Below are 142,880 nucleotides of genomic sequence, written 5' to 3'. Positions count from 1 at the left end.
CAAGGACCGAAGGTAGCGCGTAACATGCAGTGGGTTTCAGCATCCATTGTTAGATGTGCTCTTGCACATGCATAACAAGAACGTGAGGCTCGCATACAATTACTAACAATTATGAGGCATCTATGTTTTAATGCTAAACATGCTGTTATCAGGAAGAGAGAGAAAAAAACAAAGGCAAAAGAATGTGACTAGTCACAATAGTTTAGTTGTGTGCAACACATTCAACACAGCCAAAGACCTTAAACGTACCAATTGTGAAACAGCAGCCGAAACAACTTCAGCATATTTTGCGGCAAGAGAGTTTTCATAAGAGAGCCAACAGGTGCGCCACCTGTGAGAACAGGGGTCAACTATTTGCATGCTTCATTAGTTAGGGTTAGCTGCTTGTGACAGTGCCACAAATAATGACAGCTCTCAGAACTCCCAATTTTTCAGCATCCAACTATCGTTTTTGCTAAGTGGGTGGGAGCTGCGGAGTGTTTCACAAGAAGTACATTAAAGAGCTCAGCTCGTAGCAACCCAAGGCATCATCACCTGGGAGATGTGCAAGGCCCCACTGGACGGTGATCCGTGCACAGGATGAGGTGAGGAGGAGAGGGCCTTCGAAGGTCACGTGCACAATGCAGCGCCACTCGAAGAAAGCTCAGGCGAGGCAGTTTCGAGGACTGCTCCGTGATGAAACTTGGCAACCATCATCATTCACACGCATGCAGGAAAACAGTGGTTGTCATGCACCGGGGGCTCCGTCTACGTTCAGGCACATCTCGAAGAGGCACGATGAATCCAAGGATGCAAGTTCAAGTGCAAGTTCCAGTACAATGCGAGCGCACTGTGCACAAGGTTTGGCACCACTGTAAGTTACTACGGCCGCTGAACACCACACAGGCACGCATGCACATCACACATGGTGAGTGGACGATGACACTGTCATACTCAGGAGTGCACATAACGCAGGCAGTCTAATATACTAACATACACACTCAAATGCAAGTCTACAGACCTAGAATGCACTACTGCTAGACAAAAACAAAGGAAAGAAAATGCAGATTTCTAGAACTAGAAAAAAAATGCATGTTGAAAATCAACAGCTCAGGCTGATTAATCTTCTATTAAGTAGTTACAATGACAACAGATAAAAAAAAAACTGCTGCTCTAAAATAATGCTTTCCCTAAGCTGCCTTCATATGTACGACGAGCCATTATAGCTCAGTGCAAAATTTTGTCTCGATGGACTTGACTCTGCAGCCTTACAAGCATTTTTTCACAGGAATGAAAACTACAACACGTGTAACCTACAAAGGAAGTGTTATTTTTTCAAAAAAAAAAAACGTTCAATGCTAGGTAACTATGACTACAAACAGTGCAAGCCTTAAGAACTTATCAGAACAGCGACAATCAATGTGGTTTGTAGGTTTATTTTGTGTCACCTACCCACAAGCTACTGCCCATGAACAGACTCCCAGAACTGACAACAAAACTGTCTAATCCAGAGCTACTAAGAAGCAGCCTGTCCAATGGCAAAACGAAAACTTTGTAAAACAGGTATCCTCGGAATATCTTACCCTAGAGAGAGCAGTTTCAAAAGCATTAATGCATGCCAGAGCCTTCTTACTTTGAAGATCAGCCCCCAAACCTTTTGCGACTCTGAGAATGGCATGAATGGCCTTGTGTCTTTAATGTGCAATAACAGAAAACAGTGCTGAACACACCGGGCACATGCCTCACCTGGCAATTAATTAATTCATCAAACAGAGAAGATTGAGAGAGAGAGAGAGAGAGAGAGAGAGAGAGAGAGAGAGAGAGAGAGAGAGAGAGAGAGAGAGAGAGAGAGAGAGAGAGAGAGAGAGAGAGAGAGAGAGAGAGAGAGAGCTACATATAACGAGGAAATGAGGTAGAAAGACTAAACAGAGAGCAAAGAAAGCATTGTGCGTTTGACTTTGACTTCACTGGCTCCACAAAAGTTCCGGATGGCGATCACTGAGGAACCATGCAATAATGATCAGCCAACAATTCCTGCTCTTCTCAAGCGTGGAGCAACTACAACAACATGCCTGTGTCACTGGATAGAGAGCTATTACAGCTATGATTATCATCCAAGTAAACTATTCTGCACCAACTCCTGTTAAAACAAGCAAAGTCAGTGGAAAGCTACACTAGGACAAGGTGCTTGTTCAAGAACAGTGCACCAATCAATGATGCGCCATCAATGAGTACAGGTCAGTTGAGAACTAGCGGCAACAATTATGTGCTTTCTTTAGTGCGGCCTAGTATCAGAAATTAAGAAGGCACTTCGTTAAGTGGATGGACTCTAGATGTGTGTACAATGCGATTCAAGCCTTAACCACTTCCATTAGTTAATTTGAAGCAACTTTACTTCGCCCGACGAGTGCAAATGCATGTCTGACCAGTCAAGGTCGCATATACTTTGCTAATGAAGTTGAAGGAAGGTACCCTTCAGTGAAATATATGACCTTGCACTGGACAGAACAGACAAATGCGCATTCTCACACATAGTGAGTGAAAAAAAAAATACCGCTCCAAACCAAATTAATCAGTATCAGCGCTATAAATACCAGTGCATGACATTATATTCAGTATCTTCAGAGCACAATAAACCGAAAAAAAAAAACGGCAATTTTTTAACAAGAATTTCTTAATTTGTGCCCCTAACAACCTACCGCATAATTTACATTATGTGATTACCAACAGGATCAGTAATCACGTCACCGAAGAAGAGGTTGCACTGAGGCGAGAAGTACAGCTTCAGTGACTGTATTCCAACCCTTGGTTTCAACAAAATGATTTGCGCAAATACTACCTGAGGCACACAAAGTGCTGTAATAGTTTAGGAAAAGTACTCGTAAATTGATTTTTGAGGATGGCAGCAACAAGAAAGAGTATAGCAGGCCCACGTGTTGTCTACCGGCTGAGCGGTGCTCTCAAAAGAACCATAAACCGAAGCATTTGCACGCATCCATCTGTCCAGTGGTGGTGCACGCGTCATCGTCATTGAATCTCTCCAACAATGTTATCGACTGCATTTAAACGATCGCCTCTGCATTTACTGGTTCAGCCAATCACTGCAGTGACTAAGGCCAGCCTGAAAGCCTACTAGCACGCGAAACACCCGTGATCCGAAGATCACACTTTAGTATTCCGTAAGTTACATGATCAACAGTTAGCTGCCATTTCAGTTGCATCCTTTGATCAACATGACTGGACAAAGAGGTCAATGACCTTCAACAGCTGCCAGGTTGACAGTTAAAAAGAAAAGAGAAGGAAGACCAGGAAGCAAGCAAAGCTTCGAGGTCACCCTTGACCATCTAGGAACCGCCTCGGAGAGGACTGCTGGGTTTGTCCATCGCCATGGACACCAGTAGGCTCTGAAAGTCAGCCAGTTCCGGTCCAAAAAGGTCGAGACTTGGCACGGCAGCCCCTCCCCCCCCTCTGGGAGGATGGTGATGTCACTGTGCAATGGGGGGAGGAGTAGCGGGCGGGGCTTGCGCCGAAGCCGCCACCCACCTGTGCGTCTGGCACCGTGCGGGGTGGCACGGGTGGTTTCGGTCCCAGGTCCTTGCGCTGAAGTACGGGTTTGTTGGGCGGCACAGGGGGCGGTGTGGGCCGGAGGACAGTCCCAGTTGCCGACGCAATGCCGCCAGCTACGACTGGTCCTCCGGGCTTTTTGACCATTGTCCGGTCGGGAGCTGGCTTTGGTGGAACCTGGCAAGAGGCAGCACTTGGAATGTGAAACACTCTCAAAATGCAAGAACACGAGGGAGGTGAAACAAACAGTGCCATTATATCTTGTCCATGCAAGAAAGCACAAGAGTGGTATGCTTTGCAGTGGCCACACGCATGGCTGCCTGAGCTGAAAGCCCCCTCAGATGTGCTGGACCTTACTGCGAACACTATTTCCACTTGTCCTTCACCCCTCCCTCCCATGCCCATTTTTTTCTAAACCCCTCCTCAAAACAAAAAAATTACCAGGGCACTTAAGCCTGCTTACGTGGAGAAATGCAAAAGCATGGAACTTTCTAGAAACGGAGTTTTTTCCATGACATACAGCTCTGTTGGCAGTAGTAGTAGTTGCATTTGTGAGCACTGCTCATGTACAGTGCAGTTGGAGTGTCCACCGAGATATGTGAAAGATATGTGAGACAGGCGTCATTTCCTTTCCTTAAATTGTCCAAGGGCAAGGCTTGGCGCGGAAAGACGGGCAATGGCATTCTGTTCTGTGGACCCTTGGCAACACTGCAACACGCTGTGGCATCCTGCTCTTAAAGACGGAGCTTACGCGCCCTCCAATTTTAAGGCGGAAGCCTTTAATGGCTCACACTCCCGGTCGAGATCCTGCCCATCCGTTACATCGCCAACCGGAAGTCACAACAACCGTAGGTTACGCTCTTCAACTTGATAAGAAAAAAAATATTTGCGCACGATCGGGTTCGAGCCACCATTCTTCCGTTCTGCAGCTGAGCGTGCTAACGACTACACTACTTCCTGCCAACACATATGTAGTTCTCCTTGTCTAGGACGCTGGAGAGTGTTTGCGGAAAGGCATCGAATCAGACGGATGCCCCCCAAACGTCCTCAAGTGTCTCCAGCATTTAAGGTTCACAAACAATTGTGTACTTAACATCTTAACCACACATCAGTGATACAAGCAGCAACACCGCGCTAATGGCTTTCACCTCACCGCACTTTAGGTCAACAAAGTGGCCCCCTGAATTTTTAATTTTTAAAACATTTTTCTGTATATTTATTTTCTATTCTATTTCTAATTTTATTCTTTAAAAAATTTTGTGTTTTTATTATGGCTTTTTATTTTAAACTTTCCACGTCCAGGTGCTAAGTCGACATACGTGGCTGTTTTGACATCCAGGGGCTATGTCGACGTCCGTGGCTATTGTGTTGTCGAAGTGCAATTAATTAAGCAATTAAAATTCATCAACCAAATGTTTCCCACAGCAAGATCTCATCACGTACTATCTAACACAGTCAAACTTTTGCACATTATCTTCACAGAATGACGTAATCGTGCGAAGAAAGTTTTGCTGACACAAAACATGGGACAAAAGCACCATGGCTATCTGATGTCGAAGTGTAATTTCCACGTTCAATTAATCTAGAACAATCAAAATTTTGCACATTTACGTTCACAGAACGACGTAATCGTGCGGAGAAAGTTTTGCTGACACGAAACACGGGACGGCTATTATGACGTCAAAGTGTAATTTTCGTGCTTAATTAATTACAATTCATCAACCAAATTTTCCCCATAGCAAGACCTCATCACGCATAATCTAACACAATCAACTTTTGCACATGTATTTTTTTAGGACGACACAGTCGTGCGGAGAAGCCATGTCGACGTCCGTGGCTACTGTGACGTTGACATGTAATTTTCATGTTTAATTAATTACAGCACATAGACCAAATTTTCCCCACAGCGAGATTTCATGACACACTACATAAAAGAATCACATTTTTTCAGATTTATCTTCACAGAACGACATAATCGTGTGGAGAAAGTTTTGCTGACGCAAAACTCGGGACATAGCCATCTAATGCTTTCGCATTAAAAACACTTCTGGCAGCACCCTAGTGCTGACCCCTACCACATTCATCATTCTTCAGGGTAGTTATGATGACCGCATGACAACACAAAATGAACGTTATGCAGCAAAATTCTTCTTCTTCACTTCAAAACCTTTACTTCCCCATAAAATAGCACTGATTAAGGTAGCTAGTGGCAGGATCAGACTAACAGCCTGCCCAAAAGGAATGCAACTTTAGATAGCTGAGCCACAGAACAAAGCGGCTATGGAACTACGCCACCACGCTTGGCCATGTTGCATGAACAGCTCACCTGCCAAATGCCAACTCCCACCGGACCTGCCAACTCGACCCTGTCACGTGGCCTCATGACCTCCATCATGACCCCATCAATCAATCAGCTCTCGACCATGTCACATGACCCTGAGACATCATCACTGCCTCGACCAACCAGCAAATTTTATGATAAACCATGACCTGTTCTTTTTTCTATGATGAAGCTTCGAATGCTGTCGCATTAATTACACTTGAAGTGAGTGCTGGCACTCTGCCCACCTGTGGCACTGTTGGGGGCGGGGCCTTGGCAACAGGGGGCGGAACCTTAGGCCCAACTGCTACGCCTCTGGGAGGTGTTGGGGTGGGCACAGCTGCCCTGACTGTGGGTGCTGGAGCACTGGCAGGCGTGACAATGGTGGCACTGCGGACGCCCTCGCCGAGGGGTGGGGGCGCAGGCGCAGGGGGTGGCACGAGACGCTCTGCCTCCAGCCGTAGTCGCTCCATCTCCACCTGCTGCTGTGTGTTCTGAGCTTTCAGCTCTGCCACCTGCACGCATAGCTCAGGTGACCTCTCTCCTCATTCCCAAGTTTGAAGGGCGTGAAACTCCCTTTAGCCTTCTCATCCAGGATATATTTTTTTAAATTTGGTCTCAAAATAAAGACTACTGCTACCAGTTGGTAGGCATGAGCATTTAAGAACATTATACTGCTACACCTACACTTTCAATCCTGGGTTCTGCCCCAAATGAAGTTTTTGCACCACTGCCACAAGCTCCCATCTTATCCTGATCAAAGAATGTGCCTGCTGCAAGCACCCATAGCTGTGTTACAGTTAAAGAAAAGAAATAAGAACATGATCAAAATTCTGCAAATCAAACCACTGTGAATAAAATAAAAAGTTACATAAAAAATTTTTCTTTTACGAAGGTGTTTCAAATGCGAACCTTAAAAGTGCTATAATTTTTTAAATTGTAACAATGAACAAAAACTTTCATGTCATTTTTCGACGTAGTCTCCCTGGCGTTGAATGCGCATAGTATTCCACCGCTTCTGAAGTGCATAGATACCGCGATGAAAAAATTATTTTGGTCATGTGTATAGCCAGTCGTGCACCACGGTTTTTACCTCTTCATCACTTCTGAAATGCCTGCCTCCAATTGCTTCTCTGAGTGCACCGAACAGGTAAAAGTCACTAGGAGCGAGGTCTGGTGGATGAGGAGGATGTACCAGTCATTGAAATATACTTTCCTGAAGCGTCTCAACTGTCCTACAGACTGTATGCGGTCAGGCATTGTCATGCTGCAGGAATACTCCAGAAGTCAGAAGTCCTCGTCGTTTGCTCCTGATCGCAGGGCAGAGGTGATTTTTCAGCAAGTTTGAATAATCTGAATAAAAAGTACTTGTTACCATCACTCCCTTATCCATCTACTACTCAAAAATTACTCCATTTGAACTCGTCTGTTCTCCTTTACAAGCTCCTCCATTCACGCAATGTTTTCATCCATCACTATGCGGTGAGCTTACCCTGATCTTGGGGCATCCTTCACAGAAGTTACACCGGTTTTAAACTTCCTACACCACTCGTACACTTGCCGCAACTACAAACTCGAATCACCATACTGCGCTGTCATTCTGCGGTGAATCTCTATTGGTTCGACAGCTTCACTACACAAAACACACATTAGAGATTGCTGCTCAATCACGGTGCATGCTGACAGTGAGGCGACCATCTTGTTGTGGACGCTGCTGCCCTCTCCTGTGTTGTAGCATCACTCTGCCACCTGTCGGTCACTTTGTGAACCTCAAGGAACACTACTGCCACCTGCCAACTCCATTGCACAACTTTCCAAAATTTTACGGAACTTTTAAGGTTTTCATTTAAAACACCCTCGTATACGAGTATCATTCTACGTAAATCTTGACTGTGCCTTGGGCACTGGCTAATGTCAAGTAAGGTCACACTCAACTTAAAGTTGGCCATGTATCAATGAAAGATCTCAGCTGAGTTTGATATCAGCAAACTCCATCTCCCCCTCTCTCACACAAACACACACACAGAAGAAATGTGGCTGACACAGTACAGAAGACCCAAGATACTGAAGTAACCTGAAATTGTCAATTACACTCATGTGACAACAGCCTCAACGTTATGCCATTTACATTATGTTTTGTACAATAAAACTGCATTGCAATCCTCTGACTCACAGCAGGCATCAAGCGTGCATGAGTGCACAAGCCTCTTTCATTTTTTTTTAGATGAAAACATTAAACCTATTCCAGCACAGCACTAGCACAACAGCTGTTTGTTATAATCAACCTGTGCCCCACAATGTGCTATAAAGACAAAACATGCTCTAACCAACAAACTTCACAAGATTAAGATGAGGTGGAATCCCTACATATGGCCAGACAGCTGCTTGCACTAGGTGCAGTTGCGCTTTTATGTCGCAAGCAACATCTATACCCCACCTGTGCCTGGAAACGTTCCCTCTCGAGCTCGAAGTCAGCGGCCTGCCGCTCCAACTCCTCTTCCATCTGGAGCGATCGCTTGCTCTCTTCCTCAAGGCCCTCCACCATTTCGGACGACCGGGCCTTCTCTTCCTTCAGACTCTGTGGATGAGGGGGGGACACTTCTTTACTAAAGTGCAATTTATATCAACACACCCAGCCTTTTAAATATGCCTCTTGCATACACTTGTGCAGCCACCATGTGCAAGCCTTAAGAAACAAACTGAATGGCAGCATGGTCGGCAACACCGAAAGCATACCACACAGTGTGGCTAAATGAATGCAGACAGAGGTGAAAATCCTGTCTTTTTGCATGTAGAGCGTGAAGAAGTGACGGCAATAGCTGCCGTCACCTTCACGTGGTGTGTAAGTAAGTGTTCATAGTCAACAAGGGTTGAGGACAGTCCTCTATGAGGTATGCGGGGTACCGACAAGTTAATCCAAGTCCGTGGGAGACCTTTTAATTCATTCAAACCACAGGGAGCAAAATTTCAAATAAATAAAACCCTGCAGGAATGCTCTTTTGGTGACTTCGTTGATGCATTACCACTTGCAAGTGGTCGAAGCATTAACTCTGGACAACGTACTGAAATTGCCTGTGGCAAAGCTGCAAAGTACTCCGTAATGATGACCGATGCACTGGCACCACATCAACCTTCAAACGGTTAACGGGACACTGGAGGCGCTTCATCCAACATTTTTTTTTTCTAAGTAAAAATCGATTCTGTGGCTAGTTCTGGGTGTGCCGATGTTTGTTCGAGCACAAAAGATGCATTTACTGCTGAAAAAAAACTGGATTTATAAATCTGCCCGCCACTCAATATAAAACTTGAACGCTACGGCCAAAAAGGACTCTCAGAATGTCGTCAAGGAGTGAATGGCCACGTAGCCCTGCCACAGGGACCCAAGTGCACCAAATTACGCAAGCCTCTTAAGACTACTCACATGCTTTGAACATTTTTTTTTTAATTTTTATTCCCTTCTTCTTTTTTCTCTTCCTTTCTAATGACAAACCTACTCATTAGCATACGGTTGTAAGGCAACGCATACAACAGATTCACCTTTGTCAACCAAGAAGAAACGCGGTTTTGTGGCCACCTATGGGTTGCGTGCCTGCCTCACAAGCTGAAAGACCTCGGTTCAATTCCCCACACCTTCGGAAGAAATTTTTCTTCTTTGGCACTACGTTGATGTCATCTGGGATTTCTGGGACCACTTTCGCGTCAATTACGAAAACGCCGGGTTTCGCTGCTGATGAGCCTCGTAATGCTTTCACATTAAAACTGTCTTGACGCACCTCAGTTTGCTTGTGAAGGCGGCCTGTGACGGCAACATGTGTACTTCACAGCTTTCTACCTTTCATAACCCTAAAACCCTTGGTTCCAGTGAAAGTCACACCTATGTGATTAGACCATCGCAATCTACTGATGCCGGCCAAGTTCAAATTGACCTTCAGTGCCCCTTCAACAGCAGTGCTCCCTCGAAAGAAAACAACTGTAGTTTCAGTACTCAGTGCGGTCTGGAACTGTGTGAAGCCGTGAAATCAGCTTCCACGAAGTGTGTGTCTCACCTGCAAGAGCTGGTCTCCTCGTTGCCGCTCCTGGATTAGCCGCAGGATTAGCCGTTTCCGTTCTGCCAGAAGGAGCAGCACCATCTGCTTCTGCCGATTCCGCTCCATTTCTAGGGCATCTGTGGCCTACAGACGAACACCAAGGGTGCACCTCACTACAGAATAACGCTAACAGAAAACCCCCAGCACAAAAATGTTCTGAAGAACCGCAATGTTTTCCATGGTCACCACATATGTTATTACCTTTGAGTGCACATTATTAGGCCATCTGGGGAATCCCTGTGTAATAATGTGCAGAGGCTGGAGTACAAGGTTTATTACCCCAGCATACAATCTCTCTCGTGGTGTGTGTTTTTTTGTCCAAGCCCCCCAAGAGTGAATCAGAGGAAAGGCTGACCGAGCTCACACCCGCTGGACTCAAATCCTATTGACCCAATAAGAGCGTCAAGGCTCCCTCCTTACCTCATCTTATGGAAGCACAGGAAAAACCTAAGCCTACCTGAAGAGGATCTTTGTGGCGGTATACCATCATGAAGAATGCTCTTGCCCACTGCAGTACTTCAAAGCATGCTCTGTGGACCTTCACACTGACTCCCACAGTAAAGTACTGAACAAATGGCTTAAGGTTCAGAACACTGAATGCCCACTTGTGTGCGCAGGGGTGCAAGCAATACTACAGGGAACGTTTACGTAGCTGCCTTGAGCTTGGCGCATGATAGCCTCAGATGCTGATGTGCCACTAAACCCGACACAAAACAACACAACACAACACATTTACCTAGCAACCAAGGGACAGATTCATTTAAACCTTTATGCTTAAGAAGCTCAAATGACAGAGCTACCTCCATAGTTTCTAGCAGTATGCAAACACTGCCCACCAACACCAAAGGAAACTGTGCAGTTCTCTACAACCTCGCTCCGTGTTTGCAGAACAAGCTGAAGCCCCCAATCCACCACAAACTTTGGACAGCATGTCTCCTTCTTTTTCATGACACAGAAGCAGGTTACCTCATGACTGGGTGTGCCCCCTCTCACCTGCTGGAGGTCCTTCTCGAGCCTCCGGTTCTGCTGCCTCTCAAGGTCCACCTCGTGACGGAGGTGCTCCCGCTCCTTCTCGAGCATGAAGGTCACGTCGTCCCCTTGGGCCGTGTCATGCGCCCGTCTCCCTTTCTCCTCTTCCAGCTCTCGGTGCAGCTGCATTTGCGGCAAGAAATGCGCACACTGCATTCAACAATAGTTCACGCTAGTCTGCCGTGGTCTGAATTAGGCCAACTATGCAGCACGAGTCTCTCCGGACATTACCTCACTGCCCCCCTACCGCATGCTTACCCCCTGCGCTTTGTACATGCAGATCTCCTGCCCTCCATCTGTTCCGGCTATCCACAGTCACACCATCCGATGATGACAGCACATTTTCAATGAATCAACCCAATCACAGTGCCAGATTTCTTCCCAGGCAGTTTTTTTTTACAAATCATATGAAATCCAGCAGGCACATATGCACCAGCACAGAAACAAAGAATCTCAGTCACAGACCAAGTGAAAGATGATGCAATAGATGTTTTGGAGACCATGCGGGTTCTTTGTGTAACAGCAAAACCTGTACAAAGCACCCACACAAGTTCTTAATGAACAGTGCACCTTGAATAGTGAACACGTTCAGGGAACCTTGTACAGGCTCCTTGTGAAAAAGGTTTCACATGTATGGGTTCTGAAACATCAATCCCACCATTTCCGAAACTCGGTCAACAACCACAATTCTTCGCTGAACTCTTTCTTGACTGCATAAGCGCCCAGTGCATTAGCTGCAGGAACCTCACCTTTGCGCAGCGCTGCTCCAGACCCCGGAGCTCCTCCCGCGTGCGCCCCTGGACCCTTCGGTGCAGGGCAATGAGGTGCTCCAAGTGGTGCAGTTGGAGGCCGTGTAGAGCTCGCACCGAGACCGTGTCAAAGCGCCCATCATAGGCATTCAACACGTCACGCTGCAGGGCAGCCCAAGGATCGCTGCCCGACGCCCCGTTGGCGCCTGTCTTGCGGGGATACAACAGCTGCTTCACTTGCTCTGCCTGCACAGATGGCGACCACAAAGCGTTTTGAGAGGAAGCTCCAGCTCCAGCAGGACGAGAAACACAAGGATGCCAGTCTACGTCATCACGGCCAACAGTAGGTGTAAACAAAAAATATGAACTGATGGCAGTTCAGTGCAGCCCAGTGCTATGCAAACAACGGTCATTGCAGCACCACCATCAGATGTGCGCAGCTCTGTTACTAAAGTGCCAGATAGGTCCAGTTTGTATACACAGCATGTGTGTAACACCAAGGGTGCCATGATGGTGGACCAAGTATAGCTTCCAGGGGTCGGGTGGAAACAAATGGACTGGATGAACAAACAGGCTATAGTCGCGCTCCTGATCTATCAACACCGCACTGCCAGCATACTTGTTCAACTTTCACCGCTTGCTCACACTGTTCGGAGAGATTTTGAGTTAGGCTTAGAAATTTACCCTGGTTCCATCAACCTATGGAATACACTTCACACATTCTACCTGAAATGCTCTTCAACATTTTGGTGAGTTTGTGTCTTTCTTTTTTTCTTTTCAAGAAATCGCACCAGTGTTGACTGTCATGAAGGTATGCCACAGAGTTAGTGCCACCCTTTAAAAGGTGAGCAGATTTTAACACTCCTACCGTCCACTTAGAAGAAAAAGAAAAGTGACAGCACAGCTTCATTTGCAAACAGAATTCTATGACTAATATGACACAGCTGCAACCAGAGATTTCTACAATGACACGGTGTGAAGTGCAGCAGCACAAAAAGTGAGATGTGCGCCACATGGTAAACTACAGGCCGCTTCTAGTCAATAAGTTTCAAGCACTAAATGGATCTTACACCTGCAGTCCAATCCTGGAGAGTATCGGCCTGATATGGTGGAAAACATTTCGGATAAGGTATTCGTATGAGCTAGTTGGTGTCCCATCTTGCAGATCACAGCAGGAACAACAGGGATGAAAGACAGACAAGTTAAACATAGTGTTCTGTCCACCTCATCCTCCTTCAATATTTTCGTCCATGTTGTTCGCGCTGTGATCTGCACCAAAGGGACATCAATGAAACACAAACAACTGGGTTCATGCTTGCTTGAGTCACTCACACTATATTTATGTTATCGTATCATCATCCGCCTGCCTACGCTGCCTTCCTGTCCCCAATTTTGTTCCAAGTGACATACACACTGTAAGAACTGTGATTTTTCTTGTTATCTTAGTGACTTAATTTTCAGTCGCAGTTTAAGAACATTTTGCTGTCACTAATGCTCACAACATGACCAGAACAAAAGTTTGTAAGCAGTACTTGTTGTGTCACATTGGTAGAAATTGTCAGTGGAATAAATGTTTTGTCAGTTTTGCGGCGATTAGCAAAAACAACGAAAATCAGACTTGTTGAGAAAATGAAGTTAACAGCAAACTTATCACTCTCGGGTCAGGTTCACGGGTGAGGCCCCCAATATTTAGCTCAGGGAAACTCGGAGATCTCTCACATGACATATAAGTATTCACTTTAAATTTACGCATGCAGGTCTGCAGAATCACTGAGGTGCCTTCGAACTAGTTCACTCTACAGGTTTCCAAAATGATGACTCTGTTGTGGCATGAAAATAGTCAATGAAATGCAAGCAGTTTCCCTGAGCCACGTCCTGCACCGAGAGATGTAAGTAGAGCACACTACACTAACTGCTCAGACATAAACCATCAGACATAAACAAAAATCATTAAAAAAAAAAACTTCCTTGAGTGTGTGCAGCCCGAAATTAACCAGAATGAGGTGTGAATTTCAGCTCAGCTACTCCAAAAGGTTTTAACCCCTGCCAGCGGCGACACAAGCCAAGAACCTCATTAGTGCTGACATCTCATGGTGGCAATACACACTAAATTTCAAGCCATTGCAATTTCATCTTGCAAACACTACAAATGTAAACAATCCTAAGAGTAAGAGTTTAAAGAGGCAAGAACATGCCAAGAGCAAAAGCTACAGCATGCACAAGTATGTTTAAGTTTGTTTTTATGCTTTCAAGCATATTTCAGAAATTCACTTCGCACCAACAAAGTATTACATTAACAGACTGCTCCTCTTTCCATCATTGTTGTAGACTTGAAGCCATGCTGTGAAAACCTAAACTAATACAAAAATACATTTTATTGATAGCCTCCATAACCTTTTTACAAGGTACTCTCTAGCATAAGCTACAAACCACAAGCATTCGGCTGTAAACACAGCTCGCAGCAGTACCGAACGTCAGGCAAGCGAAATGAGATACCTTGACTGAGCGATAAAATAGGGCCACACAGACTGACTAAATCCGACAGTTTTCCCCCATGTCTACCTAAAACTGCTAGAAAACAGCATGAAGGACAGCTGAAAGTGTAACACAAAAAAGGCAGTGCTGAAGACTGTTTGTAACTACATAAATCAAAACAAAAAACACAAAGGGATAATGCAGAGAGCAATCGTAAGCGATAACTTTCAGCATTTGCCACGTGTTTGCTAGCACCAACCCCTAGCACAGGGGAATAAAATGTGAGAACGGTCACCTTCAGCACAGCAATCACGATTTCTCTCGCCTGCAGTTCTCCTTCAAGCACGCTGAGCAGTTTGAGGAGGTCTGCTTTGCTTAGCTCCATCTTTGGATGCCTCTGCAAATACAAGAAAAAAAAACGCATGTGTGAGACAAAAAGCACAGTTAAAAATACCTGATCTGTTCAGAGCTGAATTAACATAAGGAATGGAACATATGGAAGCCTCTTGTCGCTCTTCGGTCTTTCAGGAATAAAATTATGGCAGAAGCAAGGCATCCAAATTAAAAACAGTGCTCTGCCGTGAACCTGATTTCCAGACACTGCTTGACAGATGCAGTGAAACCATAAGCTATGCTGAAAACGTTCTATGGCCTCTGTAATTACCCTGTAATTAAAGCAGAATCTATGAATTCGAAGAATCAAGCAATGACAAGTTTACCATATACGAACAGCACTTTCAGAACGGTTGTCACAAGCTCGCGTGTAAGTTTTACATAATAATAATTGATTTTGGGGGGAAGGAAATGGCGCAGTATCTGTCTCATATATCGGCGGACACCTGAACCGCGCCGTAAGGGAAGGAATAAAGGAGGGAGTAAAAGAAGAAAGGAAGAAAGAGGTGCCGTAGTGGAGGGCTCCGGAATAATTTCGACCACCTGGGGATCTTCAACGTGCACTGACATCGCACAGCACACGGGCGCCAAGTTTTTCATCAATCTCACTTTTAAAAAAAGAAAGCAGGTGGAGGGGGGGGGGGGGGATAACGTGTATTCACCTTTCGACGAAGCATTTCACAGCCGCGGCTTTCTGGCTGAAATAGTCACTCGCTTCCAGACTGAACGGCGTAACGCAGCCCGCAATGAAAGTCCAGTGCCGCCGTCGCCGCTCATAAAAGAGGGGGCGATATTCAGAGCTGATAGGATAGCCGCTCCGTACGAGCGCGCCTAGCCGAAGGACTCGATAGAAAAAATGCCGTACCAGCCGGGTGGAGTCCGCAGAAAGAACGCAAGAAAAAAGAAACCCGGTCAACTCAACTCGCGTGCCGAGCGCTACTGCCGCGCGCACGATCATTACAGACAAATTGTTGCGGCTAGCCGTGACACTATTTCCCGGGATCGCGGCGTGTTTGGAAAACCTCCACCACCGCAACCGAACGCGATCGGGAACCGAATCGAACGAAAATCGAATGCGCAAACAAACGAACGTATACGTAAACAAGTTACGGCTCCGCGCATGGAGATGGGAGAACAAGCATGCACGTTTCGGTTAGACACGGCTGCCGCAGATCCCAGTGAAACGAAGTGCCAGAATGTATCTGGCTGGCATTCGCCAACGTCGCCTCGCTGCAGGTATCGCTCTAACGCAAGTCGCGCAAACGTGGGCGCCGCTTCCAGCGCTTCGCCCCGCATTTTTACGCTCCATTCGAGGGCGAACGCGCTCTCTTATTCATAGCGAGGCGATACAAGGTCTCTCTCGTACACGGCACGGCACTTCGGAAACGCTGCCCGCGCGCACACAGCGGCTCGAACGGTGAAGAAGATGCGCTCGGGCAATCGAACGAGCCGCGTTCGACGGATGCCTTACCTTGAGCGTGCTGCTGGTCAGCTTGTCAAATCCCTCGTAGGAGCAGGCGGCCGAGCCGGGCTGGGACTTGAGCACTCCGCGACCCGCCATGGTCGCCGAAAGGGATCACAAAGCGTCGGCCTTGTTGTTTTTATTACCCGTCGAACGCGGCGACTGTTCCCGCGGCTCCGGACGCAGCCAGCCGGCCGACTATGCCGGCCGAAGGGACAGGACGGAATCGCTCAGAGCTGCTGCCCACGAGCGGCATACAAGCGGGCAGGTGATACCGATCAGTGGAGAGCTTACATCCCTCGCTCACGGATGGCTTTCACTCGGCGCCATGTTTTTTTACTACACGGCTGCTGTCCGCCGCCATGACAACGTCATACGTCACGTGAGAGAAGATGGCGGCCGCAGTAGCTCTCTCTGCTCTTTTCTTTCGATGGCAATTTCTTATTTTACTTTAGTTCGCACTAGAGCTGTCACTCGGCGAACTTCCCCGCGTGATACTATTTCAACAGACGCGAGCAAGCACGCTCCCGTCTGTTTCTTAACACATGGCTGCTCCTAATTCTTCTGTCGAGCTTTCGCCACCCCTTCCTGCCCAGCGTAAGAAAACGAGTTGCAGTTTCGGTTTCAGAGTTCTTGTGCTGAGTTCACTTGACCATTTGAAGTCATTTTTCTGCACTTCTGCAGTGCTGCACATCGAAATGGCGTCTTGCAGAGGTCATGAACAAAAATACTAGCCGACAAATGATTCATGTGCAACGTAAAAAAAAAGTGTCTTTCATTGCAAAGCGTTAAAGTCTAGTGGCGAAGCTTACTTTACACAATGGCTCCCTATGTGGCCTGAAATTCAAGCGTAACATCAATGTACAGTTGCGAGCTACCACGCTAAGGTGTGCGTAAAGTCGCTTGTTTGTTTTGCAATATATAACTCTGAATACTTGGGCAAGAACTTTTGCGCCACGCTTCTTAACTGTGCGCGCTTGAACACACTTCGCCCGTTCTTCACGTTCTGAAAAGTTTTGTTGTTCACCCATTCAATTTTTTTTTTAATGTTCTGAAGCTTGGGTCTCACCACACGCCAGAAGTATGCGGCAATTTGGCATTTCAGGTTTACATTATCTTGGCACACGCACCTCGCTTGCGGACTTGGACCGCTTGGACCCTTTGGTCACCGTGATGAGGAAAGCCCAAACTGACGTCACAACGGGGCCATTGGTGGCGCTAGCTGCTTTTGTGTGCTACCAATAGAAGGGCTTCCACCGTGCTATGGCGAAATCTCTTCCGCATTTAACGCTTGCGCCCTCTTTCACACGACTTAGAGAATTCAGCTGCGCTAGAACATTCCACACATGACTGCTTGCAGCGAGTTATGTGTCACGTGAGCGCATCGCGGAGACAGTAATCGCGTTTTATGACTGGCTACTACCGCCCAGCGACAAGGCTACCCGCGTCGTCTGCATCGTCTTTTTGTGTTATGGTCACGTGGTCGAGGATCAGGCGATAGCTGTGACGTCATTTCTCGCACCAGCAGCCGAGGTGAGGGGAGCCCCCATCATGCGTCGGTTGTGTTGTTGATGGGGGAGCTGTGGCTCCCGGAGGTTGTGCGCGATTATCAGTTGAGTATGGGGAACAAGATATCTCGCCCGATCCGACCAAGTTGACGATTTCCTCTTTGGGGTGTGTGTTTGTGAACTAGGAAATTAACGTTAATCGCGACGCGAGCAGCAGCTGATCATGATGTTGACCCGAAGGACATGGATTGCGCGCTCCAACAGTTATTGTCGTCGACCGCCAAGCAGGTGAGCATTCCTTGGGTACGAGAATCGAATCCAGATGCGGTCGTCCTTGCTCGCCTGACGAGTCTTGTTGCTGGCGGCCCGCAGTGTAGCTACATACCCTACGTCGCGCAGCCGCCATCGTTACATCATTGCAGGTTTCGGATATGGTTTAGTGCGCGGGGACGGCGCGTTACATCCGTCACGTAGCTGCAGCCTTATCTCTGCCGCTATCTCCAGCGACACAGCGCGTATTCTGTGTCGAAAGCGAGAGCTAACACTGAGAATCGGATAAAGCTGTAGGTACCACCATCTAGGTCCTACGTACCACAGCTGGCTAGTACGTGCCTGAAAGTCGAGGAAGTCGGTTAATACTCTCTTTGGCGCCAGGCGCAATCGTCGCGGTGTTGAAATACGCTTACATAGGCACGATTGAGCACTCCGGTCGGTGCTTCAGAACAGCGCACAGTTTTCCGCCAGGTGCTTAAATAATGGTACACTTTTGGTCATCTACGATAGAGCAGGTTCCAGCTGTTCCGTCAACGAGCATTTGAAAGGAAACGACTTCACTGCGGGCCCAGCCATGTTGGCAGAAGCGCGAAAAGACAAAGGTAATCGGCGCAGCGAATATATAGCAACACCTGAACGTATTTACTGGGTTTCAGAAACAGCATTGGTATACGCTCCTCTATCGCGCGCAACCACACGCGTACCAGCCTAACAGACACGCTTACCATGAACTCTTTTACTTCTGTCAGATTTCGTCTCTTGTGCTCCTCAATTCATTGATCGTGCTGTTTACTACACCAGTGTGATCAGGTGTGTGTACATATGCTTTTGAGATATTGCACACTCAACAATGCCTGTCATATTTTCAGATTGAAAAGGAGGCCCAGCATGTTGCTGGCGCGTCAGAACAGCACCTCGAAGTCCATGCCAAACCCCTACTGGACTTCAAAGATCGCCAACTCCCTGGAGCGCTTCCAGAAGAAGGCACGCCTGGGAGCGAACATCCGTCTGTTCCTGGACAGTGTAGTTGCGTTCAGGGACACTCATGTGCACAGGATGGCCCAGATGCTGCTACGTAGTAGTGCATCACTGCAGCAAAGTCTCCAGGAGAAGGAAACAACTCATCTGGGAACCCAGGCAGCGTCGCAGAGCCCTGCAGGTGACAGCACACCGAGTGTTGAAGAGCTGAAGCAGACACTGTCCGAAAGTAGTACATGGCGGGACCGGCTCCGCAAGGCCATCGTGCCTAGGTCAAGTGCTGAGGAAAACCTGACAGCACAGTCGGGTGTTGTGCAAGCAGAAGATAAAAATATATTTGGTGCTGACAGCAGAAACATGGTACAAGGTGAGATGACAGTCAAAGATCCGTCAAAGAGCGTTGAAGAGTTTGCACGAGCACAAGAGTCTGAGGTGAACAAGATCCTGTCTGAAATGGAAATTGCAGAAGATGAGAAGCCAAGGCCTCAGAAGAAAGACGAGGTGTCTGCTGCGGACGTCAAGACCAAACTTCCTGCTATGCCTCAGGTGCGCATACGTCCTCCTTTGCACGACTGTGGTTAACTGCTGGGTTTATTAGATATCATTGCATGTGTAGCAGCCCCATGTTTTCTGTTCTGTTTGTTTTTATTTTTTGGCATTACCTGTTCTTCAAAGTGTGGCCTAAAGTACTATAGACACCTTGATTTAGTTGCATGTTTTCTTCTCTGTGATGATCGATGCACCAGACGTCAGAATACATGAACCACCATGAGATATTCGCCTACGACGATTAAATAATTTCTAATTGAATTCACTCTCTGATGCTGTTTCGGTTTCATCGACCGAACAATGGCTGTGATGTGTTAGGTGTGTTTTAAGTCACCTGAGGCATGAAAAGAACTGCATCTAACCGCTGATGCATCGTTTGTTGTCATTTCAGTTCTTGAAGCAGGCTGGCTTAAGCATTATAGCAAATTAAGATGCATATTAGTGATTATATTGCAGCTTTTGTGTCTCCCGTGACCTAAACACGCCTTACATGTCACTGTCATCACATGGTTGTTGAAATCGAAACCTTAACAGCATCAAGAAAAAATTCAATTATAAAAAAATTTAATAATCATACAGGAATACCACGGAGTGGTCCACGTATAATAACGTATGATACATCATTTGGATCTATAAAACACGCAAGCAAAAATTTGGTGCCCATATTCTTTTAATTGCAGTTTGGTTTTGACCGTGCATAGGTGCCACTGCTCATTTCCATTCATAGTACTCCTTGTGAAGCTGTCATGAAAGCTCATGAACAAAGGGTGCAACTTTTCAGTGCTTTGTGTACTGCCTTGGACGTTGAAGATGTTGTGAATCGAGGCAGGTTATCATCTAAGCAGATGCGTAAGCGTTTGACACTGTTTTATCTCTCACGTCTCTTAATTGCGTAATAAAAATGCCCGCTTGTCTTATCTACCTATCTACTCTTGCTACCCACGCTATTCCCATGCACTTCGTCCCCCTTTCTTTGTTATTTATCCACACCTTTTCACTCTTGTTGATGTTGTTTCCTTGTTCACTTTCCTCCAGGTAGAAATAGACCGGACGTCACGTGCCCTGCTCAAATCGGTGGTGGCAGCCACATCACCACCGTCCCAGGTGGCGCGGCTCGAGGAGCTGAACAATCACATCATGAACTACCCCAGTAGCCTGTGCATACTTGTAAAGGTGAGGACGCTCTTCCGTGCTCCGGACTTACCGTTGTGTAGTGCTGTGACCGTTTCTAAAGCTGATAACTTTTCATTTCGTTAAATGGCTTTGAAAACCAATTTGTAAAGTAACCTTGTGTTCCTTTCAAACCAGAGCCATCTAAGTTGCTACTTTTGTGGCGCACACAAACAAAAGCTAAGCTGTCGACTATGGCCAGTTTTTTTCATGGTAAAGGAAAGCATGTACTACTTATGGAAATAATTTAAGAAGATAGAAAAAATAGTTCAGCAGTAAGTCAACTGTTTGGAGCTATACAAATATACAATTGAACCTCGTTATAACGAGGTTCTAGGGGCCTGGTAATTATTACTTCGTTATAGCCGTAGCTTCGTTGTAGCCCATGTTGACCGAGCTTCCAAGGAGAATCCTCATTGCTTCGTTATAGCCATTATTTTGTTATAAACTACTTTGTTATAACAAAGTTCGGCTGTACTACTATGTGTCTGCCCTTGTATGGTAGGCTGATAAAGTTTACACAATGTTGGAGCCACTTTGAAGAGACTAAACTATCCAACAGCTGTGACATGTACCATGAGTAACAGATGGACTGCATTGCATGTTTCATAGACAAGTCCTGACTGCACCTTTAAATTCTGGGCTTTATGCTTGGATTGTGTATATATCGCCTGCTAACGAAAGGCAAATAGTGATGACAGATGTGTCGGGGGCACGTCAGGCAGCTTCTCTGCATGTTTGGGCATGCATTCCTTCCGACCAAGTTGGGGACGTATTCACATAGATATCTAAAGCTAATTTGCAACGACATATTTATATGCAGTGTGGTCAGAAACAACTTAATGGAATGCTGCAGGCATCTGAAATTTACAGTAAGGAAGAAGAAATCTCTGGAGAAATGTTTCTAGTTCTAGTGGCGTGAAGCCCAAGTCTTTACATTTGTCACAAGTTTGCCTGGATGTTGCATCACACTCCGTATGCTTGTCAGCAAACCTTTCAGTAATTTGTAATGTAGAAATCATTGTGAAATAATCTGCTTCGAGCAATTTACGGTAATTTTCTTCACCCTGTGCACTCACTGATGTTAGCAGTAAGACAAAAGGCAGACAGCGAACAGTTCACACCTGTGACTTTGCACATTGGCCTTGTGTTAACACAGTGCTATAGTGCTCTCTGAATGAAATTATAATTCTATGCCATTATCTTCGGTGGTTGTGTTCAGATAACTCCAACATGAGCTCTCAGTGAAAGCATTGATGCATGCTGGCTGCCAGCATTGGCATATAGCATGAGGAGTCTGCTCACATATCATTTTGTTTTTGTACTGACCGTTTTCTAAAAAAGGGAGGGCTAAGCCAAGCTGAGAGGCTTAGCATGTTATTCGGCTAGAGCTGCTGCTGCTTCTCTGCTAACTTGCACGCCTCTGCTAAGTTGCACTGTGCCCCGGCTTTTATTTTGATGAGATCCACTTCCCATCTTCTAGGAGCGCGCCATTGCCCATATCCTCCGGCTGAGGGAGTACTGCGGCAACAGCACCGTGGCGGCCACTGCTCGAGAGACCCTGGCGTTGCTGGGCTACGTGGACCCTCCGCGTGGAAGGGGGCTGCGCATCCTTTCCATCGATGGCGGTGGCACCAGGTGAGTCTCTCTCATGGACAACTTGCTCAGTCAAAACCATTTTATGTTCAATTGCATTCCATCGTTTAAAAGTGCTATGTATGTTTGAATGTCAAAACCTGAGCTTGTTCTGGTTATTCAGCGTCCCATGAATGTCGGACTTCTCAGCTGCCTTTTCAAGATGTTAGCTTGTCTCCTTGCGGTACTAGAAGTGACTGCCTTGTAAAGCTATGCTGTTACAGGATGGGAGAGTGGAAGCAAGGCTCAGATACAGAAGAAACTGGTACACGTCATATGCACATGATGTTAGTGAAAGAAGTAATATAGTAGAGCCATTGTCATGAGGACGTGTATATTGTTTAGAATGCATGTGCAAGTGCTCACTCGTTTGCTTTGTGGCAAGAATTAAGGAATTTGGATTAAAGAAAAGCACAATCTGCAGTTTAAAAACATTGTGAGAACACAATGAAGAGACCAAGATTCTAAGATTCTCTAATTTATGGGAAGCGAAATGTATCCTAACACCGACACTTCCGAGCTGACTGGGCCATTCCCTTGGCTTACTTTATTGCAGGGGCATCCTGGCCATCGAGTTACTGCGCCAGTTGGAGCTGTGTACAGGACGGCGCGTGTATGAGTTGTTCGACTACGTGGCTGGCGTGAGCACGGGCGCTATTTTGGGCTACCTGCTGGGTGGCCTGCACACCTCACTGGACCGGTGCGAGTCTCTCTATCGCAGCATGAGCCTCGAGGTGTTCAGCCAGAATGCGTGGTGGGGCACGGGGCGCCTCGTCTGGAGCCACGCTTACTACGACACCTCCAACTGGACGGACGCCATCAAGTGAGTGCAGTGGCTTGCGTCATCTCGTGACAGCGTGCGAAAGGAAAAAGGTTTTGAAATCTGTTTCTTTACAGAGAGCAGGTGGAGTCATAAAATCTGTAGTAGATGGTAGCTTGATGCCACCTGGAGCCGTGCGAATAAATCTGAGGTCTCTTTACTGTACGGTGGTTCGAGCTGTTCCCCCTTACAAGGGGGGGACCCTTGAAGAAGCAGAAATAAATTCCTCTGTAGCTTAACGGTGTGAGATGTTGGCCTCTTACTCTGCCGTCCACTGGTTTGACACCATCACTCGAGACTTTACTTCTTTTGGCTTGACAAATCTCACCGAAACACTTTTGTTATTTTTTATAAATTTGCACCGCAAAGTCTACAAGACCTCTCCTTTGTTTGATCATTTCCTGCTCAAAACCAAGAGATGTATTTGGTCTAGATGCTTTTCGATAGTGACTGCAACAGCAAAAGAATCAATTTAGTTTGACTTTTAAATGGCCGCAATGGGTTTTAGTTTTCTATCGTTCTGATCGAGAAAGCAGACATCTGGCAGCTGTCTACGTTCATTATAAGTATCAACCTGGCTCCAGTCTTCATATGTGTTCAGTTTGCACGCATTTTTCTCTCTACCTTACCTGGAGTCTTGTTTCTTACATAGGTGCAGTATGTTAATTTGATCTCCCAACCAGATTTATTGTCCTTCCCCGACTTGCTTCTGCCTGCTGTGCCCAGTTAAGCACGTTACTAGAGCAGTAATTTGTGAACAGGACTGTACGATGTGCATAGTGATACCGTAAAGAGTGTTATGAGTGCTGTCAGAACTTTCACATTGTATTGTATGTCGTGTGTTCATTATTTTGTCCCATGCTGCAGCAATGTGTACTGATCAGCACATTAGCTTTTTTTCATGCAAGAATACGAGGTAACTGTATTTGTTTTCTTTCTTTTCTCACCAGACGAGTATTTGAAGACAAAACACTTCTAGAGACCACCAGAAATTCGTGCAGTCCCAAGGTGAGAAATATCCCGGGATAATATGTGTTGCATTGTCTGATTATTATGACATACTTATGTGAAGTCTACACTGTAACATAAAAACCGCAGTAGTTAAAAATTGTAGGCAGTAGTTACAATAACTTTGTTGTGGAAGTGATGTCAGAATATACTAGGTTGAAGCAGGGGTGGCTTCTGGCAAATTTTAAAATAGGAAATGGGGGGGTGGGGGGGGGGGGGGGGGTGGAACCGTTTTCCCCCTTACCAGAAGTTTGCCCAAAGGGAAACCACATTGACCCTTGTTTTTTCAATGAAAAAAGAACTCCAAGAAATGCATGGTGCATGTAGCCTCCCCCCGCCCCCCCCCAAAGCAGCCACTTCAAAAGTAATCCGTAATTCTACCATGCATACTGAAAAAAAAAAAAGGGAAGAAACAGCATCTTCGGCAAAAGCTGTTTGCGAACCGCTCAAAGCTTGATGCTAGTAAATGGTATTGTTTGTAACGAATCTGCAGGTGGGGGCAATCTCGGTGGCGGTGAACCAGCCTACCCTGAAGCCCTACGTGTTCCGCAACTATAACCTTCCGCACCGAGTGGAGTCGCACTACTTTGGCAGCTGCAAGCACAGGATGTGGCAGGCGATCCGAGCATCGGGCGCTGCTCCAGGCTACTTCGAGGAGTACGAGCTCGATGGCTTTGTCCACCAGGTGCGTATACTCGGCATTGTTTCTTCGCCCTTGGCACTTTTGTAGCGATAGCTACATTATGGTAGCATTGCGAGCCTTCGGCGTGGCGGCGCCGCAACCCTGTGGCTGCGCCGCCACGCTGTCATGTGGTTCGTCACGTGATGCGGAGCAGCTGCCGGCGGCACGGCGCCGTGGCTGATCACGTGGTTCGTCACGTGGTTGGTCGCGTGACCAAGTTCCACTCTGTAGCTATCGCGTCACTCCAGGTTTAACCAGAGCTAAACCACCGCCAATTTTTTTATGCCCCTTGCCTTCTTCAAGATAGTCGCACTAGTCAAACACATTTAGGAAAATTCTTCAAGGTGGAGAAGGTTTATGTTGAGGCAGTAGTCGCTCGTTAGTATCTACCTGAGCGCAGCCACATGGTTACAGAGGAAAACTGCCCAGCTTTCTCAGAATCTGCAAAAGCTGAATGCTGTAGAAGCCCAGACTTCTGAGAAAGCCTCGTGGCCTTCCTCTGTAGCTGTAATTCAGATTTTAACTACAGACAACTTGGCTTCCAACAAACACATTCCAAAAATTCTTGCTAAAGGATAGTCATGAAGCGGCATCCTTTAGTGTCCGAGGCATACCGCACCTTTATTGAGAGCCCCTTTCAGAGCCCCTTTAAAGAACACCAGGTGGTCGAAATTTGGAGCCTTCCATCGCGGTGCCTCCCTCTTCTGTCTTTCCCCATGGCATGGTTAAGATGCCTACCAAGAAGCATGACACTTACTGCACCTTTCTTTTCCTAAAAAAAAAAATTGGCAATGCCTTAGCTCGGCTATGCCAGGTTATACATAGCGAGAAATTGATCCTCTCCTGTCGATACCGCTGCTGAACAGCGGCCGGACTCTCCTTCTTGTCACCCATGCTTTGGCAAACGACTGTGATACAGCCGCCGTGTCACCTCCGCATTTTATACTCGTAGCTGTGCATGCGCAGTTATGCACATAGCTTCCACGTGGAATCCACATGTGTCATGTGCGGCCCCAGCGGTGAAGTCCGGCCAGCTGCTCCTCTCTGGTTACCGCGCATGCGCACAACCACTCTTCCACGTGACGTCACGCGGAACGCCCGCGGTGGAGTCAGTGCGCGGCGCACCTGCTTCTCCTCTCCGGTCGCCGCGCACGCGCACAACTTTCCTCTCCGGACCATAGCGAAATGCTCGACTGGTAGCCAAGTGTAGCTCTCGCTACAAAACCAATTACTGGAGTACCCAAGCATGGAGCTTAATGTTCTGTCCACTCACTGCTGTTTCCTTGCCTGCTTTTGCAGGATGGAGGCCTGATGTGCAACAACCCGACAGCAGTGGCGATCCACGAGGCCAAGCTCCTGTGGCCGAACGAGTCGATCCAGTGCGTGGTGTCATTGGGTGGGGGTCGCTTCATCCCTCAAGTGAAGGAACAGGACCAGGGCTTTACCTCACTCAAGAAGAAGATCCTCAAGGTCATCGACAGTGCCACTGACACCGAGGGTATGCCCCATTATGTTCGCCAGCATGCAAATTGGTCCGGTTCGCTGTCTTTAAAAAGACAGCTTAGTGCGATAAGATGCTACGAGCTTACACACTATACCAGACATGTGGCCATATTCAAAGTTGCTGGTCTTGAAATATTTAAACTTTAAAAATTGCCAATATTTAAGGTGTTTAAGAAAACTTTGGTAAAAATGCATAGTTTTTTATATAGGCCTGTGCGAATATTTGATAATTTATAATATTCGGTCAAATAGCTTCTATCTGATTGTTTGGTATTTTAAATTTTGAATTATTCATCTCAAGTGATTAAGGGGAGACCCTGCTCTTTAAAAAAAATTTTATTTACGAGGTTACAGTTCTGAAATCTTCAGGGAACATGAATTTTTACATGCTGATTCTAAATATGTAATCTAATTTCATGTAAAACAAGTCCATGTGCACTTATGCAATATTTTATGTAATTTTTTGGAAAAGTTTGCTGCAGGAAGCTTGCTAAAATGTATGCCATTGGTTTGTCTTGACATCAAGGAGAGCAATAAGGGTAAGATTATCAACCTACCTATTATAGAACTTGAGTTGTAATGTTTTTAAGTTGCCACTCCAGAAACGGGGATAATAATTTTTCTTCCCATTTGTAAAGCAGCGACTTCAAAACCCCATAACTCAACTTCGAGGACAGCAGGATAATAATTTTATCCTTATTGCACTCCTTAATGTCAAGACAAACCAATGGCAAGCATTTCATGCAAGTTCTCACCAGGGAAATTCCTTGAATGCTCTCTCCAAAACACTTGCATAACATACTGCATAAGTGCACAAGGACTTCATTTACATGAAATTAAATGAATATTTAGAATCAGCACACAAAAATACATGTTCTTTGAGGGTTGCATAATTTTGACTTCATTAATAAAAAAAATTGTTTGAAAGACCAGGGTCCCCGTTTAACTTTTCTGAAATGCTTGCTTTGCGTGGTTTCAGTTCAGCATACTTTCTTAAGTGTCCCTTTAATATGGCTACCTTGATGGCCTTTTTAAAAGTGTGAAAGAGTGTCCTGCTGGTACTTGCTGCTGTTGACAGGCATCGAGCAAACTCCTTCCAGTTGCATTACATTTTTGCTGTCTGTCTTGTGTACACAAGCTTGTTGGAATTGGTTCTATTTTTAAAGCAAGTCATTACTCTATTCTTGATTGCGTTGTAGTGTACAAGCCACGCCTAGTTCTGCACCAAATCTTCTTTTTTCTCTTTACCGTTTCAGCGGTGCACACAACTGTCCAGGATCTCCTGCCTCCAAACTCCTACTTCCGCTTCAATCCCTACCTCTCAGAGTGGATCACACTAGATGAAAACCGCGCTGAGAAGCTAGACCTACTCAAGCAAGATGCCCAGATGTACCTGAGACGCAACTCCGAGAAGTTTGACTCTGCTGTCAAAAGTCTTCTGGGGAAGCGTGGGCCACTGCAGAAGCTTGAGGACTGGTTGAGGATGCAGTATACCATAAAGTGGTGACAGTAGTATGATGCGTATAGTTATGCTGCTGCGCGGTGATATCGACCTTGGAACAAAATATATTAACGGGAGCGAATGGTTTCTTTGCATGTGGGAGACAGCGCTGTTTTCTTAAATTCGTTTTACATGTGGCATTTTATGAAGTGGAGTGTTGATGGAATTATAGATTGTCGAAGCAGAAGTGTCCAGACTTTGCCTTCTGCCAGATGCATTTTGATGCGCGCACAATTTCCTCGACGTAATGTTAGGATGAGATGACATACTAAGACTCTCTTTGTGTGTATGATGTGTCAGATGCGAACTACAACAGGCTGCGCATTTGATTAACAGCCCGATTTTTTACCCAGGCGCACAGTCCCATCACTACAATGTACTTACTCCCACATAACTGTCAGGTTTTTGTTATGTTAGTGGGAAAATTTATTGAATATGCATGCTTACGGTCCTTTCGCTGCACGCTTTTAGATGTAATTTATTTCACGTCTGCTTTACTAGTCACTCGTCTGCGTGCACTGTTGCGCTAAACTTGAGTATTTCTCACTGGGGGTAGGGCACTGTCCCGCCTCCGAACATTGTAAATAAAAGAGTATTGCTTATTGTTGTTTCTGCTTCTTATTTGTGTTATTTATAGTTCATGTTTTCCTGTTATTATGCTTAGTTTGACACTAAAATTGTGAGACAGGCTGGTGTCCTGTCTTGGTTCAAAGAGTATGGCAAATTTCCGGCCAGACCTGACCTCTTCATTGAACATAACATGCACAGACACAGGAGAGAGCACTGCAGAGACTGCAAAAACATTATTGTTTTCCGCGACGTTGGTGGCCCCTTGTCGACTTTGGTAGCCCCTGTCCATTTGATGTCGTATGGAACGTTCTAGAACTATTTGAAAACCTGCATACCATCCTACTTCACGGACACCAACATTCAGGGCTCAATTTTTTGCTTTGCTCTAATTGTAGGCGTGACATCATAAGACGTATGGGTGATGTCATATGGCCTCACTAATTAGCATCGATAATTATGGTCACTAATTAATGTCTAATATGTTAATGACTGACTTGATACTTCGCCACACCACTATTGCTCTTTCGTGTATTGCGGACACTTCTGGTGCCTACATAATGCTTTCTCATTAATAAGGACAACACACAATTGAGAAAGCGTGCTGTTGGAAGTTTTGCGTCCAGCCTGGACTACTCTACAGCTCGGATGTGCTCGGGTTTGAAACCGGTGCCAGTTTCAAGTATTGGCAGTTAATCTTTTCACTCATTCTCAAGCCTGCGCTCATCCGGTAGCTGTTTTTTTTACTTGTTTGGGAGCAGTGATTACTTATTAAGCGATAATGTATGCTGGCGCTCACTCAATCCTGCGCGCCCTGACGCGTAGCAGCACGTGATCAGAACTACGAGTACTGGTGACGCAGCGTCAAGGACATCAAAGAAATCGTCATATCCCGTTTCTGTTTTCACTTGGCTTCCGGTCGTTTTGAGCAGGGGGGGAAAAAAGACATGGCCGCCAAGAAGATGGCCGCTTCCACGGTGGTGCAGAGAAACTTGCCGTACCTGCGACAGCAGTTCATGGCCGCGCTGCAGACGTGCAGCGCGGTCGTCAAAGTGCTCAGCCTAGCAGTGTTCCTCTGTTACTTCCTCTCCTACAGCCAGGTCGCGTCGCGAGCCGTGTGTGTGACGCCGGGCTACATCATACCGCCCAGCTTCTGGATATGGACGGCGTTCACGCATGCCTTCTTCGAGAACAGCGTCTGGATGGTGATCGCCGACATCGTCACCGTCGGCCTGTGCGGCAAGCTCATCGAGCCTCTGTGGGGCGCCATCGAGATGCTCACTTTCTTCGCCATCGTCAACACGAGCGTGGCGTTCCTGTCGGTGGCCTACTACATCGTGCTCTACTCGATCAGCTGGAACCCGGACTACCTGTTCGCTGTGCGAATCCACGGCTTGGCGGGCTACTGTGCCGCCGTCATGGTCGCCGTCAAGCAGATCATGCCCGACCACGTCCTGGTGCCGCTGCCGTTCGGCAAGATCCGCAACCGGAACGTTCCCCTCACGGTGCTGCTGGCCGCTATCATTCTGTGGGCATGCCAGGTGCTGAGGGGCACCTACCCAGTCATGTTCGCCTCGGGTATGCTGTCATCGTGGGTCTACCTGCGCTTCTACCAGCACCACAGCAACGGCAGTAAGGGGGATATGGCGGACCACTTCACGTTCGCCAGGTGCGTCGGTGCTTGATCGCTGTAGACGCGCTTCGTGGTGTTGCTGGTTATGAATCAGGGGCGTGGGTGTTATCTGGCTGGCCGGGTAAGCCGTTCTGAGGCGGCGATCAGCCTCGTCAATTTGACGAGTTGCTGTCGCGTGTGGAAGTGTTAACTTGTAATGCTGGTAATGGACACTTGCCTTAGCTTCGCATGCTAGCGTTGGCCGGGAGTGTGCGCTGCATATTTAGCGATGTATGTCGTATTTAGACGAGCCAAGAGCCTAGCCTTCTTGATTGATTAGCCTGCTTGATTAGTGATGACTCACCCTGTAGTGTTGTGGTGTGTTATGTTATCACTTCCTGGGGAACACCCAATGGTGAGGTCTATGTTGGCATTGGATGACGTCACTGTCGTCGCGCGAGTTACGACAGGTTTTATGTTCCAGAGAAGTAGACAGGTTAGCTGAAGAAGAGAATAATAATCTCGGTACAGGGGCATTCTTGCATTTTTATGATTAAATACTGCTAACAGTTCTAAATCAGTTGGGCTGTTGGCTATTTTGTTTTGAAGTATGGCAGATTGTGATCTTGCAGTCAGTGCTTTCATTCATTTCAACTAATTTATTTTCACCTCAAAAGCCCGAAGGCACTGCAGAGGGGGGCAACATATTAGTTTGGGTACGCTAGGAGACAGGGGACAATAGTTTTATTTTTGAAAGATGTAGAAACTAATTCAATTACTGATATGTATAAAAATGGAATAGAAAACAGAAAAATCAGCAGTAATGAAGAGAGATGGGTTGAAAAAAATTTCAATGTACAAGTGCGTTTGCAAAGAGAATACGGAAATACCATGTGATTATTATAGTGAAAAGCAAGTGTACACTTGGGCACTGCAGATCGAAGGGAAGGCTAGTGAGTGGGTTATTTTTTGCAAAGTTATGTGTTAGCTTCTTGCAAAATGTTATGCAGTCGGTGTGCACTAACTGTTTTGAGGTACGGTACTCCAGAGTACTCGTGCACTAGAAAAAAAAAGAGCTAGCTAAGGGGGTTATGCTCTTGTCAAAGCTTTTAAACAAGCTAAGGCAACTGGATAAATTCTCATTTAACCACACAAGTTTTTGAGCTAAGGTTCACCTTCTTTTCGTTGTACTTCACCCAGTGAAGTCTTAACAAGAGTCACTACTTTTGTACTGGCTGTTTTTATTTCATACAGAAAAGCGAAGTCAGCGTATGAGACAGAATTCTAAAGAAAAGAAAACAAGCAGCTTAGAAGTACTTTAAGGGCTGTGGAAGTGCACAGCTGTACACATGAGAGATACATCAACCACGAACTGATCTCGGGGTTGATTGAATAGCATGAATGCGGAAACGTGGGCTTTGCAGCTGTACGTAGCCCTCGGCTGTTTGGGACAAGCTTATGAGGTAAAAAGGTAAATGCAGAGCTCTGTGCTTGGCTTGTAATCAACCTTCATAACCGCAGCTCCAGTGTGACATAACTGCAAGACCACACAGAGGTCATAGGATTTGCAGTTTCATGCTGTGTGGTCTTGCAATGCATATACTAAAAATCTAATTTCAGCATGTTGGAATGCACACTACAAGATGTGTGACCCTGTGCAGAGCTTTGCTAGAAAGTGAATTGCCTTTGTTTACATTGAAATGGATGGAATCCCATGGTTTTGCTGTGTGGCTTAGCACAATCTGTTTCAGCCTGCTAACAGTTACCAGGCGCTTCAGGTCTACCTACCAGGGCATCTGCTTGAGGCTTAGTTGCTATATAAAATTTAGCCGTGAATGTCAGGAGCCATCACATGTTCACATTGTTATTAGTGCAGAAACAGCGCCAATGATGCATTAGCTCACATCTGTTCTGTTCATTGATGTATTCTTAATTTATCTCCTCTGCACCACAGTTGTGCAAGTGCAGCTCCATTACTATGCATGTGCTTTCATTCACATTGCATCCTCTTGAAGGCACTGTCTGTGTAAGCTCAAGGTCTATGACGTAAGCAGTGGTTCTTTTGAGCAGCGGTTGTCACAAACTTATCATTTAAAAAATTCACTGTATGGGGTATGAATGCAAAGGGCTAGGCTAAAGACCTTTAGGTATTTATAGTGTAAGTGAGGCATTTGTAGTTACTTTCAGCTCGTTGATTTTTGACGAGCGTTCTTGGACATAGTGTATAAATCTGTGGAACAGTGAAAAAAAAATATCAGTAACTCGTAGCATAGATAGCATGCTATATATGTGTGAAAATGTCACTGCAGCTTGAAATTATGAAAACCGGCATTGGTGCTGAAATTTGTGCCTTTGCCTCTCTTCCCACAGGCTTTGAGTGACAGCATTGTGCATCAGATACAATGTTGACATGGCAGAAATATTGTTGCGGGAAAGAATATATTTACAGCTATGTGCACAAGCGAAGTAACAGCTATGAGCTATGAGCGGCACTCAGAACACAGCCAGAACTTCGTTGTCGCCTTCGCCTTCGTCCACTCGCTCAATGTCGTCGTCTACCCGCTTCAGGACCCCCGGCTGATGAAACGCCGTCTCGGCGTTAGAGTGGTGACATATGAGCGTCGTGATAAGGTTTTAGGCGGCATACATGGACGACGTCTGTGGTGGGGCAGGAGGACGATGGCGAGGACCCAAAGGGAGCAATTTCGTAGTTCACGTCGGTGACACGACGCACCACACGGTAAGGGCCACGGTAGTGAGAAAGGAGCTTCTCGGAGAGGCCGACGCTGTGTGACGGCGCCCAGAGAAGGACGAGTGATCCGGGGTTATATTCGACGGCCCAGTGACGGCGGTCGTAGGCGGACTTCTGGGAAGCTTGAGAGGCACGGAGCCGACTACAGGCTATTTGGCATGCCAGCGTGGCCTGGGCGATGGCGTCCTGAGCGTAAGCAGTGGCGGCGACTGAAGAAGACGGCATTAGTGCGTCCAAAGGCAAGAGGGGGTGCCGACAAAACAAAAGGTAGAAAGGGGAATAGCCGGTTGTGTCATGCCGTGAAGAGTTATACGCAAACGTCACATAAGGCAAGGCTGCGTCCCAATCTCGGTGGTCTGGCGAGACGTACAATATTAATTATCTTGCATACTCACTATGCTGTATACATTGCCAAGTTGAACTCGCATACTTTACCAGTATGTCAACTGCTGTTTCTTGTGTTTTTTTTCCTTTTTTGTGCCGCAGTTTCTTTCCCAACGTGCTCCAGCCACCCATTGCTCTGGTCAGCAACCTCATCTTCAACTTCTTTGTCAAGATCAAGCTGTGTAGGAAGCCACCACGGAAGTACAATTTGTCCAGTGGATCTGCCTCCACTGTGACCATCAACTTGCCGGGCACTGACCCACAGGATGCGGAGCGGAGAAGGTGAGCCTCTGAGCTGAAGCTGTTCTTGAAAAGCAAGTTGGAAGATGCAGCTAGATTACAAGTTGACCTGCCTGGGTGTGTTAAGCATGGGATGTCATTTTCCACTGTTGCTGAACTACTCTGAAACCCACTTCGAAGCTATGCTAAGATTTGTACTGAAACCCACTGCAAAATGTTGTGTTCGCCAACTGGTTCATATACATGCATGTTATCTACCACGCTTGCAGCACTTTTTGTGATGATTGCATGATGCATTATGATGAATGATAATGCACAAGACAAATAATTTACCCTAAATTATATCAGTTTTACCTCTTTTTCATACTAACTTTACGTGCTTTTTAGTTAGGAGCAGCTAGCATGAATGGTGCATTTGAGTGTGTTTAATGCAGCATTTCTTGGTGAATGTGTATCGTAGTTGGTTCTGACAGCAGCCATGCTTATCTGCTGAATCTTCTGTCTGTTTATCGGCTGGAAAAGCAGCTCAGAAATGCATGCTTATTAAGTTTCGTGAAACTGAGTGCATTCTGTGATGTTTCCAAAGGAATACTCATGCAAGGGAGAAAGTCATGTGCTTGTTTTGCATTGAGCACGTCGTGTGATAAATGCATTGTGTCTTAGGATTTGTTGGCACGGCGTGGATCTTTTGCTTCCCCCATGCAAATACTCTTTTCATTAGGGGCAGACAGGTTTATTGGCATTTCTTGGCTTGTTTGGCAACATGACACACCATGCTGTGGTTTGAACAATGGTCGAGCCCATCGGTATTTAAAGCGTCGAAGCTTGTTTCGTGTCTGGCATTTTTTTGCACACTGTGTTGACACTGACGATTTTATGCTTGCACATACATTTCAACAAGGAAATTCATTATGAAGTATTTGATGTGTGGAGTCTTATGTCCAGAAGCTGTATGTGGGCTGTGAAAGGTGCCGTAGTGGAGGGCTCCATATTAATTTCAACCGCCTGCGGTTTTTTAATGTGCGCTGACTTAGCACAGCTCAAGGGCACGTTTGCATTTCGCCTCCATTGAAATGTGGTCACTGCAGCCAAGATCCTGTGACCTTAGTCTCAGCAGCCCAGACACCAAGGCCACTTCCCCGCGATTATGAATACATTGCTTACAGAATATTGCTAACATCATCGGATTTGTTGTCCTTGCTATGGGCCTGAGGTCTCTAGTGCGCGTGTGTTGTGCCATTGCTGGAGGTTAGCCGCAGTGATCCTGCTTGGAATACGTAGCTCTGCTCCTTATTCTGACGGACGTTTTGCAAAACTCAATTGCAGGCAAATCGCACTGCGTGCCCTGAGCGAGCGGCTCACCAAGGTGGAGCAGCAGTGGCCCTTGCTTTCCGATGAGGACCAGTCCTCTACGGCCAGCAGCAGCACCGCAGCGCCATCTCTGGGCACCCCGCTGCACCACCAGAAGGCGGGGCCTGCGGGTGAAGGACCGTCGGTGTCTTCTCAGGTGGCTATTTCGATGCCCACCATGCCTTCATCTGCACGAGAGCTGCCTGGCAGCCGTGAGACACCGCACGAGCCTTCTGCCAAGGCACCATCTCCGTTGGATGTATGACCCCCCTGAGAGGCATCCATGTGGGTGATCGATTGGAACCACGCATCTGTGAGTGGTGGTCTTTCCTGCTCTGCTTGGTCACTGCTCATGCACATTAACCCTTTAATGCACAGTTATAAAGGAAGCAGAGAGTTATACTAGCTAATGTGCCCACATTCAAATAGCTAACGTACGACTTGAGAAATTGGCAAGTCGCCGATTAGAAACAATTAGCCTTTGGTCCATTTTGTGCAGCTAGTCCAAGTTATGCGAAAGAACAGATCAGAGGCTTCAGACCGACTGGAAGGCCCTGAGACAATAAGCAATTTTCTAAGCTACAAATTTCTTCCTACTTTCCCCTAAAGCTTGTCAGATAATGAGAGACGAGGAATTTTTGGACCCTGGCTGGAAGTGGCGCATTTGCGCTCTTTTTTTTTTTTTTCACACAGCTTGCTCACAGTGATGGCAAACATTTTGATTGGAAAGTGCTGCCTGCTGAGAAAATGTTAGCATCAAACTTTATATCCCAGTTTTATGTGGTAATGAGTACATAGCGTGCGAACGGTACATATAAAATTCGTGCAGTCAAACTAGGCAGTCAAGCCCTTAAGGTCCAACTAAAGAGGATTCTGAGCTCGTCTTTTTACCACAGGAACTCGATCTACACGCTCCGAGAATTCTTAGAAGCTTCAATTATTGTCCTGTGCAGCCTATTTTCCTATTAAATTGAATTAAACGTCCTGGCTCCGGTCTTTATCCGACAGTAGGAGGAGTCAACCAATGCGTGAAGTGCTTTTCAGCCAGTCGTGTGGCGGTTTCACTTTGTTTTTTAGGTTTCCATGAATAAATATATTCAGTCGTGGACAACGTAGCCGCAGATTAAGCTCGCAGTAATAAAAGCACGCATGGACGCTTTGCTTTCGCAGGCACTCCATGTATTAGTACGTATCACTCCGCCGGGAGCCTGCTTGGAACATGTAGTTCCCGTGGTAAAAAGGCGAGCTCTGAATCCTCTATAGTGCACCCTTAAGTAGATGCTGAAACAGCTTCACGCATCAAAAATAAATGCAGTCCGCATAATCGCTGGCAATGCCACAGGTCCCGAAAGTGATGCTTATGAACTGTACCTAGAGCTAAAATTTGAAATTCACAAACATTTACAGTGTGTGAAGACAATGAAAATTCAGCACATCTGAGAGGTTCTGTGTGATGCATTGCCGTCATCTTTGCGGTAGTGGCTATTCTGCTGATGCAGAAGCTTAAATAATTGCCACTAATTCTCAGAACTGGTTTTAGGCTCTTTTTGCTAATGTGAAAGAGGTAGAGGCACCAAATTTTTCATTGTGTATTTTTTTTCTGTGGAAGAAAGTGCAAGACATTATTAAGCATAGATAATAACGTGGATCACAACGTGAAACGTTGCCTCTCAGGGCAACCGACCGCGGGAGTAATACGCGCTGGAGTTGAGTAGAGACCACCCGCTGAGAAGACGTCAGGGCCCGTGTTACGGCGCCGTTTAGTCATGGTGTCGTTCTGCAGGCGACTAAATAAAGTTGTTTCTCTCTCTCTCTCTCTCTCTCTCTTATAATTGAATTTCTTCTCACATGTAGTTGAGCTTGCTTTCCAGTGCCTGGAAAATAGTTTATAATAAAATTTGTTCCCTCAATTAGTTTGCTTTCGGTTTCAACAGCCGAACAGTAACTGTGACATCATAAGTAAGGATGCGGTCAAATGAGACATGCAAAAACTGCCATATGATGATAGCTGTTCATTCACTCACTGTTATTCCAGCTCCTGAGGCAGGCTACTGCATTAGATGGAGGGAATTTACCCATGTGTACTAATGTCTTGCACATCATTCAAAAGAATGAATACTAAATGAAAATTTTGTGTCTCCAGCCTTTAACAGCAATATGGAATTGAAAAGTGGCAGCATTTAAGGACCCTGAAATGATTTCGATGGGCATATTCTAGCGCAGTAGATCTATAGAGGTGGTCTTTGTGGGTATTAGAGTCAAATTTGAAAGCTCTGCATGGACATCATAATTTATAAATAATTTTTAAAAATCATTGCTCGCAGTAGCTCGCTACCCGATTAGGGCGACACACCTTACTCTGCGTCCCCTTCTCGGATGATGTCAGTGGGCAGACGCGGCGAGCTTGAAGGCTGGCTCTTTTGCCCACTGACGTCATCGGGGTAGCGGGAGTGCGATGAGGTGAGTCGCCCTAACCGGTTGTAAGCTACTGTGAACAGCTGTTTTTAAAAAATATTTCTAAATTATAGGGTCCATGAGGAGCTTTCAAATTTGACTCGAATACCCACAAAGACCACCTCTACAGATCTGTTGCACTAGAATATGCCCATCGAAATTATTTCAGGGTCTCTTTAAGCTGTCATCCTGCGAACTACGATTATGATTGAGGCTTCGTTGTGGGTTGATGTCTTCGTAGTGCAGGAGTGTTTCAAGTAATGCTTTTCAGTACAGTCGAACCTCGTTATAACGAACACTGATATAGCGAATTATCGGTTATAGCGAACTAATTACGAATTTTGGTTGGTGCTTCATTTCAGTGACATTTATTCTTTTATAACGAAACCGAAAACGCGAGATCCGCCGCGATATCGGCTGTAACGAAGAAATATTTGGTTTACACGAGGCTCAGAACTTGAAAGTAGCATAAAAAAAAACAAAAACCAAAATGAAAATCGAAGGCCGATACACAGCTGAATTTTTTTTTTTTATCGTTTGAAAAAGTTTTGCCGTCTGGCACAAAAATCGCGTTTGGATGGTCGCGCCACCTGTGAACAGAGCGCGAAAACTCTGAAAGCTCATGACATGACAGAGGGCCGAAAGGCGGCGCCACTTGTCCAGCGGTAAAGAAAGGCAAGCGCAGCAACATTGGCAACTTTGAGGCCGGCGTTCTGACATCAGCACAGCGGCCAGTCTTGTTGTTGCAGCGCTCGAAATGGCATCGAAGAGGAAAGCGATCTCGCTCCAGACAAAGCTGCAGAAACTGAGAGCTGTGGACAGTGGCCGCAAGAAAAAGGATATTGCTTCGGAATTCGGCGTTCCTCCAAGTACGTTATCCACCATTTTGGCCACTAGAAAGAAGATTGAGGGCAACACCGAGGACGCCATAAAAGCCGACCGTAAACGAGTTAGGCCTTGCCATCACCCGGACGTGGAAGCGGCTTTGCTTTCTTGGTTTAAAGATGTGAGGGCGCGAAATTTGCCGGTGTCGGGAGCACTTCTTCAACGGAAGGCCCACAGCCTGGCCTGCGTACTGGGGCGTGACGATTTCTGTGCAAGCAGCGGTTGGCTGCAACGTTTCAAAGATAGGCACGAGATCGCGTGCCACACTTTGTCTGGCGAAGGGTCCGCTGTCGACATGGAGACATGTCAAACGTGGCTGGAGAATTTTCGTCCTCTGCTCCAGGAGTACGACGAGTGCGACGTATACAACGTCGACGAAACCGGCGTGTTTTTCAAGTTGTTGCCAGAGCGGTCACTGGCGATGAAGAACGAGACCTGCCATGGGGGCATGAAAAACAAAGACCGGGTGACTGTCGTCGTTGCCGTGAACATGGACGGCTCCGACAAAAGACGGCTCACCGTCATCGGCAAGTCGGCACATCCGAGGTGCCTGAAAGGCGTCCGGAATTTGCAGGTTCAATACACGTCGAACAAAAAAGCGTGGATGACGACCAAGCTTTTCGAGGACTGGCTGAGAGCGTTCGACCAGGACATGGAGAGGCAGCACAGGAAGGTCCTGTTGCTTTTGGACAACTGTTTGGCGCATAAAGTTTCGATCGTGCTGAAGGCAGTTCGCTTGCAGTTTTTGCCACCGAACGCAACTTCTGCTTTGCAGCCTTTAGACAAAGGCATTATTCGTTCGCTTAAGTGCAATTATAGGAAGCGTTTGGTGACGCAACTGGTGTTTGACATCGATCGACATAGATCGACAACAATAAACATCAAGACGACACTCGAAATGTTGTACGGGTCGTGGAATGAGGTGAGGCAGTTGACAATAAGGAACTGTTTCGCGGATGCCGGTTTTGTTCTGCCTGCCGACGAAGAAGAAGTGCAGCCCGAAGACCAGGCAGAGCTGGACAGAACTTGGGATCGGCTGGCAGTCCCAGGCTTCGAATTCGACGATTTCGTTTCGGCCGATGAGAACTTGGCCATGGCGCCCGAGCTGACGGATCAAGAAATTGTGGATCGCGTTTTGTTGCCCGAGGATGACAGCAGCAGCGACAGCGGTGAGAGTGAACGGGATGAACCAACGATGAGCAGTGCGGATGCCGCGGACATGGCCAGGAGGCTGAAAGGATATTTGGAAAAACTCCCGACGACGAAAACTGCTGACGTAGAAAAAGCCCTCTTGAGCATGGACAATGTAGAAAACTTCATTCTGCGCAGCGCTGTGAAAAGCCACCAGACGAAGATAACATCTTTCTTCAAATGAACGAATGCAAACCTGTTTGGCTGATCCCGGGCTGGCGTTGCATATGTCTCCTCGCCCAACGCCGCCTCTCCTCCTTCTCTTCTCGCCCAACGCCCCCTCTCCTCCTCCTCCTCTTCTCTCAAAGCTGCTTTGGCAGCTTTTTTTTTTCAACGGTCCCTCTCGGGGCCACCAATCGCGCTTCGGCAGAGCACGCAGGCGCGATGGTTCCCGCTGTGTCTCACTCGAGTTCCTCTCTCTACACCAAGTCGCCTATGCGCAGACACATGGTGCAGTCGTTTCGCGCCACGCACTTTCACGTGCGCGGCGACGTAAGAACAGTCGTGTCAACCTTCCCATATTCCGGCCTATTTTGATTGAATGCCACAAGGAGACAGGTAAGGATTACCACGTTTGTAGTGGGTTCAAAGCCAAGTATATAATGCATTTTAGTGTCTAGAATATTTGCGCGAGCCAAATTACGAATTTGTCACAGCCGATATTTATGTCTACTGTTACAACGAATATCGGATATAACGAACTGATTTACGGTCCCGATGCTACTTCGTTATAACGAGGTTCGACTGTACTGCAGCTTCTCGGGCTTTCTTGCAGTGTGGTTGAAACCCCTGTGCTTTTGTCTTTCCAGCCCATCCGAAAGGCTGAAGACGGATGAGCAAGATGGCACTCCATAGTCACACATCTTGTACATAGACTCTTAATGTGAAAAAAAAAAAAGAATTGAAACAGCTAAGAAAAACTGATTTAAGGTGAGGGTGTGCACCTCATTCCCCTGCTCTTCTCCTCGGTCCTGGAGAGGGAGCCATGTATAGGAGACAATGTGTAATTATATAAGGAAATGGCTTTTTTTCTCTGTGCGCGTATGCATGGCATGTGTGTGTGTGTGTGTGAAGCAATTTTTTTTCTCTTCATTTTCTTTTATTGGACACGTGCTGAGGAGTGCACGTGTTAACATTGCACAACAGACTGCCTTTACAGGTGCTTTGGAATCCCTTCTTGTACAGAGATGTGTATTTAAAAAAGAAAGAAAAGAGATTTCTTGAGTTATGAATAAACAAGTGCTGTTTAGCAGTGTGCAAAAGTAGTGGTCCTGAGTCTTGTGCTTGTTATTCGTAGATTTCGTGTCTGTATTGTCAGTGTACACATTCACTATTTTGAGGCCCTAAGCAATGGAGGTCTCCTAGAGACGAGTTACAGGAAGGCATTTGGAATTGTGGATAACAGCTAGGCCTTATTTGTTTGTTCTATGTACATTCAGAATTTCTGGCCCAGTATCCCCTAAAGCACAAGGGGCAAGTATTAAGAAGCAGTCATCTAACAGAGGGGAGGCAAATGCACAATTAAGAATGTGTCAAATTTCGTTAAACACGGAACAGCATCATCAACTTCGTCATTTAGAGACAAAATTTCACACACACTCGAGAATCACGATTACACGATCCCGGCTGATACCAATTCGTAAAATGCCCTGGCCAGAGTATATTCTGTGCCTTGGGCAGAAATTTGGACGTAACGAACAACCCCATGCCCTACTGCGGATGATATGAACGGCGAGCCGCGACCCCGCCCTTGAGCAACAAGTATTTGCTGCATGTACATCGCCGACGCCGGGATCACTAGTCGCGTGGTGTGCATCACGCTCAGTGAGAGGCGGCAGGCGGCCTGTACATTGCTGATGCCACGATCGCCAGTCGCGTTATGGGCACATCGAGCAGCGACGCGCGACCGGCAGAGTGCCGACGTCATCGCGAATCGGTGGTGGATGTGCGTCCTTTTCTTTGGTATGGTCCACAAGACAATAGTATACGTGAGCCGCAACATGGAATTCACCTACGCCGGCTGAACAATTTATAATTGAACTTTTTTCTCATCTCGTTTTGATTTGGGGTTCGACCACCAATCAACTGCTGTGATGTAACGGGCGATTTGAGGTCACGTGAGTCATGCAAAAACTGCAGTATAATCGCTGCTTATTCATTTTTTGTGATTTCAATTCTCGGGCAGGCTTGTGTAAGAGTTGGTATGAAAAAAAATTCTGAGAACGCTTAAGTCTGCTATGTGCAGGAATGCGAAAGCATGGAACTTTATAAAACGTGTTTTTTTTTCCACGGCTCCTGTACGCATTGAATTTTAATTTTTTTATTTTAAATTTGGGTTAGTTTATTTTTGTTTTATAATTTCTATTTATTTATTTATTTGTTTTTCTTTTGCTTGTTTATTTTTAATTTTTATTCATTTATTTTTACCTATTTATTTTTGTTCAGATGTTTAAATTTTTACTTTTGTAACTTTTTACTAATTAATGACTGATTACTAATCACCCATTACTTAGTAATTGCTAAGAGTATATGGGTTATAGCAATTATGCCATTGATGACATCATAGTGCGGCAGATTTCGCGGACGGACAACGGGCTCGAATTCGACTGCGGCGGCCGCGTTTCAATGGAGGCGAAACGCAAAGGCGCCCGTGTGCTGTGCGATGTCAGTGCACGTTAAAGATCCCCAGGTGGTTGAAATTATTCGGCACCTCTTTCTTCCTTTCTTCTTCTCTTAGTCCCTCCTTTATCCCTTCACTTAAGGCGCGGTTCAGGTGTCCACCGATATGAGCGACAGATACTGCGCCATTTCTTTCCCCCAACAAACAATTTTAATTACAGACGGAATACGATCGCCTTAATAAAATAAAGAAAGCAGCAACTATATACAGCAATTTTTGTAAGGCTAACACGTCCTCAAATCGTTTGTAGCCATCTTTCGGCTGTTGAAACCGAAACAGCTTGAGAGAAAAAAAAAAAACAATTATAAATTGTATACTGTGGCTGTCCATGCCTTCTAATATGATGCACATCATTCCAAAGATGGAATACAAAACTAAAATTTGGTGTCTCTAATCCTTTAAACTAGTTTGCCCCAGCAAGTAAAGCCTTAGCTGAAGTGAGCAATGACAAGAAACAGGATGACATAGTTAAGCTGTCAGTGATTTCAAGGAATGCAGGTAAGCATGTCACCTCTAGTAAAAACAACTTAAAAGACCAGCAGTTGGTAACAGTAGCCCATGGTCCTCGGCGTCCTGTAATACTCCGCTGGCCAATCACAACAGTGAACAAAATAAGCTTTTTAATGCTTGACTGTATCAAACAAGTCAGAGGCATCAAAATTCTTGAGTTTGTAATCTCGTATCGTGATTAGCTTCTTGTTTAGGCCGCGAGAAAAGCTTTAACAACGGTCTACTTTTTGTCACGGAGGAATTATGTTTGGCGGTCCTGAATGTAGGGAGTTTCACTGTGATCTAAACACGACACGTCTATATGGGAGTAAAAAGGGAGAGGTTCTCTAGCCTACTCCCTTTTAGCGGTAGGGTAAACTGCTCAAGTTCCGGAGCAGAATGCCATTACTCTTGGCACTGGAGGTATATTCCCACTGCAACGTATGCAGTTAGCATGCAGAAGGAGGCTGAAACCTTGGCTAAAATCTTCGTAACTGCTAGAACTTTGCATGGTTTGAAGAGGGAATTTGTTTCAGTTGCCAAATGTAAGTATTTCGTATTTTTAGGGATGTAAATTTACCCAGGGCTTGGCCAGCATACCCTGCCCTGTAAAGGGAGTGCATTAGACGGCATCTTACGCCCCTTTTTACTCCTTTCGCGTTTAGTGTGTGCAGACTTGAGTTGTGTCCAACTATAATACAGAACATGGCGCTTGAAATCGTGCAAAGTGTTGCACGCCCGTAGAAGTTCAAAGCCACCTTTGAATCGCCGCTTAGTAAACGGCTGCGCTTCGTTAGTAGTTGCGTGGGTAGCGAGTGGACCTGGTGTGTTCATACCAGCACGTGCGAGCACAGAGTCGCTGACGCTTTGACTCACTGGGACCGTTCGAGTGGGCTTGATGCGGAAGAGAGTCGTTGACCCGAGAGCGCTTGACCCCTTTTCAGCTGTGCGGAAGAACGTAGCGCTCATGTGTCTTCGGTGGCACGCAAAAGGCACTTGCATGGGTGCTGACCGGGTCTCCGCTGCCAGTCTCAATTATCCGGATTTCCGCATTAAAAGGGGGTCGAATTAACGAGGTTCCACTGCACCCCCTACCTCTCTCTTTTGGTCGAAATAAACCTGGAGTTTTACTCTACTCTGGTGCCTCTTCCTTTGTTCTCCACCGTCCCCTCAGGCGCGGCTGAGATGCCCACTGAGAATTAGAGTTTTTGCGCCTTTCCTTTCCTAATTAAATTTTTCTTTTTTTCTCTCTCCTGAACGATTCGTTTAAATCACACGGGCCATCACGTGGAGCCATACAATTACTGGATCAGTTCGCGATCGCCTAGGGAGCTTGGCCTCAGAGTCCGAGTTCCACTTGACAACGTGAGAGATTCAAGACCGGAACAAGCAAGTGCCCATGATCAAAATCCTGGGACTATTCCGACCCCATTTCCCCATCCCCATACAATGTTAATGAGCCTTCCTTCTATGTACAAATTTATTCATTCATTCGCTTGAATAAATTACCGTGCGTAGAATAAATCTCCGTGCGTAGACGAAGAAAACGAGCGAGGCGTGCGCGGGCCAGCGCATCGGGTGCGAGCCACGGTCCGTGGCCGGTAGGCGCGCTCCACTATTCCCTCTCCCGAAGGCTCCTGCAACAACGCCAAAATTTCCACCTCCTCGGTGAGCCGCAATGCCCCTGGGGGTTCTCGAGATGGCCTCGCTAGACACTCTGCCGGGTACCTCTCCGCGCAGGACGTCGGCCAAGGCCGCGCGCTCCGCGCACATCTCGTCGACGTCATCGGCCGGCGGCTCCGGCGACGTCTCGGCAAAGGCCATCATTAGCGTCTTCGTGGTGCTTGGTGTCTTCCTCGTGGTCAGCGTCGTTGGCGCGGCCGTGACTTTCGTGGAGACGCAAGCCAAGGACGCCGCGCGAAACCACAACCACTCGACGCCCGCCGTAGAGTTCATCCAGTTTGTGTCCAACGACACGCTGGAGCAGGCAACTGTGCAACACCAGAAGTCAGAAATGGCGCATTCACCGCCACTTGTAGAGCTCCCGAAGCCGGTCTCAGCCGCAGGAACCAAGGAGGCCTCTGGCCACGGAAACAGCAACGACACGTTCTCCATTGGCAACATCCTCGACTCTATGGCTGCCGGCAAGGACGTCGGGGCAGCGATGGGGCATCTCTGACATAAGTGCTGCGTTCTGCTTTTTACTTTCGCTTGTACCCTATTCTCCTCTTTTTTTTCTTTTTCTTTCATCTAAAGCGCGGGAGTCGTTCTAAGAAGAATCAGTCTTTGTCCAGGAACTCTGCAGCAGCATTTTGTGGCACACTTATTTGAAACGCGGTTCTCGGCTTAGGAACCCAAGTACGCGACATCGCCAGGCACGACAGAAGGATGCAAGTGGCCTCCAGGCCGCTACCAGGACACCTTAAGGAAACACTCCTTGACAGAGTGAAAGTGCACCGTGGGCTATGAACAGCTGCAGATTGACTCCAGAAGAAAGTTGCCCGCGTGTTCGTGTTTGAAATCGATCAGTTCTCTTGCCCTCAGGCTGGCCCCAGTGAGCCAGAGGTTCTTCCCGGTACGTTCTTCTGGTAGCGCAAACGGCAGGCAAATACAGGGTACGAATTGGTGCGCAAGTGCCTTGCTTTCAGCACATGAATATATCCGGTGTGCTTGTCTGGTTCTGTCTTAATTTGGTGGGCACGCGGCACCGCTACATTCTAGAAGTGGAAGTGTCATCTTGCTGCGGGGCGCCAGAACTGTGGCTGTAAGGGTTCTTTGTTTTGTGGTGAAATATATAAGCTTGCTTTACTCGAGTGGTTCTCTGTTGATTCTAAGAATGGCCGACCCGTATAAAGGTACGTGCCTCTGCTTCGTCGGGTATTGTAGCTTCCGACATAGTTTTGTTTTACAGTGGTTGCCGGATACTAGAATGCGTATGAGCGGGGTGCGTATGTTGACCAGAGAACTACGGGCGCGAATTTCATGTAGCCCCATCAGCTGGTAGCGAGTGCGCAAGTGTAACACAGCAATCGTGCTCTGACGATGGCCTCTGGTCGTCAACAAGTACAAAGAGAAACTTGAAACGCGTGCTCAGCATAATAAAAAAGCTGCAGACCAAGGGATGAACGGTATTCGCTGGGTTGCTTTCAAACGGCCATTCTTTCCAGCGCTGTGCCACAAAAAGCACTCACTCGTGGCTGTCGCGCATGACATCGAGAAAGTCAGCAAGAAGGCAGACGTGAACGCGGGTTAATGAAAATTTACTGTCGATGATTTGGAATCCACTAGCGCGTGGATCTGGACGTTCTATTTTCCAGTTACCGGAAACAGCGTGGGTTCTCCTGAAGTGCTCACAATTAAAGGTTTTCAAAGAACGCGCCAAGTCACTCGATCAACGCTCCAACGGCTCTGGCTTCAGCTTCTGCTCCAGGGGAGGCGAGGAGGAAAGCGTGCAAAATGGCGGGCATCCCGGATAAGTCATGGCAGCCTCCGTACGTGACGCTAGAAACAACGTAAGTTCTTGGCTTTCTCCCCCAAAGTTTTAGCAGTAATATGGCGCAAGCACACCGTGCTGAATGGAACTGTAGATAGCAGTTCCGGCATTGTCTTGTGGGCCGAATATTTGCTTTGCTACAACGGCATTACGAAGACGCCGGTTGTGTGTTCTGTTCGTTGGTTTGCAGCATGGGAGACATAACTTTGGAGCTATACTGGAAGCACGCCCCCAACACATGCAGAAACTTTGCAGAGCTCGCACGGCGCGGCTACTACAACAACGTGAAGTTCCACAGGATCATACCAGACTTCATGATCCAAGGCGGCGATCCTACAGCTACAGGTAACGGAGAGTTTGCTTACCGTGTGAAGTCGGTTGTTTGGTGCTGTCTTGAAGCTCCACGACTGTTTTAATCATGTCTTCTAGGCAGGGGCGGGGCATCAATCTACGGCAAGACGTTTGACGACGAAATCCACCCTGACCTGAAACATACCGGTACGTGTGTTTCGCACATGCGGCCTACTTGCTCACGTAATTGGAGAAAAAAAAAAAAGTTGCTAGTAGCATGCAGAATTAATATCCTGTGTATGTTTTGTCCACTAACCAGCGAATGTCGTGATGCATGCAATGTTGTTGTTAGCCCATCAAAAGATGGCACATACCCACACTGGGGGATCGCCCAAGAATCGTGTGGCTATTCACCAGAACGCAGTTTACAAAAAGGAAAAGCACGTGGGAGCGCAACACCGGTGAATTTTTCGTCATGAACAGAAAAGGGATGATTGATTTTAAAATTTTAAGAATAATAATAAAGAGAGGGATTAAATAATGATTTAGTCAAAATGTAATAATTGATAGAAAAGAAAAGTTTGAACACTTAGCAAGGCAGTCGGTGAGATTCTATCAGGAAATTTAGAACAGCGGTACAAACAGATCTGTGGCTGAACCCAAATGTGGTGGCGCCAAATGGTAGCAAGAGCGGGCTGCTCAAACTAAGGCAAAGATGCTGCAAGGGCTCCTCCAGCAACCTTTTTCTCAGAGAGTTGAATCGGCGACAATACAGCCAAAAATGTTCTATAGATTCAGGCTCACGGCAAAATGCACAAAGGGGAGAGAGCGCCAAATCCGACTTGTGTAAATAGAAATTTAGAGGGGGGATGCGGCAGCGCAGCCTTATGCGATACAATATTTAAGCTTGCTTTGCGTGTTACAGGTTACGTTTCTGTAATTTGTTATGCGGTCATCGCACAGCACATGGGCTGTTGGCTCTTTAAAACGTTTACATGCCAAGCGCACAGCGATTGAAGACTCGTGTATCTTTTGCACTCTCTACAGGAGCAGGAGTGCTGTCAATGGCCAATTCCGGACCGGACACCAACGGCAGTCAGTTTTTCATAACCCTGGGTCCGACGCAGTGGCTGGATGGGAAGCATGCCATCTTTGGCCGGGTGCACTCGGGCATGACTGTGGTCCACCGCATGGGACGAGTGCCTACAGACAACAATGACCAGCCGCTCGAAGACGTCAAGATAGTGCGCGCCTGTGTGCGGACAAAGTGATTCGTCGTGTGTGCCCGTGACTCTTGCCATGATTGTGGTGGCAGGTTTGAGTCATTCGCAGTTCTCACAATGCACTTCACGACACTTTGAAATACGTTGCCGAGTGGTTTGTGCCACATTCTCATGTCAGTTGTTATTAAAAGGCAAACTTGATGTGTCTCGTCATGAACACAGATGTTATGGACATATTTTTGTGACCACTGGATCAAACAAATGGTGCACCTGTTTTACAGAACACATTAGGAGAAGACAAAAATTCACACAAGTACCCCCGAAAACGGAAGATTGGACAGCCGTTAGGATAGCTCAGTTGGTAGAGCACCGGACGCGAAAGTCTGAGGTTCAGGTCCCACCAGTGTCACGTGGTTTTTCTTTTGCTTTCTAATCAACTATCTTTAAAAATAATTGCCCAGTTAATCTTCTGAGGAACAGCACAAAATAAGAAAAAAAACAGCCCCAATGCTCCTTCGTTTTGGTGACTGTTAGCTTCCATCATGTATCCTTACCAGACTATTACAAAATTTTTGATTCGCAACCCTCTCGTGGTTTTGAATAACTTTTCTACTAGAGAGATCTTCACAAGTAATTGCAATTTGGTGGGAACAAAAAACTGGTAGTTCAGTGCCATCTACAGGATTCTGCCTTTTTTGCTTCAGAGTAGCTTTCACAGGAGTCAAATATATCATTTGAGGCCATGCCAACAGTATATTGGCCTTGTTGCCCCGATCAGAATGTTTTCATGCCACCCGCTAAAAAAAAAATTGCAATACGTACAGCGTTTCTCAAATGGCCTGCCTTGTGTACGAACAGAATGCTTCAGTTGATGGTTGGGGAACCGCCTCAGGCATTAGTGTTTGTGATCTAGAGAAGTACTAGCGTAATAATGGCAAGATGCACAACTGTTACCTTAAAGCAGTTCGCTGCTGAATATATGCTGATGACTGGAACATGTAGATGCAGGCCGCAAGGCAACACATGCACTCAAAAGTGCACTTTAAGCTTCATGTGCACAGCTTTGCAATTTCTACAATTGCATACTCTCATCCAGTTTGTCCACACATTGTCGCACCATCACCGTTCAACTTGTCAGTTGAACACGTGTATATGCGTTAAAGATATACACGTGTTCGAGAACAAGATTCAGTTCATTTGACTTGCAGAGCCGTGTAGAAGGCTCAAGATTGCAGTTCCCATTGTTATGTCTGTGGCACTAGAAGCATATGAAATCCACATTGCATCTGGAGTTGCATGCCAAATTGTTTTCGAAAAGCATAATCAATGCTTCTAGGATCCTAGGTACAAATTTCAGCTGGCAAGTAGTCATGAATATGCTACTGCCAAGAGACAAGCGCCATAGGTAGCTGCAAAATGTAACCGTTGCATTCAGCACCCGTTGGTCAATGCTTGCAGAAAACGCACAATGCAGCTTTTTCTTCCTTAACTTATTTGACATAGCGTGCTTGTGAATTTCATGCGCAGTGCTGGTCCAGGGGATTACGAATCGCTAGGTGCCTCACCCCAAGATACGAGTCGACCGCACACTTGCCTTTGTCAGTTTTCCAAAAGTAACACATTTAGCTTGCAGCACTGCATTAATCAAGGCCAGAACGCTTAGCTCTACAAATGCCAGAGTATTAAGTGGTCAGCTTTTATTAGATGGCCTCAAGAAAACACTGTCAGAATGTCCGCTACCAAAAATTTTCTTCTCTTGCGTGCACCATGTGTTGGGTCATCCATGATTGGAAGTTGAAACCACTGTGTGGAAAACACTTCCAGTGCAATGCTACTTAACAGATGTCCAGGTGATCTCCTCAAATGGCTTCACTGCTACGACAATAGTCGGCAGTGGCAAATTAGGCACGTTGGCAACTTGACCGCACAACAAATGGCAATAGTGCGAACTACGTGGAACAGAAGGCAAAATTTTTTTTTTTTTTCGGAATTCTTGGCTAGTTTGCACTGCTCCTATTACGATAATGTTGACTTCACGTCGAGCACAAATTCATTCACAAGTGGTGCATTTTCTTCAGCTTTTATGTGGAGTGTTTTTAAACGCACTGTGACCGAAGTATGTGCCACAAGTGTGCAAAAGATTTCACCTCCAATTTCTGTGCCTTGCCAAGCCAGGCTGCATCAGACACAGTATGCAGGTTGGCTTGCTGCTCACTTAAGTGGCATTTCAAGTGGTCTGTCAAGTTGCATGGAAGTCCACTTGACATGCGGCATGTCAAGACTAACAGGCAACTTAGGCCACCTACATGGCTCAACCATCAAATGTGCAAGTTCTACACTGCGGCCACTCAATGGAACCTTTCCAAGTGAGAGACTGTGGTGCTCTTGAGGACAAGTAGAGCATCATTGCAGAGTCCACTTTCGACTCAATATACAAGCTCAACACCTACAGAATGGCGCCTCTTTGGTAAGTTATGTTCACAGAAAAATTAACACCATAAAGTTGTTACATTGCACACAGCCTCAAGTTTAACTTCAAGAAAACAAAGCATGCAGCTTATCCTAGTGCTCTAGTTATCTTTCACTGGACGTGGAACTTTACCTTAGGTTCCAAGTAGACAAGAACACAAATGTGAAAGCAAAGGAAAGAACACATACAGGAAACACTTTTCTTTTTCCCTTGGCTAGATGCACTTAAATGATAAAATTTAATGCGGAAGTCACAGGGAACAACACACACATTTGCAGGACTCGATGACGTGAAGGCTAGGAGGAGGCAGGAGACTTCAATGAGAACAGAACGGCTCTTGTCCTGTCACTCGCACACGTTGGGCAGCCATCAGGGCAGGAGAGGGGCAGAGGCCAGGAATGTCGACGTCGGGAAAACCTTCTGTACAAACTGCGACGCCACCAGAAAAACAAGTAAAAAAAAAGAGACTCAACAGTGGAAAGGTGGAAGAGAAGAGGACTGCACTAGATTGAAATGCACCGAGCTCGTGCACACCTTGGGACTTCTAGGCTGAATAAACAAAAAAAGTCATAAATACTGTGTTGGCGGGCCCCCTCCTCAAAACTCGCTTCCCGGTAATGCCAGCAAGCTCCCTCCACCAGACTCGCAGGTGGCTGCGCCTGCATCCGCGCACGGCTCGGCATTGTCTTCATGCCATGCTGCTCAGACAGTTCTTTAAATAAATAACTTTGAAATTTCTAGCATGTGATTTTTTTCACATCCCCCCCATTCGTGCCATACATACACCATGCATATAGCAGCTGTCCTGTTATGGTGTTGCACACACAAGGAGTTCCTGTTTCTTCTGATGATTAATTAAAATGCTTGTGGCAGAGAAAAACGAAAAAAAGAAAAACTTCGTAGCGGCCGCTTGAAGAACAAAAACGAATCATCTAGCGAGAAGGCGTGGTGTGGCTTTTTTTTTTTTTGGAATGCTGTTCTTTCAGTGAGGCCAGTCCCCAGTTCAGCTTGCACACAGCGCAGGAAAGGCCGTTGTCTTCTTGGGGGAACAGAACGTCTGAGGAACACAGTTTCTCTTGGTTTCTCACGCGGCATGGTGCATGCACGTCGTCGTAGTCCCGGTGCCTTGCAGGGACTCTTATTTCACACCAGGCTCACACACACGCACAAGCACACACTGGCAGACTCAAGAGAGATCCACAATGAGGTTGTTTGCCGATAGGTGATGCCGTTGTCACACTGCAACTGGCTTGGTAGCAGTGCCTGCTTCCTTGGGCTTCTCCAGCATCGACGATGTGTTCTTCACCGCCGCCACAGGAACAATGGCGCCATTCTTGCGACCGCCGCCCTCGTCATCATCGCTGCTCTCGTCGGGCAGGTCGCTGTCGTCGTCCAGGTTGATGACTTCGGGTGGCCCCTTGCTGACCTGACGCGCCGCGGCGCCCGAGAGCTGCACCCTGCCTCCGCACTGCAGCGACGGCTGAATGATCTGCGCGGAATAGGGCACAAGAGGGACTGTGGCAAGCTGTTCTAGTAGAACCTAATTAATTCCCAGCTGGCAATTACTTGTTTCCTCATTGCTCAGCGCTATTCTACTGAAATGCAAGACATAATGAAAACGTGTTGTTCGCATACTGCAACGTTTTCCTGCACTGCAGTTGATGTTCAAATGCTAAACCCTACCACAGGGAGTCCTCATACTGGGTTCCCTGAAACCCTTAGGTTCTTGGGAGAGCCTTTTGGGTGGCTGTGGTGTTGCATTCTTTTTTTTTTTTTTTGCATGCATAATGAGCATGAAGAGTCTAATATACTAAGATGCATGGGTTTACTCAGCACCTTTTGAAGGCCACTGTGGTTCCCTAAGGCTAATAAGACTGGCAGCCCCTGCCATATCCTAATTGTCCACTGCAACATTCATATTTTTGGCATGGTTTTGATGTATGGAATTTTGCACCTAACCCTACCAGGCTCTGATTATTCCACATCGACAATAAGGCTTTGAGGACTAGCTCCAAGCAGTGGTCAGCCGTCAAAAGCGGCCACGGCCATAACCTGCTGTCACTGGGCCACACTGGTAAACTCACCCCAAAGGACTGCTTGCTCCCCGTGCTGGCTGTGGCAGTGCTGCTGCTCGCAGATTCACCTGTGGAAGAGAACACGTTTCTTGTTACTTCAGCTTAACATGACACAAACAGTTCTTTCCGCTCAAAGTGTAATAGAGAACAGGCTCTCTGCTGTACCAGCATTTGCTGACACAACACCAGGATCCCTGGCCTCAAAGAGCTGGTAACAGACCTTCACATAGGAGAAAAAAAAAAAAAGTTACCCACTGCGTGCACAAACTTTTGCAAGGCAATGTTGATCCTGCCACGGTTCCAAGAGCTCTTGATCTTCGCAAGCCCATCCAGGGTTGCGGATTGTTGCTGTTTTTTTCCTTCATTCAGTTTGTGCTCTTTCACCGACTCCGTCATTCTTTCCTATTAACTTTCCCTCACTCATTTCCTCTCTTCATTCCTTCATGCAAAACAACTCTGACGAGAGATGCTCGTTAACGCATGCTGGAGAAGTTTGTTAGGCCATGTGCCTGGTGTACTACTCCACATAACAATGAACTATGAAGCAATGTACACACCAATGCACAGGCAGGCTCGGTGATCCTTGTAGCATGGTGGCAAGTCACACTGACAGTACGCTGATGGTGGCCCGCCTATAGTATTTCATTTGAGACCGATACTCAACATCTAGCCATTAACATTCTTCAGACCAACATGTCAATGCCCAGAGCACCTCATACTAGGCAAAAAAATTACTACGTAAACTAGGCCAAGCCTTAGTTGAAACATTCAGAGAGAGCCTAGCCATAGCCTAGTTTAGCCAGTAGCCAGCCCTACACTTGCTCTCACTGCTGCATGGCCTTCCCAGCAGGAAACTCAACTGAGATGGCAGTTCAAAGTCAGGCCCCTTCAAAGAAGCAGTGGTCTGCGAGTGCGTGTGCAAGGATTAGGGCAACTTCTCTGGGGCCGGAAGGTGCCTCCGCCAGAGCACACTCCTTGGCGAGTGCACCCTGACCTATGGTGGTTCCATACACTGGCTCTTACCAGAAACGACAACTTCTTCTGCCACTAACAAGGACAGCGAGGAATGCTTCGCTTGAACCGACTGCTGGCTAGCTTATGCCAAAGCTTGACACAAAGGCGGCACGAAGTGGCAAGTGAAAAATTTTTATTTTTCTTTTGGCTGAAACTAACATGGAACATTGTGATTGATTAATGTTTAGCAGGATTTTAAACACCAAGGTGGCACAGTACACTATGAGAGACGGGGCAGCAGAGGGCTCCAGATTAACTTCGACTACCCGGGGTTCTTTAATGTGACACCGGAGAACAACTCGACCCAATTTTTGCTCTTTGTGAAAGTTGGTTCTATGGCTCTTTGTGGCCGATGTCAGCTTTTTGCACAACAGGAGCCTTAACAATATCACGTTAAAATAGGCAGAACACGCTGCAATACAGCAAACACTTATTGAAGCGAACTAAGCTAAACACTGGCAACACTAACGCAGGTGATGCGGCGACACAACTTTGTCGACGGTGCACCCTTTTGAAGACTGACGGATATACGGGCAGGCAAGTGGGTGGATGGGCCGTCAGAAATCATACAAAAAAATCCACTGAAACCTTTTTTCCCTGCTAAACATTAATCAATCACAATGTTCTATATTAGTTTCAGCCAAAAGAAAAAAATGCGAACTTTTCACCTAGAAAAAAAAGCAGGTTCATTGCGCGAGTAATTACGACAACCTTCAATGTCGTGACGCACTTACACATGCTCCTTTCAGCTTCATACCAGTGCTATGGCAAGGATAACTGACACACCTAGGACTGAGAGCCACTGATGCAATCAAAGGTAGCTAGAGGAATGTCACATCTGGTCTCGCACACTTGATGTGTCTTGATAACGATTCACAAACTAGCCTCGATTTGAAGTGAAAGACACATAGATAGTACTTAATCCTCTGCATGGAGCACTGGCTGATAGCAGAAAAGGCTTCCACACATCAGCAGGATAAGGAACAAAGCCATGGTTGCAAAAGGCAACAGAACTGACCCGATTGTCCGGCCGTGGCTATTTCTCCGCTTGTAGGAATGCGAACCGCAATGATGCGGCCATCTGGGATCCGTAGGTAGACACCCTTTGGAGTCTTCATCACCAAGATCTCTGTGCCAGGAGGAATCTCCACAGGGGGGTCCGACGAGTTGTTCAGCGGTATGGTCACTTCTGCGCACAGTGAGGTTTGTCACCAACGTTAGCTGCAGCACGTGGTCACATTTCCAATTCGACACTGCCTGATCTTTGAGATGCTCGATCCAACAGGCTGGCGAGATCACTCATGAGTTGACTGACTCACTCAGGCTTGAACGCGGGTGATGACCTGAGTCATGAGTAAATTCGGGCTCCGATTATGATTACGACCCGAGTTGCGAATCCAGACTCAGATACTGGTGATGATTAGACTCGCGAGTCCAGGCTCAGATTCAGTACGCAATCCGAGTCGTGAGAGAGTCCGAGCTTGAATTCAGAACGTGATCCGAGGTCGATATTGATGTTGCTACTAGTTACTGGTGCGACTAGCCCAGAAATTACTGTTGGCAACTGCTCCACCCCTGTAGCATATAAAATAAATAAAAGAAACTCACCTTTCATGGCACAGCTCTCAGTTGTTCATGCATTAACACACCTTTTTTTGGGCTAGTTGGTGCATAGTTGAATTAAAGAAAAACTAGCACCAAACCATGCAAACCACAAGACAAGAACGAAGACAAGTCTTTGTTCTTGTCTTGTGGTTTGCATGGTTTGGCGCTAGTTTTTCTTTAATTCAGTTGTTCATGTGTTACGTAAGCATGAGTGGGCCCTTACATTGCCAAAGTCCGTGATCCGAGTATGAATGATAAAAATGGAAGATGAAAACTGGTCATGAGAGCAGGGAGGGCGCAGTAACTTCCTCAATGCTTGTTGCACACCTCAACTGTGCCCTGGGGAAGGGATGAAGAAGGGAGTGAAAGAAAGAGGCATCGTGGTAGAGGGCTACAGATTAATTTTCGACCACCTGGGTTTTTTAGTGTGCACTGACACTGTCCGGTGCCCAGGCGCCTCCGTCGAATGCCCCTGAATGATACCCCATCCGTTCTCAACAGGACATGGGCGCCCAGCGTGGGTGCTCAAACAACCGAATGGTGCCAAGCAGTGAGGTGGGACAGGAGAGAAGCAGCTGTCTGCAGAATGCTGCATGAACTCACTCGCAGGCACCCGCATCCTCTGCACGGTCATGCCCTGCCGCAGGAGGGACTGCATGACATTGGGGGTGCCCCAGACGGGCATGTCTCCGTTCTGCGAGCCAGGCTGCATCGGTGTGGGCGTGGTCTGTGTCGGTCCCGGCCCGAGGAATGTCACCGTGCCCTGCCGGTTCTGCCATGTCTGGTACCTGGTTTGAGATGGAACACAACAACAGCTTCATTAGAGGGAAATGCAAGCAATTCAAATGCATTCTACCAACCTGCCTCCCATTTTGCTAGTTCGCTTGACCTTTCCTTTATTATTATTATTTTTTTCTTTTTTTGGGGGGGGGGGGGGGGGCAGCAAAAGCACATCATTCTTTAGCGAATTTCTCTCATCTAACAGCACAATGGACATGGGACAAGAACAAAGGAAACAGAGGACAAGACACTGACACGGGTCAGTGTTCTACCTAGTGTTTCTGTGTTTTTTGTCTCATGACTTCCACACCAATAGCTCAGATTGATTCCAATGTGAACTGGTTGAACTCACCTTACTGTTTATTCCCCCTTTACTTCCAATACCCACCATAAGCTTTACCATGCACTTGGCACATCAAATCCAGAATTGCACCTCAGAGGAAGCGAGGCACTTGCTTTCTGCTTAGCCGAACTACCAGCCCGGCCTCACTCACCCGTTGGAATATCCAGCGGTGGCGGTGTGCATGTAGGTGCGGCCCCCGTGCAGGGTGGCCCTCTTCTCCAGCTCGTAGCTCTGCTTGGCAAGCCGCTTCTCGAATTTGGTCAGCTTCAGGTCCTTGCGATCCAGCAGCAAAGACTCATGCTCAAACGGCTCCTGCACGCCCACAAAAACAGGAAGGGGAAAAAGTTGTTTAAAAACGTTATGACCCCTCTTGCAGCAGAAACCAAACTAAGAAAGGGTGCAGGCCCTGTATTACAGGTGCAATAAATGCATGTGTAATACATGCAGAAACACCCGCAAAATGCTGGATGCTACAGTTGCAGAAACATATTGGAACCTTTTGAGCTTACCCATTATGATGGGTTATGGAGCTCTTCCTACGTTCTTTGTACAGAAACTACCACAAAGGGCCGTTTATTCTGTTAAGGCTACCACCTCTGATCACTACTTCTACCAAGCTACCCTTCTACCAAGATACCAGGTTCAGCTAATTAAGGGGGACACTGGTCCTTGGGACCAAAAAAACGACCCAAAAATCAATTCTTAAAAATGACATTTTTGGAGCCTATAGCTATTATTCTTCAACTCTACCAGTTTTCTCCTCCAGGAAATCGGTATTTTGACCATAGTATTAAACTTAGATCACTGTGTGGGCTCAATCTGTTCGGGAGCAGGCGACTTAACACCGTGAAAATTTTGGACACCTGGCTGTCTTAGTACATCAATATCTCAACGTCTAGGACAGATAGACATGTCATATTGTTTGCTAAGAGAAGCTGAAGGCACTATGTATGCAATAATCAAAGCACAATTGTTCAATCACAGTTCAAGAATTTGTAATTTTGCAAAGTTTATCGATGCACGATATTCACACTTTGAATGTTGCTATTCTAAGTGCTGTAAAACTACTAATGAGGGTAAAATGGAAAAACTGCTTCAATTATTGCACTCTTTACTCACCATACCATGTAGCCATTGGTTAAAAATTATTTTTTATTGAGCCATTTTTTTTATTGTACCGAGGTACTAATAAATGACTAATTAAAATTATCTTAGGAACTAATGGATTAATTAAAAAACAATTTCATATTTGAAATCGGTATAAAAAAACTGAGCAACCTGATACAGTTTCATCAGGATTGGACTAAATATAAGGAAAATACCATACATATTTACTCGCGTAATCCTCGCACTTTTTTTTCCTGAAAATCAACGCAAAGTTTGGGGGTGCGATAATTATGTGGGGAAAATTTTCAAGCATATGTTTCGGAGTGTTAAATGCAAAGATGAATGGGTGCAAGATCAGGATTGTCAGGTCCGCAATTGTAAATACAGTTGAACCTCGATATAACGAAGTAGTACTTTTCGGGGAAAAACTTCGTTATATCGCGAACTTCGTTGCGACGAGGTTTTTGTCTTCGAGTGCCGTTAATGAAATTGTACATTCAAACAACATTCGTTTTTCTGTTTTATTCCACTCACGTGCGTTCGTGACGATATTGCAGCCGATTTTAGAAGAAACGACAAGCAAATAGAGCGGCAAGAGTAGTTCAGTCAAGCTTCGTTACCTCGAAATGGCACATCTCAAATTATTGCTTTAATTGAAATTTTCTGTAGAGTCTAGCTGCTCCCCGCGGCGCCGTGAATTTTGCTGCCCATTACCTTACAGTATTTTCTCAGCGAATTGCGGGTATCTCAAAATCTTGAATGAGATATGGAGATAATGCCGCAAGTGAAAAATTAAAGCGAGCTTCCCGTGTTGCTGCGAAGACGTGGCACGAAGCGTGCGGCATCACCGAAAACGAAACCAAGCAGTGCGGAAATCCATAAATGGCGTCAAGCAACACTGCGCTCCGTCACTTGCGCTCACGGGCTGATGGGAATGGGACGTGCAAGTAGGAGGCCCCGCAAAATAGTTAGGCTGGCTTTGTGCACCGCATGCGGGGCGGGGCGCGATTTACTGACTGTCAACTGGAACTTCACAGGACAGGGGGTAGCGGAGGGCTCCGAAAATTACGACCACATGGGGGTTAACCGGTGCTACGTCACGCAGTACACGGGCGCCTTGCATTTCGCCTCCATCGAAACGCAGCCGCCGCGTCATCTGGATCAGCAGTCCAGCGCCGCGACTGGGCGAGATTGACGCGAGTTCAATAACTAAGCATAGTTCAAAAACGAAGAACCTTTATTCTAAAAAGTTTGCAAAAGGCAAGTGACTGCATCAAATCACTTCATGATGCAGTGCGAGTTGATGCAGTCATGAAGTCAGTTATTTTTGCCTGACGTTTGCTCATGAGCGTCGGCGTAATGAGGCGATCGTAGGTGGCTACCGCTACCAATGCTTGTTCATGTTCTTGCGCGCCGGCATAACTCCGCAAAATGTCAATGGAATTGAGCACTTCTGTTGCTGTGGGCGCCTGCGTTGCCTCCTCGGTGTCGTCACCGTCCTCTACAATGGTTTTTTCTTGAACACTTTCAATTATTGCGGTGTCGTCCAATTCTTCTGTTGTGACGGCATACCCATCACTGGTGATGAAGTCGGTAAGGCTTACATCCTCGGGAACGCCACCTTCCTCGCTCAGCTGCTGCCACGCATCAGCGAAATCTGACTGTGCAGGCGCCTCTCCCTCGCTCGCTTCATCGTTGTCTCACGCATCCAGCGAGTCGCACACAGCTTTTATGCCAGCCTTTCTAAAGCAGTTTACAATAGTTTCCTTGCTCGTAGACTGCCAGGACGCAGACAGCATTTCTATGCCCATAAACACGTCAATCTTGGTGTCGCGTTAGGCCGCATGTTGAGCAAAATTCTCTCAATCATGCGCTTCTTGTAAGCACACTTCACGCTGTTGATTACACCTTGATCCAATGGCTGGATCAGGGATGTGCAACTTGCGGGAAGAAATTCCAGCTCGACGTTTGACAGCTCCGCATCAACGTGGTGCGCTGAACAGTTGTCCAGGAGAAGGCAGATTTTTCTCTTCTGCTGCCTCATTTCCTCATCCAGCTCTTTAAGCCAGTCGCTGAACAGGGCTCGTGTCATCCAAGCCTTTGCGTTGCTGACGTACTTGACGGGCATCGACCTTCCAATGAAACAATGTGGTCTTCCACTAACTCCGATGACCAGCAGCTTGCGTTTATCCATGCCATCCATGTTCGCACATAGCAACACAGTTAGACGTTGCTTGCTCTGCTTGCCGCCATGGCAACGTTAATTTTTCAGAGCCAGGGTCCTCTTCGGCAAAAGGCGATAGAATAATGCCGTTTCATCGGCGTTATAAATGTCCGCGATGTCATAGCGGGCGAGGATAACTAGAACGCGGTCACGAAGCCAATCAGCAGCTCCAATGGCATTCGCCTCCGCGCTTTCACCGCTGATTGCTTTGCCAACGATATTGTGGCGCTCTTTAAAACGTTGTAGCCATCCACTGCTAGCCTTGAATTCGTCACACCCAAGCACACTTGCAAAGTCCAGGGCTTTCTGCTGAAGTATGGCGCCACTCAGAGGCATGTTCTTTGCGCGCATTTCCATGAACCACGTGAATGTGGCTTTCTCCACGTCGTCGTACGTGGCCGCTTTCAGCCTCTTCCTTGTCCCACTCAGGCCGCTGTCGCTGACAGCGCACAATATGTTGTCCTTCGCCTTTAAAATGGTCGAAAGGGTACTCAGCGTTATTTCGTACCTGTCCGCCACTTTCTTCTTCTTCTCGCCGGCGGCTACTTCTTTGATCATTTTCGCTTTAAGATCAAGAGAAAGCACTTTTCTCTTCCGGGGCGCACCACTCATTGTTGCACAAAAGAGCACCACAATCAGAGAAAAATGACTTCTTGTGGCAGCGTGCCTTCCTGTGCCAACAAACGAGAGACGCACTAGGCTTGGATCGGATTGGATTGACAACGTTGCTCTAGACGTCAAAACGTCGGAGAGGGCACTACAGTCAAACCTGGATATAACGAAATTGAAAAAAGTTCGCAATTTTTCGTTATATCCAGGTTTTCGTTACATGCAGTTTTGGGTTAAGACTGGTAAGGATTATGCCAAAACGAAATAAAAATTCGACAGATATCAATTCAAGTGAACTCGCCATTCAAAGAATTTATTTAATAGAAAAAAACTGCGTAATTTTCACTTGCTGTTTTTGCCCGATCGAAGCCACTACTCGGCGCTCCAAGGAAACTAAGGCATCCATGGCTGCTTCATTGTCCTGCGAGCCGACGAAATGGCGCAGAACGTCCACCGCGTCCATCAGTTCCCTCGCGGTGGGAACAGCACAAAACGTATCAGGCTCTGACGAACCGTCACCTTCAAGGCTATCTTTAACGGTTTCGACAAGTGCCGCATCAGTCATCTCTTCCGTAGCCACGGCGCCGTTGTCCACGAACAAAAAGTCGCACAGCTCGACACTGTCGGGCACCCCACCGTTCATGCGTAGTTCATCACACGCTTCTGCGACCTCGGATGGGCTTGAAGGTTCGTCTTCAGTGACTGTAGCTTGAATGGCCTTATTTGCCTGAGCCTTGGCGAAGCAATTGGCGATCACTTGTGATCCGACCTCTTGCCACGACGCAGCAAGCATTTCGATTGCTTGGTAGATATCCACTTTCGTTGGCCGTTCAAGTCGGATGTCTAGGAGCATCTTTTGTATCAATCGACGGCGGTAACAGCATTTAAAGCTGTTAATAACCCCTTTGTCTAAGGGTTGTACCAGAGAAGTGCAGTTAGGTGGCAAATACTGCAGCTCGACGTTCGAAAGCTGTAGGCCTTCCACATGGTGCGCGGAGCAGTTGTCAAGCAGCAAACAAATGCTGCGACCTTCTCGCTTGACATCTTGGTTGAGCTCCTTCAGCCAGTCGGAAAAAATTGCCCGCGACATCCAAGCTTTGGAGTTTGCCACATATTTTACTGGCATCCGCCTTGTTCCTTTAAAACATCTGGGCCGGGCATTGCGGCCAATAACCAATGGGATTCGCTTGTCGCTGCCATCAGTGTTGGCGCAAAGCAAAACCGTCACACGGAGTTTACTTTGCTTTCCACCGCGGCAGTCTTCTCCTTTTAGTGACAACGTGCGGCTCGGTAACATTTAATAAAACAGGGCCGTCTCATCAGCATTATAAATGTCGGCAGCTTCATAGCGGCTGAAAATGCCGGGAAGCTTCTCGGTCACCCACGAGGTAGCAGCATCACTTTTCCGACGACACCATGCCGGCTTTTAAATCCTTGTAGCCAGCCGTTACTCGCTTTGAAGTCGTCGTGGCCCAGGATGCAAGCAAAATCTATGGCTTTCTGCTGCAAAATCGCGCCACTTATGGGCACGTTTTGTGCTCGTCTGTCCAAAAACCATGCAAACACGGCGTTGCCCACATCAGCATACGTCTACGTCTCCAGTCTTTTCTTCTGGGCACTTGTGCCCGACTCCATCGCACTGCGGATGCTTTGTTCTGCAGCAAGAATGGTTGACAGGGAGCTGGCTGGTATATTGAAGCGGGCAGCGACATCCTTCTTTTTTTTGCCGGCGGCAACCGCATTCAAAATCGAGAGCTTATCTACAAGCGACAAAACTTTGCGTTTTTTCACAGCGGAACTCATCGCAACGAACCGACACCGTAAACACACACCAGCACACGCACGTCAACACGCTGACGAAGGCGGCTTACCATAACTGCACCGCAACACCACGAAGAATTTGTCATAGTAGTGCCACCTAGTGTCAAGCTACAAAATGAAAGCTTAAAAGTTGCTACGCTTGCCACGGAGCGGCGATAGCGGCGCTCAACATCATCATTATCACCGAGGTCTGCTTGTTTGCTGCGATTGCAAGCGTTCTGCTCGCGGTCTACTTTATCTTTTAATATAAAAACTTACTTAAACAATATTCATTAAAGTTGCGCACTGCCCGGTCAAATTTCGGGCAAAACATTACAAGATACAGCTCGATGATCAGAGCCACGAATTCGTTACATCAAGGTCAACTGCCGCAACGAGTTCGTTACATGGAGGTCGCCTATACATGGGCTTCAATGGGGGATGTGTTGGGGAATTGAGAAATTTCGTAAAATCCAGGAATTCGTTACATAGAGGTTCGTTACATAGAGGTTCGTTACATTGAAACTGCAGCGCGAAACCACTTCGTTAAATCGAGGAAAAAAACACATGCATTTCAATGGAAGCAAGAAACTGAAACAAAAAAAGTTTGTTCAATCGCGAACTTCGTTCTATCGAGGTTCGTTATATCGAGGTTCACCTGTATAACGAAAACATTACTTTCAAGCGTAACTTACCTTCGTTATGAAAGTACAGGGTGAACGTAAGCTCAAGCTGCTAAAGCACTTTATTTGCCGCGCGCAACCTCCCCGTCACTACTAGCATTGCGTACTTCCTGCAGGCAATTCTACTCTTCATCAGAGTCCGTGTCAACACTGGAATCGATGGTTTCTTCATCTTCCGATGCTTCTTCGTCGTCCCACACCAGGTGGTCCTCGGTCGCATCCAGGGCGTTCGAAATTCCTGTTTTCTTGAAGCTCCTGGCCACCATATTTACATCAATCATCCCCCATGCCTCTGATACCTGGCTGCACAGCAGCTCCACGGACGGTCTTTTGATCTTGCCGCCCGGCGTCAGAGCATGTTCACCTTCGGCCATCCATTCTGCGTACAGCCTCCGGACGTTATCTTTAAATGGCTTGTTCAAAGATACGTCAAGAGGCTGTAGCAATGATGTGAGGCCGCCGGGTATAACAGCCAGGTCCGTGCGCAGTTCCTTGAACTTCGCCCGAACCGACTCTTGAAGATGGTTCCGAAAGCTATCAAGCACGAGGAGCGACGGAAAAAGAAGCGCTCCCGGTCACCGCCCCCACACAGTCTTCACCCAGTCCACCATAAGATCCGCGGTCATCCACCCCTTTTCTTGGACGCGCACGTGTATACCAGGGGGGAGCTTTCCTTTCGGGAGGGTCTTCCGCTTGAAAATGACGTACGGTGGGAGCTTCCGCCCGTCCGCCGTCACGCCTAGCATGACCGTGCACCTCTGTTCTTCGGCACCTGTAATCCTGACGTGCACAGTCCGAGCGCCTGTCTGTTCGACTGTCCTGCTGCTGGGCATATCGAAATTCAGCAGAGTTTGGTCCACGTTCCCTATCTGGGAGAGCAAGAAGTTTTTCTCCTGCCGGATCCTGATAACGAATCGATGGAAGTCCACTATTTTCTCTTCATAGGCTGCGGGCAAGCGCTGGCAAAGCGTCGTTCGCCTCCTGAGCGAGAGTCCATTGCGCCGCATAAATCGTGTGGCCTACCCGTTACTAGCGCGGAAGTCTTGCACCGGGATGCCCTCCTTTCTTGCGATAATAAGCGCCTGGTTCCGTATCAAATCAATCGACACAGCACACCCATCCGCTCGTCCAGCCTAGGTATATTCCAGTAAAGAGGATTCGACGGCAGGAAATTTCCCAGTCTTCGGTCCACGGAAGGCCCGGCGCGTCTTACCAGTCGTCTTGAGTTCGCCGTGCTGCCGTCTCCAATACCGGACGCAAAACTCGTTGACGCCGAAGTGTCTGCTGGCGGCGCGGTTGCCATGTTCCAACGCATACTCAATAGCTTTTAGCTTAAAAGCAGCTGTGTAGCTTGCGTAGCGTCCCATGGCGAAGCGGCACAAAGAGCACGGTGCAACACACAAACAAGGCAAACGAGGCCTACGAGACACTTTCGCAAAATGGCGTAGCGGTGGTGAGTGGATAAGCGGTAGCGGCGGTGGCAGCGGATGATAGCACAGTACCGCCGCCTAGTAGCACGCGCGCCCAACCATGGCAGTTAGTTGTGGCTGCAGTCAATAGATGGAGATCGCTACGACAAGCGGATGGCTTGCGGCAGTAATTTTGGGGGTGCGATGATTATGCGGGGAAAAACAAATTTTACAATTTTTGATAGCCAATGTGGGGGGTGCGAGCATTATGTGAGTAAATACGGTAGGTCTAAGACCAGTGTAAGAGGTAAGAGGTAGCTGTCCAGCAGGGGGGAGACAGGCTTACCTTGGTGAGACACTGTGAGTACTCCATGGTGAGCGTGCGCAGTACTGAGTCGGTGAACCCACTGGCGACAGCCGAGAGGTCCTGCACTGGAGGGTCATCCTCGTTGTCCTGTACCAGGGTGCTGACGTCCTTCCAGGTCAGGTTGGCCTCCGGATTCATCTCGTCCACCACACGATCTGATCAGACACACACACAGGGGGGCACATGCTCAATTTTTTCGACTTCTTGCATTAGCCGGCCAAACATGCGGTGACAGATCACTGCAGCACTTTTAAACGGGGAAATGAAGAGCTGTGTCTATTCGTCTCTTGTCCGTGTCCGTCACCCAGTAATGAAAAAAAAGAAGAAGAAAAGCTTCCTTTCTTTCAAAGTGCAAGTGGGACCAATTGCAAATAATCAGCAGCCCATCTGTTCCAACTCTGTAGCTGACTGTTGGAACTTTGTAGTCGATACTGCCACTGTAATTCACTGCAAAAGGTCAGAGCTGCAATGGTGTGCAGCAGATTGTGATGACAACAGGACGCAGTGCAGGAGCAGCTTCAAGAGCTGAAGTGCCCTGCCGTGCTGCTCTCTAATTTTTTTGTGCCATGGTGACTTTTCATGAATACGCAAGTACAGTAAAAGCCCATTAATTCGTACTTCAAGGGATTGGAAAAAAATGTTTGAATTCTTGAATTACCCTGAAAACAAAAAAAAAAAAAGAATCGCTTGCATCATGAAAAACTTATTCGACGAAAGACTGGGCAATAGATGTTTGCATTTAAAATGATACTGGCACGACGACCACAATATTTAGCGGTTGAGCTCCACCGCTACTGCGTCGCACCCCTCGCATGTCGCATGTGAGGAGGCCTCGCTGCACAAACTGCGAACAGCACATGACAAGCATGCAGTTTCGGCACACTGGAAGAACAGAACCTTGTGGACATTGGAAATGCTCAGCAGCGCTGAAGCGGCGAAAAGAAAATGGGGGGGGGGGGATTGAAAAGCCCATCGAGACATGCCAATCGACGCCAAGAACAGCACGCAGCTGGGTTTGGTTGGCTGGCTTAGGCGGGCTGGTGTGAAGCTAAGCAAAGAAAAACTGAAACTATGCGGTGTGACTGTTGACATGGTGCTGTTCACTCATTCCGCCTGCCGTTGCGCGAAGGTCAGGGGTGCGCAAGCGATTTTGCAGCATAGAATTAGGTTTGAGTAAGACTATTTGGACTATTGCTTGCTGCACTTGTCATACTTGGATACAGCTTCCCTTCCGGAGCGATTGTGAGACCCGCTGAGAGACCCGTAGCGTCCGAATTAGCAAGCATGCGATGTCGCCAATTTACATAGGCGTTGGCTGGGACTGCATTAGCAGGCCAAATTATCTGAATTTTTAAATTAGTACGGTTCGAATCAATCAGTTTTAACTGCAGTTGGGGAAACAGTGCCACCTTTAGGAATTGTTATAACAGCAGCACCAGAACATGAAACCAAAGTATAATAGAGAGCACTATATACCGTAAAAACCGGACTAGAGGTCGGACCGGAATATAGGTCGACCCCCTAACTAACCAATTCTAAAAATGAAAAATCTTTTTCAATGGGAAAAGTACCGAAAGACATCCTTACTTTGAAACAAATGCGACTCGAGAGGTTGCACAATGGTGACAGTATTTAATTTCATTTAAATGCTGCTTGTATGCACACCCGGAAAATTTTTCAACAATATCGCTCACCAATCGGCCCGCGTGTTTGTTTCTGGCACAGGCAAGTACGGCGCCGTAGAGCAAAGCCCTCCTCTTCATGAATCGCCGCAACCAGGATGGCGAGCCTTTGAATTGCGCCCTCGTGAGTCTAGAGGCACGCGCGATCTCTGCCGCTTTCACGCGGATGCATTCGGCAGTCACAGGCAGCGATCTTGCTCGCAGCGCAACGTTTCCTTCCTATTCTCGATACACTACGGTCTGCCCACGAAATGATGTTTTCTTCTGGTTGCTGCAAGTTGTAATACGCAGCTTCTGCCTCCGCCAGTACTGCTCTTTTCGGATACTCCAAATTCGCGCTGTGCCACCAGGTTCCCGTGAGCTTCCTCGTACTCAATCATGTTTTTCTTGAAGGCGACGGTAAATTGCCGTTAGCTTCCGCTTTGCATCTACTAAAACGCAAAATGGCGGCACTGCTGCTGATGGCGATGGTGATGGAGGCTGCTGACTTCAGCCACCCATTGTTGCAAGACTTCCGTATTTTTTCCGCCAATGACCGGTATATAAGACGGGGGTCGACTTTTCACCATGGTTTTTTGAAAAAAAGTTCGACCTATATTCCGGTTTTTACGGTATATGCGAGGAGCAATGCCAGCCATCGGCGCCTAGTTCGAATTAACAGACGTGGATACCGGCATATTCGAATTATCGGGAGTTTTGACCCATTGAAATACACAGGGCTTTGCCGGGACCCGGCCGTCAGTTCGAATTAACCGGAAGTTCGAATTAAGTGATTTCGAATTAACGAGGTTTTACTGTATAAGAGAGAGCACTATATACTTCTGTTGTTGAAAGTAAGATGGTGAATGGTAAGGGCACAAGAACACGATTTTCTTGCGACACAGACGAAAAAACAAAACACACACCATGACAGCTAAAGCTAAGCTTAAAGCATAAAGGAGTTTCTCTTTGATGCACACTCAGACACGCTAATGGCTGCCATAACCACCTTACTGGTGCCACAAATGGTCGCTAACACACAATTCACACCTAGCCAAATAGGTGACTCTGAGCATCCACTGCTCCCAGCTTGTTACCACCGTGCAAGTGTGAACAAATGTAAAGTTGTGCTCTGTACACAGAGCGTTGCTCTTGCTTCTGCCTTGTGCCAAGAGTGGTGGAAATTGTGCCATGTTCCACAACTCCAGTGAGCAAAAGAAGCAGTGGTGCAGCACTGTGGCGGAGGGAAGTAGACTGACCTGACATGCCCTGCTTGTTCACTTGTCGATCGTAGATGCGCTTCTCGAGGCAGTTGTCACAGACAAGGCGGTAGATGTGGCACGGCTTGGCCTGCCCGTACCGGTAGATGCGGCACACAGCCTGGGCATCATGACAGGGGTTCCACGAGGCGTCCAGCACCACAATGCGGTTCGCACCCGTCAGGTTTATGCCCAGGCAGCCCGCTCGCGTCGACAACAGGAACAGGCTCACCGCCTGGTTGCAGTTGTACTCGTTGATGAGTTTCTCTCGCTCCTGAGCCGATGTGCTGCCATCCAAACCTGCGCATTGTCACCGAGGCATGTCCCTCTGAATTCCACACTACAGCAAAACGAATTTCTTTTTTCTTTGGCAACAGTCACTCACAGGAACTCCAGTGGGAAAGGAAAGGCAAAATTTGTCGTCATCTGAAGTCTTGAAGGAATTCGATTCTCATTAATTCAACCTCACTGAATTCGAACATCTGATTTATTTAACTAGGCTCGTACAGGCCGCCAGTTTGAATTATCCAGTAACATAATCTGTAATTGTCATTACAAATTACGGGACCACAGGAATTCTTCAATTTATAGGGGATTTAAAATTAACAGAGCTCGAACTAATGAGCTTTTACTGTGCAGGCTGTGTCACACTTTATTAAGAGGGAAACCAGGAGCGCATGGCCGCCACGCTACAAGAACCGTTGCTGCAGAGAGCTGGCGAGAATGGGCGGCACCAGCTGCATGCGTGGAAAAAGCAGTCAGCTGTGCTTATTGTGCATGTGCCATTAGCGCCGATTCCCCCGGCTGTTGGCAGCAGAGCCAACAGCAGAGCTTCATGAAGCGCGTTGGTCATGCGCTCCCGGTTTCCCTCTACAACCCGTATACCGTATTTACTCGCGTAATCCTCGCACTTTTTTTCCCTGAAAATCAACGCGAAGTTTGGGGGTGCGATAATTATGCGGGGAAAATTTTCAAGCAAATGTTTCGGAGTGTTAAATGCAAAGATGAATGGGTGCAAGATCAGGATTGTCAGGTCCGCAATTGTAAATATAACGAAAACATTACTTTCAAGCGTAACTTACCTTCGTTATGAAAGTACAGGGTGAACGTAAGCTCAAGCTGCTAAAGCACTTTATTTGCCGCGCGCAACCTCCCCGTCACTACTAGCATTGCGTACTTCCTGCAGGCAATTCTACTCTTCATCAGAGTCCGTGTCAACACTGGAATCGATGGTTTCTTCATCTTCCGATGCTTCTTCGTCGTCCCACACCAGGTGGTCCTCGGTCGCATCCAGGGCGTTCGAAATTCCTGTTTTCTTGAAGCTCCTGGCCACCATATTTACATCAATCATCCCCCATGCCTCTGATACCCGGCTGCACAGCAGCTCCACGGACGGTCTTTTGATCTTGCCGCCCGGCGTCAGAGCATGTTCACCTTCGGCCATCCATTCTGCGTACAGCCTCCGGACGTTATCTTTAAATGGCTTGTTCAAAGATACGTCAAGAGGCTGTAGCAATGATGTGAGGCCGCCGGGTATAACAGCCAGGTCCGTGCGCAGTTCCTTGAACTTCGCCCGAACCGACTCTTGAAGATGGTTCCGAAAGCTATCAAGCACGAGGAGCGACGGAAAAAGAAGCGCTCCCGGTCACCGCCCCCACACAGTCTTCACCCAGTCCACCATAAGATCCGCGGTCATCCACCCCTTTTCTTGGACGCGCACGTGTATACCAGGGGGGAGCTTCCGCTTGAAAATGACGTACGGTGGGAGCTTCCGCCCGTCCGCCGTCACGCCTAGCATGACCGTGCACCTCTGTTCTTCGGCACCTGTAATCCTGACGTGCACAGTCCGAGCGCCTGTCTGTTCGACTGTCCTGCTGCTGGGCATATCGAAATTCAGCAGAGTTTGGTCCACGTTCCCTATCTGGGAGAGCAAGAAGTTTTTCTCCTGCCGGATCCTGATAACGAATCGATGGAAGTCCACTATTTTCTCTTCATAGGCTGCGGGCAGGCGCTGGCAAAGCGTCGTTCGCCTCCTGAGCGAGAGTCCATTGCGCCGCATAAATCGTGTGGCCTACCCGTTACTAGCGCGGAAGTCTTGCACCGGGATGCCCTCCTTTCTTGCGATAATAAGCGCCTGGTTCCGTATCAAATCAATCGACACAGCACACCCATCCGCTCGTCCAGCCTAGGTATATTCCAGTAAAGAGGATTCGACGGCAGGAAATTTCCCAGTCTTCGGTCCACGGAAGGCCCGGCGCGTCTTACCAGTCGTCTTGAGTTCTCCGTGCTGCCGTCTCCAATACCGGACGCAAAACTCGTTGACGCCGAAGTGTCTGCTGGCGGCGCGGTTGCCATGTTCCAACGCATACTCAATAGCTTTTAGCTTAAAAGCAGCTGTGTAGCTTGCGTAGCGTCCCATGGCGAAGCGGCACAAAGAGCACGGTGCAACACGCAAACAAGGCAAACGAGGCCTACGAGACACCGGAGAGCTGGAGACACCTTCGCAAAATGGCGTACGGCGGTGGCAGCGGATGATAGCACAGTACCGCCGCCCAGTAGCACGCGCGCCCAACCATGGCAGTTAGTTGTGGCCGCAGTCAATAGATGGCGATCGCTACGACAAGCAGACGGCTCTCGGTAGTAATTTTGGGGGTGCAATGATTATGCGGGGAAAAAAAAAATTTTCCAATTTTTGATAGCCAATGTGGGGGGTGCGAGCATTATGCGAGTAAATACGGTACTTGGCCAAATCTTTAACTGGCTTGAATGTTGCAGCGCTAACTGCACCTTGTAAAAGGCCGATTGGATGAAATTTTTTAGAAATCTGCATTGTCTGCATCTACGAAGTGCCAAAAGAAGCGGCATACACTGCAATGGTTCCAGTCCATCTCGCTTCCTCCTCTAGGTAACTAACACTCCTTCCGTGGTAGACAAGCCCTGTACCCAGAGTAAACGTGACTGCACCACCAGAACTACTGCTGCATATCCCGCTTGTTTTGGCTGTTCGTAGCTGCAGATGGTGAAGATTTGAAATAATTTTTATCTAATTAGGCAAGCACTCCACTTAAAGATTATATGACCAACAAGGGACTGCCAAATACCACACGCATCAAATTAAAGAGTGAATATGACAGTGGTTTAGCCCAGAGAAGCCTTTTACAAGGTGCATTTAGCGATGCAAAACTCGAGCCAGTTAAAGGTTTGGCTGGGTGTACATTCATTTGCAAGAAGGGCGAGCAGTCCTCCCACCCTTTTCCCTGCCACTAATGTTTGCAGCACCGTTTTGCAGCCAAAGGTAAACCGCACAGCGGAGAATGAGCAGGTGGGCTGGCACTCACGAAAGTAGTTCTTGCCGCGCATCCACTTCTCCCCGTGGGGGAGGCCCGGCCGTAGAGGCACCTCCCGGCGGCTCAGGAAGCGCTCCACAAGGTCCAGCGTGGACAGGGACTGGCTGAACACCAGCAGCTTGTCCCCAACGCCCAGCGTCTGCTCCACGATGGTCATCAGCACCAGAAACTTGTGGCTGTTCTCCAGCAGGTCAGGCAGGTACTTCTCCATCAAGGGATACGCCTGCCACGTGGAAGGGAAACACCACCGTTAGACACAGGCCTCCAATAAATAGCACATAACAGGATGCAGACATTGACGTGAAGATTCTTGTGCAGTAGAATCTCAATGCAAAGCTCACGGGATTGCAAAAAATATTCGTACCATCTGAAATCAGCATTATCAAAAACGTACAAAACCGATACAGAGGAACAAAGAAAATGCATCCCCACAGATCTGTTTACAGCTGATGCATTTACCAATTTAAGGGGGGACGAGGGTCTTAAGACTAACTTTTTTATTTACGGCTAGAATCTCATGAAATTTTGCACACAGATGCCTTTTTCTCTTCCGATTCAAAAAATGTAATCACAATTGAGCTGATGGTCTTAGATCAAAAGTTATCTTACAAAGTCTAGAGCATAATTAGGTAATTTCTTACGCAGTTTTAATGAACTTTCTCGTCAAGTTTTTGTTGCTCTTATTGCATTGACAGCCGGAGAGCTTCCATACCCCAAGAAATCCTTTGTTTTTCTCTAAAGGCATGTCATCCTGATAAATTATGTCGAGAGTAAAAGGTCGCAGTATTTGACTGTGCAACTTGTTAAGCTAATTGGAGATTACTATTTATGCGTGGCCTAAACAAAAAAAGTAAGATGTCATCGGGTACCTCATTTCTCTCCGAAGAAAATGGTACCAAGGTTATTCTTGTGAGACAAAATGAAGTTATCAAAATCCTGTGAAAGGGTGAGGAGATTTGACTAAAAGTATGAAAATGAGAAAAATGCATTTGAAGTTTGACCATATGCTATAAGATGAATGGTCTGTAGCTTCACTCTGATATTTCCCACCAAAAATGACATGTTCTTCTCATTTCCAAAACTGTCTCCGGATTCTAAATATGCCGCTGATATGGAAACGTAAACTCCATGAAATTAGCAAGTAGACGACAAATATTTTAATGAAAGTTTTGTATTCCAAGAACCTTTACATTTCTGTACATATGCAATGGCCAGGGAAAAATCTCGACGACGCTCTCCTTCGTTCCAGTGTACTGCGCAGCAGCAGCTGTCACCGGTCATGTATTGTAATTGCACCGAAATTTTAGTCGCAACAGCAAGCCACCGAAAGGCCCTTGAAAGTTTGTGCTAGGATGGGGCCCCTTGCGTTACATGACTCGAGGTGCATGGGAGTTGCCATGAAATACAACCAGAGTTAGCAATATTCGCGCCAAAATGTCTTTTCTAGTCTGAAAAGGACACTGTAGGTGGCAAAATCCAGAATGAGTTCCTGCGCCAGTGGTTGTTTTGGTCAGTGGTGCGTGACAATTCGAAAAAATTTGGGGGGGGGGGGCTGAAGCCCCATAAGGCCCCGGCCACCACCCCTGGCTACGCCCCTGTTGAGGGGTGCATATGACATCATAAGCTTCACGTACTCTTACAAACAAATTGGGTACACAAGAGACAACAGCCGCTCAGAAAGAACACTTGGCATGTTTAAGAGTGTGCCTTCAATTCGCTCTGTGAGTCAGCCAACTGTCATCCCAAAACCAGCTTGCCCAAATAAGCACCCTCACACACTGTGACTGACGTGGGTATCCCATGACTGAACATAAACAGCACGACAACAAGCACATAGACTACAACACCACACCAGAACAGGGTGCCTTTCACTCACCCATTCGTAGCTGATGTTGTTGTCCGACTTCTCTCTGAAAGGCATCAGGCCCTGTTCCTGAATGTACTTGGGTTTGTTGGAACCGGCGGCGACCACGCCGCCACCGTCGCAGTTGGCCCCGTAGGCGTACGGGGACGAGTCCTGAGACTGGCCCAACGAGTCCGCGCAGCCCCCCGACAGGCTGCTATCTGGCCCTGCACAGCTGTTTTCCGCAACTACGGAGTCTGGGAGGCCTGCTGCATTGGTGTGGTGGTGGTGGTGATGGTGGTGGTGGTGGTGGTGCTTTTTGGCGAGCGAGCTGCTCTCCTTGCCCGTTGGCCCTATCATGTCGATGTCCAAGTCGATGTCCAGGCCTTCCTCGCTCTTCCTGTCTTGCACCAGGTTGAACAGGATGTCGGGGTGGTTCCACACCTGTGGAGATGAGCAAACGAGGCGATACTCATTCATGGGTCCTGGCTTTCAATAACGCTGGCGAACAGGTGCCACTACCAAGGCAAAATGCACTCAAATAGGTATCATACCACAAAATAGTGACCATCGTCACATTTCATCACTTGCTACACAGCGCAGTGCTTACATATCATGGATGAGAGTTGCTAGATCTGTCGGTGGTATCATCTCGCATGAAAGCTCCTGCGTACCAATGCATTCCACCAAACAGCTAGCACGGGCTGTTCTCTTGGATTACTGCCTGCTGTACTATTACCTTCAACATGTGCCTATTGACTGCGACAATGGTCCCATAAGTGGAAAGAAAAATTTTGGGACATGCATACTTGCTATCACTGCTTCATTCCACATCACATCAGTCATCTGAACCCGCCAATACAGACAAAACGAATGAACGCTGTAACACAAGACAATGATACCCTTACTGCTACTGCTTCCCACTCAACATGCTTCAGTTTGGTGTGTTGATGCAGCTTCAGGAGCCAAATTCAGACTTGGTATAAACAGACAAACCATGCCAGGCATATTCTGTCTGACAGAGCATGCCAGCAGATATGCAGCCACTCAGTCAAATGCTCTCAGCAGCAGCAAGTCACTTTGCTAGACGCATCACAAGGGGAGGTATGGCCAAAACGGACGCTTGAAAGTATAGCCCCATACATCACGGCATTCAGAGAAATGAATAAAAAGCCAGGCAATGATCACATTGGTTTCTCACAGACTCTGCATGCTCAGTGAATCTCAATGGGAATGCCTCGCAATTTATTCAGCACTGGATGCAAGCTATGGATGATTTGCATTGCCATATGCCAGCAATTTGCAATAAAATAAAATAAAAAATGCTGGAAACAAGGAATGAATACAAAGCAAAACCATTTAGTTGCTTTTTGCTTTTAGGAACGGCTGGTGAGCTACGTATAGTGTGACGCATAGGGGAATGTTCAATGCTAAAGTGAAACAAAGTCTTCAATAAATTACAATATTAATGCTAAAAGGTTAATGAGTTTTTTTTTTTGTGCCGAAGCATAACTGTGCACCCTCGTCGCATTGTAGTGGAGGGCTCCGGATTAATTTCAACCACTCAGGGTTCTTCCACATGCACTGAAATCTGATGAATGGGTGTCTCCACACACTTGAACTCCATCGAAATGTGGGCGATACCATTTCACAGCTCCGGTCTACAAGCACTCCCTTGAGGAACATTCCAGTACCCCCCCCTGCTGTTACAACCACGATAGGACGACTGCTTTAACACACAAATAAAGGGCAATCAATCGCAGCTGTTCGTCCTTCCAGCCGAGAAGAGGACGGTGGCCTCGCACTGACCTTGCAGCAGACGGCAAAGAACTTGAGAGGGTTGGTGACCCTGTAGTTGTGAAGAAACTCCTTGACAAACTCCCGGTACAGCGTCCTCTGGATGGGCGTCATCCGGATGAGGAGCACGTGCTCTTCCTTACGCGGCAGAGCCTCCCGGAGCACCGCATGGCCCCGCCTGAAGAAGGATGTGCGACAAAAAAAAAAAAAAAGGTTAACCAATAATGGCCTCTCACGGCCAAAAGCAACGCAGGTATGCACTTGGATATTTGGGTACACTACCTAGGTAGGCCAATCTAAAGCTAGGCAGGGCGGTGCAAGTAAATACTGTGGAAGCACAAAGAAACAAACACAGGACACTTGCCTACGTAAGAAGCATTTGGTGCGGGTTCCTGCTGCCTCGTAGACGCACAGACATTTGCCACAACTCAACCCTTTATCCATCAACCATTACTGCATTTGATGCAATGATCCCCCACCTCCATAAAATATCCACTAGGCACTCCTTCGGTGACCTTCAATGCAACGACAGATGAGCCCATCATTTTGCAGATCCGCGAGAATACATAAGAAGACAGTGCAGGCCATGGACTGCCAAAATTTTGGAAGTGGGCCATGAAACCTGTAACATGTCTCCACCAAGTACTTTCGCACGGCAAATGCCGATTTAATCATACGTACATAAAAACTGCACCTCCATCTATAGATCAATGAGCTGCTATAGCCCCTATCTGCCTACCTAAGATAGAAGCACCCCAAGAGCTTGTGCATGAGTATGGCACCCAGCCCAACAGCAACCAATGCTCTGTCCTCACTACTTCAAAGAGCTTTCAGTGACTTGGCAAATGGTCAGTTCCATCTAGCCAGTGACACATGAATCGCTTCTGATTTTGTGATTCAGCTGTTCAATGATTCACAGGGCACCCTACATTACCACAGAGAGAGAGAGAGAGAGAGAGAGAGAGAGAGAGAGAGAGAGAGAGAGGGGGGGGGGGTGGGGGGGGGGGGGGGGGAGAGAATTCGTAAAAGTGAGGCAGCACAGCCCACCTCTGTACAAATCCCTGCAGCAGGCTGTGGAGGACGTGCGCTCTGAAGCGCATCAGCTGCCGGTCCTTGGGTGTGCTGTCCAGGCACTGGCCATTCTGGATGGGCCGCTCAAACATATTGCAGAACTCGGAGCGGGTGCCCAGGTATGAGGGGCGCACGAAGTCCACCATGCACCAATACTCGAGCAAGTTGTTCTGGAGCGGGTAGCCCGTCAGCACGATGCGCCGCCTGCGGGAAAAAACGCCACCATGCATCAGGTCTCACGAACATGACTTCGGTGCGAGAGGCCAACACTGGCTCAAACCAGCAGGCTTACATGCCTAAAGGGGCACTGGAAACGCTGCAACCAATTTGCGTTCTCGGCAAAATTAAGACTGTTTTGCTGATGTTTGCCTCAGCTGCAAAAGATGTATTTAGCACCGAGAAAATTGGGACTCGCCACTGCCACTGAAGTGCAATTGCTTTACGGCGTTGCTACCCCCCTTCACGAGACAAAACTTGGAGCAAAACCACACCTGCTGACTGAGATCCATTCAAGTGAACACTCACTTAGTTCGTATGCTCTTGAGTGCAGGTGGAAGTGCTTGCATTGCAGTTCTTGATGCGGTTGCCCCTTCATCACAGATTACCAGATCGGGGGCCTGGGTTCACTATGGCTTGGTAGATATCTGCGCAAGAGAAGGCGGGGAACTAGTACCGAGCATGCCCTGAGCATGTATTTGGCATCAATCAATCAATCAGTTTACTTTGCACTAACAAAAGACGATTTACAAAGTTTCTGGCCTGTCAAAAGCCTCACTTGGCTTCCACGGCAGTGCCTGGCAGACAGCGAAAAGTCGCAGGCAGTGCTTTACAGAAACAAAGAAGGATAAATAAGTAAATGACAAAAGCAAACATAAAGTAGGTCAGAAACTTCCAAATTTAACTCGCCAATGCTGACATGCGTCCCCCAATGCACCTCGCCATTGTTAACTCGCCAACAATTTAACTCGTCAGTGTTGGCATGCACTTGCAAAAGCTCTTGTGTGCACTGCAAACCACACAAATTAATGCGCAAAATTTTTTAAATAAGCGATGCGAGTACATTTTTGAAGAAATTTACAAACAAGCCAGAACAATATCGCTACCATTGTCAACCTGTTATATAAACTACAATGAAGCTATATTAGCCTTTCACTGAGGATGTACTGGAAACGCTTGCACAATACTGACATGGCTACTAAAGAAAAACTGAGATCACAGTGGTGACCCAAATTGGAGAAATGCAAAAGCATTGTGTTGCTTCTATGTAAAGACATGCAGTGACGTCAGCAGATGTGACGTCATGGAACTTTCTAAAATGCAGATTTTTTTTCCACGACGCCAGTATGTGTTCCATGATGTCATTGGGTGACGTCCGCGGCTGTTGTGACGTCCAGATAATATGACGACTTCAGTGGCTATTATGACATCTTGGTGTAATTTTCATGTTTAATTAAAATTAGATAATTAAAAACTCATCAACCAATTTTTTTTCCAGAGCAAGATCTCATTGCACACTATATAACACAGTCAAACTTTTGCATATTTATCTTCATAGAACGACGTAATCGTGCGAACAAGTTTTGCGGACACGAAACACTGGACACAGCCTAGTAATGCTTGCACATTAATAATGTTCAGAGGTCATAGCATGTTAAGAGGTGTGACGACCGACCCACCTTCCAGGAGCTGTGAGCTGCGAGAGTCATCCTCCGGCGCCGAGAGGTCCTCTTTTTTAGGACTTCTCCGGCGGCTTGCTTCAGCGCCAGCATCCTGTACATCTCATAGCCCATCAGCAGCACACCGCCCTTCTTTGTGCCAGTCCACTGCGCACACACAGATCAGTCAGTAAAGATGTGAAAAGACTCCCACAAGTGGTCTTTCACAAATGCAGGCGACCAGAAGGACATAGAGCTAGGTAATGAACTCTTTGGTTTTTGTTTTTTGAAAAATTTGGCGGACTTTTTTCGGTGCTCATTTCAGAACGCCACTTCGTTTTTTTCTTCCAGCAAATAATATTTTATACTTGGGAATTTTCCGGTTTTTATCGTTGAAATATGTGGTGTCCCTGTGCAGTCAAAAGTGACGTACAGTTTACATTAACTTTTTATTTCAAAACCAGCTGCTCATGTAGCAGTACGTACCACATAACTGGCTATCTTAGAGCTGTCGTTGCAGAACAAAGCCGCAGAGTTGTAGGAAAAGCAAAAATACCGAAGTTAAATGATTAGGCCATGAGACAAAACATAAGTGGGAGTTTAGTTCTGAGAACTTCATTGTCACATTCTCGTTAGACTTGTGCTAAACGAGAGGACTGCGCACCCTATGCTCCGCATGCTGATGCAGCAATGGCTGCTTGTTGTGGTCCCAAAAGTGTTTTCCTTTCCTTACATGCAGTGGACAGACCCTACTTAATGAACCGATGGCCTCAAGTTGGCTATAAGTTTGAGCAGGCGGCACTATGCTAGCCAGTAGCACTTAGCTAAGTGATCGAGCCTTCCTATCTGCAATGGCATGTCTGAGTCCATGGATCAATGCTCATAACTCACAGTCACTGTACAAAGTTCTTAAGATACCTCCGTCTCACCATGTTCGTGGTTCCAGTACTTCCTTCATTTTCTCCTGTGACTTACTGTGACTGGTACTGAACAGCCAATTAGTCGTGACATGCATGCCAGAAATGCTGACCTTTCTCGGTTAAAAAAAAAATTTCAAAATATGAATTCAGAGCACTTTAAGCAGTGTTTTTCGGTTTAAACCGAAAAGTCCAGCCCCTAGACATGGCTCAGTTAGCAATGCATGTTTGCGCATCCTGCGACACCATAGTGCAAAATCGGGTGATGTAGTTATGGAGTTCACTCCTATCATTTCGAAAAGCAACAACTGAAAGTGCACCCAGCCATAGCAGTTTTGGAGGCTATACTTTATAGACTTGGACTGTAAGCCAAACTAGAACTCCCTGTAACACTGCTGCCACAAGATTGTCCGTACAGCTGCCACTTCCAAACACAGCTTCATAGCTGCCATCACAAGATATTTCAAATGGACGACAAGAGTTTAGTTGGCTGTAAATTCTGAATACAAGCTTTAATTCAAGCTGATTTTATAGGTCTCAATTAGATTGGATAATAAAAAGGACACTACATGAACCATGAGACTAAAATTACATCTGATAAAAGTGCATCAACAACAAAAATTCATATTTATATCAATACTTCAGACTGTTGCAACCATGCTATCAGCTCAATGTTCCCATAAGGCAGAGCAAGGCCACAGAAGAATTGTCACCTAATCTGACACAAGGGCTTCTGAAGATGACTCTTGGAATTTGGAATCACTACGGTTTCATTTAAAAGTCATAACAGTGCACACGGGACAAAGGCGACAGCTATTCATGAGAGAGTACCAGGCTTGGAACTCGAGCACCCAGCTAAAGAGGCCACACATGCAATGTTTAAAGACTGCATCACAGTGCACGGGCCCTTTGTACGCAAACCTTCTTTGAATTCACAAAACGTGACACCTCTTACACTCATAAATGCAATAAGCAGCATGCCCCTGCCGGTACTCACAGATCAACTCGGCCCTGGCTGTAGTGGTGCGGTAAATGTCATTGAGGAGGTAGACGTGGTATGAACGGGGCCGAACCTGACCAGAGTCGATCAGGTTCTGCGGAACAGCTTCGGGTGCGGGCACCCACTTGTCGAATTCCGCCAGCCAGTTCTGCAAAACAAGGCACGTGCCATTATTTTTCTTCTGTAGCAACGTAATCACCCTCTGGCCCACACCGAAGTCATCAGCACCCTTCAACATGTACGGGGTCAGTCAAAAGTTTCCAGGCCACACGATCTGCTTTTGTGCAGTATAGTCAGGCTGTTACGCCACCCCCGAAGCTCAAAATATCTGTAGAGGGTAGAAGTATTGGTCTAACCTCTCAGAACCTTGATAGCTTTATCAGCATCATAGGCGCCCGGATATAGTGATGAGAAGGAGAGAGACCCTGTGGTCTGGGAACTTTTGACCAACCCTGCACATGCTGCAACATTAACCAGTTCTCTCCCAAAGCAATGCACTGTAGGTAAATTGTGTTAATGCGTTACAGTAACATGTTAAGAAACTTTGCAAAGGCTTTGCTTTGACTGCAACAGAAAAAAAGAACAACACAAGATTAAGGGGACATCTGAGCTGCGCATTTAAGGGTATGAAGCAGTAGCATTAATAGCTCTCTGCAGCAGTTCCTCTTCACATTCGCTTCACAGTCCCTTCACATACACCACGGGAGACCGGTGCACTACTACGCTGCCCGAACCGTGCAGGCAGCACGTCACCGCAAAGAAACAAGCCACAAGCGTGGGTGCACTCCAGACCAGTTTTTTGCACAGCGTAATGTTTTGTCCTTACTGGCGCGACGCGCAAGATGAGTTAGCAGCGCTGTGGCGCTGCATGTTTACGGTTTCACGCAGATTCTGGTGTGGGACGCATGCACGGTCGTACTGGGTGTTGCAGGCATTTATCATCCATCAGCTCCCACTGCAACGTACCACATGGGCAAAATTGTGCACACATGATGCAGTTCTCTGGGCTGACTTTTTTTTGTAATTAACAGCTGCCAAGTTGAGGGTGCAGCCCTTACTCGGGAGCGGCTCTTACACGAGTATATACGATAGCCAGGAGACAAGCTTGAGAAGAGTCCTTTGCACATAAACGCTAGCTTCACGCACTCAACAATGCATCAAAGAATCACAATGTTGCCACACTTGCTCTGGGCCTAGTGAGCACCCACATTTCTTCCCTAGTCATTCCACAAGCAAAGCCCAGCAGCCACATACCTGGATGGTGTTGATGGGAGTGATGCAGAGCACCTTGCGGGCTGCCGTGTGCCGCAGAAGAACGTCCACAAAGGAGATCACCTGGATGGTCTTGCCCAGGCCCATGCTGTGAGCAAGGATGCAGCCAAAGCCACTCGACGTGTCGAAACGGCCCACGCTCTCCACAACGTTGTCAAAGAGGAACCGGATGCCGCCAATCTGGTTTACAAATGCAAGACACAAGTCGCGGCATGAGAACTGGAAGAAGTGACACCTTTTCATTTCCAGGAGGCATTTTTGTCTGCGTCACGATTCATGAACACTTTGCAGAAGGACGATTGGGTAAACCAGAACAGCAGGTATTCCAGGACAAGAACAGAAAGGTGGTGGAGGAAGCAAGCATTCTTAAGACGAACCTGATGAGGCTTGACTATGGGTGCCAACTGCGGCGCCAGGAAGACATCTTGGTCTTCGGGTGGATGCCCCACGTTGACCAGAACTCGGCCCATGGAGTCTGGCTGATTAACAGCATCGTTGATGTGTGCTCCATCGTTAAGGTCATCGCCCTTCTCGTCGTCTGCGTCATCACCATCGCTGACTACCATGACCACATCGTCGTCATCTTCCTCAGGTATCTTGGCCTCGTCGGATGATGAAATGTCAATCACATCACCTAAAATGGAACAAAAAGAAGTTACTGCCTCTTTGCATATGCCCAAAGCCTATAACGCTAAATTGACAAATCTAACATTTAAAAGAAAAATCAATAAAAGAAGCCCATATATGAGGTGCAATATTGTGTAGAATAATCACCAATACATGTTCAAGGCTCCTAGCCTCTCCAATCGCACAATAAATTGCAGATTTAAGCATTCTATGCGGCGTTGTATGTTTGCAGCCACGTTCTCTTTTCTAATCAAAATGTTGTCACGGACACCAGTTGGAACAACAGTGTGACTGCCGGTCTTTGACATCAAAGACTGCTGGTGTAGTCCCTGCAAAAGTTGTGCAAACCTACGGCGTTGCGACGCTCGTCAATTCAGATGCAGCTTGGCTGCTCACATCGGTTAATTCAGATGAGCTCCCAAAGGGGTCCGGCATCACGGCATGATTGACAGAGCAAGCGATAGTACAAACAACACTCTTGAAGCCTGAAGTGCATTTTGCCTCTGCATCTGATCTCAAAGCACACAGTGACAGGCGTGGCAACACGGAGGGTGTTCTGCTGCCAAAAAATAGAGCGGCTGCATAAGTTCCGGTTTCGCTTTCCTGAGCCTCGCTCCAGAGAGCAGTGAAGGCAGCCCGGTCGTACATCGGCCAGCCAGCTGTTAACAGTTTTGCACACTTTTGGACGCTGCTTGGCTTGTCACTGGTCTTTATTATTTAATTATTTATTTTTCCCATAAGGCACCATGCTGTTCCAGAACCAATGGGGGGTTTCCCTTTGCTTCTGTCCCCATGGTTACTGCCTTTTTCCTGTGTGTAGCAACTGCACGCTCATTGCACTTTGTGTGGCCGAGCCTCTGCACACGAGACGACCACACCACACTATGAAGGAAGCCGCGCATTTGGAAGCAGTTCTGCTTTGGCATTCCCAACAGTGTGTGTGCAGTTAAGAGTAACAGCAAAATATTGTCGTAGCTGCGCAGTTCCCATCTCGAAAGCATGTGGCTACACTGCTCAGGTTTTCACCAAATAAAATTTCATAATGTGAAGCTAAGCTCTTGGCAGCATTCTTTAATTTGGACCTAGGGGTAATTCGATTCCGACAGTTTTCCCAGCCCCTTAGACCGAATTAATGAAGGTTCGCTCTACTAGGGCAGCTTTGGTGCACTTATAAGTTCAAAACCTCCAGAAATGAAGGAAGACTCCTGTCCTCATTCCCTCATACCCTTCAAGCCTCAAGGGGGCTGTGTCTCCTTGGATGAACAGTTCAAAAGAAAAACCCTGCGGCCTAATGATTTTTGAAGATGTACATGTAAACATACACTCCCCGTCAAAAGTACAGAAGTACAGAGCCCAAAGGGTCTCTTTCGGGGCCATGCTGTGCAGCTCGTTACACATCATCCGCTTCCTAAATGTCTCGAAAGTGAAACTTTCCTCCTTGCCCCTCCAACGTTTAGGACTTTTCTACCACGGGTACTACAAGAGTCCCAATACACGGCCTGAAAGAGAATCCCCCTAGGCTCTATAAACGTTGACAACAGCTCTGCACAGACATCGTAATGCATGTGTGCGCATCAGCCCCATCAAGCATGCGTGAATGTTCGCATGAATATTCGCAACCTGACTTGACAGTACAGTTGTCCATACTTGTCCAGAGCGCTTGAATGGCGTGTTATGTTGTGCACTTGTGACAATTTCAGCCCTCTGGTAGGCCCGATATAGCTTTTAAAGACATCAGAAGTTAAACACAATCCGTGGAATGTGCAGCAATGATAAGGGCTTGTTTCGAGCCCTAAGCCAATCATAAACGACAGAAGTGTATTCTCCAGTGTGCCGTTCCAACACTCTAAACAGATGTGCAGACAACAGCAGAAGGGTGTGTCTAAATTATGCGGTCGAGCAGAGAAAGCTCTGGTCGCTCACCAGCTCTTCGGGGCACAGCCGCTTCGTCCTCCGATGCTGACTGCGAAGCACTGTCCTCGTCCTCACTGCTGCTGCTGCTACCCAGGGCGATGGGAGCGACCGCGGCAGGGGGCACCGGTCCTCCCGACAGGTTCTGGCTCTGCAGGGCGCGCATTCTGGCCTCCTGGAGGCGCTTCATGCGCTCCTGCTCCTCCTTCTGGGCGTTCAGTGTCACCTCGTCCAACTCCGTCTCATTCTTGATGTCCCTGCACACGGGGCACGGGCAAACGAGACGGCTGAGCTTCATAGCAGTCAACTCATAAGCTCATTACCATCATAACTTCCCCTACATGACTACAGAACTGATCTCCAACTACCCCAATGCTGCACCAGCTGCGACCCACTATACCAGCTAAGTTCCTGACACTTCCAATTGTTCCATCCAAGAAAGAACTTTCAGGTGAGGACTATAAGTTGCGGTTAATGCCTGGGCACATGGCTTTTTTTCCTTTTGATTACAAATGCAAATGTTACTCCAAACAACACTCTCCCCTTCTTGAAAAAAAAAAATTAAGGCTTTATGTTACTCTTCTACAGCATACAGCATCAAAATATGCATAGTAACTGAATTAGATATCTCAGCTTCAGAACTTTTTGCGCCAGGACTCCTTCAAAGGGTGCCTGAAACAATGTTTAATTGCCACTCCTGCATTTGTTTCAACTTTTTATCAACTTTGCGGCTTACGTCAGACATGGCAGTAATTAAATTACTGTAGCTTCATTACAGTAATGAAGTCACTTTTCATGATAATGTATAATTCATTACTTTTCTTGGCTGGTAATTTAGTTGTGTAATGAATTAATTTGGAGCAGCAATTTCATGACAAAAGTGATGAATCACTCGTGAAATTAGTTTTGCTGAATAATTAGCCCACGCTCCTTGTATCGCCATGATTTGGGCTCGTGTCGGGGTTGAGTGTCTACAAAGCAAGAAAAACGCATGGCCAGCAAGCCAGCACTCCAGCAAACTGGCGCATGCGGACGAGAGGCGATGTGAGCGCGGGCATCAGCACTGCCTTGGTGAAGAGCCTATATAGGACTGGTACGCATCCTCCAGCACTGCGTACGGTTACATATAGACATGCCACACGGCCACCAGGAGCGCTCCGTGACCATGGCACGCTGCATTGCACCTACCCACAGACACACTGTGAGTGCTTGAGCGAGTACTTTCCTCCAGACTGCTCCATATATATTGTCAGGTCATCGCACTGACAAGAAGTCGCAAATGAGATTTAACAAACTTGGTTGTGAGTTTTAGGAAAAACTAGCTTCTGTGACCAGATTTGCAGCCCTATTTTGAACTCAAGGGAAAAATAGGCGACAGCATCGCCACAACATGCTATTTATTTCTGCCAACGTGCCTCCAAAATAAGTCAAATGAGCCGCAGAACTGGCAGCTTGTCTATGCGCCAGTGCATTTCCGGGAGGATTGGCGTGAAAGAGTAGTCAATGCACTCCCGCTGTTTACGCGTATGAAAAATTCTTCAAAATCAAGAAGGTGGGACCATATCACGCAGTTAACGATGACCATCTGATAGAATAGTGATGCAACCAATTATACAAATTTTGCGATTTGACCTCATCTATGTTGGCAAAGCAGCTGTTCAACGGACTAGGGCTACCTTTCTTCAAAGAGGGGCAAAATTTACGATGGCCACTTTGAACAAAGAAAGAAACCTTAAAATTTTTTAGGACCTATGGCCAATGCGGAACTTTTTATGTGTCAAAACTAAAAAGTAATTTAGAAGTAATTTTCATCACTTTTCGGAAGTCATTGTAATTAATGTGATTAATTTTTGAGAGCAGTAATTGCAATGTAATTACCTTTACGAGATTTTTAGGACAGTAATTAGTCATGTAATTTATTTATTTTTCAAAAGTAAATTTGCCATGTATGGCATATGTCGGGTAAGAATGGCTTATATACATAAAATGAAAAAAAATAATCTTCCCACCCTGGTCATTTATTTATCGGTATACTATCATTATTTTTTTCATACCATGAGGGAGCCTGGAGGAAGTAGAAGAGAAAAGTGAAGAATGAAGAGAAAGACAAAAGAACGCCAATGCACGCCTGACTGAATAATGTGCATTCATAAAAAAGGGTGCCTCATAGGCCTTCCCGACTGCAACAACAGGTTCGCCAGAATCATGTGCATGCCTATGGGCTAAACCAGTGGAAGTGTTCATGGTGTTTAGTTGAAATGAAAAGAGCAGCCACACCATTTGAGCTCATCTCCCCTTGACTGCAGAAAGCCCAGATGACCCCACAGCTGCGTGAACAGCTTTTTCAAACTAAAAGCACAACACGCTCACGAACATTACACACCATAAAATATGTTTGAAAATATATGTCCACTCATCAGCAAGAAAAAAGAAACTTTGTGGTCACTATTTCTTGCCATAGCTTCTATGCCACTGCGGCAATGTCGGAGTACCTTAAACGCTGTTTTGATGTGAACAAGCGAACGAGTAATTATTCCATAAAGGGAACACCTTGAAGAATGCAAGTTACTGCACCCAGTCAGCAGTGTAGAAAGCCGTACAGTGGCAAGCATTTGGAGATATACTAGGGTTGCCAAGCCAAATGCGCTTCAATAGCGGCACGCACTTCACTCATTCATTCAATGATGGCTGTTCAAGCAACTCTTTTCAGCGCAACTGAATGCCACAATCACTTCCACGCTTTAGCCAATCAGAAAGCACTTTTGAGGATCACTCCTCCCTGCAATCAAAGTTCGATGATGGGCCCAGAACACAATAATCATTAGTACTACCATTTCTCACGACCGGCATTGTGAAAGCGTCATGTAACACAGCACCCAGCAAACAGTGATGACATGGACTTTCACAATTTCCGAAGTGATATCTACACGAATTGGAGAAAAAAATAGCGCCAAACCACGCGCACCACAAGAAAGAATGAAGACGAGACACAAGCACAAAGACTAGACACAAACGCTTGTGTCTCGTCTTTGTTCTTTCTTGTGGTGTGCATGGTTTGGCGCTATTTTTTCTCCAATTGAAGTATGCCCTAACTAGCCCAAAAAGAGGTGTTAATGCAGTATCTACATGACATAAGCCACCAAAAGCTGATCCATCCCCGACATCAGTCCTCATTTAACCTCACTGAACTATACTAAAGCCTACAGAACTCATACTATGCAGCAAAGGAACCTGTGCTCACACAGTGACGTCCACAGGATGCGGTGCAGTATTTCCCATTTTATAGCACACGTTTCCTAAGAAGATTACGCTGGGTATTCTATTATTACTTCATGCACCGTTTATGCATACAAGGAAATCGAGCCATACAGGTGCCTTTACTTCGTTATTTTGTACTAATTCTTACTTAAATTCACATAGAAACCTCCTAGGATCAGCTCAGATGAGAAGACGGCACATCGAAGCACCTAAATATGATTAAAGAAAAGAAAAATGTCCCTACATATGGCTCACCGAATGTTTTTCCTCTGAAGGCCCACTTTCTTGGCATCAGCAGGAATGTCCTGCTTCTGTTTCTTCTTGGCCCCCTCCTCTTTCTTCCGCCTTCCTTTGGTCTTCTTGGTCGGTGAGCCGGCTGCTGCGGTGTCAGGCTTAGCTGCATCCTCTTTGGTGTCGTTCTCAGCTCCCCCCTCAGCCGGAGTGGCCTCTGGCTTTGGCCATTTGGCTGCTGTTTCAGTGCTTGCTTCTGGAGGTATCCATGTCTGCTGCTGCTGTTGCTGCTGTTGCTGCTGCTGCTGTTGTGGTTGTGGCTGGGGCTGTGAAAAGCCCGATGTCGTCTGCTGGCCCATTGAGTTCACGGACATGTCATATCTCTGCTGCTGCTGGTGAAGAAGATGTGAATTCGGCACGCCAGCGAGTGGATCATGCCCATAGAGCTCAAAGATGGGCTGGATGTTGGTGTCGAGGCCAGTGGAGGCCATGCTGTTATGCATCTGTGACTGAGGTGCCATCATCTGAGAGCTTGAAGACATGGGGTGCAAGACGCTCTGATGGTTCATACGTTGTGTTGACGTCGGAATGTGGTGCTGCCCCATGCCGCCATAGCTGCTTTTCTGCTGCGATTGCTGTGGCTGCTGCTGCTGCTGCTGTGGCTGCTGTGGTCTTGGTACCATGGGCCTTTGAATTTGGTGATGTTGTTGCTGCTGTTGCTGCTGGTGCTGTTGCTGGTGTTGCTGCTGGTGCTGCTGCTGGTGCTGCTGTTGATGTTGCTGCTGCTGATGAGATCGACTCGTCTGGCCGCCCACCATTCCATCGTGCTGGGCCATCATTGACGCTGGCGAGGACAGTTGCTGAGATGATGGGGACATCAGCGAGCGCTGATGTTGGCTGGAGATGCCAATGGACTGATGCTGACTCGATGGGATCGGCTGGATTGGTGCCGGGGATGACATAGCCTCGTGCTGAGATGTGGCTGGTGAATGGTATGTAGGCTGCTGAACAGCTGACTGATGAAGGTGCTGAGCAGGGGATGGCATGGACTGCTGCTGCTGCAGGTGCTGAGCTGTAGCCAGTCCATGCTGGAGGTATCCAGGTTTTGATGGTGTCGTAGAGGTGTGGAAAGGGTTAGACATGTGGTCGTTACGCGTTACGTGTTGTGGGAAATACTGTGATGAGTGAAGCCCGCTTCCCGCCGACGCTGCCGTGCCATGTCCAAACCACCAGGGCGATGCGGCGGAGGCAGAGTACAGGTCATTGCCAGCAGAGTAGCGCGACTGGTGGGGATCAGTGGGTGCGGGTGTGTACTGCTGGTGGGGCAGCCAATAAGGTGAGCCAGTCATGGAGGAAGGAGCGGGGCCCGAGGTCCCCGAGTGGATGTCTGCAGCCATGGAGAAAGGTGACTGGTGGAACCAAGGATTGGCGGCTGCGCTTGGGTTCAAAGGGGCGGATCCCGGCATGGCCTGGGATGAGCCGGAGCTCGGAAAACCCGGGAACATGTCGGTAGGCGCCGGATCGGTGCTCCTGCTACAGCTGTTTTCAAGGAATCCTGCACATTTTAAAAACATTAGCCGGTAGAATGTATCGACACATCAATGCAAACAGCGAAAATGGATCAATAGGAAAATTTTCATAGCAAGATTCCTACCACTAAAAATTTCTGCTCCCTGCAGTTAAATTTCTCTGACTTTAACTAAAACAGTTCAATCACAAATAACCACATAAGGAAAAAAAAACATTAGTTTAAAGTTACTGATATGCTCATCCAGTTCTCTGAAGAACCTATCTGCTCATTTCACTGAACTAGGACAATAGGCTAAAGATATTCAATTTTGATGGTCTGCCTGCCGCAGCAAGAATAGCAATATATAAATTAACATTACTGTAAATTTTTAAAACTTCAAATACTGACAACAGGAACACCCAAAAAGTAGAGTGACAAAAAAAAACAAAAACAAAGCATTTCATTAATATGATTTTCAGAAGTTGCATGACTGAATACTAGAGACCTCAGAAAAAATCCTTCTGGCAGACATGCATGCACTTGTCACACCTTCATGCAAAGCACAGTGAAACCGCCCTTTTCTCTTTTCTTTTTCAGTCTATTCCATTAAAATAAGTGCAAAAACTAACAACTGCAAGTGATATGACAACAGTGGCAAGTGACAATTGGTAGCGTCCGCAAAAGGTGAGCACATGCAATCAGTGTCCCGGGAAACTTCTAGCACTAACGAGCAAACGATGAAAATTTTACTTGTCAGGCGAAATGGGCTGGCTGAGTCACGTTACCGCATCGAATATGCACAAAGAACAGTACTGCTTACAGCGGCGGTATGAACCGCACTGGGCAGTTTCAACGCAGACACCAGCAACGTTTAGACGCGGCGCGTCCGAACTCACTTTCCAACTGTCCCAAGCCTCCGGTCCATGCCTTCATGATGTCCAAGCGCGGGTCCGGCAGCACCAGATCTTTGATGTCCATTACATCTCAACGCCATCGTAGAGGCCTGTGAGCAGCGAGACGGCAACATCAGTACACGAGCAGTCGCAACCGTCGCTAGTGACATGCGTTCCGGGTTACAAGATCGACAGCAGCCAAACGTTTCCTGGCTGCCCCCGGAAAGCCAGCGAATCGGTCGCGGTAACCAGAGCCTTCGCTCCGCACATTCGGTGGTGTGGCTCGCATCTGGCCCATGGTAGCACACCACGTTACCACCCGTTGTCAAGTTCGCGCGATTTCGTGGCGTTCGGAAACGCTGCAATCGTCCGCCAACTCCCGAGACGTCGGCTATCTCGCGAGGCTAGCGTGAAAGACAAAGCTAAGAGGGAAAAAAAAAACGGAAGCAAAGCTGGCCGTCGTTTTACAGAAACTATAAAGTACAATAATAAAAGGCGAGAAAGAGCAGCTGCCCGTCACCTCGCGCATCACGGTGGTGTTACGAGGAAAACAAATGGAATTGGTTTGCACGCGCTAAATCGCGCCAGACAGGATGGCCTTGATGGGCAAAAGGGGCACCTGCACTTCTCCCGTCACGTTTCGGGCGGCGCAAATTTTCGGCAGCCACGGTGAGACTCAAAATCCACACTCATACACACGCACGGCTCATTATCTGGCGGAGGTGTCTCGAGCAGCGCACACTGACAGCGGCCGACAAGGCTCCGGCGAACACAGCGCCGGGCAACGGGTTGCCCGTACGCGGACTCTCACGCACCTGGCTGTCAGCGCCCGGGAGCGGACTCGTGACGCACGGTTACCGCCTGAATCGCGAAAGCCACACGGCGCCCCATTGTGAAAGGGGAGACCCCCCCTGCGACCGAACTAACCCTACGGTGTTCATTCGCACGGCGGCGGCGGCCGGCGGTGGTGCCGTACTTACCACTCGCGCCGCTGCGGGTAAGGGCTCGCGGGTGGTGCGGACACTTACGTGCTGGCGCCTGGGCCGGGCATCTCGGGGCTGGCTGGCGCTGCTCGGTCGGCCAAACGACGCCAAAAACGCTCGGGATTCCGACACTGTTGACAAAACATCCACAGACACGGACGAAATGGCGACACGGGGGGGTTTCCACTGTTTCCGGTTCCGGAGTACGGGAGCTCCCGAGAAAGAAGAGTCCGTGGGGGATGCGGGCCCAAGGCAAGCGGAGGCGAACGCCTGGCTGGTGCTCCTTTTTTTTCTCTTTGCAGCTTTTTGCGTTTCCTTCCCGAGCAGCAGTTCGCCGACTTTTTCCTGCGTACTCTGGGAAACGGTCGCGCGGACCTTCAAGCCATTAGCCAACGCGGCGGGAAGAACGGACGGACGCGGCTACAAGCGCTGCCCTAGTTGCGGACAGAGAAGAAGGCATTCAAGCGAATATCGGACAGACACGGAGGAGAGGCGCGGGGTTTGTATAGCGCTTTACTTTTGCTCCCTACTCCGGCGGCCGGGACGCAAAAAGAATTAACGCGACATGCACGCATTGCTGCCGTTTCTAATATGTTCCCCGCGAAGATCGCGGCCTCATGCGCCCGTATTGTAAACTGTTTTTGTGGGTTCCGGTGGGTGCGAAACGCGCCGATAAGCGTCGGTTGCACTTTGCGTTTGTCTCTTCGCTACTTGGCGTTGTGTGTGTCGTTTCATTAAGACGGCGCAGCCAGACACCGCCGGAGCAGCACGAGCGGGTCGCGCCAGGAGAGGTGTTGCGAAGCGCTGCGCGCGCTGTTATCGATTTATGCAAAGCGCGCCTAGCACGTTTTTTCTCTCCATCTGATGCTCGAAGCACGCGTGCGACTAATTTCACCGTCGCCCAAGCCAGTGGCAGCCCGCAGCTGTAGGTAGCACCGGGCGCAAGTCTTGGAGGCAAGTTTTCATGGCGGTGTTGCGAACGCGGAGTCAGTACTACGTCTGTTTCAATATTTTTGTTTTCATTTAAGTTTGAAACAATTTTATAGTCATCGTTAGCCCAGGGAAGTCAGCAAAATCCAAAAAAGCGAATAGAAGTCAAAGAAATCTGATGTAATCCAAATTAATCCACGAAAGAAGGAAAAGGTTTACGGTCATATATAGGCGCGTGCAGTAGAAGTAGCGTGAGTTGAGCGCCCCTTTTTGAGCATGTGACCAAAGGCTACTTTTTTACGGTAACTCGGAAGCATATGATGTAAGTGACAACGTTCGACATTTATTTTCGAAATATATCTAACTTTGAGGAAACGCTTGACAGCCGCCTGACAACCGAAGAAATCCGATCTTCAAAGCTATATAAACTGGCTAAACTGCTTGTCATTCTGCGTCCAGGTGGCCAGTCTGCACAATTCCCCCTAACTTTCGAGCTTTTAGGCACCACCTCTAAGGAAACCGCTATAGCCACTGCTCTGGCATTATTATATAGTGACTCAAAAACCGCCATTCTAAACTTTACTAGGGCAGGGTTCATCCCCCTGCACAATGCCTGCTGCACTTGCCCACCCCCAACCTCCACCGACGCGCTGAGCTCATCTGGGCGCCTGAGCACTCGGGAAATCCCGGCAATGAGGCCGCCGACTCCTTAGCCGTAGGGCCGCCGCGGTGGCTGAGTGGTTACGGCGCTCGGCTGCCGGCCCGAAATACGCGGGTTCGATCCCGGCCGCGGCGGTCGAATTTCGATGGAGGCGAACTTCTAGGGGCCCGTGTACTGTGCGATGTCAGTGCACGTTAAAGAACCCCAGGTGGTCGAAATTTCTGGAGCCCTTCACTACGGCGTCTCTCATAGCCTGAGTCGCTTTGGGACGTTAAAACCCCCCTAAGCCAAATCCTTAGCCGTAGGGTCTAGAAACCGGGCCCAGCCGGACCTCATGGGGGATTTCTCGAAGATGTACTTGTTCGCTGAGCTCACCGCAAGCTCCCGCGCTGAGCGCCTCATTTACCCGCCACCCACCCATCCCTCACTACCAGAGAACAGTGAATCTGGCGTCGCCTGCAGACGCGAACGATGCGTACACCAGCCAATCCCTAAATTTATGCCGGTGCCCCCCCCCTCCCCCCATATGCATCTTGTGCTCCCACCTCAAGGCCGCCCTTACCCACGTATTCCTGTCATGCCCTGCGTCTCCTCCCCCGCCGGGCCTCTCCGGACCTGGGAGGACTGGGAGACCTCACTGCGGTCAGCGGACCTGGCCAGGCAAAATATCGCCGTCAGCCGAGCCGCATACGTCATGGACCAACATGACATGAACGTTTCGACCGAGTGGGGTCGTGCAGAGACCCAGGGGGCCGGCGGGCCCCGAATTCTCTTGCCAAATAAAGTTTCACCACCACCACAGCCCTGAGCAACTGATCAGTTCCCGGGCTTTCTGCTGTTCCTTGAGCAGGCTCACTAATAATAACTGGTTTTGGGGAGAGTAAATGCAGTATCTGTCTCATATATCCGCGCCGTGAGGGAAGTTATAAAGGAGGGAGTAAGGGAAGAAAGGTGCCGTAGTGGAGGGCTCCGGAATAATTTCGACCACCTGGGGATCTTTAACGTGCACTGACATCGCACAGCACACGGGAGCCTTAGCGTTTTGCCTCATGCAGCGAGCTGCCTACGTGGAGTCATGCGCCCTGCACGTTCCAGGAGGTGCGGGGTTCACTGGGCTCGGACCGGTGAGCCCTGGGCTCCGCCCACTTGCACATACGGTGCCACTGCACTGCGGTTGGTTAAAATTGGGCGAGAGCTAGATTACTCAAGCTCCGCCAAATTATCGAAGGGGTTAAAAACCCGCTGGGAACAATGACTTAGGACGAGCGCGCCGAGTCTCAAGCTTGGCCGTATTTGACAGCCTTTTTTAAACTGCCCTTTTTTAACTGCCTTTTGCTCATATGCCTTTTTTTTATCAATCCCGTCTTTAATAAATAAGCTTTGTCTTAAGAAGTTGGAATTGCTGCCCCAACCGGCAACGTGTCGCCAGACGAGCGGACGAAGACCCGAAGTGCTCTTCGTACCGCTAACCGCCGTATATTCGATCACCGGCCAGCGCGCCATCATTCACCGCTCGCGAGGAGCAACCGACTAGCCCAATCCGGCCATCCAACCAGTAGGAGGGCAAGAAAGTTAACTGCCATCATCTACCCGCGCGGCATCGTCGTTTCGCGATCGAATTACAGAGCAAGACGCCAATCTGCCGCATGGCTCCATCGTTATGTACGTTGACGCAAGCATTCAGGCCTGCGAAACAACAACAGCAGTTTACTGTCCTTGCAAGACTGCTCTGAACAAAACTTCAAGGTTTCGCTTCTCAGATCCTCCTTCTGTGCGGATATGCTTGCGGTTCAAGAGGCAATTTGCTCTGTGGCCGCCGTTCCCATGCTACCCACGGCCCGCGTTGTCATTCGCACCGACGCCCTTCACATCACACGCCTACTACGACTAGTCAGTCGCACCCCAGAAATCTGCCAAGACATCCATCGTCTAGCGGCACGCATCCCGCAACAAATCCGTATTGAGTGGGTCCCGCGTGACCTCCTGAGCGCACAAAGCCGCGCAGATTCTGCGAGCCGCCTTTCGACCCCAACCTCGTCTTTGCCTCGAGTCCTCACTCTGGATGACACCACCCTCCTTTTAACAAGAAAGGAACACCTCCGGCGCTGCGCACGTGCTCTAATCCCTCCGTGTGCGGTAACCCTCCCCCGTGGTCTTACCCGTGCAGAGGAGGTTGCCCTAACTCCAGCTGTGACACGCAAGTGGCCGCATTTCACAGATTTATATCCCCACCCCAGGTGTCCAGTCTGCAAGATCAGAGACTGTGAGGCGGATATCCACCACCTGTTGTGGGACTGCCCGGCGCTGAAGCCGACGAGAATTCGGCACCTGGCGTCAGTGGGACTCTCACCGGACAATCCGGATTCATATATTGCATGGATACATGGTCCATATCATCATTCACTTCTTGATTTCATCAGATCAGCTCAACTTTTTTCATTTATTTAAGCATCTTACTCATCTCTCACTTCATAGTTTTTATGCCCTGAGGCAATAAACATCGCTTCAAAAAAAAAAATGTCGAGTCGTTACACTGCCGACAGAGGCCTATCGTGCTTGCCGCAGAAATCAGAATTATTTATATATAATCCGAAGCACTTAAGGTGCAAGCCACCGCCGGAGATAAAAATTAAACTGGCGAGTAAGGAGGTACCAATAGTCGAGCAAATCAGAATCTTGGGCCTGCTTCTCCAGCCAAACGGACATAATGGCGAGACTGTCAGAAGGCTGGAGTATCATGCGATGCAGATCCTGAGCCTAATTAGGGGGGTGGCCAGCAGGGGCCGAGGGTTAAAGGAAAAAAAAATTGATTAAACTGGTATAGGCGTACATCTCCAGCCGGGTGAGCTACGCAACGTCGTATCTAGATTTGAAAGCGGTGGAAAAAGAAAAGATGGAGTCTCTAATGAGAAAATGCGTAAAAAGAACGCTGGATCTGCCCACGTGCGCATCCACAGATATAGCTAAGGGGTACAGAGCACATGGGCAGAATTGGCGGAGGCGGGAACCTCTCAAATTGAGAGACTTAATAGCACCACGAGGACAGGAAGAGCCATTCCGACCGAAGTTGGAATAAAACCGGATACGGGTCTCACGCAAAAGGTGGAGGATAGCTAGATAGGGAAGTGAGACAAAATCTGATGATTCCCCCCCCCCCCCCCCTCCCCTGTCAAAAACATGCACCCGGAATATAACTAACACAGGAGGCAAAAACGAGCCGAGGCATTTGAAATTAGATTCGGCAAAATTTCGGAACATGAGGTGGCCTGTTACGGTGGCAACGGTCGTCAGCGGCCGGGGCAATCCCGTGATAGCTGCCACTTTGCGCGGGCGGAGCATAGAAGTTGCCGAGGAAATTGCGATCGCGCTAGCTTGAATTGGAACGGAAGCGAAGTTTGTCAAGTGACAGCAAAACTGGCATACAAAATTTTAGCAATGCAAGGAACTCGCCCTTAGCGGCCAGAATTCTAGCCCAAAGAAAGTTGGATAGGAAAATTCAAATAATTTGGACTCCGGCGCACGAAGCCGTCCCCGGCAACGAGGCGGCTCACTCGTGCCGAAAGCGAACGGCTAGACGCGTCACTTCGAAAAGCATACAAGACGGCCCTAGGTCTTCCCATGTCCACAGCTACCCATAAGCTCATGGCTCTCGGAATCTCCAATACCGTGAGCGAACTGATCGAAGCAACCCTCACCGCCCAGTATGAGCGGCTCTCACTCACACACGCTGGCCGAGCGGTACTGCAGCAAGTTGGGATCTCCCCGCCGAGATCGGCCCCAAGTTACGCTGAACTTACATCGGAATATCGCCTAAATCTCCGCATTCCTCCCATTCCCAAACGGATGCACCCGGAACACCACGCCGAGAGACGGGCCGACCGGGCTCGTCAGTTCGAGAAACGCTTCAGCGGACGTCCGGACGTCACGTATACGGACGCCTCTTACCATCCATCGAGGCCAGCGATGGTGGCGGTAGCTCTCGCCCCTCACCGCAGCTGGTACACAGCCTGCAGCATTCGCAATGCAGAAACAGTCACCGCAGCTGAGGAGGTTGCCATTGCGCTCGCGCTAGCCGACCCTAATACCAAAGTCGTCATCAGTGACTCTCAACAGGCTATTCGCAATTACGATGCTGGCCGTATCTCTTGCCAGGCGTTACACATTCTACGTTCTACAGCACCCTCTTCCACATCTCGCTTACTTCTTTGGGCTCCAGCCCACGAGTCGCTCAGCGGAAACGCCCAGGCACACACTCTCGCTCGAGATCTCAGCTGCCGAGCCGAGAGTATGATCAGCCACCCTGCTTCCGCTGACACTAATATCCCACGCGCTTCACTATCTCTACTCACCACTTACACGGACATACTCCAGCACTACAGACTCCAAAGGTGCACATATCCTCCCGCACACCGCGATCTAACAAGACGCGAGGCCGTCCAATGGCGCAAACTACAAACTGGCAGCTTCCCACACCCCCTCTTATACAGCAGGACCTTTCCGGAACAGATAGCCCCCATGTGTAAACACTGCTCAACTCCGGCCACACTCATACATATGGTGTGGACTTGTACACATTACAACACAGACAACGCAAACACCCCAGAGACGTGGGAGTCTCTCCTGTGTACTTCCAAGCCAGCAGACCAACGCTGGCTTATCCAGCGCGCGGTGGAGGCCGCGGCATCCCAAAGGATCCCCGCCGACCTCCTCTAAGTCAGCGCAACCGGTCCTTTGACTGGTCCCCTGTTTTTGGGCGCAATAAAAGAGTTTACCTACCTACCTACCTACCGCCAAGCCGCTACAGGGCCTCTCGATGACCGATGGAGCGGAGAGCGCATGCTAAAATATGGGGAGATCAGGCAGCATTATAGATTGAAGCGTAGACTGGTACACCCGCCAGACCCGAGTCGCATGGAGACGACTGCAAACTTATACGTATCCGCACACGGTTATAGCGAACCTCATGTTCTCCGAGGCCAGGAGCGATAAATGTAATCTTTGTGGCGCGAGAGGGACCCTCGACCACATAATATGGGAATGCCCTTACTCTCTCGGGGGGACGCACAAGATAGACTGTAGAGACACCTGGGAGACCCTGCTGCGCAGCTCAGACCCTGAGCTCTGCAGCTTCTGCTCATCCAACTGGCTGAAGAGGCTGCTGGGACCCAAGACCTCCCAGCCTGCATCTGAGGCGGCAGCACCTGCCCCCCGACCTGCGTGTCGTGGGGTGGGTAGATTACCTTATTCGTTGGACATTAAAGTTTTTTCCATCCATTCATAAGGAAAGGAAATTAAGCCTGTCTCACATATCTCGGTGTACAACAGAATCGCGCAGTAAGGGAAGGAGAGTGAAATAAACTTGGTTTTAAGGAAAGGAAAGGACGCCTGTCTCACAGGTAGTCAAATTATTCTGGAGCCCTCCACTACGGCGCCTCTTTCTTCTTTTCTTCTTTCACTCCCTCCTTAATCCCTTCCTCTACGGCATGGTTCAGGTATCAGCCGAGATGTGAGACATGTAAATACTGCGCTATTTCCTTTCCCTAAAAACCAATTATCATGTACTGTCTTGTGCCCCGCCGCGGTGGCTCAGTGGTTAGGGCGCTCGACTACTGATCCGGAGCTCCCGGGTTCGAACCCGACCGCGGCGGCTGCGTTTTTATGGAGGAAAAACGCTAAGGCGCCCGTGTGCTGTGCGATGTCAGTGCACGTTAAAGATCCCCAGGTGGTCGAAATTATTGCGGAGCCCTCCACTACGGACCTATTTGTTCTTCTCTTCTTTCACTCCCTCCTTTATCCCTTCCCTTACGGCGCGGTTCAGGTGTCCAACGATATATGAGACAGATACTGCGCCATTTCCTTTCCACCAAAAACCAATTATTATTATGTACTGTCTTGTGTGAGTGCCTTTAATGCTGTTTCGAAGAAAGCAAGATATTTAACAAATTATGTTCCTACTACTGTGTGGGTGTCAGTATGGCTATCTATGGTAATCGCCAGTCGCTCGACCACAAACATAGCCAGGGAGATGCAGTTTTTTGCTTTCGACCAGGGTTAACCAGAGCTAAACCACCAGCAATTATTTAGTGCGGCGCTGAGGCTTTCAGTCTTGGATTTCGCCGAGTTCCGTCTGTTTGTCTGAAGCCTGCTTGACCTGAAATAAAATTAACTAAAAGAAAATACTTTATGGCCGCGAGTGGATTTCGAATCCGGGCGGCGCGATCAGATCAGTTTTGCTGGCCACTGCATTAGACCACAACATCATTGCCTTTTGTTCTATGTACATGAGGTATGTACAAACCATGAGGAGAACAATGGCATATCGACATGATACGTAATAGGATACACCTAAGCAACCCAGCACTCGCTTTTACACCATCGCCGCTGCCGAACATCCCCGTGTCCTAAACTACCAGTCTCTCGCGCTGTGCTTTGGATATCGTCATTCGATCAACTTCCAACCGTGCGCAATGGATCCGAACCCCCGAAACCGCGGTGAGAACCGAAGTGTGAGCGCAGTTAATTCGCATTTGGCGTAACCACGCCAGATCGACCGTAATTTGTATTTGTGCCACTCCTTGTCGGTGCCTTGCACTGCGCTTTTCACAAAGCTGGTGGAAGCCTTGCGGAACGAGGGCGTTAAAGACTGCTACTGATTTCCTCCAAAATAATAATAATAACAACAACAATAATAAAGTAATAATAATAATAATAATAATAATAATAATAATAATAATAATAATAATAATAATAATAATAATAATAATAAGTGGTTTTTGGGGAAAGGAAATGGCACAGTGTCTCATATATCGTTGGACGCCTGAACCGCGCCGTAAGGGAAGGGATAAAGGAGGGAGTGAAAGGAGAAAGGAAGAGAGAGAGGTGCCGTAGTGGAGGCCGGGCTCCGGAATAATTTCGACTACCTGGGGATCTTTAACGTGCCCTGACATCGCACAGCACACGGGCGCCTTAGCATTTTGCCTCCATAAAATCGCAGCCGCCGCGGTCGGGTTAGAACCCGGGACAGCGTTAAGGAGCACGTGTTGCAGAAAAGCCGTTGTCGTCGGCGTCAGCCGTGAGCGAAAAATCCCTCGTCCTGCTCCTCGGAATGTACGCCACTGCCCACAATAGATAGAGCGCGACGGCAGCGCAAGGAAAGGAAGGGACGCCTGTCACAAATTTCGGTGGACAACTCGGACCGCGCCGCAAGGGAAGGAAAATGAAATGAAAATTGGTTTTAAGGAAAGGAAGTGAGGCCTGTCTCACATATCTCTGTGGACACCCGAACCGCGCCGTAAGGAAAGGAAAATGAAATGCAAGTTGATTTTAAGGAAAGGAAGTGACACGTCTGACATATCTCTCGTTCGGGCGCAGTGGGGCCGTGCGGGCACGCAGGAATCACGCGGGGAGCGGAGAACAACGCAGCGCACATCCAAAGCGCGTTCACCACGAAGCTTGCGGCTTGCTGCCCCTTAGTTCGGCGCGGAAGCTATGCTGGCGTTCGTGGCATCGGGTTTGTAGAGAACGATGTGCCGGCGAACCACGACTGCAACTTGAGTCCCGCGCGTTTCGGCAAGCCGCCTGGCAGCGCTTGTGCGTGGTTTTCCGCTCCGCGCGTCCGTTTCACAGTACGTAGCAGAGCGATTTGTCTAACGGGCAGGACTCCCTGGAAGTGCTGCAACACGCTGTCGCGTTCCACTCTTAAAGGCGAAGGTTAAGCGCTCTCCAATTTTAAAACAAGTCTGAAGTACATGTCCTGGATGGAAACAAATTAAATTCGGTCTCAAAAGTCAGGCTCCCTCCGTAAACTACAACCGTAATGACCGCGTCCAAGTGGTTTCTAAACCGTTTAGTTTCGTTTTCGAGTCTTGCTACCATGTTTACAACGTTTGCGCTAAACTCGGCTAAACTAAAGCTCTACCGAAAAATAAACCCAATGCTTCCGTATTGTTTTACTTTTGAATTTTGGTGCTACAGTTTTTGCTTTTTGTCGGCATAGCGCTGGCCAAGCGTTGGCATAGTCAGGGAAAGCCGCATCGCTGCGTCACTGTGCGCATCAACAACGATGGCGGCTGGAGTTGCCGCTGTGATGGATTTGTGTGGGCTTAAACTGCTTGAACCGCGAACTGCTCAGCGATTGCTCAGCACCTGCTCAAAGGTGAAGAAAGCGTGCCTTGCGCGTTCACACAGCCGATCGTCGGCAGTCAGTGGCAGGCGTTTCGGGTCGTGGGAACTTCCGCTCAGTAACAAAGCTGAAGGCTGTCGAAAGGGTTTGTTCCAGCCGTAAAACAGGTGACGCTTACCACGGCCACCTGTTTAAAGGATGCCGATTGGTATGTGTCTTCGGGCATGTAGTCAGACGCGTGCTTTTTCAGGCAAAGGTAACTGCAACATATTTTGAGGAGTTTCAAAGACATGATGACCAATTCCTGCGAACGCTAGTTTAGAATGCATTGAAATGTGCGGAAGCACTCAGTTTAAGTTTGTGGGCGGATGGTCGTTATGGCCAAGCGGCTGGCTCCTGACTGCTGACACGAGTTGTAAGCCGGTGCCCCAAGTTCAGGTTCGATCTAGTGCTCCGGGACAGCGTAGGCTCTGCCCTGAACGCGACTCATGTCACCACTGTATGAGTTCTGTAGGATATCATTTGAAGCCTCGGGCTTGACAAGCCGCAAAATCTCGAAACTATTACTTCCGCAGATACCACTTCTTCCTTGAGGGCGTTGAAAAAGCACGCCGCGACGTTTACACAGTATTGCGTGAGAATTGTGACCACCATCTAGTTATAATACTGACAACCTATGTCAGTCAGGAAGCCTGAGAAGCCCTTTCATTATGAGGGCTAGTACGAGCTGGTTGGTACATGTTTGACGGATAGGATGTAACAGCGCTATGATGATGGGACAAGAGCATTTGGGTTTAAGGACAGTGAAGGGAAAGTAGATTTTAAGCGGGTAAAAGTAACCAAGCGAAGGTTATCTGATTGGTGGCTAAAATCAAGAGAAGAGTAAAATTTCATTAGTCATGGCTAGGTGGCTTGAGCCACCGCCCGATTTAAGGGGTTCAGCCGTATCCATCCATTCATCCATCCAAGAGAGAATGAGATGGTGCATGTGTGTGTCTAATTCTCTCTTGTCCCGTCTTAGCGCTGTTATGTCCTTTCTACCTCTCTCATTATGTTTCAGTAGTCTGCCTTCTAAAAAAAAAAAATGATGGGCATTCAGAATGTGAACCAGTGCTTGTAACATTGCATTTTTATCATGCACATGCCGTGTCATTGTGTTTTTGCAGGTATGGTGATCACATCAAGATGCCCACGGAAAATGTTTGCAGGCAGACACTGCTTCAAACAGTTCTTGCCTATCTTCATAGTGTGGCTGCTGCCTGTTAAAAAACGTGCCTGATCATTTCAACATCTGTTGTATCTGGGCACATTGTGACAATTCATCTCTCATCCTTGTGTGCCAAGGGTATTAACATGGCTGTGTGATAGACTGCAGCTGACAGCTACACATTGCACTACTGTTTCCCTATGGCCATGTGTATGAATCCACCTAGAGCTTTGGGCTCAGACATTGTGATCAAATGCTAAAATATGGTGTAATCTCCTCTCTTCCTTGTTTCTCCATAATATTTGGTATCTCTTGCCAAAAGCAGTACAAGACATCATTACGGGGTCCTTGGATTCAGCTCGTGTCCCTCGCAACTCAACTTCTAGTCTCACCTGTGTGTTACTACAGTCATTTTGACAAATAGCTACCTTTCTGGTTCATTGTATTCTAGCCACCCTGAAAGCAACTTTTTACTCAGGCTTGTCATGGTGTTTTTTCTCTTCTAGTGACATACTTATATTGTGAGCTTTTATGTGAATGAATATGTGGATGTAAGGGTATGCAAACAACCTGAGCGACACATACCTCTTGACTTGTAGAGGACACGTCCCTTATTATCCAATGCAAGATCTGCATTTTATGATGAATCCCAATCACGATTTGAAGACGCGATCTGCATTCCAGATCTGCAATTGGAATACAGTTGCTTTGAAAAGTACAGAAAACATTGCTCCGGAACTGTCCCCAACTTTGCAATTGGAAGCCGCCGTTAGTTTCAGTCTGGCCTTCAATGTTGCAAATGAAGTATGAAAGCTACATCTGTGCATAATTTTTACTCCTTTGCTAAATAGTTAGCATAACTTGCCTTCCCTGGCTCTTTTGTGGTATTTGTACACTGTTTTGGTGCTATGCTTTGGGTTAGATGTGACCGACGTTTCGATCACCACTCCTTAATAACATCTGTCTTCATTTCCGCCATCACATATGTATGGGCGAGCACAAGACGGAAGTCGTTCACATTAGATGAAAGCAGTACCCGGCAGCTGGTACCACTGGTATGCTCATTACCAGTGGTACTGGTGCCTGCGGCATAAATAGTGGCGGCAGTATATAAATTCTTCGGATACACTCCACTTTATTTTCTTTTTGCTACTGCTGCATTGTGCGATTGTTCCACTTAGTCCTGGCTTTTCAGGTTCAGTGTTTATGTGAGAATAGTCCGAAAACAAAAGTGTTGGAAAGGATCAAGGAAAGTGTTGGCTAAAGATAGTGTGTTTTTTTTTTTTTTCAGGTTGTAAGCCTGCCTTCTGGAAATCGTGACGAAGCTCAAGTATCTTCCACTCTGGATTACTAATAGCCGCGTGATCATTGCATGTCGCTTGAGGTCCACATATCAGTGAAAGTTAAGTGCACCGGCATTTGTTGTCATGCCAGTGCACTTCTTAAATTGCCCTTAGGGCAATTTAAAAATGCTATGCAGAAATGAAGTTAGTATTTTTATGCATGCAAAAGGGAAGCACAAGCTGCATGTTGCCGGGCTGTATATTGAAGAGCCAATGCAGTTCTAAAATTGCATGAACATGCTGTAATATTTTGATCCCCATAATGCTTGTGATTGAATTAATTCAACTGTTAATACTTTGTACACTGAGAGGTACGAAACTCTTGTTGAGAAGTTTCTAATCAACCATAATGTGCAGTCACTTGTGCTCTGAACTTAATTTGCAGTAATGCAGTATTAATTGCCTTATACAGCTGAAATGATGTAAAAGCAAATGGTGATTGCTTTAATGCAGAGAGTAACCTAGTTTGTTAGTCATAATTTCACACAAATTAAAAAGCACGATGGAAATGCTGTCCATCTATTTGTGCAGTCTATGTCACGCGATGTTGGACTGAAGTGGTCGTTCTCTTAATGATGTGGTTGATATTGGTTTCTTTCTTGTTTACACATAAGAAAAAATATATGCTTAAGGTTGATGTCTTTTGTTATTGCACATAGCACACAAAGTAAAGATTGACACTGAAGGTTGATGCTAATGTGTTATCAATTCATTTGTAGTGGCATGTTGAACTACAACTTCCATTTTTTTTTTATGCTTTCCATGTTTCTAAGTGTTCTGATCCGCATTATAATGCAAGCCTTTGTGCCTTGTGTGCTTTTTGTGCAAAGGCACGCAAGCTTCTACACATTGCCTGCTTTGTAAAGAACCATCATTGGCACCACGTACGACCTCCTGATAACAGTTTTTATCAGTGTGCAGACGTGAAAATAAGCCACTCTTGTGTGCCCTTGTTTTCTTTTGTTTTTTTTTTAACTTTTTTTTTCAATCTTCATCATTTATTGAGCCCTACCTCAGAATTTAGTTTCCTTTGACAGATGGACTATAAACAGATACAACTCAAACCAAAGCAGTAAAATGCCTCAAAACAGGCCCTCTACGATAACAGACCAGTTCGTGGCACTATGATTAATCCTGTTGCATTTGGTAGCTGCACACTGCAGGGGGCTGGCATGTGCAAAAGGAGTTGTAGTGGATTAAAGGATTGACCACGAAGTCATGACACCTGATCTATGGCATTAGCAGGAGTGCCACCATTGAGAGGCATTTGGCGCTTTGCTCTTGAGTTGTATCCGACGATCTTTTTCGGTGAATCGAGGCATATCGCTTCGCTCATGTTTTTAAAAATGTGCTTTCTTTCTTTGCACAGGCACGGTTACAACTCGTGGCACATACAGCCCATTGCCTCAACAAAGATCGCAGAAGGGAAGACAGCGGTTCCAGTGCTTTGTGTGCGGCTACACTGCAACTTGCGACGCCAACTTGAAGCGCCACCAGAGAAGACATACCGGAGAGCGCCCCTTTCACTGTGCACACTGCAGCCAGAGCTTTGCAAGGAAGGACCATCTGATGTCTCATGTGCGCATCCACACAGGCGAGAAGTCCTACCACTGCCACCTGTGTCCCAAGACCTTCACGCATAATACAAGCCTAAAGAGCCACTTGCTAACCCACACGCGTGAAAAACCATTGAAGTGTCGTTTTTGCCTGAAGGCATTCACGTGCGAGGCGCAAATGAAATGCCATGAAACCAGCTGTTGCTCAGAAGCATTCATTGTTCCGTAAGGCTGTGTTGTGCTTGGTGTAAACCTTTGCGAGTTGTACTGAGATGCCAGTCTGGCTGCGAAGTCCTTCACAGGACTCATTGTTGAAGGGGACCATGGTAATACCTTTTGAGAAGGAGCATGATGCTCTAATTTTACATGGTGCCATGTCTCCTGAGAAGTCTTGAGATGTGATAAAATTCTGGACTGTACCTTTCTTCACGTGAACAGTTTCGGTTTTTCAGTCTCAGTTTTCGCTTCCGGTGAACAGTTCCGGTTTTCACAAGGACAGGCCTGCCTTGTAATGAGTTTTGTTTATGTTTAGAAAAATTTTTTTGTGTAATGCTTTCCAACTTGTGTTTGCAGTGGTAAATATGGTAATGAAACTAGTAGGGGTGTGCAAATATTTTAAATTCCTGAATAGCGAATTGAATATCCTTCTATTCAACTCCTCAAACAAGTCAAATAGTTCATCTTCAAACTTATTCGATATGAATCGAACTCAAGTTTTCTAATGCTTTTCGAATAATTTTCACGAATTTAGAATAAGACCTACCATAGTTTTTCCCAACTGTTCCAAAAACTGCCCACACCGACTCCGCCCAGCATGCTGCTGCAATCACTCTGCATAGGTCGGGCACTGCAACACAGTCCACTCGTTTGGCAGTGTTGAAAATGCTCACACATGGCTTCCAAGATTGTATGACAGGTCAGTTCTTATCTGAGTTCAGTTAAAACTTGTCTTGATGCCTGATGTCGGAGGTCTCTAGCCCTTGTTATCTAATAAGATGCGGTGCTAGTTTATCCATGGTCATAATCTGTAGAAAAAGTAATTTTCTTATAACGTGTAACATTATGATCATAGGGTTAATATAATGGCTTCATGTTGAGTCCCATAGTGGAGATTAGTGTTGCATTTTTGTTGCATTTTTGATAGCTATAGCTAAAAGTGAATAAGTTGTAGAGCCATACCGCAGCACTGCAGCTGGCATTTCACTGATTCGCATGACTACATTTTGTAAGGATATTCACACAAGTAGCAATATTAAAGAAATATTTCATTTGTTTCCAATTTGGTAGGTAAGCTGCACAATTCATATTTGATTCAGTTTTTAGAAAGTACAATTTGCACACCCCTAAAATGTAAATATACAGAACATGGTGCATGTATAAAATTTCTTCCCTCATTTTTTGTTTTTTTTTTGGTGAAATTTTATGTATTCATACATCAGATCCTTTGCCTAGAACAAGTGATCTGGAAAAAAGCTACTTTGTTGCATTTGTTCCATTGTTAGTGCTGTGCAAGTAATTGCTGTCCTGTGATGATGTATGATCTCTGTAAAAGCCTTAGGAATTGTTAAATAAATGCAGTGTTAAACTTTGCTTGACCATTCTGAATCATCCACTCTGCTCAAGCCTCATATTTGATAAGAGTGCTTCAATGCTTGTAATTATATTCGGTGCTTGTTGTTTCCTGGTTATTTCTTGGAATCTCTAGTTTTGCTCATGCGTTTCCTCGTTACAGTCATACTCTTTTGCCATTTCATCTTGTACTTGCATTTGAGAGACATTCTGTCTGCAGCTCCATTGAAGGAATGTAAAAGCACCCATGGCTGAAGCGAAATCTTACAATCTCAACACTTCCAGTGATGACCAGGTCTGAAGGCTGGCAGCTACAATACTGTCATCATCATCAGCAGCAGCAGCCTAACTACATCTATTGCAGGATAAAGGCTTCTAACCTAACCTCATCGGCTCACGTTGTTTTCTTCCACCTCATGCTATGCTTGCCGTCTTGGAATCCATTCCATTGCCCTTAAAGACCATCGATTATCTTGCCTTTGGTTTAGCTGTCCTGCATATGTACATTTCTCCTTGATTTGAACTAGGATATCATTAACTCATGTTTGTTTCTTGACCCATGCTTCTCTCTTCCTGTCCCTTAACGTGACACCTATAATTTTCCTTTCCATAGCTCGCTGCACTGTTTAACACGACCATACTGTACACATGGTGGTAATTCACAGTTTGTGCAAATGTGTACAAGTACGAACACCAAGAAAATTCGAAGTAACTTTTTGGATGCGTCGAGAGGTTAGGTTGCATTTGAAAACCCGTATTTTTTGTTACTGTTGTTCTTTTATGTGCATTTTACTGGATTGTCGGTAAACAACCTACTCAGTTCTCTATAGAGATCCGACTTGTTTTGAATGACAAATTTTGATGAGTCTACTGTATAGTAAACGGTGTTATTTTAGCAGTAATTGTCATGTCGAGCAGAATGTAACTATACGAATGCTTGAAAATTGCATATTGGTGGGTAATAATTAGTGGTTCGTATTAAATAACATTGACGGCAAACATTATGATTTGTCATTTCACATGTGTAACAAGAAGAGAATGGAATGTAGGTGTGCACGTACTTGAGAATCTGCATCATGGATTATGCTGCCCTTTGGGGCTCTCGTGGTCTTTTTTGTCGGACATCAGACTTGTGACAGATGTGAAGTGGTGCATAAGACTAAGACAAATGAACGGAAAAGAAATGGGTTGGCAGCCATCTGTTCTTTATGTATTAATTTGTAGGGGTATGTGAATGGTACTTTTTCAAAACCAAATCAGATATGAATACTAGGCTAGCTTTGCGACCAAATTAAACACTAATAGCATAGTCAAAAACCAAATCGAATATGGATAGACTAGGGAAAGAATTCAGATGAAAATGAATAAAATATTTGTGTAATTCGCTAATTGAGCGAATATTTGTGCGAAACAGTGGAGTGTTGGCAACGGCGCAGTAGGTCTTAGAATTAAAGCTGTAGGTACTGAAAGATGCAACACGAAGTCTGTACATTTATGACCGTCGTGTCATATGCATAGGAGTAATACCTTTTGCTGCTGTTGATGAGAACGAACAAACGAGTGCCAAATCACAGTTGATGAGAGGGACGAGAGTTCGAGCCATGGCAAAGGACTATCCCTCATTATCCAACATAAGATCTGCATTTCAGCTTCAGTGCGAGCTTTAATGTTGTGAAGAATGAAGTATGAAAGCTACTTGTGTGCATAATTTGTATTCTATTGCTAAACAGTTAATATACCGTGCCTGTTTTGGCTCTTTTGTGGTACTTGTGCACTATCTTGGTGCTCTGCATGGGGTTGTTACCTGTGTCAGATTTTCTGATCACTGCTTCTTAATAACATCTGCTAGTGCAACAAAGCAAACACATTTCTGCCAGTTGCAGATGAAATGTTAGTGTCTACTTAATGGTGCACGTGATTGCATACCTCAGATGGGAGTTCGTTTTGTGTTGCGTGATCATGTAAGTATGGGAGAGCTCAAGGCAGAACTCGTTAGCAGAATGCAGTATGTGGCAGCTGGTGTTCAACAACAGTGGTACCAGTGCCTTTGGTGTCAGTAGTGGTGGTGGTACATAAGTTCTTCATGGTGCACTTCCCTTTATTTTCTTCCTTTTGCTGCTGGTGTATTCTGCGATTGTTACGATCAGTTTTGGCTTTTCACGTTCTGTCCTGTGTTCATGGGAGAAGATCCTGAAAGCAAAATATGTTGGAAAAGATGAAGGAAAGCGCTGGTTAAAGATTGTGTTTGAAGCTCACTTATCCACTGTGCTGGATTTTCGCACTGCCAATTCATCATTACTTGTTGCATGATGTCCACAGTTCAGTGGAAATCGTTGACTGAACCAGTATTTGCTGTCATATGCAGTGTCCATTAGGGAGATTTAGCATAGCGTGATCCACGGCTCACTTATCCACTGTGCTGGATTTTCGCACTGCCAATTCATCATTACTTGTTGCATGATGTCCACAGTTCAGTGGAAATCGTTGACTGAACCAGTATTTGCTGTCATATGCAGTGTCCATTAGGGAGATTTAGCATAGCGTGATCCACGGCCACTACCACAATTCGCTTCTGTTTGCCACCAGTGCGTGCATGCTGATTGATCCCAAAACGACAGGCGTGCACGCAGCCGGCCGGCAACTAGCACAATTCGGCACCCTCAGGGCGATTTGAGCATGTGCTGTGGCTCCTTGTGGAAGCAGATAACGGTAGCTACTGCTGATTACACTATGCTAATTCTGTCTATTCACATACTGTTTAAAAAAAATACTATTCTGTTTTGCAGTTTACATAATGCCTTACCCACTTTCTCATATTTGTATCTGTTAACTTAGCATATTTTCAATTTACGTTCACGAACAAATAACTCATTTCGTGCTTTACCATTCATGTGATGTTCTAACTGAACATTGAAGTATCCCTGAGGTGTAACAGTGCAGATTGTCCACACCAGTCGGTTTCAGAGGCGCTTCTGGGGGCCAAAAGTTTGTGGAACATGGAACATTTTGCCAAATGAGATCAGTCTACCAATTAGTCAATTATTGGCCCAGGACTGCACTATTGAGGCCATGCTTGGCATTTCGTTTTCGCTCATAGGGGTGCTTGAACAACAGCATTTCTGTGATGGCTGCCAGTTTTCTTGACATGGCGTAAGAATTAAATGATCTTGATATGATGAGTGAACCTAGCAATGCGTTCTGCTGTTCAGATGTTTCATGCTTTACACAGCAATCAACCCAGGAAGTGGAAAAATGCCATGGACAAATGAAATGTATTTTTATGTATAGAAAAGTGAAGTACAAGAAGTGGGTTGCCAGACTGTGTGATGAGTTGACGTAGCTCTGAAATTGCATGTATGTGCCATAATATCTTGTCCCCCATAATGCCTATGATTGATTCTGCTGATCATACTTTGTACACTGAGAGGTTACAAGTTCCTATGAGTGTGCTTTTGACACATTTCTCATCAGCCATAAAACAGTCACCTGTTCTTTCTGGTCTTATACAGCGAAATGATGTAAAAGCATGTATTGATCTCTTTGATGCACACAGTAGCCTAGCTTACAAGTAAAAGTTGATAACAATCATGGTGGTAACAATTATTTTTCATTACTTCAGACTGCTTGCAAAGATGAAAAAGCAGGGCGGAGATTCTGTTCATTTATTTCTGCTGTCTACGTAGTGCATCATGTTGGATTGATGTGCTCATTCTCTTGATGATATCTTCGTCGAGCTTGATGTCATTTGTAATTGCACATAGTTGACAAAGGAAAGATCAATGCTCAAGGTTGACGCAAACATGTAATCATTTGTCATCTTTAGTGGTATCTTGAATTACCTATGATACGTTGACTTCATTTTTCTTTAGCTAAGTTCTTTCATGTGTTCTATTCGGCTTTAGAGGTCTGCGCATAGGCAAGCAAGCGCCTATGCACGGTCTGTCATGTGCCTGTCTTGTGCATCCTCCTTTTATTCCAGTTTTTACTTTGTTTTGCCATCATCATCATTTATTGAGCTCCACTTTGGAATGTAACTTCCCTTGAGAGATAGACTATTATCTAGTACAATTCAAGAAAGAAGCAGCAAAACCCATCAAAGGAGGTCTTGCAGCCAGTTTCATCAACCGTTTTTCATGGAGTTGTCGTTAATCTCTTTGCACCTTGTAGCATCACATTACAAGTAGCGTGCAGGTGCAACAGGAGTAGCCACAGATAAACAGATTAACCACGACAAAACAGTTGGTCAGCAGCATTGGCTGGAGGGCATCCTTTGGGCGGCACTTGTCACTTTGTTCTTGAGTTGTATCTGACTATATCCTGTGAATGGAGGCGTATTGCTCACGTTTTTAGAAACATGCTTTCTTTCTTTGCACAGGCATGGCCGCAGCTTACGGTATGTACAGCCCATTGCCCCAACCAAGATTGCGAGAAGGGAGACGGCGCTTCGTGTGCCCTGATTGCGGCTATGCTGCAGCTTGCGACGCCAACTTGATACGCCATCGGAGGAAACACACTGGAGAGCGACCCTTCCACTGTGTACACTGCAGCCAGAACTTTGCAAGGAAGGACCACCTGATGTCTCACATTCGCATCCACACAGGCGAGAAGTCCTACCACTGCCACCTGTGTCCCAAGACCTTCACGCATAATACAAGCCTAAAGAGCCACTTGCAATCCCACAAGGGTGAAAAACCGTTCAAGTGTCGTTTTTGCTTGAAGGCATTCACGTGCGGGGCGCAAATGAAACGCCATGAAAGCAGTTGTTGCTTGGAAGCATTCATTGTTCCTTAAGGCTATGTTACATAGTGCTTAGTGTAAACCTTTGTGAGTTGTAGAGAGATGCCAGTTGGGCGGCTAAGTCCTTCACAGGGCTCATTGTTGAAGGGGACCATGGTAACATCCTCCTTTTGACAAGGAGGAAATTACTCTAATATTACATGGTGCCATATCTCCTGAGAAGACTTGAGATGTGATAAAATTCTGAACTGAATCATTGTTCACAAGAACAGTTTCGATCTTTCATTCTCAGTTTTCACTTTCGGTGAACAGTTTCGGTTTTCACAAGTGCAGGTCTGCCTTGTAATGAGTTTTGTTTATGTTTAGAGTAACTTTTTATGTAATGCCTTCTAACTTGTGTTTGCAGTGGTAAATATAATTATGAAACCAAATGGTTTTGCAGAACTAGTGGCGGCATACAATTATTGTCACGGACTAGAAGATGACAAAGTTGGTGGTGCGGCATGGAGCGCTTGCGCTAGGCCCACCGCCATTAAATCATTTCATCGCCATCTGTCATGTAGTCCGTCTTCACCTGCTTGCCGTTTTGGTGGAGGTCCGGATTTTACGCTGAGCACACCATGCAGCTTCGTAGTTGTCGTCAGGCTGGGTCTACCACCATGGCTCCACCCGGCGAGTCAAGGAGCCCCAATACCCCCCTACTGCTCCTTTCGTGATCATGGCTCCTCCTCGCGACCCCGGCACCTTTTGTGGCACTGACGGCATGGATGTGGAGGACTGGCTTAACCTCTACGAACGCGTCAGCACCTATAACAGGTGGGACCCTACGTTAATGCTCGCCAATGTCATCTTTTACCTCAATGGCACGGCACGAGCGTGGTACGAGACCCACGAGGAAGACCTAACAAGCCGGGACACCTTTAAGAAGTAGTTGAGGACGCTATTCGGTAGGCCTGATGACCGCCAGCTTGCCGCCAAGAAACAGCTTGCGTTTCAAGCACAATCTTCGACAGAAAGCTACGTGGCCTACATTCAGGACATCTTGGCTCTTTGCCACAAGGTCAATGCTGCCATGAGTGAGACCGATAAGGTGGGTCACGTGCTCAAAGGGATTGTAGGCGATGCTTTCAACTTGCTTGTTTGTAAAGACTGTGCCACAATTGACTCCATCATTAAAGAGTGCTGTAGATTTGAGCAAGTGAAAGGCCACCGCATTCCACAATAGTTTTCTAACATGGGCGCGACATCTTCCTGTGAGGACCAGCGATTGCCATACCGCGCACCCTTGGACGCCCCTGTCGTCACCGATTCAGTCACCCGGATCGTCCGACATGAACTGGAGGCCCTCGCACCTGTCATATCCCTCCCATCCGTCCCTGATACTACCCTGCCCGTCGTGTCGCTTATTCAGGCTGTCGTCAAGCAAGAACTGGCAAACCTGGATCTTTCCCCCCAGGTGTGCAGGTGTGTTGCACTGGCCGCCCACCTGTCCACCAGCCTCCTTTTCCTGCTTTCCACCCCATCTACTACTCCACGTCCCGTTACAGCAATCCGGCGGAATGGTGAACAGATGACGACTGACCCGTCTGCTTTCTCTGCTCCCGCGTTGGACATGTCTCTCGACATTGCCGCAGCCCTTGGTCGTCGCCTCCCCGCGGTGGCTTCTCCAACTACCGACCTGACCCTCAGCGCCACTTCTTGCCCTGCTTTCAGCCCGATCAGTCTGCTCCCTCCTTCCAGAGTTCCTGCTCTCCATCGCCCCAAGGCCGTCGCTCACGCTCACCGCAGTTGCCCCGTCTTTCGGCCACTGCCCCCTACGTCCGCTCCACTTTGGAAAACTAGCTGATGCAGCACCCGGAGGTGACGCTGCATCAATGACCCCGACCAGAAATCCTCTACTGACCACCCGACCAAACTTACTGGATGTCAAAGTCGACGGTTTTCCTGTGCGCACCCTCATTGACACCAGTGCACACGTATCTGTGATGAGTTCTGCCCTTCGCCATCGCCTCCGCAAAGTGCTCACGCCTGCAATGTCCTTCGTGCGTGTGGCGGATGGAGGAACCCCTGCTGTGGACGGACTATGTACTGCTCGCATCACTGTTGCCGGCAACAGTACCCTGGTTCAGTTCACCGTTTCGTCCACCTGCGCCCACGACCTCATTCTCGGCATGGATTTCCTCTCTGACCATTCAGCTCTGATTGACTGTTCGCAGGGTGTCCTACAACTCGAGCTCCCACAACTCCATTCCGAGCATGTCGATCCCTCTCTCCGCCTGTTTAATGCAGACTGTGCTCGCCTGCCATCTCAAGCCACCTTCTTCGTTGCGCTGACACCCTCTCCCCCCGTTCCTGATGGCGACTACCTTGTTGCATTTAGTACCGATCTCCTGCTGACCCGCAACGTTGCTCTGCCCTATACCATCGCCTCGGTCAAGGCGAACACACTGTCTCTGCCGTTTCTCAACTTCGGCTTCTCTCCTCAAGTTCTTCCATCCGGCATTTGCATTGCTACGATCTCCCCCCCTCGCACTGTGCCAGGTCGCTGCATTCGACGCCGCTCCTTCTCAAGATCACTCAGGCCATCCCCAGAGTACCTCTCTTTCTACAGACGCCTTCGCGACCATGATGCCCTCCGACCTGCGTCCCGCTCAAACAGCACAGCTTCGAGCCCTTCTCGAATCTTTTTCGGACATTTTTGATCTGAATAACATTCCACTGGGCCAAGCTCTCTCTGTGAAGCACTGCATCGACACCGGGGATGCCTCTCCTATCCCTCGTCGACCATACCGCGTCTCCCACTCTGAGCTCTAGGTCATTAACTCCGAGGTTACGAAGATGCTTGATAAGAACATTATCGAACCCTCCTACAGCCCCTGGGCCTCGCCAGTAGACCTTGTGAAGAAAAAGGATGGCTCATGGCATTTTTGTGTTTATTATCGCCACCTGAACAAGATAACCAAAAAGGACGTGCACCACCTCCCGCGCATCGACGACACCCTTGATTGCCTATACGGTGCTAAATTCTTCACCTCCATAGACCTTCACTTTGGCTATTGGCAGATAGCAGTGGATGACCAGGACCATGAGAAGATGGCATTTGTGACACCTGATGGACTGTATAAATTCAGAGTTATGCCTTTTGGCTTATGCAACGCGCTGGCCACCTTCGAGTGTATGATGGACGCCCTTCTGTCCACGTGCCTCTGCTATCTCGACAACGTCGTCATTGTCTTCTCTCACAGCTTTTCCTCTCACCTCGATGACCTTTCCAAGATTCTTTCTCTGTTCAGTCATGCCGGCCTGCAGCTCAACTCCTCCAAATGCCGTTTCGTCACGTAACAATATTTTAAATTCTTGAATACTGAATTGAATATCCTGCTATTCAACTCGTCAAACGAATCAAATAGTCAATGTTCTAACTTATTCGAAATGAATCCTACAGGATCTCGAATTTTCTAATACTTTTCGTATAATTGGCCTGAAGTTGGAATAAGGCCCACCATAGTTTTTCTCAACTGTTTAAAAAATGACCCACACCAACTCCGTGCAGCATGCTGTTGCAGTTATTCTGCACGGGTTGGGCAGTGTGACGCATTCCATTTGCTTGGCAGCGTTGATAATGCTCACACATGCATCCAAGATTGTATGATGCAGCAGTGCTAAGCTGAGTTCAGCAAACCGTGTCTTGAAGCCCTATGTTGGAGGCCTGGTCTCTCGCCCCTGTTATCTAATGAGATGCGGTGCTAGTTTATCTGAGGTCATAATCATTAGCAGAAGGTAATTTTCCTATGCATATAATCTGATGGTCATAGGGTTAATATAATGGCTTTGTGTTGTGTCCTTATACTGGGGCTCACTGTTGCATTTTTTGACAGCTATAGCTATAACTTTGTAAGTTGTAGCTACGGTGCATGCGCTTCACATACTGTTTCACACAATTGTTTTTTTTGCACAAATATTCACACAAGTAGCAAATGTTTAAAAATATTCTTTTCTTATTTGATTCGGTAGCAATACTACGCAGTTTGTATTCAGTTTGGTCCTGAAAAGTACTACTTGTACACCCCTAAAAACTAGACATACGCAGTACTTGTGTGCGTCAAATTTCCTCTTGCTTTTTTTTTCGTACAAGGTTGTGTATGGAGACGTTTAGAAGAAATTTTTTTCTGCTGCTTAGAGGAAGTGATCTGAAAAAAAAAAAAGCGACTTTATGTTGGCGCTGTGTAAGTAACTGTTGTCCTGTGATGATGTATCATCTCTGTACTAGCTTTTGGCTTTGTTAAAGAAGTGTAGTGTTAATCTTTGCCAGACCATTCTTAATTATCCAATGTGCTGACGCATCACAGTTGATTGCTTCAGTGCTTGTCATTATGTTCGCAGTTTGTTTTTTCCTGGAAGCGGCAGTTTTGCCGACACGTTTTTCACATCTTGTTCTTGCATTTGTATGACATTCTGTCTGCAGCTGCATTGTATAAATGTAAGAGTGCTCTTGGATAAGGTGAAATCCTACATTCTCGCTACTTCCAGTGATGGTCTGGTCTGTTGGCTGGCAGCAGCTATCATACTGTTATTATCATCATCAGCCTAGCTATGTGCTGCAAGACGAAGTCCTCTTCCATATCCTTCCAACTATGTCCTGTGCCATCTGTGGACACATATCCCCACAGACTTCCTAACCTCATCCGCCCACATGACTTTCTACCGCCCCCTGCTAAGCCTGCCCTCTCTTGGAATCCATTCCGTTACAATACCTTTGCTTTACATGCCCTGCCTATGCACATTTCTTTGCCTTGATTTCAACTAGGGTACTATTAATTTTTGTTTGTTCCCTCACCCATTCTGCTCTCTTCCTGTGTCTTAATGTTACACCTATCTTTCACCTTTCCATAGTTCGCTGCAGTGTCCGCAATGGTCATTATTTATAGTTTGTGCATACATGTACAAATACAGACACCAAGAAGATTTGAAGTAACTTTTTGGCTCTGTTGACACGTTATGTTGCAGTTAAAACCTCTTTTGTGTTACTTTTGTTATTTTGTGCGCATTATCTATGATTGTTGGTAAACAAACTACTCAATGCTCTCTATTATTGTCTGACTTGTCCTGAATGACTAATTTTTATGAATTAACTGCATAGCAAAAGGTATTCATTTAGCAGTAATTGTCATGGTGGGGAGAATGTAATTATACGAATGTTTGAAAGCTGCATGTTGGTGGATAATAAACAGTGGTTGGCATTAAAAAGGATGACAGCAAACGTTATGATTTGTCATTTCACTTGGGTAATGAGAAGGGAATGGAATGAAGATCTGCACATACTTGAAAATTTGCATCGGGGATTATGCATCCCTTGGGGCTTATGCTGTCTCTTCTATGAGAAGTTGTACTTGGGCTTTTGATCCATTATGACAAGGATGTAAAGTGGCGCACAGGGCAAAGACAAATGAAGAATAGACAAGGAATGGGATGGCACCTTTCTGGCCCTCATGTGCTCTTTGTTTTTTGGAGTGTGTGAATAGTACTTTTCGAAACTGATTAGTATATGAATGGTGTAGTCCTAAACCAAATTGAATACGAATTGAGTCGTGAAAAAACTGAACTGAATACAAAAACTGAAGTGAATTGAATACAAATTGAATTCCAGAGTACCGGGTTCGAACCTGACGGTGGAGTACCCGGGTTCCTACTCTGGCGTTGCGATGGAAGGCGCCCCTGTGCTGTGCACATTAAAGATGATCCCCAGGTGGTCCAAATTATTCTGGAGCCCTCCATTACACCTTTCTTCCGTTCTTCTCTCAGTCTTCTCCGTTCTCTCAGTCTTCCGTTCTTCTCTCACTTAGGTGTGTTGAAGCAAACTGTGTCGTTAAGTGCAAGTTAACCTTTCCAATAAACAGCTGGTGCCAGGGCATCCTACACTATTTAAGGCATATATGAACACTTGTGCTAGTGCACGGCTGAAAAGTAATCCAGATGTGAGCCATTTCTTGTACTTATTTTCTACTGAAACAGACAGACAGACCTGTTCTGCCCTCTCTTCGACTTGGCCTCAAGGGAGGAATTTCACTCTCCTTTTTCTGTGATCGATAGAGCTGCCACACACATTTTGTTGTTTATGGCCTTTTTACATTAGATTAACATGTACTATCAGCAAGAAATGAAACACGAACAAGACATTCGAGCCTCGAATAGCAAAATAAGAAGCTCTTAGCCAGAAGAAGCTCAATACTAGTGTAAGGTAATTTAACTTCGAAAGTGCGGAGACTTTTCTTCGGAAGTGTTAATCAACCTTGCCTGTATTTGCTCTCCAGGAGCTAATATGTTGGTTTTTTAGGGTTGCCACCTGAGTTTCCTTGTTCGCGTTTCATTCGTTGCTGATAGTATAGCCTTTGCTGAATCAGTAGCAGCTGCAGGTTCCTCTGCATGCGTGCAGGTGCAGAGAAGCAGCTTTTGTTCGCTCTGAGGAGTAATGAAGCTTCTGCCTGAGCATGCTGTGCCCCTAAGGCCATTTGTAGATGCTACTGTGTCAGTGCAATATTTGATGTGTGCGTATAGTCATCACACACAGGTGCTTTGACTGTCATTTTTCTCGTGTTTTAATTTTGCGTCTGCAAGCACCAAGTGAAAGCTTTTGTGATATTGTTGTGGGAGTTGCTCAAATGGCGACTGTTAACATTTTTGAAAAACAGCACAATAGTACTCGCAATGTAAACTAAAGTTTTTCAAGCTCTTAACATGAACGCTTCGCTGTGTGGCAAACTGTCTGTGTGTAGGTTCAGTGGATGTTTATACTAAGGTGTCATGTTGGGTAAGGGGCATCTCACCTCTAGGTTCTCAATTTTCAGCTATGCCTATCATTTTCAGCATGTTTTATTGCTGCTTGTGGTCTGTTGTGTACATAATAAAGGACTGTTCTGAATATCTGCACATTTTTTTGCTATTAGTTTGTCTTCGTAGCAAAACTACTTTGCAAAACCTGAAACTAGCCCAATCAAGCTAGTATGTGAAGAACAATAGTTGGCGTCACATTTGTCTTCCTGGTGAAAATTTATAATTTTATGCACTTGATAAAATAAGGCTACTGTGCAGCCTGCTTTCCTTAATATTCACTGTTTTGCAATGAGCTTCTTTTAAGCCCCACGTGAGGGTACCTCTCTTGATAGATTGGCTAGTTCTTGTCTGTGCATGGTAATGTATTCCTCTCACTTCTAGAAACGTGTGCCTCCTTCCTTTGCGCAGGCTTGGCCATGGGTCATAGCAGCTACAGCCTATTGCCTAAGCAAACATCGCGGCGTGGAAGACGGCACTACGTGTGCTCTGAGTGTGGCTACACCACAGTTTTTCTCAGCAGTTTCAAGAACCACGAGAGGACACACACTGGAGAGCGCCCCTTCCAGTGCAGCCATTGCAGCCAGAGCTTTGCAAGGAAGCACCACCTGGTAATTCACCTTCGCATCCACACGGGCGAGAGACCCTACCACTGCCACCTGTGCCCCAGGACCTTCACGCATGACGGCAGCCTGAAGAGCCACTTGATATCGCACAGGGGTGATAAACCTTACAAGTGTCGTTTCTGCTCAAAAGCATTCGCCTGCAGGGTGCAAATGAAATACCATGAACGCAAATATCACCCAGAAGCATTGGTTGTTCCATAAGGCTGTGTTGTGTTCTGCCATCACCATTGAATGGTGTGCTTTATGCATTAAACAGAGAAGCCAGTCTGGTTGCAGACTCCATCCTTGGAGGACTCGTTAAAGGAGTTCATGATATGCCCTTTCAAAAGGAGCATGTTGATCTGATGTTGCATCGTGCCTCATTTCTGGAAAATACATATCAGTTGTGATAAAATCTTGGAGTTAACAACCACTTTTCTTGTGAATGGTTTCAATTTTTCACAGTTAAATAATGAACACCGATGTCAGAGGAGTGCATTGGTCAAGGACAGGTCTGCCTGTCATGCAGTGAGTTTAGTTTATGTCAATTTATAATAATCTTTTGTGTAATATCTTTTGTAAACTCATTTGTGTCTGCAGTGGTAAATATGGTTGTGAAACCTTATTTACCACTGCATTTTTTAAAACAGTAAACTTGCAGTGCATGGTGTGTGTGTGTTCAATTTATTTTTTGGTACAAGGTTATGTACTGATACATCAGAAGGATTTAATCCTTGCTTTGAAGAAGTGATCTGGAAAACGTCACTTTGCCATATGTGTGTCTGTGTTGGTGATGTGTAAGCGTGGAAGTTAATTCCTGACCTGTGGTGATGTATTGCTTCTGTACTAGCCCTAGGCATTGCTAAAGAAGTACAATATAATCTTTACCAGACCACTCTTAATCCTCAAATCTGCTGATGCCTTACATTTGATAATTGGATTTTGGCTCTTGTAATTATCTCTGCTGCTTATCTTCTGGAAGCTTCACTTTTGCTGGCACATTTTCACAATATGGTCATTGTACTTGTTGTACTGCTTCACTGCATCATTCTACTCTTCTGCTATTTCATATCATACTTGTTTTTGAGTGACATTCTCTCTGCAGTTCCTTTGTATGAATGTAAGAGTCCCCACAGTTGCGCTGAAATCCTACAATCCCAGCATTTCCAGTGATGGCCAGGTCTTTTGTGTGGCAGCCTCCCTACTGAGTGTGGTTATTATTAACAGTTTTTACGGATATAAGTATACTTAAAAACACCAAGAAAGTTTAAAGTAACTTTTTGGCTATGTTGAGAGGTTATGTTTCAAAAACTTTTATATCACTTGTCTTGAATGACGTTTTTATGAATGGGTTTCTTGATCAGTCATGGTGAGCAGAATGTAATTATACGAGTGTTTGAAAATGGCTTGTTAATGGATAATAAACGAGATTTTGCATTAAAAAAAAGATGACAGCAAATGTTATGATTTCTCATTTCACATGAATAATGAGAAGAGAACAGATTGAAGATGTGCACCTACTTGGTATCCTGCATCACGTACAGATTATGCTGCCTTTTGGGGCTTATGTGGTTTCTTCTGTGAGAAGTTGCACTTGGGCTTTTTGGTCCATTGTGATAAGAATGTGAAATGGTGCTCAATACGAAGGCAAATGAAGAACAAGACAAGGAATAGGTCGGTACCTGTCTGGCCATTGTGTGGTCCTCGTCTGTCTTGTTATGGGAGCTATCTACAGCAAGCAAGTTAGTCAAACTGCAGCAACACATGAGTACAAAAACTCTTCCATCAAGCGAAACTGCAAACCTACTGTGCCATGCACCAGGAACAGTTAAGGCAATGATCCAAATTCTAAACACATGTTCACGGCAATATGTATTTAACTAAACGGTTGGGAGAGGCATTTACAACAAGTGCAGCACTATTGTGGGAACATGCAAAAAACGAAGAACAGATAATTTCCTCATAAAACGGGGATGCGTAACCAAGGTGGAACCGTTTGACCAATACCAGCTGGTCCAATTTGAATGTTTCCACCGGCAATGTGCATGCCAGGCAGCCGAGACTTGCAATAGCAGACCTGTTACTTTCTGGGGAGTTTTCAGTTTAGTGCAAACAATGCTAGACACTTCACGTCTCTGAAATGTGTGCTGGTTTTGCCATTGTGGACACACTAACATTCACGCTTAGCACCTAAACGCATGCCAAAGACAAAGGCAGGTCACGTGCTTGTTTTTTATTTTTGTTTAGAGCTAAATGTTCAGTTCAGTGTTTACAACACTGGTGCAAAAATTATATTGCAGTGCATGTTATGGTGGCTTGATAGATGTAGTGTTTAGATTCCCAGTGCAGTTTATGGGTTTGATCTCACTAATGGTAGCCATATTCCGGTCGAACTAGCAATCTACAAAAACGCCCATGTACGGAGATTTGCAGAGTGCTATGGAGACATGTCCACCTGGTGGCCAAAAACAATTCAGAGCACTTCATTGGGCTGCACCTCATAACCCACATTGTTACTTAGGCATGTAAGAAATCTTGCAAGGCACATGAGCATTCTGCAGCTTAGTACTTTTATCATAAGGTGAAGTAGATATAAGATTTTATATAGCTGTCTATATCAGATGTGTTTATGTTGGCTGTCTATATCAGAACAACCCACATGAAAATGGAGGCCTCTCAACACAACGAACCTTTGACGTGTTGACGCTGTCAAACGAAAGTTAGAACCGGTACCTGCGTTATACTGTGGCCAGCTTACCTGCGACAAGTCTTCGAATTCCTCTTTTCCATTTCAGACATGGTACCTGAACCGACCATATCTTTTCTGATCTGAACCCCAACCATGTCACTTGCGTATACGGAAGTCTCGCATCTGACAGCTGCATTTTTTTTAGTTTCATCATTTAGAGGCAAAACTGAATGTGCAGCAGAAGCACTGTTGGGTTCTCTTGCCAAGACTGTTTAATCCACCTAGGTGCTGCAGCAGTGCCCATAACTGCAGTGGCCACTTTATACTAGTGCAGGTGGGCTAACAAAACAACCACACATCTCGAAGTCTTCGCATAACATTATTAAATCCCAATCTATTGCAAACATGTTGTGACATGAAGTAGCTCTTTGTGTGTGCCATACATAGTTACAAAAGGCATAAATTGTCAGAACAGACACCATTCGCAACCCTGAAGTGGAATCATGCATGACACAAGGTTTAGAATATACTATATCATCATAAGGCTTTGTTCTCATTCCCCACATGAAATACCAAAATAGTATACTTGTTTACTGTCATTGTTTTCAACAAAAACAATTGGTTCTTAGCCGACAACATGTCCATGTTGAACCACTATAATGCAGGCATGCTCTGCACAAAATGACAGTTACTGCTGAAACACTGCCTGGTAAAGTGCAGTGTATTAGTTCTGCTATGCAGCTGATTCTTCATGAAAATTGGTTATTCAGGACAAGTTACTGATCGTAAGTGTGCATTGAGCAGTTTCGTTCGCCAACAAATCAATGTTATATACAAAATGAGGATTGTAAAGAGGTTTCTTGTGCTTAAAATTTGAACATAACAATAAATGTTATGTCACGCTTTTGGAGCTTTTAAATACGTCTGACTGCACGAGCTGAATAATAACTGCAAGCACTATAACGCAGTTGTCGTGCCATTCAACAGACCTGCAACCATTACTGAAAATACTGGGACTGCAAGATTTTGCCTGAAACTTGTGCATTCTCATTTTTCCAACAAGCTGCAATAAGACGAAATGGCAGAGCAAAACTCTTAATATGACCACAGTACAAGTACTTTTCAGTAAACTGTAGCGTAATCTAATCAGAAAAAATTAAGCAGTGAAAATAAACGAACAGTAAAGCACACTTATAGGTGCAAGGCACCAAGACAAGCAGACAATTAAGAATTGTCCACTAGATGTGAACATTGCATTTTTTTTGCAATGCCTGAAGCTGTAGAGACCATACCTCATCTCAAAAAAGCAATAACCTTCGCATTTTCCAAGCACCAACAAAGAAACAAATGTGCCACAAGTTGCATCTCAATTACAAGTTTTGAGATGCAGGAGGAAAAGAAAAAAAATTGTAAATTGAGTGACCCATGGGCTATGAGAGATATCTTAATAGAGGGCTCCAGATTAATTTAGACCACTTGGGGGGTTCATGCTGACATTGCACAGCACGTGGGGACCTTTTTAAGTTCACCTCCACTAAAACATGCGTGTCACGCCCGAGACTGAACATGTGTCCTCTGGCACAGTGCCCAAAAAGGCAAAAAAGAAAATTGGCGGTGGTTTAGCTCTGGTAAAACCTGGAGCAATGCGATAGCTATAGCTGGCCGAGTGGAACTTGGTCATGTGACCAACCACGTGACAACGTGGCAGCGCCGCCACGATGAAGGCTCGAAATGCTACCGTAATGTAGCTATCGCTACAAAAAACTCTTCCACTGCCTTATTGGAGTACCTTTAACCAGAAAAAGCTATTTAAAGCACATACCATGTGCTTCATAAATGATTTCATATGGTGGTTTCATATGCCATACGTCATTTCATAACCGCATGTGGGTTATTAAACACAAGCTGGACAGCACACAGCAAATGAATATTGTAATCCCAAACGATCTTTCTACACAGCAAACACATCTGCCCATCTTAATTCATGCCATTATTCACTCTTCAGGAATGGAAAAAAATAACTATTCACTATGGTTCAGCCAAACAACTGTCACATCTCACAGGTCTTCTTTGGATGTGCAAAGGTTTCCAGCAAGTGCACCACTTGATGCTGTCGGAACACACAGCAGCTTAACAGAATGATGGATGGCTGTGCGTAATAATTCTGTTTAGGCCATTTCAGTTGCGGCCTGTGCACAATTGCACAGAATTAAAAATGTCACTTGCATGGCTTTTCAGATAAGCTTGTGGGATAGCACACGGTTATTTAGGGTTTCTTGAGTGTGAAGTCCATGGGATGCAGGTGCCGTTAGTCTTGCTTCTCAGCTGCATGAACTTCTTCAAGGTGCAATACCAGTGCACTCCTTGTTGTGTACCCCTGATCGCAGTGAACACACCCATACACAACATATGGCTTCTCCCCCGTGTGGGTGCGGAGGTGTTTCTCCAGGTTGCCTCTGGTTGTGAAACCTTTGCCACATTGGCTGCACTGAAAGGGATGCTCCCCGGTGTGTGTCCTCTGGTCGTTCCTGAAGTTGGTCTGAAAACCTGTGGCATAGCCACTCTCGGGGCACACATATCGCCGACTTCCTGCTGGCGACCACTGTTGAGGCGGTGGTACATCTTTCATAGCAGTGGTGGCTGAGCCTAAAAAGTAGAAGAAAGTGCATTCTTCCTGAAATGTAAGCCATACAGCTCAATTTGTACAGAAGACTACAAAAAAAAAACATGGTTGAAATTGTCACAGACTCAAGAGCACATAATTAACCTTCGTTCCACTATATTTAACGAAACTGAACTCTCTAGAATTGTGTAACTGTTTACTTGATCACCTGTAATTATGATGATAGTGTATTTTTGTTCTTGTGTGTTGTCATGGTATTAACCCACTCCCCTCTATAACACTTCAGCCCGGAGGGTATATGTTAATAAATAAAACTTTTCTGAACAAAACTGTGATTTCTGACCAGTGTTGGTAACAATAAGTAGGCACACATCAGCATGCCGTCCAATACCTGCTACATCTTCATCTTGCCACTACCCGATCTCAAAAACAAATAATAAAATCATAAGAAATATGTGAAAGAATAAATTTTAGACATGCAAACAGTCCATTGCTGTATATCACAGTCATATAATATTGCTCCAAAGATGTCTTTTCCACAAGGCCTATACATAAATACACTGCTACATCTCATCAATAGTAGCTGCAGCTATACCAAGAAAATGAAGTGATTTCTCACCAATAAGGCCTTACTCCTAAATTTCTTTATACGTCAAGAGCTGGAGCTAGGTGATGCAACTATAAATGGTGGCAGCTTTCAAGAAAATGTCACACTGCCAGTCACACTTGCACAGCAACAAGAATACACATCACTTCTCAAAAAAGCTGGCAGAAAAAGAAAAAAATTGAAAGAAATGAAGGATGCACGAAACAGGCTTATTTTCACAAGTACACAAAAATGGAAGCATCCATCAGAAAGCATGCTGAAATTGTGACAATTATTCAAGTCATGCCATGTGCAGAAGCTCGTCATTGCACACAGTTCAAAATAACAGAGCACACAGATGAAGCACACAGATGACATTGAGAAACTTAGAAAAGGGGAGGGAGGAAAGAAATAGCATTTCTCATAGTTAAAGGTGCCATCAGGAATGAACACTGCTGACACAATCTAATCAACTTTGATTATTATTTTTTCCTTTCTGCAACCTGTACAATTACAAGAGATATCAGGCATGAGCAGACTCATTACTGAGAGAATGACTACTCAAAACCAACATCACGAAGCACACACATTTTCAAACACGTGCACAGACCCTCTGTTCTGTTCGCAGATTTCTGTTACCAGCTTGAAAAAAAAATAATTTGCAGTCTGATCAACTATAATTTTGGTTTGCCAGTCTGTTTGCATATCGGGGGGGGGGGGGGGGGTAGTAAGTAAAGAACACTGAGGATAAGCACAAAAACGAGACACAAGAGGCACTGAGCCACCAATGCTTGTCCTGTCTGCTCTTTTCGTTTTTGTCCTCGTCTTTTCGCACTGCCTTCCCCCAAGATTTGTAATCATTACAAGGATCAAGTTAAACATGGACACCCAGTTACTGCCTAATCTTCACACCAAAAGCAACCAAAGAGTGCTTTTCACACCCAACATCTGGTGTACTAGGCCACTGAAACTGTATCTTACTGGTTCAGGCTCAGTGTATGGGTGGTTGCACCTCAAAGCTATCGTATAACATTACTGGAGATTCAGCTGCAAAAAAACACATTGATTGGTAATAAGTAACTATCAATATACACAGCACGGTCAGTTAAATTAAACATAGTATTCTGGGAGATAAAAAGACTGCAGGCTATGTATATATTCAAATTGCATTAGTTCTTCACCATAAAGCTTGGCACTATGCGGCTAAGACTAATGCCAGTGCTTCCATAGCCATAGCTCATTTCATGACAGCCTTCAATCTTCTGGGTTGAATGGTACAAAACTACATATATGAAGAGACAAATGAACATGTTGATTAGATCTGCACAGATACAAGTATGCCCGGGAAAGTTAGCAAAGCATCATGTAAAATTCAAAACAAAAAGCCACAGCTCGGTTGCAGCAGTATGTGAATGTGTATAGTGCATGTGGTAGTGAATGCTGGCACAATCTTCAACAAGCTGTATTTCAGCATGAACAGCAAGCAAGCTGCAGTGGGTTGGGTGTGAGTAGTCTACAGACAATAAGCAGAGGGAGACTTGGACTTCCTCACAATTGTCAGAAGGTAGGCTCACGACCTGGAAAAACAAAAACAGAAAAAGGAAATTTATCATTTCTGCCAGGACATCCTTTCATAACCTTTTTCGCAATTTGATGTTTTTAGCAAAAACTACAAAGAGAATATGACGTGCTGAAGTTGCTCAGTGCAACAGCTGGTTGCAGCACTGAAAAAGGAGGAGGAGAGAAGAACTTTAATGAAACAGGAGCTTAAAAAGGAGGCTACAGCTGCATTATATTTGCTGAAGAAATTCGGTAGAAGTGTTACCAGTGGACCTACTCGCACTATCAGCACTGGTTATTAGAATATCAGGTCCGAGACAGTCATTTTTAAACTCTTCTGCTCATCACTGCATACAAGATGCATTTAAAACTGCACAAATGCCACACTATTTAGATGTATGGAGTCACATATGCACCATAAGCAAGAAAGAAAAAGGAAAGTTGTCGCTGCAGCAGCAACAGAGTATTTGCTTTGTTAGTCGCATTTGCATGAACGCAAGCATATATGACACTATGGTTGAATAAAACTCTAGGTTGAAGAGGCAAATGTCTCTCAAAAGAAGCCCTAGCACCAAAGGCACTGAACTTTTATCATGGCACCAAGGCCAACTGCCTTGCACCTGCTAACATAGCATTGCAGGTGCAAAGTGGCTGATTACAACATCATGTTTGGAAGACCTCCCTTGAGGGGCATCTACTGCTTAATTCTTGAGTTATATCTAACTACAGCAGACAACAGAAATGCAACAAATGAGTTCATTCTCGTAGCTTATCCAAACAGGCTAGGATAAGGATAAGAATTATGCATGGATATAGCTTTCATTTTGCATTTTTCACGTCAAAACTTGCACCAAACCAAACTAGATTTGATGTTTCAATATGAGCAACAGGTCCTCTACTAGGCCTTAAGGCTCTTGCCTCCCTGTTTTACATGACCTTGCATTACAAGTATTCATTTGCAGATTTTTAGCACTGCTGTATAGATACACAACTATCCAGAAACACTCACACAGTGCCTTGCCGTCAGTCACAGCCAATGCCATTCCAACTAAGACACTACGCACGATGTGATAAGAGGTGAACTGAGCTATTTTACAGACTACGGCATGCAAGTTTCAAGTTGGTAGTAAAGATGGCCAGCAATTCTTTTTAAGGAATGTCTGCCTGAAAACTTCTTTCCTTGGCTCCTTGAAGTGAACACCAATGGCTGCAAAAATGAAGACAGCAGTGCAATGTGAATTAAAAAAAAAGGCAGGCAATATTACGCCAATATATGACAAATCTCTGTTAGAAGTAGCAGTTGTACATTTTGCTTTCACAGTGATTGCTTTCCCATTGCATAGTTGAATTTAATTTTGCCGTTTTTTTGTTTTGCTTCTTTGTGTGCTTCCGATAGGTGGTAGCCTTCTAAAAGGTGGGCATAGTGGGTTATGCTTCTGGAAGATGAAGGTGGACAGGTGAATGGCTCCCTAGCAAGGGTGGCTGGGTGGGGCAGTGGGTGGCACTTCAGGAGGGTGGAGGCTTCACTCGCCAAGGCAGCTTGGCTTAATTGCTCCGTGTATTCCAAACATATATTTCTGGCACACATCACCTCTTTGAAAGGTAGATTCACAAAGCAGAATGAAGGAGGTTAATTCTCAATCTTTCCTGTTAAGCAGCTCTGACTTCAAGTAGATTGGTAGGTTCAAGTATTGCACAAAGGTGTGCATAGCAACAGAGAGTGCATATTAGTTCTCGTAAACAGCCAAAGCATCTATTTTAAATTTTGTTTGCACAATAACGGCTGGTTCACTCCAAATGGTGTGATGTACATGCCTTCAGCATAGTCATTTATGCAGGTTTCCTGAAGCCACTGGCACATATATTTTGAATGCTTTGATGGATGCTGCTACAATTGCCTGGGTTGGCAATGCTAAATGTGCCTCAGGTGTAGATCTACCTGCAGAAGTTATCCTTACTAGAAACTGATGCTCTTACTGCTTGAGGACATTGGTGTTGCCAGTCCACCTCTGCCCATCGCAAGTAATTCTTCAGCCAGATTGCCAGAGTGGAACAACATATGCCAATGGAAACTGTTCCAATGACACTCCTGACCACTTCAAGGCACCAATCAAAGAACTAATCACTAATACATATATATGTGAGCACACCCCTCATGTAATGACCAATGCCCCCTCGCGCGCCTTTGAAATACAAACAAAGAAACAAGCAATTAAACAAACAGTTTAGTGACATTAGAAAGTCATTAAATAGCATACATCGCTACCACATGCCACGGCTGCCAGTTGCCAATACACATGCACAGATGGTCCCTTACAGGCCATGTGCAGCCAGCTGTGGGAGCACCTAGTTGTCTCTCATGGCCATATTTGTGCACGCGCAATGGCGGCTGGTGGTGACGGTAGTGCCACACGTTATGCTAAAGCTCTATTTACGAGCCACTGTCAAGAAAAATAGGGGTGTGGGTTTGCTGCAAGAGGCACTAGATGCAGAAAAAAAAAGTTAACATACACCCTGATGGTCTCATGAAATGAACTGCATAAGCAGAACGCACGTTTAGGATGATACGTTTCCATTAGATGCGATTCCCTTTTTCTGCATCCCACTGCCTAAATGTTGCGCGAATTCATTTTGCTTTATTCTGGCTGGTTTTTATGGCTCGCTAATGATTTCATGTTTTCATTTGAGGCATTTACATTCTGGTTTACTTCGGCTTGCTTTTTGGTTCGGTAGAGATTTTTTTTTGTGCTTTTACATTCATTGCGCAATGTCACGTTTTGCCCTACAAATGAGCGCCTAATTTGATCAGCCAATGACGGGCGCTTGTTTTCGGCGTCGCTTTCCCTCTTCTCACTCGCTGCTTGCTGTGCCCCCAAGCAATCCTGCTTATCGCCGTTGAAATTGCTTGTTTCTTATACTCCACTACATACATCAGGTGCAACGCTGTGAAAGGTACTGAAATAGTCCGCACGGGAAAATAAAGCACGAGAAAGCGACAGCGTGTAGTCGGCAGTAGAATGCATTTAATCAAGCTCATGCCAAATGTGTCTTGCAGGCAAAGCATTTACTATGTTTCGCTCACCGTAAGAAATGCACTACTTTTTGGTCGTGGATGCAAGCAGCGCAAACAAAAGCGCTAGCTTTGACGGCGTTGCACCTGCTTATGTATGAAACGGAGTATAAGCTTTTAAAGCTCATTTCATATTCTGCCTTACAGCAGCCCTCCAGCAGGCATTTCACCCCGCATAGGTCACCCTTGCAAGGTGCCCGTCCACATACACCACAACATTTGCTGCATCGTTCTTCCCTTGCTTGGCCATCGAGGGAAACGGCCTTGCGCAAAATGCTGCTACCACATGCCCATCCATGTTTTCGAAATGTATAACTTGCATAATTATTCAATAAGATTTTTGTATATAAGTTCGTTTACACCTGTACCCACCCCTTATACACATGTAATGTCCAAAAATTGGGGATCTTTAATGTATATAATGAAGTGATGCAATGTAATGTGATGCGATTTCTCTGCCTCTGCTGATGCAAATTTTCTCTCGACTGTTGGTGGGTGGCTTTCGCGCGCGGCTCAGTGCAGGCGCCTGCGGCTCTACTGGGCGGTCTTGCAGAGACACACGCCAGCATTTTCGCTTTATGGCACTCTGCTTATGTAGCAAAAAAAGAAAACAATGCAAGGAAACCCAAAGGCAGATACCACCCCTTCCTTTCTAAGAACACTAACCTAGCTCCACCAGAAGGCGAGTGAAAATGGCTTGGAGAGTAGCACTTTACCGAAGATGAGAGAAGACGTATACATTAGTTTCACTTGCCTTGTGCTTGTTGCCGCGAAGCATTTTGAACTCTGAGCATGCATAATAACAAAGGCGTGACATCAGAAAGAAGCAAAAGTGTTGGAGAAGAGCCAGCAGAAAAGTAGCTTCCATTCTGCATTCTTCACAACAATGAAACTCGCACCGAAACCAAAATGCAGAGGCAGAGCTGCAAAGTTTTCCTCATATTTAGATATTATAAATTTAACAATGTATATTGTTCAGCTTCCTAATAAAAGTCGTGCATGCCCTTGAAGTTTGCTGTGGCCTCTTGATCATCTGTTCTGACCCCTAAAATTCCATAACTACAGGCAAAGAAAGTTAGACAGCTGGAATATATGAGCATAATGAAAAAGCAGACTTAACTTCGAGTCATGTTAGCTGCCATAAATTAAGATATTATACAGATTGTGTGCTCCAAATAAAAAAGTATTTTAATTTAAAAATTTGTATTCATAGGCCTTGAAAATATCATCACAAAAGATGATAGAAAAAACTGAACAGCTGGCATCACTAAAACCACTGACAAGAACCAATGACTAATATTACTGACCGAAATTCCAGATCACTGCACGAGCAACAGGCTAGGGATGATGAAGTTTGCAGTCCTTGATCAGCTAAGCTGTCAGTAGCCGTCAGGACTCAAGCTTTTCTTATAGAAGTGTGCATCAACATGAGCATTGTAAAGTGTCAGGGCAACGTGAACATGCATCAAGTGACTTGACCTGTTCTGGATAAACACAAGAAAAGGACATAATCGAGTGAATTTGGTGCCTCGTCTCAATTATATTACATTTGTTGAGTAAAGGTACTGCGCAAAATAATACAAACATGGACGAGAAGGGCACAGGGACGGGCGCAGACTCGCGACTGGGTTTATTCAGAACAACACATACTTATAACTTCCACCCCACCATGTCAGTCACTGAGCGCAAGCCAGTAGTCTGCATTCTGTCTGATAAAATCTTATCGAGGTATCACTCACGCAATCATCTCTTTTGTTCCTAATGACCGGCTGAGGGAACACCAGCTTTCAATTAAGACCGGAAAAGGATCTAACCTGCCCTTACACTGTAGTGCATGCCCTTCAGCTAAGAGTGATAACCCATGCCTGCCTTTGCTGCCGAAAATGAGGATTTTGAGGCGTAGCCGTGACCAGATGGCGCGTGAACTTGCTGAGGCTTTTTTCATTAGGAACAAAAGAGATGATTGCGTGAGTGATACTTCGATAAGACTTTATCAGACAGAATGCAGATTTCTGGCTTGCGCTCAGTGACTGACATGGTGGTGTGGAAGTTATAAGTATGTGTTGTTCTGAATAAACCCAGCCGCGAGTCTGCGCTCGTCCTTGTGCCCTTCTCGTCCGTGTTTGTATTATTTTGCGCAGTACCTTTACTCAACGATGTATGACCGACTCGCCCAACAACATGCACTCCTATATTAAATTTGTAGAAGAAACTGAAAAAGTGTGACTAGTGTGGCACTGAGGATAAGCTTTTTGCTAGCAAGTATGCTGAGCTTTTCGCCAAACAAGATCAGATGAAGCCAGCCATGTCTGAGCAGCTCTGCAAGGATACAGCAGTAAACCAGATGAGTGTTAATGCCCTAGTGTAAGACCTAAAAATGGAGGATAAAGAACCTAAGTTCTCTCTCGCCTTCACCAAATTACTAGTACTAGGGCATGCAACCAGGATGTTCACAGACATGCAGGAGCGGGCAGCAACAAAGTACAATGATATATATAGTACCGTTTTGCTATCGATCAAAGTTAAAAGCAGAGATTATGATGAAGTATGGAGGTAACTTGGGTGCAACAAAGCATATTGCAGATTAAGTACTCTCCCCGATACTGACTGCTGTACAAAACCCTAATAGTTGCATGACTGGTGGCGTCTTCATAGCGTTCACATTGACAGGCATACACGGCATGCTTTGCCTGGTTCGTGAGGGTATATGCCACATCACCAACCCGGCTGCTATGTAGTAACACCACTGTGCCAAAACGTGCATCAAAACATGTTGACACAAGACTGCAGAAGACTGGTAAGTTTTGAGACATTTTCTCTCACCAAAATGCTTCTTTGGCAGAAGAAAATGTATCACAATTTACTACTCCTAACCTGACAAGCAATTCTGTCGAAATGTTTAGTTCTCAAAATACCGGTCATAGCGTGTGGTGCCGACCATGTATTTTCTCTGTGCGCAAAACCAAAAGATTATTTTTTACAACTCCGTCTGATAACTACTTTGCTGCTAAGCGAAAGCTGCGATGCAATGACTTGCACTCTACTTGTTACATGAATTGTGAGTTGTCTCAGCTCTTCCGTGCTGTGCAGTTACAAAAGGCACATTGAGCATGAGAAGTGACAGGCATGTCAGAGTGCGCAAAACACAAAAACAAATGAATGCACAAGAGACAGATGGATATAGACAGCTGGGATACTTATGTGTTCTTTGTTTTCTTGCTTTGTACTGTTGTATGTTCTTGTCATAATGAACTGACAAGCCCACATCCAGCTAGTCATACAACAGAGCACTGGCCCCCCAAAACCAGCATAATCTCTGACATGGATTCTCATATACATATACAAATGCACATCTTCTTTGTTATCTTCTCATTATCCATGCAAAATGATAAATCATACCTTTTGCTGTCATTAATTTCAAAGAAAACCACTGTTTATTATCCACCAACACACACTTTGTTCAAAAATTCACGTAATACTATTATGCTCAGTAGACACCTACTGCTATGCAATACGTGCTCGGGCACACCGCAGTCTGCACCAGTATTGCTTTGCAGCTGGCTTTACACAAAAGTGAATCATTCAATACAAGCCAGATCTCTAGTGTGCACTAAGTGGTTTCTGTTTGCGAACAATGTAACAGCCATAGAACAGAAGAACAAATGTATCACAATGAAGTTTTTAACTGCAAATAAACACCTGATCACACTTTCTTCGTGCTTTAAAATAAATATAACTGCACATCTGTGAATAATAACCATGACAGATAAGGCAGCTACCAGTCAACACATTTAGTCATCACTGTAGGTGCTGGAACAGAATTTCACACCAAGACTAGGCACACTTGCTTCCATAGAGTGAAGCTGCAGACAAAGTCAGTCAGAAGCTAGTACGAGATAAAATGACAGAGCAATAATCCCTGAGATGACTGTAACATGAAAATGTGTAACAAAACTGAAGCTTCCATTAAAGCAGGAAACAACAAGCAGCGAAGATAATAACAAGCATTCAAGCACACTCGTCAGCTGTAAGGTGTCAAACAGAAAAGACAATTAAGAATGAGCATTATGTGAACAATTATGAAAGAATAAACACTATGTGGACTAATTTCACATTTCTTTCGCTATATTGAGACAATAATTATCACGAGTCAACAAAAACATGGCCGCAAAAAAGAAACAAATGTGGCAAAGTTGTTTTGTTCTTGACTTATAGTGCTACGCAACAGAAAAAAAAAATTCTTTTTGATGTCTCACTGGAAAACATTCAGACAAAAATTAACATTTCAAGCACAAACCAAGCATGCCAGCCTACACTTCTAAACCAGGTTTCAGAACCTTATCTGTTTTCAGATGTCCTAGAAAGTATGTAGCAAAAGAATTTTCAAAACATAAATTAAACTTGCCCAGAAGGCAGACTTGACCCCTTCCAATGCATTTCTTTGACATCACTCTTCACGAGTGAAAAACCAAAATTGTTCATGTAAACAAAAGTTTGCCCAAGAATTTTATCTCGTGTCTCTTCTGGCATTACTGTACCACATTACATATTGCATGCTTCTCGTCAAAAGGTGTTATCATGACAACCTTTAATAATGAGCCCCGTAGGGAAAGACGTTGAGGCCAGATTTGCTTTTCTGCAGAAAGCATAAAGGTTTCCAACAAGCATGCAACTCAATGCTGGCAGAACACAACACATCCTTACAGAACCACAGACTCTTCTGGGTGATATTTGCGTTCATGGCATTTCATTGCCACTCTGCATGCAAATGCCTTTGAGCAGAAATGACACTTGTGGGGTTTTTCACCCCTGTGCGATATCAAGTGCCTCTTCAGGCTGGTATCACGTGTGAAGGTCCTTGGACACAGGTGGCATTGGTACGGGCTCTCGCCCGTGTGAATGCGAAGGTGAGCCTCCAGGTGGTGCTTTCTTTTAAAGCCCTGGCTGCAATGGCTGCACCGGAAGGGGCGCTCTCCAGTGTGTTTCCTCATGTGACGCTTCAAATTCGAGTTGAAAGCTGCGGCATAGCCACATTCAGGGCAGATGTAGCGCTGCATTCCTTCTTGCAAAGTTTGCTCGGGCAGTGAGCTGCACTTGCTGTGCCTGGTGGCCGAGCCTGCACAAAGGAAGGAAACTTATGTTTCTAAAAACATGCCTGATACACCTACATTAACAGGTAAGATGGAGTCTATCTCTTAAGACAAGTTGGAGAACTCTCGTAAGGAACCAGACTGAAAGTGGCATCAAAACAGAGTAAAAAGAAAAATGAAGGAAACATATAAAAGCATTATTTTCTCAAGTGCACATAAATGAAAATTGTCACTAGGAAGTCGGACGACATGCTAGAAATAATTCCTTACACCTCATATGTGTGGATGCTTGTGTCTGCACACAAAACAAAAGCAGAACGAATATATGGAGCCATACATATAGAATTTAGACAAACATAAGAGATACAGAAGAAAGAAAATTCATTTTGTTAGAGATCAAGATGCAAGTGTGAATGGAAACTACTTATATATCCTCATGGTCAGTGACTGTTGCTTTTTTTATGTGCTCTATAGAAGCAATTTTGAAAGTCATAACTTAAGTCGGGATATATTTAAGGGAAACACTGCTGCAGACCAACTTCATGCATGGCAGTGGTTTTGAAATGCATCTGCAGAATTGGCATTTTGTTCTCTACTCTGATTTTTCAAATTCAACGATGCACTGCAACTGTTGTCACGATCAGTTCTAAAATGAACTACAGGTTATTGGCTAGTGTAGTTTTAATTTCAAAATGCATCAGTGTGTCCTCTTCATGCCCAGTATTTTGTGTGTAAGATCATTCAAACTATCATCCCAGTTCACATTAGGTGTTTATGCAACCATGCAGTTGATAGGTGATTAAAGAATCAATGCACTATAAAAATTGTAGTAAAAAACATGTTCATAAGTGCTCAATACATATAAGTGCACTATGATCAGTATATTTCTAGGTACTAAACACAATCATAATGAACCAATTAATCAATTTGCCAACACTAACAGAAAAATCAATCAATGATTTATTAGCCATTGGCATTATGGGGGAAAAAGCATTGCAGAAGGTGCATGTGTTATAGGAACTGCATCAGTTCTTCCACCACTGAGCCTGGCACCGTGCAGGCAAGAGTGGTGCCTGTGATTGTCTGACACTCATAAACATGATATTGTCGAATTCCTGGTGCTGAATGGCAATTACAGAAAGGAACAGCCATATGCATAGGGATTTTTCGTAACCGAATCACCGTCGTCACTTAACTCACACAATGAAAATAAACTATTATCGTATTGACACTACTGTACAAGAGTCCTCATGAATGTGGAATGGGCACGCAAAAAGCAGTTTCAGTAATAAAATTTGTGCTGGGTCACGCGGCAGTGCATGTATGCAATTCAGTCAAACGTCGCACATTCTATAACTTCCAATCTCCCTGACTGCACCCATATAACTGATTCGTCCAGATATCTCAGGTGCCATTTTGAATGTGTGCAACAATTGTCATAGCAACCTGTGCTGCTAAACCCTATGGGCACTTCAGGGTCAAGTGTGAATGTCGCAATGAAGGATACAGAAATATGAAATGGCAACAGGGTAATTATTTCCGACATAGTAACCCACAATGTAAAAGAAAAAGCACAAGGAAAACTGGTATTAACAAAGGGAAGATGGTAATGCATCACGTAAAATGTGAAATAAAAAAGCCGTCGACAAGCTACATTGCCGTCTGGACAAGAGGCAAGTAAGGGTGCTTTGGCAAAGAGTAATCCACAGATTGGTGAAAAGCAGACTTTGACTTGATTAGAAATACCGGCAGGGAGGCTTGCAACCTGAAAAAGAGGAGACGCATCACCTTTAGACAGTCTTAGCTTTCAATTTTTTTCATTTCCTAGAAATTTTTCCCACAAATAGAGATGTTGTTATAAGCCAAGGTTGCCAGGTGCAACTACAGGATGAAAGCAATAAAAATGGAGGGGATATTTGCAGCATTGCCCGAGGAACTTGAAAAGCAGTGCTACTGACATACTTACTTGCAGCAGAGCCACTGGTAGTAGGCTAACCACATTTTTGCAAGCACACACAATATAACGAAAAAGACTTTAAAATAACCAGAGCAGACCCTTATTGCCTACACATTCGGCTGGCAGCAGTAATAAGAATTTAGCCATGCAAATGATGTGAGCATTTGATAGGGAACAAGGAAACATGACTTCCCTCCAACATGGCACAATAGCAGTAATAACCATCGACCCCTGCAGACACATGTGCAGTCTGCTTCAAGGCACTTAACCTCATGGCACAACTTTGATACACAATTTACTGGGCAAGCATTTTTGTGCTGCTTCATCAATATTTCAATAGCTCCCAATTAATACTTGCAGACATAGAATCCCTACAGTCTGAGCACCTACCATGGGAACTACACAGACACATTAAGCATCACACAAGAACTGCATCCATTAAAAGCTTCAGAGACTTGGTGCACCAAAGCAGCAAATTTAATACAGCTCAATGGAGGTGAATCTTGTTTCCATGTGCTGCACAGACACGACGGTACTTCAAGCCACCAGTGATGCTGTGAGGGCAGCAGAAAAGAAACCGGCGCAGAGCACACCAAGCATCGCTAAACATGACAGCAAGCAGCTCAGCTCTGAAGAACTGTTTGTAGCAATTAATCAACAGGAAAAAGACCATCAGCAATGAACTTATATCTCCGAGTGTATCCATGACAAAAACAAAAAAGGGTACTCCTTGCCTTGTGACAGCAGGAAAGAGGGCAGAAAAAATTCCTGAAACTAAAGTGGCACTGTCATTTCATTAGAAAAACAACTGCACATTCATTCCAACTTTAAGGCAGTGCAATATAGGCAGTATGTGTACACAAGAATAAATAATTGCACTTTAAGCTTGATATATAAGAAGCTAGCAAGAGTGTCGGAGAGGAGCCAGAACATGAGGCTTATCAAAATAGCGAGGCATATAAACTAAGAGATGCTTTCATTCTGTATTCTTCACAAGAATGAAACATGCACTGCAACCAAAACACAGGCGCAGAGGTAGATTAGCTCGCCTTATTTTTGCAATATTACATTTAATCTAAACACGTAATACCATACAGCTTCCTAACTAATACCAGTTGTGCTATGTGCGCTAAAAGTTTCCTGTGGCCTTTGGCCACGTGGTGTGACCCCTAAAGTTATAGAACAGAAAAAAATCTACAGAACTTTTTAGCTGCAAGGTTTCAAGAAGTGAATGAAAAATTGGTATACTGATGTATTAATCCATTCTAGCAGCTATTCCATCATTTTACAAATTGTGTGCTCAGTTAACTTCAGAAAAAAACATTTGAATTCAGAAAATTGTGTTCATGGGCCTTGAAAATGTCATTCAGGATAACAGGAAAACAATAGCTAGCATCATTGTAAGACATTGCTAGAAACAACCGACTAATATTACCGCTGAATTCTGACTGAAATCCTGCACGGCTGCAGCTATCATCTATAACTATAAAAACGCGCTTTCACCTGAGTGTTACAATAATGTCAGGCAACCGGAACAGGTGCCATGTGATTTGACCTGCACTGGATAAAAACACGAAAAAACATAACTGAATGAACAAAGCATCTGATCTCAAATAGTATTACATAAGTGAAGAAACCAGAGAAGTGCCACCAGTGCTGTGCCAAGAATAATTTTTTTTACAAGTAATTATACAGTAGCAAATAATCAGCTTTTCACTAAACATGATCAGACGTAGCCAGCCTTATCCAAGCAGCCCTGCATAAGAATGTTGCAGTCGAACCAACCAGGCGAGTGCCAATGTGTATGTGCGAGACCTACAAATGGCAGATACATAGGCCAAGTTCCCTTTCGCCTTCATCAAATAGTTTGAGAACAAAAACCTGGTGTGTCCTCAGACAACATGGAGGAGGGAGTGGCAGATAAATAAACTGATACAGTAATGCTTTGCTATTGACCGAAGTTAGAAGCAAAAAATGCATGGTTAAGTATGGAGGTAGTTTGGGTGCACCAAAAGAATACCATGGACGCATGCTCTCCCCACTACTGATTGCTGTAGAAACCACTACTGGCTGAAGTAATGATGGCATCTTGATTGTGTTTACATTGCTAGGCCCACAGTGTGCTTTACCCGGTCTATGAGGTTCTCTGCTACAGCCATATCCAAACCACTATGTATCACTAGCATTGCACCCAAACGTGCATAAAAACATGCTGCAGCTCAAAACTTTGCTGCAACAGAATGGAAGACTTGTCACACTGCACACCATGAGCCAAGTGTTTTCTCTGCGTGTAAAAACAATATCTTTTCTACAATTATTCTATCTCAAAACTACTTCACTCCTAAGAGGAAGCGACGAGGCAATGGCTTGCATTCTACCTTTGCACAAATTCTGCGATGAAAGAACTCTTTCCAGCTGAGCACAAGTAAAAAAGACACATTGAGCAATGAGAAGAGGCAGGAATGTAAGACTGTGCCAAATACGAAAACAAATGAACACATAAGGGACATGATGGATGCTGGCAGGCTACCTATGTGTTCTTCGTTTCTGTACATTCCTGTCATAATGGGCCACTAAGCACAGATCCATCTTTTCATAGACGGAGTATTGGCCCCCCAAGGCCAACATAATCCATGACAACGATTCTCATATACACAAGTGAGCATCTTTGTTCTGTTCTCTTCTTATTACGCACGAGAAAGAACAATTAATTTTTGCTGTTACTCTTTCTAATGCAAACCATTATTTATTACTCGCCAACATGCCTTGATCAAGCATTCATGTAACAACACTTCGCACATCAAGAAAATTACTTTTGAAACGATACAGGCTAAGGCACACAGCAGCCCGCCAACAGTTTTGCCATGCAGCTGATTTTTCACAAAAATGTTGTCGTTAGAAAAGTCATATCTCTGGAGTGCACTAGGTGCTTTCTGCTTACCAAAATTGCACACAAAACAAGGACAGTAATACGAAAGTTTTGACTGCGACATAATTGAACACAGCCAGTAAGTTACTTCAAATTATCTTGGTTCTTTCAAATAGTACTGCACAAACTGCAGACAATAACCATGTCAAATAAGGCAGATTTCAGCCAACAACTCTTGCAATTACTGCAAATGCCAAGATTGTAGTATTTAAACTTAAGAGTAGGCACATTTGCTTCCATACTATAAGGCTGAAAACCGAACATCAATCAGAAGCTAGTACGTGATCAAGTGCTAGTGGAATAACTCTTGCAGTTACAGTCCGGCGAAAACATATCAGTAAAACAAGAGCTTCTGTTCAACCAGGAAACAAAAAGCAGTGAACATTAAAACAAGCATTCAAGAATATTTGTCATCTGTAAAACATTAAGAAAAGCAGAAAATAAGAATTAACACAACATAATTTTCAATACAAAGAGACAACACACAAGGCAGCAACACCGGAAAAAATTCAGTAAGTCATTCTTTTCCAGACTTTCCTTTAATGAAAAAAAAAACAATCAATATTCCTTCTGATGCCTGACTGCGTAACTATGAATAAAAAAATAAGCATTTGAAACAAACATCGAGCAGTGAAGATGTATTTTTAACACTAAGTTTCGTGACCAAAAAAAGCCAAAACTGAGCATGTAAACAACGGTTCATTCCAGAATTCTCTTACGTCTTCTTTTGCATTATGGTGCCATGTAACATAAAAGCAACAGGCTTCTTGTGAAAAGGTGTTATCATGAAATATTTTAATAATGAGTCCAGTACAGAAGGGCCTAAAGGCAAGATTTGCTTTTCTGCTCAATGCATAAAGGCTTCCAACAAGCATGCCACCCAATGCTGGCAGAACACAACACAGCCTTACAGAACCATAGGTGCTTCTGGGCGACATTTGCGTTCATGCTGTTTCATTTTCACCCTGCATGCAAATGCCTCAGAGCAGAAATGACACTTGTGGGGTTTTTCACCCCTGTGCGATATCAAGTGCCTCTGTAGGCTGGTCTCATGCGTGAAGGTCCAGGGACACAGGTGGCATTGGTACGGCTTCTCGCCCGTGTGAATGCGAAGGTGATTCACCAGGTGGTGCTTTCTTTTAAAGGCCTGGCTGCAATGGCTGCACCGGAAGGGCCGCTCTCCAGTGTGTTTCCTCAGGTGACGCTTCAAACCTGAGTTGCAAGGTGCGGCATAGCCACATTCAGGGCAGATGTAACGCTGCATTCCTTCTTGCAAAGTTTGCTCAGGCAGTGAGCTGCACTTGCTGCGACTGGTGGCCGAGCCTGCACAAAGTAAGGGAACACATTTCTAAAAATATGCTTGATACATCTACATTCACACGTAAGATCTAGTCTATCTCTTAAGGCAAGTTGGAGAACTCTCATATGGAACCTAACTGAAACTGGCATCAAAATAGAGTAAAAAGAGAAATGAAGGAAGAACTAAGGAAGGAGTGCACTAAGCGGTTTCTGCTTACCAAAAATGCACACAAAACAAAGACAGTAATACACAACAGTTGCTAGAGACAACTGCCAATATGTGCAGAACAATGCCAATATGTGGCAGTCACGCGGCCAGACTCTGAAACTTTTGCCTTCTGTATCAAGGCCTGTGAACGTGGAGTCGAGCAGAGGCATCAGATTTGAAGGCGAACAAACAAGCTTTCCACACAGTTCAAGATGGCACAGCAAAGATAGCAAGAATGAAATAACGCAGATTTTTATACCCTTTCATGACATATAGCATGCACCACTGCGGCTGATAAAACGATTTTTCTGCAGGACTTCTGGTTAGGTTTCGGTAAAGAAACTCTGTGACTGCATAAATAACGAGTCTCAGAAATAGATACTACGATCTTTGAAAAAATGAATTTTTAGTCCTTGTTTGCGATCTGAAGGACACGTCCCCCCCTTAAGCATGGAAGTAGTTTAAGTACGATAATTTGATGGAGGTATGCATGCCCTTTGCTAGTGATTGGATTAAAAACCCCTACTGGTTGCATGACTGCTGGCATTTTCATCGCGTTCACGTTGGTTGGCCCACACAGCCTGCTCCTGGTTTGTGGGGCTTTGTGCTACATTCCCATCCTGATTACTATGTAACAACAGCAATGCATCCAAACATGCAAAAAACACGCTGCAGCTCACATTGATGCAAGAATGCTAGCTGCACTGCACAAACCATACATTTTTTCTGCCTGTTAAACCAAAATCACATTTTCTACAATATTTCATCCCATCTGATTACTTTGCTGCTAAGAGGAAGGAATGAGGCAACCTCTTGCATTCTATTTTTTGCCCAAATTGTTACACGGAGCAACTCTTTCATGCTGAGCAAAGGTTCAAAAGAAACATCAAGCACATTAGAAGAGACAAAAAATTGGAGAGGACACTTGAGCTCCGCCTTAACAGTGTGATGCGACAGCGTTAATGGGTGAACGCCCATATATGTGGAAATGGTCATTCTCTGCTTTGCACTCGCAGACCCCCGAGAGCTTTCATAAAACTCTTGGTGCAGTGGTTCAGGGGTTAAACGATGTGCCAGTGGCCTGCAATGGCAGGTGCTAACCCACAATTGGGACTTGTGCTACCTAGGTTGCCCTTCCCGTGAAACCTTTCGCGACAAATCATAACTACCACCTGCCACAGGTAGTTTTCTCACAATCGGGTGGGCAGGTTATGATGATACTCCTCGAGGTATTGCATTAAAATGTGAGATTATGCAAAATTCACAAACAAATGAGCACACACGTGACAGGCGGATGCCGACAGGTTTTTGTCTTCCTCCTTTGCATCGCTATAATGGACCAACACGTCCAAATCCAACTTTTCATAGAAGTATTGGCCTCTCAAAACCAACATAATCCATGACACTGATTCTCATATGAACATGTGCATGTCTTCATTTCGTTTTCTTCTCACTACGCATGCAAAATGACAAATACTTTTGTCACCATTTTCAATGCAAAGCAGTTTATTACCCATCAAAATGCCTTGGTCAAACATTCATCTAACAACGCTCCACCCATCACGAAAATTATTTCTGAACAATATTTGTTAAGGCACCCTGCGGTCTGCAAACAGTTTTTGTATACAGATCATTTTTCGTAAAACTTGATCATTAAAAAAAACAAGACAATTCCCTAGAGTGCAATCAGAGCATTCTATTTACTGACAGTGAAATATAATGAACATAAAAGCACAATAGTAACATAAAAATGTTATGCAGCAAAATATTACTTCGAACTATTCTGGTGCTTTCAAGTATTTATAACAGCACCAGTGTTAATACTAACAGTGCCCAATGATGCACGGGACAGCCAACAGTTGTAGTCATCCCTGTAAGTGGTGTGACTATAGGATTTCACCCTAAGATTGTTCACATTTGCTGTCATATATTTTCAGCTGCAGACTGAACGTCACAGAGAAACTAGTATGAAGGGGACAGCACAGGAACAAGTTTTACGATGACCACAGATTGAAAATGTGCCAGCGAAACTGGCGCTCCCTTTTTACCAAAAACTTACAAGCACTGAAACAAATCGGCTGTAAGCAATTGAACAGAGTGTGGATGATTAAAAATGGTCTGGCAGAGACAAGCGCTGCACTTCTTTAGCTTGTATAAGGCTAGTGTGAATACTATACATCATCACAGGACAAAATTACGTACTTTCCCGCTAACATGCCAGGAACACAGAAAAAAATAGTCAAGCCGATTATAATGGCCGTAGATTCAATATACACTCGGTTGCTAATAACGAGGGTGGTGCTACTCTCTAATGGCAATGGAAACACATCTCAGATACTATGAACAATTTTGCAAGCACCACTTAGTTAAAGAGAATGAGGAGATGCTCTAAACTCTCCTGTGCAGTAGAAAAACTTGTGCTCCCAGCAAGCACAGAGATCTAAAAGTGTCTCTGAGCACTCGTGAGTCTGCCATGACCAGCCCGTAGTCTGTGCACTTCATAAACCTACATCCCTGTTCACTGTTCAGAAGTGAAAAACTGGATCTGCACATGTGCACAGTGGTTCACCCCAGAATATCACATCTTACGTCTTATCTGGCATTGTGAAAACATGTAATATTAGAGCAAGATATTCCTTGTCAGAAGTATCATTATGGACCCCTTTGATAATTATCTCTATGATGAAGAACCTTGAGGCCATATTCAGTTGTGCATACAATCCATAAAAGCTTCCAGCACGCACACCATTCAATGGTGGCCGAGCACATCCAAGCTTCATAGAACTATGGATGCTTATGGGTGGCAGCTGATTTCATGATGTTGCAAATTCCTCTTGAATACGAATCCTTTACAGCAGATATGGCACTTGTACGGTCTTTCACACTTGTGGGATATCAAGTGGTTCTTTAGGCTGTTATTATACGCAAAAGTCCTCGGACACAGGTGACAATGGTACGGCTTGTCGCCTGTGTGAACGCGAAGGTGAATTCCCAGGCTGTCCTTCCTCGCAAATCTTTGTCCGCAATGGCTGCATCGAAAAGGGCGCTCTCCGGTGTGTTTCCTCAGGTGACGCTTCAAATCCGGGTTGCAAGTTGTGGCATAGCCACATTCAAGGCAGACGTAGCGCTGTATTCCTTCTTGCGAAGTTTTCTCAGGCCGTGAGCTGCATTTACTATGACTGGTGGCTGAGCCTGCACAAAGAAAGTGCAGGTTTATAAAAACGTACCTACATTCACAGATAAGAGCTAGTCCATCTCTCAAGGCAGGTTGGAGAAGTTACACTCTCATGTGGGGCGTGATAGAAACTGGCAGCAAAACAGAGTAAAAAAGCGAGAAATGAAAGGAGCACATGACAGCTTTATTTTCTCAAGTGCACACAAATTAATATTGTCACCAGGAAGCTAGATAAAGTGATAGAAGTAGTATTTTGCACGGCAAACATAAAGGGGTTGCTTGCCTTTGCACATAACAAACAAGCAGATCAGAATACACCAAGGCAATCAGGTAGCATCTAAAGACATGTAAAAAATACAAAAAAAATCTTTTAGTTCAAAACTCAAGCACAAATGGAAACTGCTGACACATCCTCATGAACACAGACTGCTGCACTTTCCTTTGTGCACTATGTGAAATTTGACAAGACATCAATCTTGAGTAGATCAATCACCAAGGGAAGGAAAACATTCTTAGGTGCCTAATACATATACTATACATCAGTCTATATGCAGGTATTTACCGTAATCTTAATTAATCATCAGTAATTTGACCAGTTATTAATCACAGGCATTATGGGTAGAAAGGATTACAGAATATGCATGTGCTACAGAAACTGGACCAGTTCTTCCACCACTCAGCCTGACACCCAGCACGGTCGACTGGTGCTTCCGTTTAACACCTATAAACGTACTCTTTATATCACCACATGATACAGTCCAACTCCTGGTGTTGAATGGCAACTACAGCAAGAAACAGCAGTACACACACACGGATATTTCCTGACTGTATCACCATCGCCACTTAACTCTCAAGCTATTTCAAGAAAATAAACCGTTATCTTGTAGACACTGCTGTACAGGAGCCTTTATAAATGTTGATTAGACATGCAAACAGCGGTATGAGTAAATTGCTTGGTCATCATGTGGTACACGTATGCCAAATTTTCAGCCAAATTTCACACATTCCACAATCTTCCATAACAGTGCTCGGGTAACATAGAAACATGGAGAGAAAAAGAAAAGGAATGCAGTGTTCTTATCATTCAAGATGCCAGTACTGATCAGTTTGATAACGGC

General features: G+C 46.1%; 6 protein-coding genes, 2 long non-coding RNA genes and 1 pseudogene across 12 annotated transcripts; 5 read left to right on the top strand and 4 right to left on the bottom strand.

Moving 5' to 3' along the window:
- Positions 1 to 3,174: 3,174 nt before the first annotated feature.
- LOC144108241 (uncharacterized) lies at positions 3,175 to 16,404 on the bottom strand (annotated as a pseudogene). The gene is made up of 8 exons (XR_013309468.1): positions 16,069 to 16,404; positions 14,500 to 14,601; positions 11,730 to 11,975; positions 10,945 to 11,103; positions 9,910 to 10,035; positions 8,301 to 8,441; positions 6,112 to 6,378; positions 3,175 to 3,720 (listed from the first exon to the last, which is right to left on the bottom strand). The product of XR_013309468.1 is annotated as an uncharacterized LOC144108241 (transcript).
- An 852-nt stretch (positions 16,405 to 17,256) lies between these two features.
- Positions 17,257 to 28,293, top strand: LOC144107471 (calcium-independent phospholipase A2-gamma-like). 3 transcript variants are annotated; one of them, XM_077640485.1, is made up of 9 exons: positions 17,257 to 17,855; positions 18,710 to 19,364; positions 20,403 to 20,540; positions 22,021 to 22,175; positions 22,729 to 22,995; positions 23,943 to 24,000; positions 24,494 to 24,685; positions 25,982 to 26,180; positions 27,442 to 28,293. In XM_077640485.1, exons 1-9 carry the CDS (start codon positions 17,791 to 17,793, stop codon positions 27,690 to 27,692), a joined length of 1,980 nt encoding a protein of 659 aa, XP_077496611.1. In that variant the 5' UTR covers positions 17,257 to 17,790; the 3' UTR covers positions 27,693 to 28,293. The 3 variants fall into 3 exon arrangements, with proteins under 3 accessions (XP_077496611.1, XP_077496613.1, XP_077496612.1); XM_077640487.1 differs by having other exon boundaries at positions 17,480 to 17,592; XM_077640486.1 differs by lacking the exon at positions 17,257 to 17,855 and adding an exon at positions 18,303 to 18,442.
- Positions 28,294 to 29,170: 877 nt separating this feature from the next.
- LOC144107472 (transmembrane protein 115) lies at positions 29,171 to 40,386 on the top strand. Its single transcript, XM_077640488.1, has 4 exons — positions 29,171 to 29,922; positions 33,104 to 33,283; positions 34,568 to 34,904; positions 39,931 to 40,386. The coding sequence occupies exons 1-3, from the start codon at positions 29,201 to 29,203 to the stop codon at positions 34,854 to 34,856; spliced, it is 1,191 nt and encodes a 396-aa protein (XP_077496614.1). The 5' UTR covers positions 29,171 to 29,200; the 3' UTR covers positions 34,857 to 34,904; positions 39,931 to 40,386.
- Positions 40,387 to 45,704: 5,318 nt separating this feature from the next.
- Cypl (peptidyl-prolyl cis-trans isomerase-like 1 Cypl) lies at positions 45,705 to 47,514 on the top strand. Its single transcript, XM_077640120.1, has 4 exons — positions 45,705 to 45,802; positions 45,974 to 46,128; positions 46,213 to 46,281; positions 47,122 to 47,514. Exons 1-4 carry the CDS (start codon positions 45,747 to 45,749, stop codon positions 47,343 to 47,345), a joined length of 504 nt encoding a protein of 167 aa, XP_077496246.1. The 5' UTR covers positions 45,705 to 45,746; the 3' UTR covers positions 47,346 to 47,514.
- Positions 47,515 to 49,964: 2,450 nt separating this feature from the next.
- LOC144107132 (helicase ARIP4) lies at positions 49,965 to 89,188 on the bottom strand. Its single transcript, XM_077640119.1, is given in 25 exon segments — positions 49,965 to 51,256; positions 51,852 to 51,910; positions 53,875 to 54,045; positions 55,065 to 55,249; positions 55,736 to 55,896; positions 63,763 to 63,938; positions 66,704 to 67,003; positions 70,042 to 70,273; positions 71,927 to 72,337; positions 73,703 to 73,868; positions 74,738 to 74,965; positions 75,287 to 75,309; positions 75,311 to 75,349; positions 75,352 to 75,375; positions 75,377 to 75,405; positions 76,438 to 76,509; positions 76,512 to 76,572; positions 76,574 to 76,584; positions 78,331 to 78,481; positions 79,588 to 79,785; positions 79,983 to 80,239; positions 82,156 to 82,400; positions 85,657 to 87,187; positions 88,039 to 88,145; positions 89,064 to 89,188. Coding segments are annotated over 24 exon segments (5,067 nt in total). The 5' UTR covers positions 88,121 to 88,145; positions 89,064 to 89,188; the 3' UTR covers positions 49,965 to 51,001.
- Positions 89,189 to 98,641: 9,453 nt separating this feature from the next.
- Positions 98,642 to 104,427, top strand: LOC144107370 (uncharacterized). The gene is made up of 3 exons (XR_013309266.1): positions 98,642 to 98,764; positions 101,230 to 101,268; positions 102,651 to 104,427. It is a non-coding gene; the product is annotated as an uncharacterized LOC144107370 (long non-coding RNA).
- Positions 104,428 to 108,783: 4,356 nt separating this feature from the next.
- On the top strand, positions 108,784 to 116,798 carry LOC144107369 (uncharacterized). 2 transcript variants are annotated; one of them, XM_077640363.1, is made up of 2 exons: positions 108,784 to 109,006; positions 116,383 to 116,798. In XM_077640363.1, the coding sequence occupies exons 1-2, from the start codon at positions 108,784 to 108,786 to the stop codon at positions 116,796 to 116,798; spliced, it is 639 nt and encodes a 212-aa protein (XP_077496489.1). The 2 variants fall into 2 exon arrangements, with proteins under 2 accessions (XP_077496489.1, XP_077496488.1); XM_077640362.1 differs by having other exon boundaries at positions 108,784 to 109,090.
- A 6,389-nt stretch (positions 116,799 to 123,187) lies between these two features.
- Positions 123,188 to 126,754, bottom strand: LOC144107371 (uncharacterized). The gene is made up of 2 exons (XR_013309268.1): positions 126,546 to 126,754; positions 123,188 to 124,051 (listed from the first exon to the last, which is right to left on the bottom strand). It is a non-coding gene; the product is annotated as an uncharacterized LOC144107371 (long non-coding RNA).
- Positions 126,755 to 130,136: 3,382 nt separating this feature from the next.
- LOC144108085 (uncharacterized) lies at positions 130,137 to 139,083 on the bottom strand. The gene is made up of 2 exons (XM_077641366.1): positions 137,990 to 139,083; positions 130,137 to 132,238 (listed from the first exon to the last, which is right to left on the bottom strand). Exons 1-2 carry the CDS (start codon positions 138,342 to 138,344, stop codon positions 131,805 to 131,807), a joined length of 789 nt encoding a protein of 262 aa, XP_077497492.1. The 5' UTR covers positions 138,345 to 139,083; the 3' UTR covers positions 130,137 to 131,804.
- Positions 139,084 to 142,880: the final 3,797 nt, after the last annotated feature.

The sequence above is a fragment of the Amblyomma americanum genome, chromosome 10 (assembly GCF_052857255.1).
Source record: "Amblyomma americanum isolate KBUSLIRL-KWMA chromosome 10, ASM5285725v1, whole genome shotgun sequence".
In the NCBI taxonomy this organism is placed as follows: Eukaryota; Metazoa; Arthropoda; class Arachnida; order Ixodida; family Ixodidae; genus Amblyomma; species Amblyomma americanum.
Note: the sequence above shows the minus strand (reverse complement) of the source record. Positions and strands in the feature narration are given on the sequence as shown.

What these genes read in the sequence shown, in the direction of transcription:
- LOC144107472 (XM_077640488.1), top strand. Translation starts at nt 29,201, where the DNA reads ATGGCCGCCAAGAAGATGGCCGCTTCCACGGTGGTGCAGAGAAACTTG. An exon ending in GACCACTTCACGTTCGCCAG is followed by an intron (nt 29,923 to 33,103) that starts GTGCGTCGGTGC and finishes TTTGTGCCGCAG; the next exon opens with TTTCTTTCCCAACGTGCTCC. An exon ending in CAGGATGCGGAGCGGAGAAG is followed by an intron (nt 33,284 to 34,567) that starts GTGAGCCTCTGA and finishes ACTCAATTGCAG; the next exon opens with GCAAATCGCACTGCGTGCCC.
- LOC144107369 (XM_077640362.1), top strand. Translation starts at nt 108,784, where the DNA reads ATGGCCGCAGCTTACGGTATGTACAGCCCATTGCCCCAACCAAGATTG. An exon ending in CCACTTGCAATCCCACAAGG is followed by an intron (nt 109,091 to 116,382) that starts GTGAAAAACCGT and finishes TCCTTTGCGCAG; the next exon opens with GCTTGGCCATGGGTCATAGC.
- Cypl (XM_077640120.1), top strand. Translation starts at nt 45,747, where the DNA reads ATGGCGGGCATCCCGGATAAGTCATGGCAGCCTCCGTACGTGACGCTA. An exon ending in TACGTGACGCTAGAAACAAC is followed by an intron (nt 45,803 to 45,973) that starts GTAAGTTCTTGG and finishes GTTGGTTTGCAG; the next exon opens with CATGGGAGACATAACTTTGG. An exon ending in CGGCGATCCTACAGCTACAG is followed by an intron (nt 46,129 to 46,212) that starts GTAACGGAGAGT and finishes CATGTCTTCTAG; the next exon opens with GCAGGGGCGGGGCATCAATC.
- LOC144107471 (XM_077640485.1), top strand. Translation starts at nt 17,791, where the DNA reads ATGATGTTGACCCGAAGGACATGGATTGCGCGCTCCAACAGTTATTGT. An exon ending in ATCGATGGCGGTGGCACCAG is followed by an intron (nt 22,176 to 22,728) that starts GTGAGTCTCTCT and finishes ACTTTATTGCAG; the next exon opens with GGGCATCCTGGCCATCGAGT. An exon ending in CAGTGCCACTGACACCGAGG is followed by an intron (nt 26,181 to 27,441) that starts GTATGCCCCATT and finishes TTACCGTTTCAG; the next exon opens with CGGTGCACACAACTGTCCAG.
- LOC144108085 (XM_077641366.1), bottom strand. Translation starts at nt 138,344, where the DNA reads ATGCAGCGTTACATCTGCCCTGAATGTGGCTATGCCGCACCTTGCAAC. An exon ending in AGAAGCACCTATGGTTCTGT is followed by an intron (nt 132,239 to 137,989) that starts AAGGCTGTGTTG and finishes TAGAAACATAAG; the next exon opens with TTTCCTTCCTTTGTGCAGGC.